The 121896-nt window shown below is 44.9% G+C and overlaps 1 protein-coding gene across 5 annotated transcripts; it reads right to left on the bottom strand.

Moving 5' to 3' along the window:
* Window positions 1-1995: 1995 nt before the first annotated feature.
* Window positions 1996-72746, bottom strand: LOC130293781 (carnitine O-palmitoyltransferase 1, liver isoform-like). 5 transcript variants are annotated; one of them, XM_056542870.1, is made up of 19 exons: window positions 72631-72746; window positions 54804-54967; window positions 53065-53204; window positions 48874-49045; window positions 44116-44217; window positions 41226-41363; window positions 38838-38915; window positions 37036-37143; window positions 35420-35507; window positions 28735-28930; window positions 24936-25124; window positions 23109-23214; window positions 20700-20816; window positions 19328-19492; window positions 17176-17310; window positions 13570-13722; window positions 13210-13323; window positions 5429-5521; window positions 1996-2482 (listed from the first exon to the last, which is right to left on the bottom strand). In XM_056542870.1, exons 2-19 carry the CDS (start codon window positions 54942-54944, stop codon window positions 2405-2407), a joined length of 2313 nt encoding a protein of 770 aa, XP_056398845.1. In that variant the 5' UTR covers window positions 54945-54967; window positions 72631-72746; the 3' UTR covers window positions 1996-2404. The 5 variants fall into 5 exon arrangements, with proteins under 5 accessions (XP_056398845.1, XP_056398848.1, XP_056398847.1 ...); XM_056542873.1 differs by lacking the exon at window positions 72631-72746 and adding an exon at window positions 72610-72629; XM_056542872.1 differs by lacking the exon at window positions 72631-72746 and adding an exon at window positions 72606-72626.
* Window positions 72747-121896: the final 49150 nt, after the last annotated feature.

The following is a 121896-nucleotide window of genomic DNA, read 5'->3' as shown; positions in this document are numbered from 1 at the left end:
CATCATGCCCTCCCATAGACTTGCATTGAGGGGGCGTGGCAGTGATGTCAAGAGTAGGGCGTGGCCATGACGTTACGAACCTCTGCCCCGCATTGCCAGTCCTCTGGAAAACTTTATTTTTTTAAATCAACTGGTGCCAGAAAGTTAAACAGATTTGTAAATGACTTCTATTAAAAAATCTTAATCCTTCCTGTACTTATCAGCTATAATATGCTCCACAGGAAGTTCTTTTCTTTTTGAATTTCCTTTCTGTCTGACCACAGTGCTCTCTACTGACACCTCTGTCCATTTAAGGAACTGTCCAGAACAGGAAAGGTTTGCTATGGGGATTTGCTCCTACTATGGACAGTTCCTGAAATGGACAGAGGTGTCAGCAGAGAGCACTGTGGTCAGAAAGGAAATTCAAAAAGAAAAGAAATTCCTGTGGAGCAAACAGCAGCTAATAAGTACTGAAAGGATTAAGATTTTTTTTTACAAATCTGTTTAACTTTCTGGCACCAGTTGATTAAAAAAAATAAAACTGTTTTCCAGTGGAGTACCCCTTTAATACGGGCGCTATTTAGTATGAATTACATCCGCAGTATCTGGGCCTGCCAAAGTTCTACTGGACAGAATTCTATGGTGATGTCAGGATCAGGAATGCTACGGCCAGGTACAATATGGAATCTAAAACGTACCTGTGTCTGTAGGCAAACTACATGGAAAACCCAAAGACAGCGCTCCATCAGAAGCACCATTTATTTAGTGGTCCTGTATTGTGTTTGTGCTATTAGGAGCCACCAAAACGAATGCTACACCCAACAGAGAGCCATCTGTGAAATGAAGGGAATTAACAAATAGAAGCAAAAGAGCCGGGGATGCTGAAAACGGATACAGATCCAACCTCACAAGCCAACACCCAAATAAAACCTTATTGAGATTGATGGAGTTCCCCTTTAAGTTAAAGGGGTATTCCAGTGAAAAGCTATTTTTTTCATATCAACTGGCTCTGGAAAGTTAAACAGATTTGTAAATGATTTCTATAAAAAAATCTTAATCCTTCCAGTACTTATCAGCTGCTGACGTTGATTTGTTCTTTTCTATCTGACCACAGTGCTCTCTGCTGACACCTCTGTCTGTCTCAGGAACTGTCCAGAGTAGAAGCAAATCCCCATAGCATTTGGGTATAAAGTGTTGGGGATTGAGCCAGTAGAGTACTCTGATATTTGAGACTCTCTAACCTGAATGGCTTACTGATTTTAATATTTAGGACTTTTTTTGTAATTTTGTTTTTCAATAAAGATATAATTTTAGCTAATTGTTTTTGGATATTTGAGACAGAATTTAGCTATAGTGGATGCGAGAGTCCAGTTTTGTCAGTGATTGGCAAATCCCCATAGCAAACCTCTCCTGCTCCGGACAGTCCCAGAGACAGACAGAGGTGTCAGCAGAGAGCACTGTGTTCAGACAGAAAAAAAACAACTAAACTTCAGCAGCTGACAGGTACTGGAAGGATTAAGATTTTTTTTCTTTTTTTTTTAATAGAAGTAATGTACAAATCTGTTTATCTTTCCGGAGCCAGTTGATATGGAAAAAAAAATAAGGTTTTTTTTACTGGAATACCCCTTTAAGCAGAAGCTTCTGCACAAGAAGATTAGAAAACAAAGACTGGTCATGTGAACGGAATAATGGCACAAAAACATACAAAATGAAACAAGAACAGAACACCACTCCTGTAAGGTTACTACAACATTAAAGCAAGCTGAAAAAATATAACTTATTTAAAAAAATAACCAGCAAAACCTAGAGGTATGTACAGTAAAACCCAGGAAGGAAAATGGGTGTCGGGTGTGGAATGGTTCACATGTGCAAAATAAAATAAAAAACAAATTGCATTGCTGTGCAGCACTCTTCACTATAAGCCAGTGTTTCCCAAGCAGGGTGCCTCCAGCTGTTGCAAAACTACAACTCCCAGCATGCCCGGACAGCCAAAGGCTGTCCGGGCATGCTGGGAGTTGTAGTTTTGCAACAGCTGGAGGCACCCTGGTTGGGAAACACTGCTATAAGCAATAAGAACTTAGAACATATAAGGCACCAGCTCACACATGGGACTTGTCCAGTCTCTAGCGCCCCATACCAGACGCTTGGTCACATTGCACTTCATACAATAAGCCGTCAGCCATAGGACTGCATCAGGAATGAGTTCCTTGTACACAGGAAAGCTGCCCCCAGAGATCGCTGCACCGGACAGGCCGCTGGCCGCCATGATTGTACTGCGTGTAAGGCAGTCCGTACAGTCTGTGGCTGTATAATAATGCAATGGTCCCTGTATTTGGCAGCAATTTATTGTTGCATTTTTTTTTTTTCTTGCTCCTTGAGGATAACTTGAAGGATGTTTTAAAAGACTGGCATGAGAGGAAACATTCTAGATCTTATCCAGCTTGAACAGGCTTAGAATATCGAGGAGAGCTTGTCGAATGTGTCTGCCAAAACGGTGGGAATCCTGCAGAGAGGGAAAACGGACAGATTAATGTGAGGGCGTACACGGGGCACGGGCTTGTAGCCAGGGTATGATGCCACCAAGCCCAACACCACAGACTGGACTCACATCCCGTCTGAGCAATAGGCTGCTGGTACGCCGTTTTGTACTTTAGAGCGTACCTTTCAGATCCCACAAATAAAAAAAACTGTTATATGTTGTTCAGTACCTCATCCTGATCATGTACACGTCATTTTTATGTCTCTATCATCAATATTTTACTAAAGAATAGCATATTACAGCTGCTCACTGTCTTTTCCATCTTATCAAAGGGAAAGGGCGTGCCCTTATCTGGCCTTTACTATGATGTCTCCTCCCCCCTCCCCTCCCTTTGCTGACTCACTGCTCTTGGGAGCCTGGCAGCCCTGCTCTGTAACCCTTTCCTCTCTGGATTTACACTTTGTATACACACACTCAATGATTATTGGAGATTCATAACTCAAAGACAAAAGTAGCCGGCACCACAGTGTAGTGTGTCCATGTATCCAAGGGCGGAACAAGATCGTGGAATCAGGTGTATGAATATAACAAAGGTAAGTGGTGCTACACGCCCGATCGTGCACAGCATCTAATATCACATGCAATGGAAAAGTACGGAGCGCTCATCGTTCCGGTTGTAGGCAGACATCGGTCCAAGCAGGGAGGCGGCTGATGGGTCCGGGGGGAGTTCAGACGTCAGGCCAAGGACCGTATCAAACCCCTAGGTGCTTCGTCAGACCTAGGTGCTTCGTCAGGCCTACAACCGGAACGGTGAGCGCTCCGCACATTTTCTTTGTGTGTGAGATTATTGGAGATTGCCTGTACGCTACCACCAAAGACAATATGCCAAGACATCCTTAGACTGTCCAGGCATGCTTTGAGTTGTAGTTTTGCAACAGCTGGAGGCAAATTTTTGGTAAAACTTTGCTGCAGGCTGTGTTCCTCCTTCAGCCTTTTCCCAGGAGCTATGGGGACCCCTAGTGGTGGTATTTTCAAACTTTTTAAAGAAGTATATAAGAAAAACTATTGTTTTGCCAAGATGTACAACATATAATAAGTTTTTTATATGTGACAGTGTCCATTTAAAAACATACACAATTGCATACTATGGCGGATTCATTTGTCAATGAAGCTATCATATGCTAAAGAGGTGTATATTTGCTCTTATGCTATATTCATACAGTGTAAAATTCAGCCAGGTATTTAATTTTACACACACATTTTTAGCTGCAATGGGCAAAAATACAGCCGCAATAAATTTTCTTTATTTTTCTTTCTTTATTTTTTTTAGCTAAAACATGTGCCTGAATTCTATGCTGTGGAATTATAGACTTTTATGGTGCGTGAACATAACAGTCTGTAAAAAAACTAAAACCTACTGTATGGCATTAAATGACATGAACCCAGCAGAAACAAATGCTAAATTGTCAAACAATGAAACTCCTTATCAAACAGTAAATTCACAGAATAGTATATACAACCTACTTGTAAAAGCAGAAACATTTCCCAAAGACAAAGGAGTTATCCAGTGATGTTTTTTTTACATTTTTGTTATTCTGCCCCGGTTGCCGCAATAAAAATAACAAATTTTAACAAACCTTTCGCCGCTCTTCTGGCGCCACTGGAATCGGTCTCCCCTGGGACATCACTGCAGCCGGCGATTAGCTGAGTGCAATGTGACAAGTCGGGCAAATAAACCGGGGCCGGAGGAGGGTAGACCGATTCCAGCGTCACCACGGGAGCGGCCGAAGGCAAGTTACAGTTAGATATTGTTATTGCGGAAGCCCAGTCCCTTTTAAGGGGCTTGTCAGGGACAACAAAACTTATGGCCTAATTTTAATGCCTGAATACACATTGGAACTGGACCCCCCAATGTATGGCAGGTCTGGTCAAATGTGGAAAGTGGCCTCCCTAGGTGTCAAGAAAGAGATGGATTGTGCAATTTAAATTTCAACCATCTACCCCTTTGGTTCTCAGTGATATAAGCTGCCAGCATAAGTGTCTGGCAGTGGCTTACCCACTCTCCATATTCTTAACACGCTTATGGGGGGGGATTCAGAAAGATAGTTGTCAGCTGACGTCTATCTTATCAGATCGGAGGTCTTATTCTCCTGCATAATAGCTGGTTGAAGGGTAGGTGACACTCCAGCAAGCGCTGCATCCCCTCATACAATCTGCAGTGACTGTGCCTGGTATGTTCTGTAATATGTGCGTCTCAGCGTTCAGACCCCCCCCCCCCCCCCCCCCGCCACGATTAGACACTTATGCCCTATCATGTGGATAGGGGGAAAGTCTTTAGGGCTGCAGATCTCCTTTACATTGTTACATAGTTTATAAGGTTGAAAAAAGACCAGAGTCCATCAAGTTAAACCTATATCCCTAATGAGTCCCTACTGAGTTGATCCAGAGGAAGGCAAAAAACCCTCATACTAGAGGTAAAAATTCCTTCCCAACTCCGAATATGGCAGCAGAATAAATCCCTGGATCAACGTTTTGTCACCTATAGATCTATAATCCATAACCTGTAATGTTATTATTCTCCAAAAATGCATCCAGACCCCTTTTGAACTCTTTTACAGAGTTCACCATGACCACCTCCTCCGGGAGAGAATTCCACAGTCTCACTGCTCTTACAGTAAAGAACCCCCGTCTGTGCTGGTGTAGAAACCTTCTTTCCTCTTAAAGTAGAGGATGTCCCCTTGTTATAGATACAGTCCTGGGTATAAATAGGCCTGACAACTCATTCTGACAATTGAGCAAGCGGGTGGGGGGAGGAGAGAGCTGGATATTGCTAAAATGAAAAAGTCTCAGAGTAAATGCTCAGTGCTAATAGAAATAGACGCCTGGTGGTGTTGAAGTAGGCTTCTCAGAATAACTATGTGGGAGGATTCAGTAGGAAGATTCTCTCTGGCATAAAGTCAAGTAACTTACTGTCTCGTGGCTGGAGAATTTGCTGGACACATGGAAGTTGATAACATTTTCACCAACAATAATGTAGGAGACCCCGTATCCATCATCAGCCACCTGCAAAAACAGGAAACAGACTCAGAGACAACGAACACTACAAACATTGGGATCGGGATACACAAGCGCCTGTAGAACAAGAACATGGCGAACCATATTTCCCTCTGAAAAAGAGGAAATGCAAGAACTGAGCTGCTGTAAGAATAAGCAGAGAATGCCCGATTCTGCACAAAAGGTATAAGCTGCCAAGTACAAGGAAAACTCCACAACATGATGACATCTCACAGAAAATTAAATCACCGTGATGGATCTCATAAAAAATAGGAATATTAGTGATAGGTCTTATAGGGGAATTTCCAGCTTAAAAAGTTATCAGATAACAATGCTGTTAAATCATTTGGAGAACTATTTTCCTCGGTTGTTGTGACTGGCGGGGGTCTGAGCGGTTGGACCTCCATAAATCAGCTTATTAATCCCCTATCCATGTGGTGTCCAACTCGCAGCCTTCCAGCCAGGGCTGGTGCAAGGATTTTTGCCACCCTAGGCGAAAGCTAATTTTGCCACCCCTTGACCCTGCCTATTGGTCTGCCCTTTGACACGCCCCACCTTACTACTGGAGTGACACACTGTAACAAACCTCCCCCTTATATAATCTCCTTACTACTGGGGTGACACACTGTAACAAACCCTCTTCTCATGTAATCACCTTACTACTGGGGTGACACACTGTAACAAACCTCCCCCTTATTTAATCTCCTCACTACTGGGGTGACACACTGTAACAAACCCCCTACTCATGTAATCACCTTACTACTGGGGTGACACACTGTAACAAACCCCCTACTCATGTAATCACCTTACTACTGGGGTGACACACTGTAACAAACCCCCTACTCATGTAATCACCTTACTACTGGGGTGACACACTGTAACAAACCTCCTCCTCATGTAATCTCCTTACTACTGGGGTGACACACTGTAACAAACCCCCTCCTCATGTAATCTCCTTACTACTGGGGTGACACACTGTAACAAACCTCCGCCTCATGTAATCACCTTACTACTGGGGTGATACACTGTAACAAACCCCCTCCTCATGTAATCACCTTATTACTGGGGTGATACACTGTAACAAACTCCCTCCTCATGTAATCACCTTATTACTGGGGTGACACGGTGGTGCTGGCTGAGCGGGTGCTTCGGATGGTAGCTGGCTACTAACTTTTGCAGTGTGAAGAGTGGTGCCCCATCAAGAGGGCGCTGTAGGTGGCCACCTATTTTGCCTATAGGCAGAACCAGCCCTGCTTCCAGCTGTTGCAAAACTACAACTTCCAGCATACCCAGCGTCTTTCAGGGCATGCTAGGAGTTGTAGTTTTCCAACAGCAGTCAGACTTCTATAAATCAGCTTATTATCCTCTATCTCTGTGGTTTCCAACTCATGACCTTACAGCTTTGGTAAAACTACAACTTCCAGCATGGCCAGACAGCCCTTTCTAACAGTTGAGGGCTGCAGTTTGGACACCCTTGTCCTATCCTAAGTTGGGAATACCCCTATAATAAAGATGGATTATCGAGTACACTAACATCCACTACACAGCTTCCAAAAATGCCAAACAAAGATGAGAAGAAAACACTCCCCGATTCTGCAAAGTCACATACCCCAAGATTTCTCAGCAGCTCGGTCATAAAGCGAGACTCCAGTTTCGGAAATGTGGAGTGTATGTTATCTGATCTTTTTCAGAGCAACTGAATTATGCATTAGAACATGTGACTTTACACCCCCCCCCTCATTCCTAGTTTTTTTTCTTAGGGGACTGCCTCCATTAGGATGGTAATTTGAAGAAGTCTATTCTAATAACAAAAGTCAGTTTCAGATCAGAAATGCAGCATTTTGCAATCACTCTACGTTACCTCCCTACGGCTGCCGGATCCGGCTGGGAAATTTCAAAACCCGGAGCTCCTATATCTCAACTGATCCACCACCGAAACCCATTCACTTCAATGAGCAGACCGGAGTCAGACAGTGACTCCGTTCGGCTAATTTTTGCCCCGCATCCGATTTTGTGGTCCGGTGACAAATGAGCCATCACTATCTGCCCCCGGTCTGCTCATTAAAGTGAATGGGTTTCGGCACTGAACCGGCTGGGATATGGGAGCTCCTGGTTTGGAAATTTGAAAGCTCACAGTTTTGAAAAAAGAAAGAGAAAACTGCTGGAAGCGGCTTAGTTCTGACAGCGGCTTACTTCCTTTTCCCACTCAGAACACACGCAGACGCGGCCAACCCAAAATGTGCACATGTATCAGGGGGTCCGGAGGAACCCCTTTCTGTAGTTGTATGGCCAGCTTTAAAGGGAAACTGTCATCAGTTTCACCCGCACTAACCTGTTATAGGCTGGTGGTGCAGGTGACACTGATATTAATACTTACCAACCCCCAATCTGTTTTCCCGCATGACGGTTCTCCTCCTCGTTCATCCGGCAGGCTTGGTGCTTTGGCGAAGCTTCAGAAGCACACTGACGTCACTGCTGCTGCTTCTTCGCTGGGCCTGGCTGTGAGCAGGCTTGGGGAAGCATCAGCGGTGACGTCAGTGTGTTCCTGAAGCTCCACACACGCACCAAGCCTCAGGGGTAGGTAAGTGGTAGGTAAGTATTATCATCATTGTCACCCGCAATATCGGCATGAACCAACAGGTTAACGCAGGTGACAATGAAGACCGATTCCCTTTAACCACTTAAGGACCTAGGGCGTATGGATACGCCTTGACGTCCTGGTACTTAAGGACCCAGGGCGTATCCATACGCCCGTGGGAATTTCGGTCCCCGCCGCGCGCCGGGCGGGGACCGGGCCGGGGTGACTGCTGATATCAATCAGCAGGCACCCCGTGCAAATGCCCAGGGGGGTCATCAGACCCCCCCCCCCCCCCCCCACGTCGGCGATCGGCGCAAATCGCAAGTGAATTCACACTTGCGATTTGCGCCGATTCCGGGTCATACGGGTCTATTGTGACCCGGTGACCCGGAATAGAAGGGGGATCGCGGTTGTCTAAGACACCCACGATCCCCCTGTAGGCATAGGAGTGAGGTGGCAGGGTTGCCACCCCTCCTATCCCTGCTATTGGTCTGCTATTGATCGTCAGAGGCGACGACCAATAGCAGACCGGGGGCGGGGGGGTTAACTTTCGTTTTCCCCGTCCTGCCCTCCCACAATAGGCGGGGCAGAACGGGGAACCGAAGGGGACCGGGCGCCGACGTCCACTTACCCGTCCGGAGGCTGCGGCGACGTTGATCAACGGGCGGCGTCACGTGAGTCTGAAGAGGACGGCTGCCGGGATCCTACGGAAGCCGGTAAGTAGATCTGGAGGGCTACAGTCTGAGACCGTGGTCTCTAACTGTAGCCCTCCAGATGTTGCAAAACTACAACTCCCAGCATGCCCAGACAGCTGTTTGGGCATGCTGGAATATGTAGTTTTGCAACAGCTGGAGGGATACAGTTTGAGACCATTATACAGTGGTCTCTAAACTATATCCCTCCAGATGTTGCAAAACTACAACTCCTAGCATGCCCACATAGCTGTTTGTTGTCTGGACATGCTGGGAGTTGTAGTTTTGCAACATCTGGAGGTCCACAGTTTGGAGATCACTGTGCTGTGGTCTAAAAACTGTAGCTCTCCAGATGTTGCAAAACTGCAATTCCCAGCATGCCCAGAAAGCAAACAGCTGTCTCGGCATGCTGGGAGTTGTAGTTGGGTACCTCCAGCTATTGCATAACTACATCTCCCAGCATGCCCTTCGGTGATTAGTACATGCTGGGAGTTGTAGTTTTGCAACAGCTGGAGGCACACTGGTTGGAAAATATTGAGTTAGGTAACAGAACCTAACTGAAGGTTTTCCAACCAGTGTGCCTCCAGCTGTTGCAAAACTACAACTCCCAGCATGCACGGTCTGTCAGTACATGCTGGGAGTTGTAGTTTTGAAACAGCTGGAGGTTTGCCCCCCCTTGTGAACGTACAGGGTACATTCACATAGGCGGGTTTACAGTAAATTTCCTGCTTCAAGTTTGGGCTGCGGCAAATTCTTTGCCGCAGTGCAAACTCCTAGCGGGAAATTCACCGTAACCTGCCAGTGTGAATGTACCCTAAAAACACTACACTACACTAACACCTAATAAAGGGTAAAACACTACATATACACCCCTTACACTGCCCCCCCCCCCCCCCCCCAATAAACAATTTAAAACGTCTTGTACGGCAGGGTTTCCAAAACGGAGCCTCCAGCTGTTGCAAAACAACAACTCCCAGCATTTCTGGACAGCCACTGACTGTCCAGGCATGCTGGGAGTTTAGCAACAGCTGGAGGCACCCTGTTTGGGAATCACTGGCGTAGAATACCCCTATGTCCACCCCTATGCAATCCCTAATTTAGTCCTCAAATGCGCATGGTGCTCTCTTACTTCGGAGCCCTGTCGTATTTCAAGGCAACAGTTTAGGGTCACATATGGGGTATTTCCGTACTCGGGAGAAATTGCACTACACATTTTGGGGGGCTTTTTCTCCTTTTACCGCTTGTGAAAAGGAAAAGTTGGGGGCTACACCAGCCTGTAAGTGTAAATTTTTTTTATTTTTTTACACTAACATGCTGGTGTTGCCCCATACTTTTTATTTCCACAAGCGGTAAAAGGAAAAAAAGACCCCCAAAATTTGTAACGCAATTTCTCCTGAGTACAGAAATACCCCAGATGTGGGCGTAAAATGCTCTGCGGGCACACAACAAGGCTCAGGAGTGAGAGTGCACCATGTACATTTGAGGCCTAAATTGGTGATTTGCACAGGGGTGGCTGATTTTACAGCGGTTCTGACAAACGCAAAAAAAAAAAAATACCCACATGTGACCCCATTTTGGAAACTACACCCCTCACCGAACGTGACAAGGGGTATAGTGAGCCTGAACACCCCACAGGTGTTTGACGAATTTTCATTAAAGTTGGATGGGAAAATGAAAAAAATTATATTTTTTCACTAAAATGCTGGTGTTACCCTAAATTTTTCATTTTCACATCCTGAAATAGGAAAAAAGCCCCCCCAAATTTGTAAACCCATCTCTTCTGAGTAAGAACATACCCCATATGTAAATTTAAAGTGCTCTGCGGGCGAACTACAATGCTCAGAAGAGAAGGAGCGCCATTGGGATTTTGTAGAGAAAATTTGTCCGGAATTGAAGGCCACATGTGTTTACAAAGCCCCCATAGTGCCAGAACAATGGACCCCCGACACATGTGACCCCATTTTGGAAACTACACCCCTCACGTAATGTAATAAGGGGTACATTGAGAACTTTTTCATTTGCACAGCCCACTGTTCCAAAGTTCTGTGGGGTGTAAATACTCACTGCACCCCTTATTAAATTCTGTGAGGGGTGTAGTTTCCAAAATGGGGTCACATGTGGGGGGTTCCACTGTTCTGGCACCACGGGGGGCTTTGTAAACGCACATGGCCCCTGACTACCATTCCAAACTAATTCTCTTTCCAAAAGCTCAATGGCGCTCCTCCTCTTCTGAGCTTGTAGTTCGCCAGCAGAGCATTTTACGTCCTAACATGGGGTATTTCCATACTCAGAAGAAATGGGGTTACACATTTTGGGGGTCATTTTCTCCTATTACCCCTTGTAAAAATGTAAAATTTTGGGGAAAAACTGCATTTTAGTAAAAAAAAAAAAATTTTCATTTACACATCCAACTTTAACGAAAAGTCGTCAAAAACCTGTGGGGTGTTAAGGCTCAGCGGACCCCTTGTTACGTTCCTTGAGGGGTGTAGTTTCCAAAATAGTATGCCATGTGGGTATTTTTTGCTGTTCTGGCACCACAGGGGCTTCCTAAATGCGACATGCCCCCAAAAAAACATTTCAGCAAAAGTTGCTTTCAAAAAGCCAAATGTGACTCCTTCTCTTCTGAGCATTGTAGTTTGCCCGCAAAGCATTTTACATCCTAACATGGGGTATTTCCATACTCAGAAGAGATGGGGTTACAAATTTGGGGGGGCATTTTCTCCCATTACCCTTTGTAAAAATGGTAAATTTGGGGGAAAAACTGCACTTTAGTGAAAAAAATTTTTTTTTCATTTACACATCCGACTTTAACGAAAAGTCGTCAAACACCTGTGGGGTGTTAAGGCTCACTGGACCCCTTGTTACGTGCCTTGAGGGGTCTAGTTTCCAAAATGGTATGCCATGTTGGGGTTTTCTGCTGTTCTGGCACCATAGGGGCTTCCTAAATGTGACATGCCCCCCAAAAACCATTTCAGCAAAATTCCCTCTCCAAAATCCTATTGTCGCTCCTTCCCTTCTGAGCCCTCTAGTGCACCCGCCGAACACTTGACATACACATATGAGGTATTTCCTTACTCGAGAGAAATTGGGTTACACATTTTGGGGGGATTTTTCATCTATTACCCCTTGTAAAAATTCAAAAACTGGGTCTACAAGAACATGCGAGTGTAAAAAATGAAGATTTTGAATTTTCTCCTTCACTTTGCTGCTATTCCTGTGAAACACCTAAAGGGTTAACACACTTACTGAATGTCATTTTGAATACTTTGAGGGGTGCAGTTTTTATAATGGGGTCATTTGTGGGGTATTTCTAATATGAAGGCCCTTCAAATCCACTTCAAAACTGAACTGGTCCCTGAAAAATTCCGATTTTGAAAATTTTGTGAAAAATTGGAAAATTGCTGCTGAACTTTGAAGCCCTCTGATGTCTTCCAAAAGTAAAAACACGTCAATTTTATGATGCAAACATAAAGTAGACATATTGTATATGTGAATCAATGTATAATTTATTTGGAATATCCATTTTCCTTACAAGCAGAGAGCTTTAAAGTTAAAAAAAAATGTAAAATTTTCATTTTTTTCATCAAATTTTGGAATTTTTCACCAAGAAATGATGCAAGTATCGACAAAATTTTACCACTAACATAAAGTAGAATATGTCACGAAAAAACAATCTCGGAATCAGAATGAAAGGTAAAAGCATCCCAGAGTTATTAATGTTTAAAGTGACAGTGGTCAGATGTTCAAAAAATGGCCGGGTCCTTAAGGTATATTTGGGCTGGGTCCTTAAGGGGGTTAACACCAGGTAGAAGTAAGGTGTTACAGCTGGTTAGCAGGAATATATATGTGTCACTTGTTGTTGCCGGGTGTAACGAGTGTAAAAGTGCCAACAGACCCCTTGATTGCCTAAAGCCATTGCTATAGGAGGCATATTCAGACTTCTAGTAAAGACTATTAGCAATATTAAACAAAGGGAACGGGGACAAGCAGTCCTACCTTTTTCTGCTGTATATGCACTGTTCTATATACTGTGACACACAGGGGAGATGGACGGCTGTGTATTCATTGTTACCTTCTGTGACTGCATATCCTCCAACGCTGCCCAAAGCTCCTATCATGTATACTGTCCTGTGTCCCCGTGGTCACCCCTTCTTTATGCATCACTTGTGCTGCTTCACCCTCCATGTCACCTTGTCCACCACGGTTTTAGGTGCGGTGGGAAAACCGCATATGGGGCAAAAATGAGCCGACCGGAGTTAGCGTTTCACTCTGGTCGGCTCATTGAAATGAATTACATACGGGCGGCATACGGCAGGGATACGGGAGCGCCTGGTTTTAGCTCCCCCCCAGCCGTATGTGTCCCCGTATGGCTGAAAACGTGGTGTGAACCCAGCCTAATCCGCAGTGTATAATATAATTTTACTTACAGGTCCAAAGCCACCGCCACATGAGACGTATTCTGGATGGTTGACTAAGTCGAATAGCTCCACTTGCTGAATAGGAGTCTGGCTGGTGGAGAGGCGCCAAGGCTCAGAGAGAACCTAGGAAAAGTCAATGACATGACAAATTACTTCAATGTATCCGAACCAGGGTGCCTCCAGCTGTTGCAAAACTACAACTCCCAGCATACCCGGACAGCCAAAGGCTGTCCGGGCATGCAGGGAGTTGTAGTTTTGCAACAGCTGGAGGCACCCTGTTTTGGAAACACTGGATTACTTATTGGGCTCTAAACTAGGTAAGTGGGTTAGTCAGTGGCAGACTTGAACATTTCAGGATTAAAAATATACCTCTTTCAAGAAAGGGGAGTCCACGGCAAGATATTTAGAGACGACATAGAGACAGAAGAGATGGCGATCGATCCCAGCCCCGGTCATTGCATTTCTGTAGAGTAACTGGTGCTTTTCTGCAGCTGATCTGAACAGTTTCAGTCTCTCTTCATTCTGTCAGCAGGAGAGGTGTAGAGTTAATAACAAAATCCGGCTACAAAATCAATAGCAGTAAAAAATAAATAAAAACTGTTGAACTTGTGTCATACAAGCACTGCCCCCTGGTGATGACAACATGGCAGCACAAGGAAAATTAATATGTCATACTTATTTAAGATTTTCGAAAAATCTTCCAATCTAACCATTGAGCATGTTTTGCACCTTTGCTTGGTCAATATTAAGATGGAAGTGCCATGTGATTGAAGTGAATCTAACACAGATCGATTTATAAACAGCTCATGAAGTTAGTTGCAGACAATATCCATTCCCCCCCCCCCCTCCATTTTAGGTCACAGTCTATACATTGTATAATGGCTCACTCCAGCCAAATAACACACTGTATATCCATCAGTGTACCTGTCGTGAACAAAATGTATTTATATAATGTAGACAGGGCTCTGTACACTGAGGACAAGCAGGGTTCTGTACACTGAGGACAAGCAGGGCTCTGTGCACTGAGGACAAGCGGGGCTCTGTACACTGAGGACAAGCGGGGCTCTGTGCACTGAGGACAAGCAGGGCTCCGTGCACTGAAGACAAGCAGGGCTCCGTGCACTGAGGACAAGCGGGCTCTGTACACTGAGGACAAGCAGGGCTCTGTACACTGAGGACAAGCAGGGCTCTGTGCACTGGGGACAAGCAGGGCTCTGTGCACTGAGGACAAGAAGGGCTCTGTACACTGAGGACAAGAAGGGCTCTGCGCACTGAGGACATGCAGGGCTCTGCGCACTGAGGACATGCAGGGCTCTGCACACCGAGGACATGCAGGGCTCTGTACACCGAGGACATGCAGGGCTCTGTACACCGAGGACAAGCAGGGCTCTGTACACCGAGGACAAGCAGGGCTCTGTACACCGAGGACAAGCAGGGCTCTGTACACCGAGGACAAGCAGGGCTCTGTACACCGAGGACAAGCAGGGCTCTGTACACCGAGGACAAGCAGGGCTCTGTACACCGAGGACAAGCAGGGCTTTGCACACTGAGGACAAGCAGGGCTCTGTACACCGAGGACAAGCAGGGCTTTGCACACTGAGGACAAGCAGGGCTCTGCACACTGAGGACATGCAGGGCTCTGTGCACTGAGGACATGCAGGGCTCTGTACACCGAGGACAAGCAGGGCTCTGTACACTGAGGACAAGCAGGGCTCTGTACACTGAGGACAAGCAGGGCTCTGTACACTGGGGACAAGCAGGGCTCTGTACACTGGGGACAAGCAGGGCTCTGTGCACTGGGGACAAGCAGGGCTCTGTGCACTGGGGACAAGACGGGCTCTGTACACTGAGGACAAGCAGGGCTCTGTACACTGAGGACATGCAGGGCTCTGTGCACTGAGGACATGCAGGGCTCTGTACACCGAGGACAAGCAGGGCTCTGTACACTGAGGACAAGCAGGGCTTTGCACACTGAGGACAAGCAGGGCTCTGTACACTGAGGACAAGCAGGGCTCTGTACACTGAGGACAAGCAGGGCTCTGTGCACTGAGGACAAGCAGGGCTCTGTGCACTGAGGACAAGCAGGGCTCTGTACACTGAGGACAAGCAGGGCTCTGTACACTGAGAACAAGCAGGGCTCTGTGCACTGAGGACAAGCAGGGCTCTGTACACTGAGGACAAGCAGGGCTCTGTACACTGAGGACAAGCAGGGCTCTGTACACTGAGGACAAGCAGGGCTCTGTACACTGGGGACAAGCAGGGCTCTGTACACTGGGGACAAGCAGGGCTCTGTGCACTGGGGACAAGCAGGGCTCTGTGCACTGGGGACAAGAAGGGCTCTGTACACTGAGGACAAGCAGGGCTCTGTACACTGAGGACATGCAGGGCTCTGTGCACTGAGGACATGCAGGGCTCTGTACACCGAGGACAAGCAGGGCTCTGTACACTGAGGACAAGCAGGGCTTTGCACACTGAGGACAAGCAGGGCTCTGTACACTGAGGACAAGCAGGGCTCTGTACACTGAGGACAAGCAGGGCTCTGTGCACTGAGGACAAGCAGGGCTCTGTGCACTGAGGACAAGCAGGGCTCTGTACACTGAGGACAAGCAGGGCTCTGTACACTGAGGACAAGCAGGGCTCTGTGCACTGAGGACAAGCAGGGCTCTGTACACTGAGGTAATATCTACATTATATAAAAAGTTCTTGTTAACTACAAGTATCCATGAATATAGCAATGAATTGGTGTACTCTGCAGAATCACCAGTTTATGTGTAAATAGACCAGAATCTCTATGGAATGTTTCCAGCACATTGATAAAACCATGCCACAACAAACTATTCTAAAGGCAAGGGGAATGTAGACCTAAAGTGAGCTGAGTGTAAATGTGTTCCTGCTCCATAACATCATATTTATCTTTACAAAGAATATGATGCAATAGCCATTTCTTAAAGCGGAACTACATTCACGCTCTGGCAGCAGGATATTTGAAGAATTTGCCGGGAAATAAAAACAGGTATCCTGCCACCAGATTGCATTTATGCTTAAAAGGGAACTTATCAGATTTTACTATTTATAATGCGCAACAATGCATTTATGGTAAAATGTTCTTACTCATCCTCCCCAGGAGACTTTCTGCCCACAAGGGGCAATGCGGAGGATGCTGAGGATATACAATTTAAAAGTGTCCCCCTCCAGCCTTGGAAGTAGTCTCCTAGGTGCGGAGCTGCCTAGGGATCAAAGTGGTGGATCGGGCTGTCAATCACTCTGAGGAGGCGTGATTACAGCGGGTCTAGGTGAGTGTAGCCAAGGGGACTACATACGGGGCTGGCAGAGGACACCTTCAAACTGTATATCCTTCCATCCATGCCAGCAGGAACATCTCTAGGGGATGGTGAGGAAGAAAATGTATATAGCATGTGGCAAATCTGATAAAAGGTTCCCTTTAAGGCATAGCTCTGGTGCCTTTGATATGCCACAGTGTAGAAGAACAACCATAGGTCTTCATGTTAAAAAAAACATTAACAAAAAAAAATGCATACCACACTGTAAACAGTTTCTGTGAAGGGTGCCTTTGTATTTAATAGCGCAAAAGACTACACTACTCTATATAGCAAAACAAAAGGCACTGATGTATGTGAAGCTCTATTTTTTTTTCTACGCTAAAATTACCTAAAATTAATGTAAAATTACCGAGTTATTAACGAACCTCATGCAAGTGAATGGGGGCCGTCTGGACCCGGCAGTAGCCGTTTGCATCCAAACCGTTTCAGGGTCCATTCAGCTCAAAAAAAAAACAAAAAAAAACAAGCAACAAACCAAAAACAAAAAGAGATGATCAGACCTAGCCTTAGCTCGGCAGAGGTCAAAGTGATACTCTTTTGGCTTCTGTTGGGTAAATGGGGGCCTATGGGTAAGTTTGGTGTATGTGCTGGAAGCTTTAGAATTGTGTGAATTCGGCCTTATTTATATGCTCACTGTTTTAGAAGGATCCATCATGGCCTTGACAAATTGTGAGGACTCTTCAGTACATGAGCGCACAGTTTCTGTTCTTCCTTCTCGGAAAAGTCTTGTCATGGAAGCTTCATATGTTAGACAGAATTTCCCTTTATCCTTAAAAGAAACAAAGAGAATGTTGTATATGTGAACCACACTAAATGCAAAATCCTGGAGCAACTTCACACATCATCCTGTAATAACTACAAAATCCAAACAAAAAATCCAAAAGTGCATAGCACTGAACAGTAATAGCAATCAAATTATTGCTATAAATAGTCCCCTATGAGGACATAAGTGTAAAAAAAAAAGTTAAAAAAAAATGTGAAAAAGCCCCTCCCCAATAAAAAATGTAAATCTCCCGTTCCCATTTTACCCCCAAAAAGCTTAAAAATGTTTTATAAACATGTTTAGTATTGCCGCGTGTAAAAGATAAATGACAAACGTAAAAAAAGTCAAAAATTGCTGTGTTTTGGTCACATCACATTCCAAAAATTTTTTTATAAAATACCATCCAATACTCCAATATATGCAAAAGTGGTACAAAAATCCTGCAGATAACTGCGCAAAGAATGAGCCCTTATACATCCTCGTATACGCAAAAATTAGACAGTAATAGGTGGTCAAAATAAGGCACTTTTAAACATACTTATTTAGTGAAAGCAGTACAATAATAGAAAAGTATTTAATCATGGGTATTGACCCACAGAATAAAGAAAATATGTCATTTTTACCATAAAGTCTACAGCATGAAAACAAAACCCTTCACATTTTTTAAAAACCTTTATTTAACTTTTTTTTCTGCATAGGCATAGCACTGATCAGTATTATTGGCGATCTTCTGATATGGTCTGCTTGACGTCAGAACAGAGCAGAAAACCCCGGGAGATTGGCGGAGGCAGGTGAGGGGACCTCCGTCTGCCATCTTGGTTGATTGGATCCCGCGGCAGTGCCACAGGCGATCCGATCATCAATTCAAAGCGCCACATATGATCTGTATTGATCACGGCATCTGAGGGGTTAATGGCGGACATCAGCCCGATCGCTGATGACCGTCATCACTGCTGATAGCAGCCGGGACCTGCCGTGCATGATGCGAGCACCGTTCCGGTGCTCACACCATGAACAGTAACCCCCCGACCTACGATGGCCCCGACATATGATAAAATCGACATACGATGCTTTTATATGTTGGGGCCATCGCATTAACTGCTATCCGACAGCGCAAAATGCGTAAGCTGCTGTCGGATAGCAGTTTAAGCATCCCGGGCAGGTTCGCTCACCTATTCCCGCTGCTCCGGGTCCACTTCGCGATCCTCCGGTGTCTTGCGCATCTTCTCCAGGGTCCGGGCCTTGCTTTCCGGCGTCGTTATTACGTCACTACGCAGGCCGTGCTGGCGCAGCAACGTCATAACGTCACCAGAAAGCGAGGCCCGGACCGGGGACAGGTAAGTACAGCTTCCTATACTTTACATTGCACGGATCCCTCAACATACGATGGATTCGACAAACGATGGGTCGTTTGGAACGAATTACCATCTTATGTTGAGGGACCACTGTATAGGATGTAAATGTACGTCCTGGTGCGCGAAGTACCAGCGGACCAGGACGTACATTTAAGTCCTATGTCCATAAGGGGTTAAAAGACATTGCAGCTTATAGATGGATTTGTAAAATCCTATTCACTTGCCTGCTCCTGTATTTTATTGTGGATTTTACCTTTGCAGGTACAATCTGCAGCAATTCTGTCTCTTTAAAGGGGTTATCCAAGAATAGAAAAACAGAGCTAATTTCTTTCAAAAACAGCTCCATGTCTGTCCCCAGGTTGTGTGTGGTATTACAACTTGGCTCCATCCACTTCAATGGAACTGAGGTGCAGAACCACACCCAACCTGGAGACAGACAGGGAGCGGTTTTTGAAAGAAAATAGCTTTGATTTTCTGTTCCTGGATAACCCCTTTAACCTTTTCCTAACTAAATCAGTGCGTTCAGCCGCCCCCTGATGCGCTGGGACTGTAGCCGAAATGGCTGGATGTAATCTCCCAACATATGTGAAGGTGAATGCGGAAAATCCTAAATTAAAATTACAACAAAAAGCCACATGTCAGCATGATGAAAAGCCTTAAAGCCTCACCCTGTAGTGTGCCAACTGCAACGCAATCTGGATGAAAGCGTCAGGGCTGGTCTTGCACTTCTTTATTAACCCTTTCCCAAAGTCTTTGAAGGGGAAAGCGTGGAAATCGACATCGTCCGCTAAAGCTTGAGCTACTTTTAGTGAACTGTGAATGACTTCTTGGCACTGGAAAAACAAAAGGATAACACTCAAAATTAAAGATGATGGTAAAAAGATGTACAGTAAACCCTCTTATGCTTTCTTTAAAGGGGTACTCTGGAAAAAAAAAATTTTTTAATCAATTGGTGCCAGAAAGTTAAACAGATTTGTAAATTACTTCTATTAACAATTCTTAATCCTTCCAGTACTTATTAGCTGCTGAATACTACAGAGGAAATTATTTTCTTTTTGGAACACAGTGCTCTCTGCTGACATCACGAGCACAGTGCTCTCTGCTGAAATCTCTGTCCATTTTAGGAACTGTCCAGAGTAGGAGAAAATCCCCATAGCAAACATCTGCTGCTCTGGACAGTTCCTAAAATGGACAGAGATGTCAGCAGAGAGCACTGTGGTCATGATGTCAGCAGAGAGCACTGTGCTCGTGATGTCAGAAGAGAGCTCTGTGTTCCAAAAAGAAAACCATTTCCTCTGTAGTATTCAGCAGCTAATAAGTACTGGAAGGATTAAGATTTTTTAATAGAAGCAATTTACAAATCTGTTTAACTTTCTGGCACCAGTTGATTTAGAGAAAAAAAACAAAAAGTTTTCCACCGTTGTACCCCTTTAAGAAGATCATTTTCCTTGAAGACCACTTTCTTGTGCAATATCATTGTATACCAGTGTTTCCCAACTTGGGTGCCTCCAGCTGTTGCAAAACTACAACTCCCAGCATGCCCGGACAGCCTTTGGCTTTCCGGGCATGTTGGGAGTTGTTGTTTTGCAACAGCTGTAGGCACCCTAGTTAAAAACACGCAATGGATCAACTTGTATACAGTGATGCCTCAACTTACAATGGCCTCAACATACAATAGTTTCAACATACAAGGGTCTTTTCTGGACCATTGTAACTTGAAACCAGACTCAACATACAATACAGACAGTCCAGATCTGTGAAACGTGTCAATGGCTGGAAGATTTGACCAATCAGAATGGACAATCACTGGTAACACCCCTATATTACTGAAGTGTATGCACTGAATTCCTGTCTGGTAGCGCTCCCTAAAGTACAGAGAGGTATTACATGTTCTGTACTACTCTTTTGGAAACCAGGTGATTACGGCTCCATATTACTTTATTATTTTTTAATTATTTTTTTTAATTAAAATATAACCGAGATTTACCAAAACATAAAGAAGAAGTTGTCCACAGCAGCCATGAAAAAAAACAGACTCACCTCATTGGAGATTTCCCATTGTAATCTCTGTGGTAATGGCAATGTGGCATCTGCTTGCCCCTTGCAGTGACCCTCATCGTTGTACCCAAGCTTAAAGCAATCTGTGGCCAACGTTGACTTGGGGGGGAAGAAAATGGAAATAAAGTGATAAAATTAGAAATGATTATAGATAAGCATACAGTACAGCAGAAGTATTCGTCATTTCTTGCTGAATATTAGAACTGAAAGGGGTACTCTGCTGCTAGACATCTAATCCCCTATAAGGATGGAGATTGGAAGCAGAAAATACCCTTTGGAGATGGCGCTGCTGTAGTCCAGTGAAGGAGAAGACCAGTGTCCATACAAAATGATCAAGCAAGAGGACGAGGTGACAACCAAAGCCGGATCAATTTATTGGCAAAGCAAAAGGTACAAACAGGATAACGCGTTTCGGAGGACAGCGCCCCCTTCTTCAGATCAGTGATACTGCATAGTACAACATACAGTGTTTAAATACATTTAGAAATGGTGCCAAAAATAAGGGGGAGGGGCCAAAGAGGTATCCAGTGGAATGGGGAATACAGACATTGGTGAACAAAATCAGCAAACAAACATATATATAGTTAGATTGGCATTGTAGTAAGGTTGTGTGTAACTGGTTCAAAAAAGAAGTAACAGCAGATGTTAAGAAAGCTGCGCGCACCAGAGGATGCACTGTGCATCCGGAGCACGGAGCGAAAGTATTGGTTGCCACGGACGCGTCGCTAAGGCAGTAACGCGGGTGTCACGTGGTAAGGACGCGTTGCCAGGGAGTTGCCTATAGGGGCTAAGAGGTCCTGATCACTGGGGTCCTGAGATCTCCCGCATCACCCGGCGTTCTAAACAAACGTTGGGTTCCTGTGGCAGTGGTCATGATGTCACACCACACCCCCTCCATTCATGTCTATAGAAGGGGGCGTGTTGGCTGACACCCTCCCCCCTCCCATGGACATGAATGGAGGGGCGTGGTGTGACATCACGTGGGGGCATGACCATCACATAACGATCACAGCCTCCGGCTCAGAGCGTTCTGGACAAAATGTTCAGAACGCTGGAGCACCAGAGTACCCCTTGAAGCTTATTGCTCTCAGAGAGAGAGATGAAACAGCAGTCTAGCAAATATGATGTAATTTAAAGGGGTACTCCACTGTCTGACCACAGCGCTCTCTGCTGACACCTCTGTCCATGTCCGGAACTGTCCAGAGCAGAGGTGCCAGCAGAAAGCACTGTGGTCAAGCAGAAAAATTCAAAAAGAAAAGAACTTCCTCTGTAGTATACAGCAGCTGATAAGTACTGGAAGGATTAAGATTTATAAATAGAAGTTATTTAAAAATCTGTTTAACTTTCTGGCACCAGTTCATAAAAATAAATAAATAAATAAATAAAAATGTTTTCCACCGGAGTACCCCTTTAATGGCTAACAAAAATAAAACAAAACATATGAGGTACAATGCCAAAAGAAGAATCCTAAGCTGGTTTGATAGCTTGCTGCTTTACATTATAGGTTTTATTTTATTTTGTGAATCTAAATGGTGTTGTTTCTATGGCATGGATGCAGATTTCTGCAAGCCAAATACAGGTGAATGGGACAGGCCCGGACATTTCTGCAGTCCATCTGCTACTTGGGAATAAGTTGCTCTTTCATCATCTGGCCACTAGATGGCCCCATTTTGTTGACATATTTGTTGTTTTATGACAACTGTAAGGGCTCATTCACACTGCCACTGGGATCCACATCATTCCCCGTCCGTTCAGTACCAAATCTTAACACTTCCAGTACTTATAGGCTGCTGTATGCTCCACAGTTCTTTTCTTTTTGAATTTCCTGACCACACTGCTCTCTGCTGACACCTCTGTCCATTTTAGGGAACTGTCCAGAGCAGGAGCAAATCCCCATAGCAAACCTCTCCTGCTCTGGACAGTTCCTGACATAGACCGAGGTGTCAGCAGAGAGCACTGTAGTCAGAAAGAAAGGAAATTCAAAAAGAAAAGAACTTCCTGTTGATACTGGAAGGATTAAGATTTTTAAATAGAAGTAATTTACAAATCAGTTTAACTTTCTGGCACCAGTGGATTTACAACAAAAAAAAGTTTTCCAGTGGAGTACCCCTTTAAATACGAACCGCTTTACTAAAATTCATTTTTAAAATTCAATTGATGTTCCTATGGTAAATTATAACACATTAGACCTTTTCTGCTGTGGATATCACACTAAATACAGATTTTGCTGGAAAAAAAATAATTTTAGATTTTACACTAAGCACAGAAAGGGTGAAAAACTATGATTTATCTGCAAATTAAGTGCAGGGCCTCGACTTGATTGGTTGCTATTGTTACGTTGTGTCTTAATAGACTTGATGTCAGGGTTTTATTGTTTCTTCTTTTTCTTACCTCCCACATATGTCCGATGATAGGTGCATCTGCCCACGAATGCTCAGCGTTCAGGCCCACTTTTCCATTTTGGAATATCACAAATGAAAAAGACTTATCGAACCATCTAACAGCGGCAGAAGAACAAGATCGTGTGTCAGTCACTTACAGGGAGAATGCTAGCATAATAATAATAATAAATATATATAAATATATATAAATATATATATATATATATATATATATATATATATATATACACACACACACAGTGATCCCTCAACTTACAATGGCCTCAACATACAATAGTTTCAACATACAATGGTATTTTCTGGACCATCATAAGTTGAAACCAGACTCAACATACAATGCTACAGACAGTCCAGATCTGTGAAACATGTCAATGGCTGGAAGAACCGACCAATCAGAATGGACATTCACTGGTAAAACCCTGTATTACTGAAGTGCATGCACTGACTGGTGTCTGGTAGCGTCCCCTACAGTACAGGGAGGTATTACATGTTCTGTACTCTTTACCTGTACCAGGGTTACCTCCTCCTTTGGACACCAGGTGAGGGCGAATCCATGTTACTTTTTTAGGACATTGCGTGTTCTGTACAGGACCCTGAAGAAGCTCCTGTCCTCTACATAGACCAGTGTTTCCCAAGCAGGGTGCCCCCAGCTGTTGCAAAACTACAACTCCCAGCATGCTGGGAGTTGTAGTTTTGCAACCGCTGGAGGCTCCCTGCTTGGGAAACACTGACATAGACAGTGATTTACAGCTCCCAGCAGATCTTTCTTACTTTTATATGTACGATCTTGCTTTATCTATATAAGTTATCTACTTATTTTTCTTTAATCCTCACTTTTTCCTATTTTTGGATGACATTTTGGTGCCTTTAGAACCAATTACCAGGTTTCCATAGAGTTCTGGTCTCAACATACAATGGTCGTCCTGGAACCAATTAATATTGTATCTTGAGGGTCCACTGTATATATATATATATATATATACACACACACAGTGACCCCCCGAGCTACGATGGCCCCGACATACGATCATTTCAACATGCGATGGCCTCTCATCAACATATGATACTTTTATATGTCGGGGCCATCGCATAAACGGCTATCCGGCAGCGCAGACTGCTTCAGCTGCTGCCGGATAACAGTTTAAGGTGCCCCGTGTGGTCCGGTGGGTGTCACTCACCTGTCCTCGGGGGCTCCGGCGCTTCTTCTTCTGGATCCCCTGCATCACCGGCGCTCTCCATCGTCGTCATCGCGCACGCCGTCCCGTCATCCAATAGGAGCGGTGCGCGCAGCGACGTGATGACGGCGATGAAGAGACGCAGCAGAGACGGTCCGGGGACGCGGCGACATCCGGGCGACATCCAGGGCATCGGTGAGCGCCGAGGACAGGCGAGTACTGTATAACCTCCTATACCAGTGGTTTTCAACCTGCGGACCTCCAGATGTTGCAAAACTACAACTCCCAGCATGCCCGGACAGCCGTTGGTTGTCCGGGCATACTGGGAGTTGTAGTTTTGCAACATCTGGAGGTCTGCAGGTTGGAGACCACTGTCCTATACTTTACATTGCACGGATCCCTCAACATACGATGGTTTCAACTAACGATCGTTCATTTGGAACGAATTACCATCGTATGTTGAGGGACCACTGTATGTGTGTGTATATATATATATATATATATATATATATATGCTAAACTAATTCACATACAGCACACAAAATCTTATCCGCTAGGCACAGGTATCTACATAAAACATTTTAGGTCAGCTCAGGAATTAAGGAGCAGTAAGAGATTTATCCTATAAACCTATTCCTCACCTGTCATAGCATTTCCCATGTAGTAAAGATTTGGCGTAGGCATCCAAAGAGTTTACTGGGTCGTCCGTGCGTAGTCCCTGCTCACTGTCATCTAAGGTGACAAAGAAAGCCGCCTTCTCCACAAGATCCAGAGACTGCAAGTTCTTCCCACTGCGGAAGTAGGACCGGCGAGCTCTGGACCACGTAGTCCTTGTAGAGAGAATGAAAATAAATGAAATCAAAATGTGACAAAGTAATAACGTATATGCAATACAGATGATCATTTTTCTTAAAGGGGTACTCCGGTGATAAACTTTTTTTCATATCAACTGGCTCCAGAAAGTTAAACAGATTTGTAAATGAGTACAAAATGCATATACAGTGATCCCTCAACTTACAATGGCCTCAACATACCATAGTTTCAACATGGTCTTTTCTGGACCATTGTAAGTTGAAACCAGACTCCACATACAATGCTACAGACAGTCCAGATCTGCAAAACATATCAATAGCTGGAAGAACCGATCAATCAGAATGGACATTTCACTGGTAAAACCCCTGTATTACTGAAGTGTATGCACTGACTGATGTCTGGTAGCGCCCCCTACAGTACAGGGAGGTAGTACATGTTCTGTACTCTTTACCTGTTTACCTGTTACTCTTTACCTCTTTACCAGGGTTACCTGCTCCTCTAGACATCAGGTGAGGGCAACTCCATGTTACTTTTTTAGGACACTGTGTATTCTGTACAGAACCCTGAAGAAGCTCCTGTCCTCTACATAGACCAGTGTTTCCCAAGCAGGGTGCCCCCAGCTGTTGCAAAACTACAACTCCCAGCATGCCCGGACAGCCTTTGGCTGTCCGGGCATGCTGGGAGTTGTAGTTTTGCAACAGCTGGAGGCTCTCTGCTTGGGAAACACTGACATAGACAGTGATTACAGCTCCCAGCAGATCTTTCCTACTTTTATATGTGCGGATTGGTTTATCTGTATTAGTTATCTACTTATTTTTCTTTAATTCTCACTTTTTTCTATTTTTGGATGACATTTTGGGCCTTTAGAACCAATTACCAGGTTTCCATAGAGTTCTGGTCTCAACATACAATGGTTTCAACATACAATGGTCGTCCCAGAAACAATTAATATTGTAACTTGAGGGACCACTGTATAATGTGAATTATATATAAAACCAGTCCTCAAAGGACAGTGGAGAATGGAAAAATACAAAAAGAAAAGAAAAAAGTACTTTTTTCTTTTCTTATTTTTCCATTCTAAACTGTCCTTTTATATATAATTCACATTATATATGCATTTTGTACACATTTAGGTCTTTTAGGATTTAGACCAATCCAGTTAACCTCAGGACAGTTGGCTTGAGTGAGCTACACATCCCCTTTTTTTAATTCAGATTTGTAAATTACTTCTTAATCCTACCAGTACTTATCAGCTGCTGAAGTTGAGTTGTTCTTTTCTGTCTGACCACAGTGCTCTCTGCTGACACCTCTGTCAGCAGGAGAGGTTCCCTATGGGGATTTGCTTCTACTCTGGACAGTTCCTGAGACAGACAGAGGTGCCAGCAGAGAGCACTGTGGTGAGACAGAAAAGAACAACTCAACTTCCGCAGCTGATAAGTACTGGTAGGATTAAGATATTTTAATAGAAGTCATTTACAAATCTGTTGAACTTTCTGGAGCCAGTTGATAGAAAAAAATAGTTTTTCACCGGAGTACCCACTTAAAGGGAAGATCAGCCAGGGGACAAAGGCTTTCCATAATCCAAGAGGAAGAGGGAGCCAAATTCATTTCATTTCCCTATACTCAGAACACTAACCTGGGGCTCCTGTTCTGAAAGAGAAAAGGTAGAATTTCCAGCTTCCATAAAAACAGTTTTTTTTCAGTCCATTAAAAAAAAGTGCAAAAAACGTAAATATAACGTGCAGATAAAAGCCAAATGAAACGCCGACGCATTTCGGTTTATTAAAAAACCTTAATCATAGTGATAGATATACATGGGAACATGTTCCTCTATATATACCTGTGAAAAGGGTGGTTAACAGAATATGGGATCCACCGAGAAGGGGTCAAATCACAAAGCTTGTAGAAATCCTGATATCCGATGAACTAAACTATTCCCATATCCACAGAATAGGGATAAGTGTCTGATCGGGAGGGGGTCCCAACCCCTGGGACCTCCACAATCTCCTGTATGGGGCATGGCAACTAACCCTTTCCTGGAGCGCTCTGGCGCTCCAGGAAAGGGTGAGTTGCCATGCCCCATACAGAAGAATGACGGCCTACTCCATCAACCACCGGCTGGTATTGGGGTCCTACCTGAGCCGGTGATTCACTGACCAAGCCATCATTCCTGCTCGTCTCGGAAAGTAGGGGGTTGCTCTGCTCCGAGGATGAGATGCAGGGCCCGGTAGAGGAGATGGCAGGGGAATTCCCTGTGGATAGGGGATCAGTTTAGTTCCTATGACTACTCCATTACGTTGGCTATACACATAAGATGAACATCTTCCCAACTCAAAGGACAGACTAGCCAACCATCTAATGTGTTTGAGGGGACATATTGGATTTCTACATGCCCGATTCCTTGTTCTTGATGAAGACTGGCTATGCCAACTGGTATCTAAGGTGTTTGGCCACTTCTAGGAATGGAAATGTCTCCTTTCTAGGCCTTGGTTCACAGGTTACAGCTCTGCAGAGATCTGGCTTGCAATCCAATTATTACAGCGATCTAATACATAGATGCATATCAATTGTTTGCGATAGGATGTAAACAATTTCATTAAAGGGGTACTCCACTGGAAAACATTTTTTTTTTTAATCAACTGGTAATTAGTAAATTACTTCTATTTAAAAATATAAATCCTTCTAGTACTTATCAGCTGCTATATGATCCACAGGAAGTTCTTTTCTTTTTGAATTTCCTTTCTGTTTGACCACAGTGCTCTCTGCTGACACCTCTGTCCATTTTAGGAAGTGTCCAGAGCAGGAGCAAATCCCCATAGAAAACCTATCCTTCTCTGGACAGTTGCTAAAATGGACAGAGGTGTCAGCAGAGAGCCCTGTGATCAGACAGAAAAGAAATTCAAAAAGAAAAGAACTTCCTCTGGAGCATACAGCAGCTGATAAGTACTGGAAGGATTAAGATTTTTAAATAGAAGTAATTTACACATCTGTTTAAGTTTCTGATAGAGATGAGCGAACTTACAGTAAATTCGATTCGTCACGAACTTCTCGGCTCTGCAGTTGATGCTTTTCCTGCATAAATTAGTTCAGCTTTCCGGTGCTCCGGTGGGCTGGAAAAGGTGGATACAGTCCTAGGAAAGAGTCTCCTAGGACTGTATCCACCTTTTCCAGCCCATGGGAGCACCTGAAAGCTGAACCAATTTATGCAGGATAAGTCATCAACTGCCGAGCCGAGAAGTTCGTGACGAATCGAATTTACTTTAAGTTCGCTCATCTCTACTTTCTGGCACCATTTGATTTAAAAAAAAATGTTTTCCAGTGGAGTACCCCTTTAAGGTCTGACAATGGGATGCCAGTAGATTCCATGCTGTACAAGAACACTGGGATAAGAGTCATTTTACTTGCAGGATACTGCATTTTGATAGGCTTTACCCCCCCACGACCTATAAAAGGTTCCTTTGGTTGTGGATCACTACTCCCACCCACCCAAATCAGCACTTTATGGGGCTGTGAAGGGAGTTTAATTTATTTTATCTGTACCAGAGTAATCATTGGCTATCACAGTCCCGTCCATCCTTGTCCTCAGTCATACGCACCCTCAAATTTACTTTAACGGGGACCTCTCACCTCTCTCCAGCAGTCAGTGCCGCCAGTTTCTCTTCTCCTGGTTGCGGGGGGCTTGTGTCCTCCAGAATATGCTGGAACTGGATCTCTAGTTCCTTGGGGTTCAGCAGCCGACCGCTATGGTAAACCCAGACCTTGAAGAAGCGCCCTTTGTGGTACACCACAATGTGTTTACTGTCCGAGAAGTGTTGGATGGTATCTGGCCACAGAATACAGGTATGGTCAAAACTACTACCGTCACACACAAAATCTACTTCTACTCTGTTAACGATCGCTCCAAAATAAGAGACTTCCCTAAATCTGAAGTACACATACTGCACTAGATACACAGAACATTATAGGGGGCTACTTCTAGATTTTCCTATATCTATTGCAATAGGATACAGTGACTATGTACCATCAAAAGCAGTGTTTTCCAACTGGAGTGCCTCCAGCTGTTGCAAAACTACAACTCCCAGCATGCCCGGACAGCCGAAGGCTGTCCGGGCATGCTGGGAGTTGTAGTTTTGCAACAGCTGGAGGCACGCTGGTTGGGAAACAATGATCTAGTGATATTGCCAAGTCTCATTACAGCAGACTGCCTAGACAAAGCCCATGGACACGAGGGGTGCTGTTCCATAAGCCATTCCATTGCCATAGCTTCATGCCTTAAAATGTATTAATTTTGCAGGGGCATATTCTTTTGAAGCTGTGAGAAGGCAGCGTTTCTTAACCAGGGCTCTACTGAACTGTCATGGCATCCACACCGTGAGCAGGAATCAACATGGCTTCCAATGCAGTATGGGGGGCATCTATGTCCATAGCCTTTGTGTGCAGGCCACAGAGAAGTTGGGTTGGAGACAACACAGGTGCCATCGGCCTATAAGGACAACCATGCAGGGCACTGATGTTAATAGTTTTGTATGGTTGGCAATATCTACTATAAACGTGCCACTCATTTCAATCTTAGGGGGACAATCCTGGGAACGAGGCCACAAAAGAGATGGGGGTTACGCAAAACTCCATTTAAAATGTGGTCACTTTGGGGGCACTCCCAGGACAGGGCTCTGAAGGAGTAGTCCAGTATTGGAAAACTTATCCCTATCCTAAGGATTGGAGATAAATTTCAGATGGCTGGGACCCCCCGCGATGTCACGTACGGAGCCCCGACTCTCTTGCCAGATAACGTGTGTCTACCACCGGCCGACGCGCCCCCCTCTATACAGCGTTATGGCAGAGCCGGGGATTGATGGAGGCAGCTCTCCAATAGAGTTGTATTGAGGGGGTGTGTCAGCCGCCGCTTCGTGCGGTCGGTCGACACGCCCCCTTCCTGCAGACTGCCGTAACCCCGTACGGGAGATTGCGGGGAGTCTCAGCAGTCGGACCCCCCGCAATCTGAAACTTATCCCCTATCCTTAGGATAGGGGATAAGTTTTCCAGTCCTGGAGTACTCCTTTAAGTGGTAGTCCAGGGAACTAAACTTTTTAGACACTTATCCCCTATCCACAGGATAAGGGCTAAGTGTTTGATCATGGGGGTTCGACTGCGGGGACCTCCTGTATGGGGCCCAAATCATTTACATGTCCTCGAAGCACAGCGGCCCTTTTTCTGGACACCTCAGCCGGTGATTGGATGAGCGGTCCATCACTTGCCTCCGTCCACAATAGTGGGCGCTCGGGCCCCATGATCAGACACTTATCTCCTCTTCGTGAATAGTGGACAAGTGTTTAAAAAGTTCAGCTCCCTGGACTACCCCTTTAAAATGTCCAGATTTGGGCTTTTCAAGTGTTATTCAACATTATGTGGACCTACCACTTGGCACTAGATGAAACTACTGTAAGGTCACTGCTAAGCCCTTGAATTGTACGCCATGTTATACTCATTAAATCCAGACTTTCCTAGCTCTGAATAAAAAAGGCCTTTTCTTTTTTGGGGGGAAGAGGGGGAGGGGGGGTGTATTGTAATCTAAGAGTAATGATATAAAAAGACATCAATAAAAGTGGAAACCAACCTAAATTTAGTATATTTCAATTGAAAAGTCACAGCTAAGTAATATTCAGTTTTAGTACTGAGCGTTTAGCAATTAAAGAGCGATGTTAAAGGGGTACTCCACTGGAAATCATTTTTTTTTAAATCAACTGGTGCCAGAAAGATAAACAGATTTGTAAATTCCTTCTATTTAAAAACTGCAATCCTTCCAGTACTTATCTGCTGCTGTATGCTCCAGAGGAAGTTGTATGTTTTTTTTCTGTTTGACCACAGTGCTCTCTGCTGCCACCTCTGTCCATTTTAGGAGTTGTCCGGAGTAATAGCAAACGTATCCTGCTCAGGACAGTTAATAAAAGGGACAGAGGTGTCAGCAGAGAGCACGGTGGTCAGGGAGAAAGGAAATTCAAAAAGAAAAGAACTTTCTTTGGAGTATACAGCAGCTGAGAAGTACTGGAAGGATTAAGATTTTTAAACAGAAGTCATTTACAAACCTGTTTAACTATCTGGTACCAGTTGATTTAAATTTTTTATTTTTTTTCCAGGGGAGTACCCCTTTAAATAGAATATTAGTTTGGTTCTTTCCAAGCAACAAGAAATTCCTTGACTGGGTAGGAATATAAGAGACTAGAAGCCCCCAAAGGGGGCACTTTAGAAGAAGACAACCCTTTCTCTAAATAAAGCCGTCTCAGCAATCCAATTATTTGATATGGGTCCTTATCTAGTTGTCGGAGCTGCACACGTGCTTTTCTAAAATCACCGCACTACCATAAATTATGGGGATTTAGATGTTCTCTATGGAGAGAGTTGCAAAAAAAAAAATTTTAAAATTTAAAAATAGCGAAAAAAATCAGATATGCAATGGATGGAAAAGCTGGGGGTGTCCGCACATTCCTTGCAGGGCAACTGAATTAGCTCCCATGTTTTGTCAAGGTGGAAGCTGCTTTTTGTTCCAGTCTGGTTATCAAAAGAGAATGCTGAGGGATGTGGTTCCTCGAGCAGACAGTAATGACAGTGTTTCCCAACCATGGTGCCTCCAGCTGTTGCAAAACCACAACCCCCAGCTGACCCGGACAGCCTTCGGCTGTCCGGGTCGGCTGGGAGTTGTGGCTTTGCAACCTGGTTGGAAAACACTGCCCTATGAGATTGATCAGCCCCAGTGAAAGGTTGATTGGCAGTGGGATGTATTAAAGGAGTACTGCAGCCATAGACACTTTTCCCCTATCTGCAGGAAAGGGGATAAGTGTCCGATCGCAGGGGGTCTGACCGCTGGGACCCCCCCTCGTGTTCTCCCATATGGGGACCTGGGGATTGGGATTTGGTGACCCCGTCGTCCTTTCTACTCCATCTTTATTTGGCCCTTGATGTCTGGTCTGTGTGGTAGTCCAGCATAGTACAAATGTTGCAGTCAGTTAGTGTATGGTTGACTATATTAATATTGTGATATATATTGCCTATTGATATCATTTCTTTCTGTAATACTGTTTGTATATGATCCGCGGACCCGACACAAGGTCGTTTATTGTATTATCGAGGACGGGTGTCAGGTAGGAGAGGGGGTTCATGGCCCCTCCCCTAGTTGTGTGCTGGCTTTAGTTAGCCAGAGATTTTATGGTTTTTAACCTTTTTTGTGTGCAATTGCATGTCCTAATATATATTTTTTGTACCAATAAACATTGTTGATTAATTATATTGGGTGTGCTGCCGTTTATCAGTGACAGCTTTTTCTGGTCTAGACATATTGTTGTTTTTTCACTGGGCAGCACCTCGCTTGTATTAGGTTGAGCCCCTCCTGTCTTTTTGTGTTTCCATATGGGGACCTGACATTATTGCGGCTAATGCGCGCGTCGTCGGCCTCGCGTAGGTCGACAACCTCCCCCTCCATACAGCTCTATGGGAGAGGATGCACGAATGCTGCATCTCTGCCTCTCCCAAAAAGATACATGAAGGGAGAGTGTCGGCCGCGGGGTCATGCAGCGGTTGACACGTCCCTTGCACGGGAGAGCCGCAGCAGAGCCGGGGTCCCGTACAGGAAGTCGCAGGGGGTCTCAGCGTTCAGACCCCAATGCGATCAGACACTTATCCCCTATCCTGTGGCTGCAGATCTCCTTTTAAAGGGGTAATCCATAAAATTAACAAATTAAAAAAACAGTCAACTGGTTCAAGAAAGTTAAACAGATTTGTAAATTACCTCTATTAGAAAATATTAAAGGGTACCTCTCATCAAAAAAACTTTTGATATATTATAGATTAATGTATGCAGAATAACTTTACAATTGCATGTTATTAAAAAATATGCTTCTTTCTATTTAATTTTCCACTTTGAAGAAATGACCACTAGGGGTCTCCCTACCAGTCCTGGCAGCAAGCATTTCAGACTCATGCTGGAGTCCTAAACACTACGAGCTGCCAGTCTGCTTTGTTCACAAAGGAGAACACTCAGAGCTGCCAGCCTGCTTTCTTCACAGCCTGTTTGGCTGTGAACAAAGCAGGCTGGCAGCTCTGAGTGTTTAGGACTCCAGCATGAGTCAGAAATGCTTGCTGACAGGACTGATCGGGAAAAATACAATAGAAAGAAGCATATTTTTCATTAACATGCTATTGGAAAGTTATTCAACATTCATTAATCTAAAATATATCAAAAGTTTATTTGATGAGAGGTACCCTTTAATCCTTCCAGTACTTATCAGCTACTGAAGTTGAGTTGTTCTTTTCTATCTGACTACAGTGCTCTCTGCTGACACCTGTGTCTGTCACAGGAACTGTCCAGAGCAGGAGAGGTTTGCTATGGGGATTTGCTGCTACTCAGAGGACAGTTCCTGAGACAGACAGAGGTGTCAGCAGAGAGCACTGTGGTCAGACAGAAAAGAACAACTCTACTTCAGCAGCTGATAAGTACTGGAAGGATTACAATTTTTTTTTTATAGAAGTAATTTACAAATCTGTTTAACTTTCTGGGGCCAATTGATATGAAAAAAAAAATAAAAGTTTTTTTGATGGAATACCCATTTAAGCCCAGGCACAAGAAAAAGACTTGTTCCCGGGCTCAATTCATGCCATCGCTGCTCAGTAGGACTGGAGCAGCGATACAGGGCACCGTGAAAGTCTAGGTTGTTGTTTTACATGCTGGCAGCCCAGGGATAATGGGTCAAAAAAGTTGTAAGCTGGACTACCCCTTTATCTCACATGATGCTGTGATCATATTCTTCCAAACATGATAAAAAAAAAATCCATTACATCTGCTTTTAGCAACTTTTTTAAAGGGGTATTCCAGGGAAAAACTTTTTTTTTTTTAATATCAACTGGCTCCAGAAAGTTAAACAGATTTGTAAATTAGTTCTATTAAAAAATCTTAATCCTTTCAATAATTATAAGCTGCTGAAGTTGAGTTGTTCTTTTCTGTCTGACAACAGTGCTCTCTGCTGACATCTCTGCTTGTCTCAGGAACTGCACAGAATAGAAGAGGTTTGTTATGGGGATTTGCTTCTAAACTGGGCGGTTCCCGAGACACGTGTCATCAGAGAGCACTTAGACAGAAAAGAACAACTCAACTTCATCAGCTCATAAGTACTGAAAGGATTAACATTTTTTTATAGAAGTAATTTACAAATCTGTTTAACTTTCTGGAGCCAGTTGATATATATATAAAAAAGTTTTTTTCCTGGGTAACCCCTTTAAGAAAATAGTAAAGTTCGCCATGATTTGTGGTAATGCAGCAATGCTATCTGTGCAGCCTTTGCCTTATCAGCAATTCCCTATGACACCTATATGCCCTGTTGGGCCTTTTATAATGTTAAACCAACCAGGTATCAAAGGAATGAGATGTGCTGGAAAGTCATGTGAAGGCTGCCTGGAGCCTTTCTTTTTCAACAATAAGTCAAAGATTTTAGAAACGCGTAAGATTGCTCCTACCTGTCTCTATTCCAGGGATACGTGCTGTGTTAAACATGCGCTCGTACTGAGCAGAGCACATGGGCAAACAATCTTGGATCATCAGCTGTATAAGAGGGGAAACAGGAGCCACACACCAACAAGTACAGGAAGAGAGAGAAGAAGGATAACATACCGGAGGATGGGGGGGGGGGGGTGCGCACATTACAAAAAAAAAAAAGGTGGAAAATTGAAAATAACAAAAATTAAAAATAAATAAAGTAAATTAATAAATATGATAGTATAAGTTAGATGGGATTGTGTGTATTGAGGGGTCAATGGTTAGTGGAGGTTGTGTGGACAACATAAAAAGTGAAGGGTAAAGGAGAGGAAAGAAGAGAAGAAGGTAGAGAGAATTCCATAATCAATAGACATTCCACTACCATAGAAAGATTAATATTATTATTATTATTACAGAAACAACTTCCCATGTTAATCCCAGCGCTAGGTCACACATGCAAAGATAAAGTAAAGCGAACCTTCACCCGCTCCAGAGCTCAGGTTGCTAGTGTAATGGTTGCTAGGTTTTGCAGGACACATTTGGAGCTTGTATTTTTGGTTCAAACTTAATATAAAAATCTGTCAATCATTGAGATTTTTTATTTTTTTTTCTTAAATAAACCAAAATGGAATCTCAGTCTAAGCTCTAAATGTGGAAGCTAAAACCTATATGCAGCAGCTGCACACACAAATCTCATTAGAAGAAAAGGAGAGGAAAACTCTGGGTTTTGTTAGGTCCCGTCCACCATAAGGGACATTAATGTTGTTGATTTTGGTTCACCCGCTCGCTTACCTGTCTCCTCTCCGGGGATGCGGGTGGTGTTAAAGGTGCGTTCCCACTGGGATGAGCACAGTGGGATAATGGATCCTGGGACCCTGCTCTATACCCAGTCGTTACAGTGGGCACAGAAGCATTGCAGAGATACCGTGGGGGAAAATAACACAATGCGAAAAGAGTTGATATGAATGTCTCGCCGAGACCCCCACCCAATGAGCCATCATAACATTTAACATATCCACAACCTTAAACCTTTAAGTTTAAAGGATAAGTATCATGAAAAGAAAACTGCATTTCGGCAATCTTCTGCACTTCTATAGAGCTATATAGAAGGGGCGTGGCAGCCACCGCTTTAGGTCGCAAGGCGCCCTAGAGATGGAGAACCGGGACTCCAAACAGCAGTTCTTGGGGGGGCCCCCAGCGCTTGGACCCCCGCAATCTAAAACTTATGGGGGATAAGTTTTTTTTTCATGATACTTATCCTTTAAGCAATATGTTAATAAAGTAGACTGTCTATAAAAATTGCATTCAATTATTGTAATTTTCCCTTAAAGGGGTACTCCGGGGCTTAGACATCTTATTCCCTATCCAAAGGATAAGATGCCTGATCATGGGGGTCCCGCCGCTGGGGACCCGCGTGAACTTGCAGGCAGCACCCCAGTTAAAATCAGTCCCCAGAGCATGTTCGCTCCGGGTCTGATTACCGACGACCACAGGTCCGGTGGCGTGTGACGTCAAGCCTCCGCCCCCGTGTGACGTCACGCTCCACCCCCCTCAATGCAAGCCTATGGGAGGGGGCGTGACAGCTATCATGTCACCTCCCATAGGCTTGCATTGAGGGGGGCGGAGCGTGACTTCACACGCCGCCGACCCTGTGGTCGTCCGTAATCAGACCCGGAGCGAACAACGTCCGGGGACTGATTATAAACGGGGTGCGGCGTGCAAGATCACGGGGGTCCCCAGCGGCGGGACCCCCGCAATCAGGCATCTTATCACCTATCCTTTGGATAGGGGATAAGATGTCTAAGTGCCGGAGTACCCCTTTAAGGATAAAAATGTTTTTGCATTAAATACCTCTGAAAGGAAGTTGTGTAGTCCTTTTAATTTTAATTGTGCATCATAGTCTGCTGTCTCAGGAGGCGTGGCTGGATCTTGTCGCAGAGTTCAAGCCCCACCTCCTGAGTAATGTCACCACCACTAACCAGCCTCTACAGCCTCCCATCATATACACATATATCTTCATTGGGCCATAGGGAAGAATGAGGTGTGTTTACAGAATGCTACCTTGTGCTTGACAATGTCGCAGGAAGAGGAGCAGCCATGGAATGCATTCAGCAGGTAATGCAGATTTACTGACTACAGAGCAATAGTATGCAATATACTGAAATGTTCTGCAACAGCTACTGTAAGGTCACTGCTAATTACCTAGCCTCGTATTCCTCTCATCTCTCCTAGTGAGCATAAGGCTCTTGGAAAGATGATCCCTAAAGAAACTACTATGTGACCCTGAACCACGAGGTTACAATAGCAAAAATAACAATGATGCTATAAAAACATTATAGGACACAAACTGCACTAGCGCACACATAAACCTTTTCTCAATTGTGTACATAAGAATAAAAAATTCTTACCGGTTTCAGTTCCTCGCGACTGAGCTTGCGTCGATACAAAAGCAATGCGTGGACTGTGTTACCTGCACGTGCTGCCTGAATTGGTGTTGGTGTAACATACAGAAAGTCCTAATGTATGGAGTAAAATGGAAATTAAACATGAAATTAAGAAATTTTAGTTTAGTTAAGCAAGGGGCACAGCAATCACCTTTAAAATGGGTACTCCTATGCTATTGCTAGGATACACCATCATTTTAGATATTCGTTGGGGGTCTCATTCATGTCACACGGGGGCGGAGGCGTGACGTCACATGCCGCCGGCCCTGTGGGCGCCTCTAATCAGACCCGGAGCGAACATGCTCCGGGGACTGATTTTTACTGGGATGCTGCGTGCAAGATCATGGGGGTCCCCAGCGGCGGGACCCAGCGATCAGGCATCTTATCCCCTATCCTTTGGATAGGGGATAAGATGTCTAAGCGCCGGAGTACCCCTTTAAGGGGGCTGCAGTGCTATTTTAGTGATCTGCCTAGTTTTCCCTACACATGATCGCTCAGTCACCTGGTTGTATGCAAGAAGCTTTAAGGGGTACTCCTGCCCCAAGGCATCTTATCCCCTATACACAGGATAGGGGATAAGATGTCTGATCGCAGGGGTCATGCCGCTGGGAACCCCTGCAATCTAGCATGCACCACCCACCTGTAAGCACTGCTGGAAGCGCTGGAGGCCCTCAGTGTTATGCCACCCGACCACGGGGATGGAGTATTGAGACGTCACGCCCCGCCCCCTCAATGCAAGTCTATGGGAGGGGGCGTGACGACCGTCACGCCCCCTCCCATAGACTTGCATTGAGGGGGCGGGGCGTGACATCACACGGGGCGTGCCATAACACTGAGAGCCTCCAGCGCTTCCAGCAGTGCTTACAGGTGGGTGCTGCATGCTAGACTGTGGGGGTCCCCTGCGGCAGGACCCCTGCGATCAGACATCTTATCCCCTATCCTTTGGATAGGGGATAAGATGTCTTGGGGTCGGAGTACCCCTTTAAATATGGTTGGCTGTAGAGCTTTTTTCTCAGAGGGTGGATCCCGCCAATCATAAACTGATGGCATATCCTTGTATTAAACTATAACACAAAAATATGCCGTACAGACCTCACACATCAGGCCGGTCAACATTTTGGATTTATTGCAAATGAGCATTTAAAGCAACCCTGTATGACATACAAAGGTAAGATAGCCATTTCCCCTGGCAGGCAGTAATGTATTCTCAGAAGGCTTTAATCCCACAGCGTATGGATGACATAGACGTCTGATAGGCTGTCATATTGTGATGTTCTGTCTACCCTCAAAGACAAATAACCATTATGAGCTTAAAGGGGTACTCCACTGGAAAACATTTTTTTTTAAATCAACTGGTGCCAGAAAATAAAAACAGATTTGTAAATTACTTTTATTTAAAAATCTTAAACCTTCCAGTACTTATCAGCTGCTGTATGCTCAACAGGAAGTTCTTTTCTTTTTGAATTTATTTTCAGTCTGACCACAGTGCTCTCTGCTGACAACTCTGTCCATGTTAGGAACTGTCCAGAGTAGCAACAAATCCCCCATAGCAAACATATGCTGCTCCGGACAGTTTCTGACCAGGACAGAGGTGCCAGCAGAGTGGCCACTTTTCTTTTTATTCAGAAAGGCAGGTAGGTAAAAAAATCTATTGCAAGGGCTGCTTTATTTCTAAAATTAATGCTATTAAAAAATATCTTTTAAAAAGGTGTCTACAGCCTTAAAAAGAATTAAAGAAAAAGATCTCTTCAGGATCTCCTGCTTACCATTGCATAATAGTTGCTGTTTACCATAATGGGACTCCTTCCGCGCAGGTAGATGTATTCCTCCCACCAATCGCTCACCTACAAAAGAGGGACAACTGGGTTTATTAAAGGAGATATCCAGCAATGAAAATAAAATAAAATAAATAAGTACAGTGATCCTTCAACTTAAAATGGCCTCAGCATACAATAGTTTCAACATACAATGGTCTTTTCTGGATCATTGTAACTTGAAACCAGACTCATCATACAATGCTACAGACAGTGCAGATCTGTAAAATATGTCAATGGCTGCAAGAACCGACCAATCAGAATGGGCATTTACTGGTAAAACACCTGTATTACTGAAGTGCATGCACTGACTGGTGTCTGGTAGCGCCCCCTACAGTACAGGAAGGTATTACATGTTCTGTACTCTTTACCTGTGCCCGGGTTAGCTGCTCCTTCGGACACCAGGTGAGGGCGGCTCCATGTTACTTTTTTAGGACATTGCGTGTTCTGTACAGGACCCTGAAGAAGCTCCTGTCCTCTACATAGACCAGCGTTTCCCAACCGGGGTGCCTCCAGCTGTTGCAAAACTACAACTCCCAGCATGCCCGGACAGCCTTTGGCTGTCCGGGCATGCTGGGAGTTGTAGTTTTGCAACAGCTGGAGGCACCCTGGTTGGGAAACACTGACATAGACAGTGATTTACAGCTCCCAGCAGATCTTTATTACTTTTATATGTAAGGACTTGTTTTATCTATATTAGTTATCTACTTATTTTTCTTTAATCCTCACTTTTTCCTATTTTTGGATGACATTTTGGGGGCTTCAGAACCAATTACCAGGTTTCCATAGAGTTATGGTCTCAACATACAATGGTTTCAACATACAATGGTCGTCCCAGAACCAATTAATATTGTAAGTTGAGGGAGCAATGTACTTGCCATACTGTTGCACATGCCCCCATCATGTGTCCGCTGTTCCCGTTCGCCCGTTATAAGCCTGTAGATTTCCCTGTACTTCCTGGTTATGGGCGCGATGTGCGCACACCTATAAACTAAATCTCCCGGCAGGCAGCGCGCATTATACAGGAAATAACATGGCCGTGCACAGCTATAATCACCGCCCCACAGCAGATTACAAACACGCCCCTGCTGTGCTTGCACTCTCCCCCTCTACTCACAGCTCCAAGCGCTCGGACCGAGGCTGCACTGTGCTTGCGCTTGGCAGGCGGAGTGATTGGCTGGAGGGGGCAGTTTTCCCTTGCAGATCGGTTATGTAAGTAATAGCCAATGTTATATAACTTTTGTATGAAGAGTTAACTACACACAATATTTAAATACAGTGGTCCCTCAACATACGATGGTAATCCGTTCCAAATGAACGATCGTTAGTTGAAACCATCGTATGTTGAGGGATCCGTGCAATGTAAAGTATAGGACAGTGGTCTCCAACCTGCGGACCTCCAGATGTTGCAAAAATACAACTCTCAGCATGCCCGGACAACCTACGGCTGTCCAGGCATGCTGGGAGCTGTAGTTTTGCAACATCTGGAGGTCCGCAGGTTGAAGACCACTGGTATAGGAGGTTATACAGTACTCGCCTGTCCCCGGCGCTCACCGCTGCCCTTGATGTCGCCCTCCATCGCTGTCGCCGCATCCCCTGACGTCTCTGCGGCGTCTCTTCATTACCGTCATCGCTGCGCACGCCGCTCCTATTGGATGACGGGACGGCGTGCGCGATGATGACGATGGAGAGCGCCGGCAATGCAGGGGATCCCGAAGAGGACGGTCCGGAGCGCCGGTACAGGTGAGTGACACCCACCGGACCACACGGGGCACCTTAAATGGCTATCCGGTGGCAGCTGAAGCAGTCTGCGCTGCCGGATAGCCATTTATGCGATGGCCCCGACATAAAAAAGCATCGTATGTTGATGCTGCCTCTGAGAGACCATCGCATGTTGAAATTATCACATATCCGGGCCATCGTAGGTCAGGGGGTCACTGTACTGGACTACTCCTTTAAATAATCAGATCCAATTTTGAAGGAGTACTCCGTTAATGCAAAAGCTATCCCATATCCACAGGATAAGTGCCTGATTTCAGCGGTCGGACCCCCTGTGATCTCCAGTTCACGGCCCCATCTCTTACCTCTGAGCGCTCCAGCCTCCACCTTCCGAGACCAGTTCATCTTAGAAGGTGGGAGCTAGAGCACCCAGAGGCGAGCGACGGGCCACATTATAGAGATCATGGGAGGTCCCAGTGTTCGAAACCCCCGTGATCAGACAGGGAACCCCTCTAAAAAGAGCCTAGAAAGCAATAAAATTCAGCAAGGACCTATGATTCTCCGGATAGATTTATTATACACATAAACATGTCACAATTATCTCAAGAGAAAAATCCTTACATAGTTAGATGCCCACCAGGACTTCAGCTTCAGGTACCACTGCAGCTTGGGTGCCAGCTTTACTTCAAAATCTTTGGCGAGTCCTGTCATGCGTTTGAACTCCTCATCGTTCATTAGAGGTCGCACAGATTCCAGATACTATGGAGAAATAGATGACATGTAGGTTGCATAGTGACTTGGTGCATCACTTCTCACAGACCTGTCTGTATGATCCAGAGATTAAAGGGTCATTCTCATTAAAACTAATTTTTGCTATTGCACTCCTTATGGTAAATAAAAAATATTTCTAATATACTTTGTTTAAAAAAAAATGAAGTTTTCTATGTTTTACTTGTGCTTAAAAAAAGCTCAAGAGCACATTTCCCCCATCTTATACACAGACTTTGGACCGAAGCCCAAACACAGGAAGTGCAGCCTGGAGTGCTGAGGGGGTGTGTCCAACCTCATCCAATCATAGCTCCTCTCACACACTGAACTGCCATATGCTGTTGGTTGGACACACCCCCCTCAGCACTCCAGGCTGCACTCCCTGTGTTTGGGCTTCGGTCCTAAGTCTGTGTATGAGTTGGGGGGAAATGTGCTCTTGAGCTTTTTTAAGCACAAATAAAACATAGAAAAATTCATTTTTTTTAAACAAAGTATATTAGAAATATTTTTTATTTACCATAAGAAGTGCAATAGCAAAAATTGTGCGCATTTAACTGTAGACAACGCTCCATCATAATAAACCCTTATAGCAGTCACATATGCTCCCTGGACCACTTGCCTATCATTCAGCATTATGTTATTAAAAGAGGTATTCCAGTAAAAAAAAAAAAAATTTGTTGTCAGACAGAAAAGAACAACTCAACTTCAGCAGCTGGTAAGTACTGGTAGGATTAAGATTTTTAAATAGAAGTAATTTACAAATCTGTTTAACTTTCTAGAGCCAGTTGAATTTTTTTTTTTTTTTTACTGGATTACCTCTACCTCTCAATTAGAGATGAGCAAACTTACAGTAAATTCGATTCGTCACGAACTTCTCAGCTCGGGGGTTGCTGACTTTTCCTGCATAAATTAGTTCAGCTTTCCGGTGCTCCGGTGGGCTGGAAAAGGTGGATACAGTCCTAGGAAAGAGTCTCCTAGGACTCTATCCACCTTTTCCAGCCCACGGGAGCACCTGAAAGCTGAACTAATTTATGCAGGAAAAGTCATCAACTGCCGAGCCGAGAAGTTCGTGACAAATCGAATTTACTGTAAGTTTGCTCATCTCTACTCTCAATGCCTGTAGTCATGTGTGGCCTACAGCTTTCAGTTGACCTGGGGAGTTCTAGAAGGCCACAAGATGGCATCACCGAGCTCTTCAGACTCTACAGCAGTGTTTGCCAACCAGGGTGCCTCCAGCTGTTGCAAAACCACAACTCCCAGCATGCCCGGACAGCCAACGGCTGTCCGGGCATGCTGGGAGTTGCAGTTTTGCAACAGCTGGAGACCCCTTGGTTGGGAAACACTGCTCTACAGAGTAAATTAGTCTATGAAGAATACACAGATTTATGCTGTATGCCACCTATAAGCAATAAGCGTCAACACTCTTCCCTATGTATATGCACGAAAAGAGAAATCCTATTACCTGAACGTAATAGTTATGCAGATAACCAAACACATAAAACCTGATATAAAGTAAGTGAGAACAAACTGAATGGCCCTTATTTACTAAGAGTGTTGTGTAGGTTTCTTTGTGGGTTTTAATTCCCAACAATTTAATTTTCCACGGTATTTACTAGGGATTGACCGATTATCGGTATGGCCGATATTATCGACCGATAATCACGATTTTGGGCATTATCGGTATCGGCAATTACCTTGCCGATAAGCCGATAATGCCCCGCCCCCCCCAAACCGCGACCGCCCGACCCACCGCACCGCGTCGCACTACCCAACCATAGTGCTGGGCGGTATACCGGTATGAACTGGATACGGTATTTTTTTCTCCCACGGTATGGATTTTTGCCCATACCGCTATACCGGTCGGGGCCCCCACCCACCGAGTCAATAAAAATTTTTTTACTTACCCGTAATGGGGGTGGTCTGGGCCATCCATCCTTCCTGTAGTGTCCGGCGGCATTCCAGGGGTCCTCTTCTCCACTCCGGGCAGGCTCCGGCCTAGTACGCTGCATAGACGCCGCTACACCGTGACTTCAGGTGCGTCGCTGCGCACGGGTGTCACTGCGCAGCGGCGTCTATGTTGCGTTACTAGGCCGGAGCCTGCCCAGAGTGGAGAAGAGGACCCCTGGAGAAGAAGCACAGCCCGGACCGGTTCACCCTCCACCCAGAATGCCGCCGGACACTACAGGAAGGATGGATGGATGGCCCGGACCAGCCTGACAGGTAGGGGGAGAAAAGCGGGTGGTGGCGGCGGCAGCCTATGTCACCGCAAAAGCCACTGCAGTGCATTGATTTAAAGCGCCCGCTTTAAATCAATGATCTGCACCGGTGTCGCGGGGGGATAAATAGCCGATAACTTATACCGGAATATCAGTATAAGTTATCGGCCCTAACCTCCACCGATTATCGTATCGGCCGTAAAAAACAGATATCGGTCGATCCCTAATATTTACTAAGGTTTCCCTACATTTTCCACTTTCCCTACATTTTGCTTATTTTTTTTTTTTTTACACATGCTCGGATCTGTAGGGTTTTCCTCAGCAGAAACCCACCACATTTTCTGTGGAAACCTTTGTAAATATATTGGGTTTTTTTTGTGTGAAAAGGTCGGGACCACGCCCCTTTTTGGAGACCACGCCCCTTTTACCGACGGCCACGCAACACGCCAGAATCTGGCGCACAACCCGGGTTTGTCGGGTTTGGAATAGTAAATGAGGGCCAATATACCTGGTCAGTCGCGGCTTACCTTTTGCATTGTGTCGTGAATTTTTGGAACGGGAAGGCGCGGCAGTGACGCCTGGTAACTGTACAGCATGGGCACGCGGCCAGAGAAAATCTTTACTAAAGTCTAAGGATAAAAGAAAAGTAGTGTAAGCAGATTAATAAGGTGACACTGAAATAGAGATGTATGCAGCCATTCTATTCTAGAAACCTGTGCTGGCACTACTGATAAATTGGTTTCCATGGGGAAGCTCTAGAAATAGCCCTGGAAGGATCAGATTAGATTCACATTTCCTATCACAATAAAATGTGAGATTATAGATTTTTGGCAAAATTTTATAAAAATCTACAGTTGAAAAAACAAAAAAGTGAGATTTTTGCAGTAATACGGATCAGACCTCAAGGTATAGACAGACTAAAAATATGTTGGAATAAATGGATGACCGGAGATGTAGCTGGTTGTACAAAAAGAAAATTATGCTTTATTATATGAATATAAATGCATTTATATTCATATAATAAAGCATTATTTTCTTTTTGTACAACCAGCTACATCTCCGGTCATCCATTTATTCCTACATATTTTTAGTCTGTCTATACCTTCTAATACCATGTGTTTTAAGTTGAAATCCCTGCTCTGCCCGCCCCTGGAAGCTGGGGGAAGATGGCGTCGGTGGCCGGAGTACCTAAGCGGGGGTCCGGCGGCAGAAAGGAGGCAGCAATGAAGATCTGTGGTAAGTGATCTTCACTAATGCCTTCTAGAAGTTGACAAACTACAACTCCCAGCACCCCCAGACAGCCAAAGGCAAGCTAGGAGTTGTAGTCTAGCAATATCTGGAGGGCCAAAGTTTGGAGACCACTGTGCAGTGGTCTCCAAACTGTGCACTTCCAGATGTTGCAAAACTACAACTCCCAGCATGCCCAGACCGTCCAGGCATGCTGGGAGTTGTAGTTCTGTAACATCTGGCCCTTCAGACAGTCTCGGCATGCTGGGAGTTGTAGTTTTGCAACATCTGTAAGGACACAGTTTGGAGACCACTATACAGTGGTGTCCAAACTGTAGCGCTCCAAAACTACAATTCAAAACATGCCCAGACATGCTGGGAGTTGTAGTTTTGCAACATCTGTAAGGACACAGTTTGGAGACCACTATACAGTGGTGTCCAAACTGTAGCGCTCCAAAACTACAATTCAAAACATGCCCAGACATGCTGGGAGTTGTAGTTCGGCAATATCTTCAGATGTTGCCGAACTACAACTCCCAGCAGGCCTGGGCAGTCTGGGCATGCTTGGAGTTGAAGTTTTTCAACATCTGGAGGGCTACAATTTGGACACTACTACACAGTGGTCTCCAAACTGTTCTCCTCCAGTTGTTGCATAACTACAACTCCAAACATGCCCTTCGGCTGTCTGGTCATGCTGGGAGTTGTAGTTTTGCAACAACATGAGGTACACTGGTTGGGAAATATTGTCTGTTTTCTAACCCAGTGTTTCCCATCTCGTGTGCCTCCAGCTGTTGCAAAACTATACCTCCAGCTGTTGCAAAACTATAACTCCCAGAATGCACTGACAGACCATGAATGCTGGGAGTTGTAGTTTTGCAACAGCTGGAGGCACACGGTAGGGAAAGACTGAGTTAAGTAACAAACGCTCAGTGTTTTGCAAGCAGTGTAGCTCCAGCTGTTGCATAACTACAACCCCCAGCATGCATAAACAGCCAAAGGGCATGGTGGGAGTTGTAGTTTTGAAACAGTTGGAGGTTTACACCCCCCTCCCCCAACGGAGACTCCAGGTGTTGCAAAACAACAACTCCCAGTATTGCCAGATAGTCATTGACTGTCCAGGCATGCTGGGAGTTTTGCAACAGCTGGAGACACCCTTTTTGGGAAACACTGTCGTAGGGTAATTTTGGTATTGGAGGGAAGTGTAATTCTTGCATCTGGGTCCGTCCCTATGCAAATCCCTAATTTAGGCCTCAAATGCTCTCCCTTCAGAGCCCTTTCGTATTTCAAGGCAACAGTTTAGGGCAGAATATGGGGTATTTCCGTGCTCGGGAGAAATTGCCTAACAAATTTTGGGGGGCTTTTTCTTCTTTTACCCCTTATGAAAAGGTAAAGTTGGGGTCACGCCAGCATGTTATTGTAAACATTTTTATTTTTTTACACTAACATGCTGGTGTTGCCCCATACTTTTCAGTTTCCCAAGAGGTAAAAAGAAAAAAAAAAGACCCCCAAAATGAAAAATTTAATTTTTCATTTGCACAGCCTACTGTTCCAAAAAATCTGTCAGACACCTGTGAGGTGTAAATGCTCAATGCACTCCTTATTACATTCCATGAGGGGTGTTGTTTTCAAAACGGGGTCACATGTGGGGGGGGGGGGGTCGTTTATTGTTCTGGTAGCATGGGGGCATTGTAAACGCACATGGTCCCCAACTCCCATTTCAAACAAATTCTCTCTCCAAAATCCCAATGGCACTCCTCTTCTGAGCATTGTAGTGCGCCCGCAGAGCACTTTACATCCACATATGGGGTATTTCCATACTCAGAAGAAATTGGGTTAAAATTTTTGGGAGGCAAGTATCGACAAAAATTTACCCCTATGTTAAAATCAAATTCATAAGTAAAAGCATCCCAGAGTGATTAATGCATAAAGTAACAGTGGTCAGATGTGCAAAAAATGCTCTGGTCCTTAAGGTGAAAATGGGCTTGGTCATTAAGGGGTTAAGGTCTGATCTGTATTGATGCATTTTCTTTGTATTATTGACACTACAGGTATAGTGCAACTCACTACCTCAGCATAAGATTAACCTATAGTGTGTAGCCACCCAACCCCAAGCTTTTCACTTAAAATGTCAGATTCCCTTGAACTATTTATGCTTAGTGGCATTAGAATGTTTTTTCAACACCCCATCTCCTCTGGTTCTTACGGACAGCCCCTCCCAACACCAAACGTTAATCGGTTGATTCATTATGGAAACAGAAGCTCCACACCCAGCGCCATTCACTTAAAAGGTACAAGTTCAAGCTAACAGAGTGTAGCACTGGTTATGTGTTTCAGAGTTTCACTGTTTCCAACAAGAATATACAAAGGCAAATTTTTGCTATTCAATCGGTTTATATCAGCATGTGCACAGAAGCATATGACCTACTGTGTACTCCTACACGATTATAGATTACAAAAAAAGAGGATGGAGTCACTTATTTTAATATAAAAATATACATATTTTATTGATATACATTAAAATGACAAAAAAAGCATAAAATACATAGCAAGGGAAAAGGGAATTCCACTGGGTGAGAATGAATAAGCATCACTCCAAGTCAGACCCATATCACAATACAAAAGAAGATTATGAGGTAAGTATTCTCTGTGTGTACACTATATGTAGTGGGGGTGGAAAATACGCCTATTCTATCCATGTATAAGCAGTCAGGAATACATACATACCAAAATTACATGTAGAATATTATGTGGACGTCTGCTGGAGCGACGCCACCCCAACGCACGTTTTGGGATGTCCTTCGTCCTGGGGGTCTTCGACCCCCAGGACGAAGGACTTCCCCAACGTGCGTTGGGGTGGAGTTGCTCCAGCAGACCTCCACATAATATTCTACATGTATTTATGTTCTTCGACCCCCAGGACAAAGGATTTCCCGAAACGTGCGTTGGGGTGGCGTCGCTACAGCAGACCTCCACGTAATATTCTACATGTAATTTTGGTCTTCGACCCCCCAGGACACAGGACTTACCGAAACGTGCGTTGGGGTGGCGTCGCTCCAGCAGACCTCCACATAATATTCTACATGTAATTTTGGTCTTCGACCCCCAGGACGAAGGACTTCCCAAACGTGCGTTGGGGTGGAGTTGCTCCAGCAGACCTCCACATAATATTCTACATGTATTTATGTTCTTTGACCCCCAGGACAAAGGACTTCCCGAAACGTGCGTTGGGGTGGCGTCGCTACAGCAGACCTCCACATAATATTCTACATGTAATTTTGGTCTTCGACCCCCCAGGACACAGGATTTCCCGAAACGTGCGTTGGGGTGACGTCGCTCCAGCAGACCTCCACATAATATTGTCCATGTAATTTTGGTCTTCGACCCCCAGGATGAAGGACTTCCCGAAACGTGCGTTGGGTGGCGTCGCTCCAGCAGACCTCCACATAATATTCTACATGTAATTTTGGTCTTCAACCCCCAGGAGGAAGGATTTCCCGAAACGTAAGTTGGGTGGCGTCGCTCCAGCAGACCTCCACATAATATTCTACACGTAATTTTGGTCTCAGACCCCCAGGACAAAGGACTTCCCGAAACGTGCGTTGGGGTGGCGTCGCTCCAACAGACCTTCACATAATATTCTACATGTAATTTTGGTCTTTGACCCCCAGGATGAAGGACTTCCCGAAATGTGCGTTGGGGTGGCGTCGTTCAAGCAGACCTTCACATAATATTCTACATGTAATTTTGGTATGTATGTATTCCTGACTGCTTCAAAATGGATAGAATAGGCGTATCTTCCGCCCCCTGACTACATATAGTGCATGCACATGGGGAATACTTACCTTATAATCTTCTTTTGTATTGCGATATGGGTCTGACTTGGAGTGATGCTTATTCATTCTAACCCAGTGGAATTCCCTTTTCCCTTGCTATGTATTTTATGCTTTTTTGTCATTTTAATGTATATCAATAAAATATGTATATTTTTATATTAAAATAAGTGACTCCATCCTCTTTTTTGTAATCTGTTTCCAACAAGATAGATCTATGCCTCTTACCAGCCATAACTTGGTGGTGGCAGACATCTTGCCATGTTGCTCGTACATCCAGCCATGATACGAAAGGAGTTGTTTGAGGATATAACGCATAGTCATGATGAGCGCAAACCACAGGGCTGTAGAGAAGAGCAAGGCGCTGATAATACTCTGTCCCTGGTGGGATAGGTAGCCACTGTGGAGACAAGGAAGGAAAATGAACGAAATGAAAAAATGCGCAAACTGCAGAACCATCAAGTACAATACAGTGAGAGTCTCCAGCACGGGGCGCTCATGTGGAAAAGTGGATACAAATACTCCTAAGGGTACGTTCACACGAACAGGATCCTGCGCAGATTTGATGCGCAGGATTTGTAGCTGCAGATTAGAAGCTGTGCTCAGTCATTTAGTTTACATTGAAATCTGCAGCAGAAAATCCTGCGCATCAAATCTGCGTACGTGTGAATGTACCCTAATACTCCCAGTATATACACAAATACCATAAATGTGTGTGGACAGCTCAAACCCCCAAGTAATGTTATACCTAAAATCCACACTTCAGCAGTTATATGTTACTCTATAATGATTTCTTAGGAAGTCCTTTAGATGCCCCTATGATACCCCCAACCTCCCATAATCCATGACCACGCCTGGCATCTGAATGTGTCACTTACAGTGATGTAATGATAAATAAGGCTAGGGGAGAAAAAGTACTCATATTAAACACTTAAAGGGGTACTCCGCTGAAAACATCTTATCCCCTATCCAAAGGATGCGGACCCCCGCGATCTCCAGGCCGGTTGTGGTGTCGTCCGAAACACGTAAGCTTGCGGTTTCCGCGTTCATGATGTCACGCCACGCTCCCTTCATTCATGTCTAGAGGAGGGTGATGGCTAGTACATAGCTGTTATGCCTCCTCCCATAGACATGAATGGAAGGGGTGCGGCTGTTGGCATCACCAGCCATATGGCACAGAGCGAATTTCGTGAATTACAGGGGTGCCACAGCGGAGATCGTGGGAGTCCCCAGCGGCGGGACCCCTTCGATCTAACATCTTATCCCCTATCCTTTGGATAGGGGATAAGAAGTCTTCAGCGGAGTACCCTTTAAGGCATCACAGTCATGTGACATGTTGTCCAGACATGTGAAACGTTTAGGTCACAACGGGGCTCACTACTGACAACATGTCAAACGTTTATTAAAATCAAAGTAACACATCTGTAACATTGTTAACATGTTAAACTGCTGATGCAGGGTAACAGGGGCTAGTGTTCACATGGAAGGCAATACCTTGTGTTTGGTGGCTTCATTGCGAGTGTCATAGAGGCGTGGCCTTGGGTCTACAATACCCTACCAACTCAAAAAAGGCCTATGTAATGTAACTTTTAATACGAAATAATAACTAAAAAGAGTGAAATAGGTAAGAAAAAACACACACTTAAAAGCACAACCCTATTTGCGTCACTAAATACTAATTAAAGGAGATATCCAGTGCTGAAAAACTTATCCCCTATCCTAAGGATAGGGGATAAGTTTCAGACTGCGGGGGGGGGGTGTCTGACCGCTGGGGCCCCTCTCGATTTCCTGTATGGGGCCCCCGCAGCCCGCGGGCGTGTTGAACACCGCACGAAGCGGCGGCTGACACGCCCCCTCAATACAACTCTATGGCAGAGCCAGAGCGCTGCCTTCGGCAATCTCCGGCTCTGCCATAGCGATGTATTGAGGGGGCGTGTCGGACGTCGCTTCGTGCGGTGGGCGACACATGCTATCTGGCCAACAAGTCGGGGCCCCGTACAGAAGATCGCGGGGGGGCCCCAGCGGTCAGACCCCAGATAGGGGATACGTTTTTCAGCACTGGACTACCCCTTTAATGGAGTGACTGATAGAAAAAATGCACTAATGCAGTGGGTATCGCTCTACACGTACAGCACTGTGTTAGGAGGTGCCAAGTCACTCTCCAAATAGGTTACCACACTGTAAATATGGTTATTATGCATCATTATTCTTAAAAGGGATACTCCGCTGCTCAGCTTTTGGAACAAACTGTTCCAAACACTGGAGCCGGCAGCTCGTGACATCATAGCCCCGCCCCCTCATGATGTCACACCCCGCCCCCTCAATGCAAGTCTATGGGAGGGGGCGTGACACCCCCTCCCATTGACTTGCATTGAGGGGGTGGGGTGTAACGTCATCAGGGGGCGGGGCTATGACGTCACAAGCTCCCGGCTCCAGTGTTCGGAACAGTTTGTTCCAAACACAGAGCAGCGGAGTATCCCTTTAATACCACTGATATTATACAATAGCACTCCAATGAAAATATATAGTCCACTCAGAGGTGTGACTTATAGGTAAGTATTAGATAGGTCACTGTACTCAGGTGTATGAATACTGTGGAACACTAAACTCTAACCTGCTGTGCACCGCAGGTGCGAGTATTGATATAGGTGGCCAACAGCCGCTATTTAGTCCCATAATAGCATCTTGTGATCACTGTGTGGTATAGGACGCTTAGGGGTTGCAATTAAAATGTATTACTGTGACACCCCGACATGTTTCGCCACACAATGTGGCTTTATCAAGGTGACTAACCGACAGCATTCAATACCTTAGGCCTGCATTGTCCCTCTCCTCTGATGTACAATATAAAGAAGAAAACCCAGCACTGGACACCATCCACCTTGGACCAGAATGGGTGCCACTCTGAGAGCAATTTTACAAGGAGATCCGTAATCATAGCAAGGACTCTGCTGAAATTACATATCTCATTGTGATGTCGACCATTGACTGACACACAGGGCCCACCTGAAAGTGTTGATCCTGCGAACATTGACCTTGTGCGGAGTTTGATTGTCATACTGTTAGTTCACTGCACAACGTTCCAAGCTCTCTGCCTCTAGTGACAGATTTGGCTGTTGCAACGCACACACAGTCTGACAGAACGAGAATCAGACTCAGCATGCGGTCAATCTACACAGGGCTGCCTGTGTAGATTGCCTGCTGTCTCTTATACGCTGTCATGGCCGGACCCCGCTGCAGGTCACATGGGCTGAGCTTATGCGCCCTCGAGAAGCACTATGATAATACACATTGATAGATAAACTGTAGCTGAAAAATAGGACTTCTAAACGTGCTGGCACTTCAAAAAATGGTGGTAGCAGAATAAGGCTGGGTTCACACCATGTTTTTGCAATACAGTTCCAGTATCCCGTTCTTGATTAAAAAAAAAAAAAAAAAAAAAAAAAACGGATTCCTCAAAACCTGACTAAACTGTATTAAAAAATGTGTACAAATTTTTATCTGTATACGGTTTGAAAAATGATGTCCGGTTGCATCCGTTTTTTAAGAAAACAAATGTATACGGTTTTAACTTTTCACTCCATTTCAAGAAAAAAAACTGTGCAAAGTCAAAAACCGTATGGTGAAAACCGGAAGGAACCGTACGCACATACGGTTTTGTACGGTTCCCATTGATTCCCATGTTAAAAAAAAAAACGTATACGGTTTAATACAGGTTTTAATCCGGACCAGAAACCGTGGTAGGCCACGGTTTTCTGTCCGGAAAAAAAAAAAAGGAAAAAAACGTATGGTTTGAAAAACTGACACAACCATATACACTATGGTGCATACGGTTTTGAATGGGAAGTCTATGGGCGCGGTTTTCTGTACGGTTGCATACTTTTTCGTTTATGAAACGGTATGCTGAAACCGTATAGCAAAATCGTGGTGTGAACCCACCTTAAGATGTACTCACTCTTGCTAAGTAAATCAGCGCCCGTGCTCTGACCGATAGGGTGGCGTTCCCTTCCAAGGCAAACAGCAAACAAAGGAAAGTTTCCGGCATCAGGAGGCAGGTAAAACGTCCTCTTTATTGAGGCATCTGGATAAACAAGTACACAGGAGCGTAGTCGCCTCGGCGACTACGCTCCTGTGTGCTTGTTTATCCAGATGCCTCAATAAAGTGGACGTTTTACCTGCCTCCTGGTGCTGGACACTTTGCTGTTAGCAGAATAAGATGTATGATGAAACTTTATTGTCCAATTATTAGCGCTTTCGGAAACTGACCTCAGATAGGCGGACTACAACTGACATCATGTTCACAAGCCAATAATTACAAGTATACGGGAAATGGATCACAGATGGTGCCCGCCACCTCAATACACATATACATTGATGATCTTAAATAAAAAAAAAAAACATTGACAATGAACTACAGACCTTACAGGCAGATGCTCTTTGATTTTGCCAATCATGCCCATGGAGGGGTCCACACGAGCGTACATGGTCCCCATTATTGCAATGACCACAAAGAGCCAGCTGGAGGGGCTGGCAGGATAAACTCCAGTGATGAAGCTATTCTATAGAGAGAAAAAGGAGAAGATTAGAAAAAGAAACCTATTGTCTATTTATGTATGTCTCATATCCATCTCATTTCCATCAATCTATCTATAATGCATCTATCTATCTAGCACATTTCTGAACCTTTTCTTTAAAGGGGTACTCCAGTGGAAAACTTTTTTTTTTTAAATGAACTGGTGCCAGAAAGTTAAACAGATTTTTAAATTACTTCTATTAAAAAATCTTAATCATTTCAGTACTTTTTAACATCTGTTTGCTACAGAGGAAAATCTTTACTTTTTTTTATTTCTTTTTTGTCTTGTCCACAGTGCTCTCTGCTGACATCTGATGCCCGTATCAGGAACTGTCCAGAGCAGGAGAAAATCCCCATAACAAACCTATCCTGCTCTGGACAGTTCCTGAGACGGACAGAGGTGTCAGCAGAGAGCACTGTGCACAACACAATTTTTTTTTTTTTTTTTTAAATCAAAGAATTTCCTCTGTAGCATACAGCTGCTAAAAAGTACTGGAAGGATTAAGATTTTTTAATAGAAGTAATTTTCTGGCACTAGTTCATTTAAAAAAAAAAAAATAAAAAAATAAAAAAAAAAAAAAGAATTCCACTGGAGTACCCCTTTAAGTTAATTTCTGTCTACATGAAACTGTCAATAAAGACAAAGTTCTCCTATCTTCAATCACTATAGTCACCTATAAGTAATGGTCATAACAGTGAATGGGTGGTGTGAATGGATCCTATCGATTCTTCTGCAGCTTTTTAGTGGCACTCCGGTGGGAAAACATTTTTTCTAAATCAACTGGTGCCAGAGAGTTAAACAGATTTGTAAATTACTTCTATTAAGAAATCTTTATCCTTCCTGTACTTTTTAGCAGCTGTATGCTACAGAGGAAATTCTTTTCTTTTTGAATTTCTTTTTTGTCTTGTCCACAGTGCTCTCTGCTGACACTTCTGTCCTTGTCAGGAACTGTCCAGAGCAGCATAGGTTTGCAATAGGGATTTTCTCCTGCGCTAGACAGTTCCTGATACGGGCATCAGGTGTCAGCAGAGAGCACTGTGGACAAGACAAAAAATTAATTAAAAAATAAATGAATTTTCTCTGTAGTATACGGCTGCTAAAAAGTACTGAAAGGGTAAAGATTTTTTAATACAAGTAATTTACAAATCTGTTTAACTTTCTGGCACCAGTTGATTTGAAAAAAATGTTCTCCACCGGAGTACCCCTTTAAAGGAGATCTGCAGCGGTATATAACTTATGCCCTATCCGCAGGATAGTGTCTGAGGATAGAGGATAAGTGTACAGCGATCATCTGTACGGGGTCCCGGCTTTGCTATGGCTCTCCCCGTGCAGGTGTTTCCTCCATTGTCTCTATGGGAGAGGCGGAGCTACAGCGTTCGTGCATCCCCGCCTCTCCCATAGAGCTGAATAGAGGGGGCGTGTCTGGCGACCTCAATGAGGTCGACAACACAAGCACTAGCCGCACAGAACAACGGCAATGCCGGATCCCGGTATGTGAGATCGCGGGGATAAGTTATAAACCGCTGCAGATCTCCTATGAAGCCCATTCCATCACTGATCACATCATCAGATCAGATTACTCACCCTGAGTCGAGCGACTTTCTTTTTCCATGAGCGCAGACCTGAGAGGTAGACCTGTTTCAGTGCCTCATGGCTCAGACGTAGGTCAATTCCTTCTGGAGTAACTGTAAACTGGAACGCCACAGCCTGGTGGGCTTCAGCCATGATGGCGACACTTCAGTCCCAAGCTGCAAATGGAAACAAAAGCATTATAATTACATCATGTAAATGTCCATATTTGTTATCACAGTAGACGGAAACTACTATTTTCCTATTTAAAAGTGCCTATGGGAGGGGAAAATGAAAGCACTGGTATTTTACCTGCCACCAATTTCCCCACCAGTGCCTGTTACTGAGGCTAAATGCTTCCTGCCTGGGTGCTCAACCAATCTCTGGCCAGGTCAGGTCAATATTAAAGGGGTACTCCGCTGGACAGCGTTTGGAACAAACTGTTCCGAACGCTGGAGTCGGGAGCTTGTGATGTCATAGCCCCGTCCCCTCATGACATCACACCCCTACCCCTCAATGCAAGTCTATGGGAGGGGGCGTGACGTCAGTCACGCCGCCTCCCATAGACTTGCATTGAGGGGGCAGGGCGTGACATCATGTGGGGGATGGGGCTATGATGTCACAAGGCCGGCTCCAGCGTTCCGAATAGTTTGTTCCAAACGCTGAGCAGCGGAGTACCCCTTTAATGCCAGAAATTGGCTGAGCGATTATTTTCTATGTGCTGCGATGCAAGCAGGAAGGTCTTGGGAGCAGGGAATCAGTGGCAGGTGAGTACCAGCACTTTAATTATTACTCCCACCTTGATCACTTTCAATAAATATAAATTGTTCAGACAATTCCTTTAAAGGGGTACTCCGGTGGAAAAAAAACTTTTTTTTCTTTGAATAAACTGGTGCCAGAAAGTTAAACAGATGTGTAAATTACTTCTATTAAAAAAATCTTTATCCTTCCAGTACTTTTTAGCAGCTGTATGCTACAGAGGAAATTCTTTGCTTTTTGAATTTCTTTTTTGTGTTGTCCACAGCGCTCTCTGCTGGCACCTCTGTCCGTGTCAGGAACTGTAGCATAGGTTTGCTATGAGAATTTTCTCCTTCTCTGGACAGTTCCTGACACGGACAGAGGTGTCAGCAGAGAGCACTGTGGACAAGACAAAAAAGAAATTCAAAAAGAAAAAAGCATTTCCTCTGTAGCATACAGCTGCTAAAAAGTACTGGAAGGATAAAGATTTTTTTAATAGAAGTAACTTACAAGTCTGTTTAACTTTCTGGCACCAGTTGATAAAAAAAAAAAAAAAAAAAAAAAAAAAAAAAAAGGTTTCCACCGGAGTACCCCTTTAAAAGGATATGTTCAGGCAACAGAATTTTCTGAAAAATTGCTACATCAGACATACAAGTCATGACCTTTCTGCTGTAGAGTTTCATGGTGCAATGCCATGGATTTGACTTTCTGATACGGATCTTATGCCGATTCTGTCTTAGGCTGCATTCACATCACGTTTGCAGTCTACGGCTGCTGGGTCCAGTAAAGGAGAGGCTGCCGGGTCTGGCTGGGAATTTTCAAAACCGGACGCTCCAGTATCCCAGCCGGACCCGGCAGCCGTAGGCTGCAAACGTGAATGCAGTCTTAGTAAGTGACCTGTAGTTTTTTTCCCCTGCAACACGGATTTGAAACTACAATAGGGTTTCTTATAGAAACCAATGGGACGAGAATTATGGAACCGGTGCCTATTTGGAGAATGGCGTCTACTGATCCATCTGGTGGGGCGACTAAAATACCAAACAGTATAGTATAAGTAGAGAGTTGGCAACCCTCCAATTTCTGCCTGGATGTAAGCAATTGCCTCAGCGGTAGGGATCGACCGATATTGATGTTTTAGGGCTGATACCGATAATCTATGGGTTCATAGATTATCGGTATCGGCCCTAAAAAATCAATATCGGTCAATCCCTACCGCTGAGGCAATTGCTTACATCCAGGCAGAAATTGGAGGGTTGCCAACTCTCTACTTATACTATACCGTTTGGTATTTAGGCCTATAACTTATACCGATATTTCGGTAAAAGTTATCGGCTATCTGCCCTAACCTCTACAGATTATCGGTATCGGCCCTAAAAAAAACGATATCGGTCGATCCCTAATCGATAATGTCCAAAATAGTGAATATCGGCCGATAATCGGTCGATCCCTACTCAGCGGGGGTTAGGGAAACCCCTTTCTCCACATACATGGGGTGCACATCTATTCTGAAGGGTGCACGTTCCCTCACAGCATAAAGTGATAAAGTGATGGCTTGTTGCTATAATATGCTAACATTTTCTGATCAGTGGAAGTCTGACCTCTAGGACCCACACCTACCAGGAGAATAAAGGGGCTCCAGCACTGTCTTCTTTACACTTTTCCCCCACACAGGGAGTTGCAGTGATCCCATTCATCTAAATAAGGCCATGCTGTAGACCCCTCACATACCGGGAGTCTGAGGCGCCCCCGTATAGGTACAGGCTGTGAAAGGAATGACCGCTGAATCAGTACAGTCACCACAGCATGTTATCCTTAGGACCAGTGGGAGTCTCGGAGGTCGGACTCCAATAATAAAGTGAAGATATATCCTAGTGATTTGGCATCACTTTGTACCCCTTTAAGAGCTATTTTATTGTTTTATGTTATTACAATGAATTTCCTGTAATCCTGCATTGCTGGGACAAGAGAACAGCTGAATTGTCAGAATGTCTCAATAAAGCCAAAATTTAATACTCAAAACTAATTTTTGATATTGCACTCCGTATGGTAAATAAAAAAAATCTTTCTAATGTACTTTGTTTTTATGTTTTATTTGTTTTACTAGTTTTCTATGTTTTATTTGAGTTCAAAAAAGCTGCCACTAGGTGTCTCCCTAGTTGTCCAGAGCACGTTGACCTGGCAGAAGTCCAAAATCAGGAAATGCAGCCTTTAGTCCTGAGGGTGTGTGCGCAGCCTTATCCAATCATAGATCATCTCACACACTGAACTGCTCTGGGCTGTGTGTAGCAGAGTGAGGGAGGAAGTTCTCCCTTCTATGGCTTCTACGCCACTTCCCAGTCGGTGAACCTGACTGAGACTGAGCAGAAAATACAGAGCAATATCAAGGTAGAAAACTAAAACATAAAGGCAGGAGGTGGTTTGTCACGATGGGGGCAGTGAACTGTGAGGATTATAACAGTTATCAAGTTAATGAGAGGTACTCTTTATTGGCAGGAACTACAAAGATGTTCTAGGTCACTGATACTAAGGTTATCCTAAAACATCTATAGCAGTGTTTCACTCCAGAGTGCCTCCAGCTGCTGCTAAACTACAACTAGTTATTCCCCTATTCACACAATAGTGGACAACTAGCGGTCGAACGCTCACAGATGAGAAAAGAGAGCTGCTTGGCTGTGGGACTTCCAAATGTCTGTGGGACTTCCAAACATAGCAGAATGCTCAAACACCGCTCCGTTCACTGTGCATGCCCAATTCAGTTCTCTGTAATGTTTGGAAGCCCCATAGATAACAGATGGAGTGCTGGCCGCACATACACAATGCCACTACTTTCATTTAAAGAGTACCTGCCCCCGATTACAAGCAGGGTCGCAGCGCACGACCACCCCGATTACAAGCAGGTTCGCAGTGCCCCTGATTACAAGCCGGCCACAGAAGGGCGGAAGTGAGTCCAGGCAGGCTTCAGCTGATGTCACGCAGGCTTCAGCTGATGTCACGGCTGCTGGGCCACTCCCCCTTCCTCGCTCACAGATGGCAGCAAACTGAGCAACTAACAAGAAATTGCTAAGTCAGGGACAGATGAAGTCATGATAGGTACTCTCTAAAGGACCACTGCCCTACATACTTTAGATCGGTAGGGGTACCAGTTATTGGACCCCTTCCGATCAGCAAGTTTTCCCTATCCTATGAATAGGAGAAGACATTGGCTCTTGGAATAACTCCTTAAGCTATAGAGACAGATAAAAGTAAAACTGCAAGTAATCCACAGAGAAGAAAAACCTGTTCCACAGAAACACAACTAATCTGATTGTGGGCACTACAGACATGCTGGCACTGGGTGGCAGTTCTGAAAAAGAATACATCGCCTAGATTTTTCTGATTAGAGCTAGATACTGAAACATGTTCTTTTCTGTATATTATTGTGGGGGCTGCAATTTTATGCTGAGCTGTTCTTTAAGAGGTTATCCGAACACCAGAAGTTTTTATTTTTTGTTGCTGGGCAATGAAAAAAACTAAACAAAAAAAAAACACTTACCTTGGGATCCCCTGTGACGACCTCCAACTCTTTTAAGACTGACTCATCTAGGTAATGATGGATTACTCGGCCAATCACTGACTGAGGCGGGACACCGCTGCAACCAGTGATTGAGAGGACCGTCACTGCTGAGATGAGTCCTGCTTGGAAGTAGTAGTGTTCAGCAAGGAGCCTGAAGTTGTCACAGGGGGCTCCCCTAGGGAGCAAGGCAAGTATGTTTTTTTTTCTCGTCATTGCGGCCGCAGTAACATAAAATATTTCTAGTATCCGGATGACCCCTTTAACATAGAAACATAGCTCAAAGTTCAAGGTTGAAAAAAAACATTCAAAAGAGTCCATCAAGTTCAACCTATATCCCTATTAATTCCCTGCTGAGTTGATCCAGAGGAAGGCAAAAAACCCTCATACTAGAGGTATAAATTCCTTCCCGACTCCAAATATGGCATCAGAATAAATCCCTGGATCAACCTTCTGTCCCTATAAATCTAGTATCCATAACCAGGAATGTTATTACTCTCCAAAAATGCATCCAGACCCCTTTTGAATTCTTTTACAGAGTTCACCATGACCACCTCCTCCGGGAGAGAGTTCCACAGTCTTACTGCTCTTACAGTAAAGAACCCCCGTCTGTGCTGGTGTGGAAACCTTCTTTAAACGTAGAGGATGCCCCCTTGTTATAGATACGGTCCTGGGTATAAATAGATCATGGGAGAGATCTCTGTACTGTCCCCTGATATATTTATACATAGTTATTAGGTCTCCCCTAAGCCTTCTTTTTTCTAAACTAAATAACCCTAATTCTGATTATCTTTCTGGGTGCTGTAGTCCTCCCAGTACTCATTTAAAGAGTTGCTTTACAGCAGAACCCATGGACATAGGCAACGACAGGACCTGTTCCTTCAACATGAATAGGAAACCTTACTGGGTGTGCTCTGTGACCTTTGAAGAGGACATTCCACAGGGAGGGGGAGGCTGAGCTGTGAGTGAGTCTTCACTATCTCTAAGACTCACCAATAAACAATGTCCCCACCAAATAAAATAAAAAGTCTTACACAACAACAAACATGGAAGCCTAAACAGAGAAATGCGTATGCCAGACTACAGATATATAAACAAAATATGCACTTTATTGAAAATCCAGACATAACATAACGTGCATAGATACACAGAAAGTATATCCAAGAGAACAACAACCAAGAAAAATGATGAGATTCCTGCAAAGAGTTAAAGGGGTAGTGCGAATTAGGAAAATATATCCCTTATCCTGATAAGTGTCTGACCACTGGAGGTGGTCTGATGACTAGGACTCCTCCTCAATCTTCTGTGCAGCTCTTCTTGTGCATGGAGTAGGGTTCAATACATGCCCTCCATTGATCTCTATGGGAGAGCCGGAGATACACGAGTATAGTGGTCGGGTATCTTCGGCTCTCCCAAAGAGATATATGGAGAGTGCATGCCGACCCCTGCTCCGTGCGTGAAGAAAGCCAGAATGCCGTGCAGGGGGTCTGATCACTCCTTTGGATAGGGGATGAATTTACCTACACTGCAGTACTCCATTACTAAATATTGGACTCTGAATGGCAACATAAAACATGAAGCCACATAAAAGGGTTAAAGTAATAATGTGGGAAATACGGCATGTCACATATGCAAGTCTTAAAGGGGTACTCCGCCCCTAGAAATCTTATGGATAGGGGATAAGATGTCTGAGCGCGGGGGTCCCCACACATCCGGTGCACAGAGCAAACTTTGCTCCGTGCCAGATGACTGGCGATGCTGGGCCGGAGGCTCATGACATCACGCCCCATTCATGATGTCACGGCCATGCCCCCTCAATGCAAGTCTATGGGAGGGGGCGTGACGGCCGTCACGCCCCCTCCCATAGACTTGCATTGAGGGGGCGTGACCATGACGTCAGGAGCGTGGCCGTGACGTCACAAGCCTCTGGCGCTGCACCTGACGCTCTAAACAAACGCCAGATGCGGCAGGGAGATCGCGGGGGTCCCCAGCGGCTTGCCCCCCCCGCGATCAGACATCTTATGCCCTATTCTTTGGATAAGATGTCTAGGGGCGGAATACCCCTTTAAGACGCCTCAAAATACCAGTCACACCACCATTCCAGACCCACACTTGGACCCAGTGTGCCCATGGTGCATGGCCAGTCCACAGCAAGTCAGAAAAACCTGAAGATAAGACACTCTGGGCAACAGAAGTGATGACTCCGCCATTTAGTGTATGTAAACTCCGCCACGTGATGCTGCATGTATATAGAGCAGAGGTCACACTCGTCTATACACACCCATAAACCACATTCCTCCAGGGAGATGGCTTAACTCCAGACAAGAGAAGCTCATGACTATCTTCTGCTGAATTACATAAAGCCAAACTTCATCAAAGTGCCTGGGAGCCAAGTGAAAGGGAAACTGATGATCTACGCCAGTGTTTCCCATCCAGACAGCCTTTCTAGGGATCGACCGATATCGTTTTTTTAGGGCCGATACCGATAATCGGTGGAGGTTAGGGCCGATAGCCGATAACTTATACCGATATTCCGGTGTAAGTTATCGGCTATTTATCCCCCCTCGACACCGCTGCAGAACACTGATTTAAAGCGGGCGCTTTAAATCAATGCACTGTAGTGGCTTTTGCGGTGCCATAGGCTGCCGCCACCACCACCTGCTTCTCTCCCCCTACCTGTCAGGGTGGTCCTGGCCATCCATCCTTCCATCCTGTAGTGTCCGGGGGCATTCTGGGTGGAGGGTGCACCGGTCCGGGCTGTCCTTCTCCGGGGGTCCTCTTCTCCACTCCGGGCAGGCTCCGGCCTAGTACGCTGCATAGACGCCGCTACGCAGTGACGCCCGTGCGCAGCAACGCACCTGACATAACGGCGTCTATGCAGCGTACTAGGCCGGAGCCTGCCCGGAGTGGAGAAGATGACCCCCGGAGAAGGACAGCCCGGACCGGTGCACCCTTCACCCAGAATGGTGCCGGACACTACAGGAAGGAAGGATGGCCCGGACCACCCTCACTACGGGTAAGTTTATTTATTTATTTATTGACTCGGAGGGTGGGGGAGGGGCCTGACCGGTATAGCGGTATGGGCAAAAATCCATACCGGTATACCGCCCAGCACTACGGTGGGGGGTGCGACGCGGTGGGTCGGGGGGGCGGTCGAGGTGCGGCGAGGGTGGTGCGGGGCATTATCGGCTTATTGGCAAGGTAATTGCCGATACCGATAATGCCCAAAATCGTGATTATCGGCCATACCGATAATCGGTCGATCCCTAGCTGGGAGTTGTAGTCATGCTCGGAGTTGTAGTTTTGCAACAGCTAGAGAGGCCCACTGGTTGCTTTTTCTCAAATACTCCGAATTTCTTTCATTAAATAAGAAAAAAAAAAAATCTACAACATATACATCTGCTCTATAGCTGGTGTCTACTTTGACCTCCACAAAAAGATGGAGATTCAGGACAGTCACCTCCGGCTGCAACATACACTGCTAGGAAACAGTCTGCACTGCATATCGGTCACCACTATTACTGCCTTTATAGCTGCAATAAACAAGTAATCACTGACAACAGATCATGAAATGGGCACTTGTCACGATTCAAAAGGATTTTATATGTTGTACATCTTGGCAAAACATTAACCTTTCTAATATACTTCATAAGAACATTTTATGGCTTAAAAAATCATGACTTTGTCCAAGCTGAAGCACAGGCATTGGCAAAGTCCAGTAAGTGAGGGTGGGCTAACACTCCTCTGTGCTCTCTCCTGTCTGATAGGACTCCTCCGTGACTGATAGGACAGAAGAGAGCACAGAGGAGTCCTATCAGACAGGACAGAGCACAGAGGAGCCCTATCAGACAGGAGAGAGCACAGAGGAGCACTAACAGACAGGAGAGAGCACAGAGGAGCCCTATCAGACAGGAGAGAGCACAGAGGAGCACTAACAGACAGGAGAGAGCTCAGAGGAGTACTAACAGACAGGAGAGAGCACAGAGGAGTACTAACAGACAGGAGAGAGAACAGAGGAGTACTAACAGACAGGAGAGAGAACAGAGGAGTACTAACAGATAGGAGAGAGCACAGAGGAGTACTAACAGACAGGAGAGAGCACAGAGGAGTACTAACAGACAGGAGAGAGCACAGAGGAGTACTAACAGACAGGAGAGAGCACAGAGGAGTACTAACAGACAGGAGAGAGCACAGAGGAGTACTAACAGACAGGAGAGAGCACAGAGGAGTCCTATCAGACAGGAGAGAGCACAGAGGAGCACTAACAGATAGGAGAGAGCACAGAGGAGTACTAAAAGACAGGAGAGAGCACAGAGGAGCACTAACGGACAGGAGAGAGCACAGAGGAGCACTAACAGATAGGAGAGAGCACAGAGGAGTACTAACAGATAGGAGAGAGCACAGAGGAGTACTAACAGACAGGAGAGAGCTCAGAGGAGCACTAACAGATAGGAGAGAGCACAGAGGAGTACTAACAGATAGGAGAGAGCACAGAGGACTCCTATCAGACAGAAGAGAGCACAGAGGAGTCCTATCAGACAGGAGAGAGCACAGAGGAGTACTATCAGAGAGGAGAGAGCACAGAGGAGTGTTAGCCCACCCTCACTTACTGCACTTTGTCCATGCCTGTGCTTCAGCTTGGACAAAGTCATGATTATATAAGCCATGATTTCTATAAAAAGGAAATACAATTTTCTTATGAAGTATATTAGAAAAGTTAATGTTTTGCCAAGATGTACAACATATAAATTTTGTTTCTGACAGTGTCCGTTTAAAGGTGTACTCCAGGGAACTGAACTTAGACACTTATCCCCCATCCACAAGATAGTGATAAGTGTCTGATCACAGGGGTTCCGACCACTGGGACCCCCCACGATCTCCTGTACCATCTCTGGTGATCGGCTGACCGGGCTGTCACTTACTCTTGTCTAGGAAGGTGGGGCCGAAGTGTGCGGAGGATGAGTTAGTAGCTGGGGCCCCACGTAGAGGATAAGTGTCTAATGAGTTCAGTTCCCTGGAGTACCCCTTTAACCATGCAAGCCTGAACTGTCAGAACACTTTACATCTATTTCATTGTGAAACTTTAGCCAAAACTTCTTATTGAAACAATCTACGTAAAGGGTAACTGACAGCAGGGTCACCCTCACTAACCTTACTATACAGGTTTATAGTACAGGTGACCCCGTTCTTACTGCTTGTTACCATTATTTCCCAACCACGGTGCCTCCAGATGTTGCAAAACTACAACTACCAGCTGGAAGTTGTAGTAGTGCAACAGCTGGAGGCACCCTTGTTGGGAAACACTGATCTAGTTGCTAATATGGTCATTTTTTTCTTACGTGCAATAAAGGTGGCTGCTGTTGAAGAAGGGATGAATATTTATGGAGGGGGCGGAGTTATCAATGTTAGCAATAGGGTCTATTAAAATCTGTCCAGAGGAAAAGTTGCTGAGTTGCCCATAGCAACCAATCAGATCACTTCTTTCATTTTCAGAGGCCTTTTCAAAAATGAAAGAAGCGATCTGATTGGTTGCTATGGGCAACTCAGCAACTTTTCCTCTGGACAGATTTTGATGAATCTCCCCCTATCTGTATATTCAGTTTAGTGCGGGTGACCCCGCCGTACCTTTCTATGAATGGGGGGGGGGGGGGGGACGACCCGCTTAGTAGCCCCCCATTAGTCGAATCTGTGTACAGCAGGGGCGGTGGATTTGGGGCTGATGTCAATGGGGAGAGATTAATCAAAACCTGTGCAGAGGAAGAGTGGTGCAGTTGCGCATAGCAACCAATCAGATTGCTTCTTTCATGTATAAAAGGCCTCAGAAAAGTAAAAGGAGAGATCTGATTGGTTGCTATGGGCAACTGCACCACTCTGCCTCTACACAAGTTTTGATAAATCTCCCCCAATGTATCTACAGATTGGATACACACAGAAGGAACTGTTGGAGAACATTTTGCCGCAACCACATGTGCTGCGCTACGTTTCCTCACTATTTTTTGTGGTGGTTTAAAGTTGCTTAACATCATGTGACCCAAAATAATCTAGAAATGGCCTACACGTATACACAACAATTTCCTGTTTAAAGGACATCTGCAGTAAAAAAACAACTTATCCCTGATCCACAGGATAGGGGGTAAGTGTTTGATTGCAGGGGGTCAGAACACTGGGACCCCTTGATTTTCTGCAAGGGGCCACGGCTCTGCCTTGCAGGATAACGCTGCGGCCGACATGCCTCCTCCATGTAGTTCTATGGGAGAGGCGGGGAGGCAGAGTTCATGCCACCCCGCCTCTCTCATAGAACTGTATGGGAAGGGGGTTTACTGTCGACCTCGCTGCAGGGTCCAGTTTGGGAGATCGCGGGGGGTCCCAGCGGTCGGAGCCCCCGTGATCTAACACTTGGATAGGGGATGAGTTGTTTCTTGCTGCAGATGTCCTTTCATATAAATGAGGAGTTCTGCTTCTCTTACCTTTAAGGCCAGTGTACATCAACTTATACATACAGTCATGGCCGTAAATGTTGGTACCCCTGAAATTTTTTAAGAAAAGGTAAAAAGTATTTCTCACAGAAAAGGATTGCAGTAACACATGTTTTGCTATACACGTTTATTCTCTTTGAGTGTATTTGAACTAAACCAAAAGGGGGGGGGGGAAGCAAATTGGACATAATGTCACCAAACTCCAAAAATGGTCTGGACAAAATTATTGGCACCCTTAACTTAATATTTGTTTGCACACCCTTTGGAAAAATTTCTGAAATCAGTGGCTTCCTATAACGATCAATAAGCTTCTTACACCTCTCAGTCGGAATGTGGGACCACTTCCTTTGCAAACTGCTCCAGGTCTCTTATTGGAAGGCGCCTTTTCCTAACAGCAATTTTAAGATCTCTTCACAGGTGATCAATGGGATTTAGATCTGGACTCATTACTGCCACTTCAGAACTCTCCAGCGCTTTGTTTCCATCCATTTCTGGGGCTTTTTGACGTATGTTTGGGGTCATTGTCCTGCTGGAAGACCCAAGATCTCGGACACTGATCCCAGGTTTTCTGACACTGGGCTGTACAGTACGACCCAAAATCCGTTGGTAATCCTCAGATTTCATGATGCCTTGTACACATTCAAGGCCCCCAGTGCCAGAGGCAGCAAAACAACCCCAAAACATCATTGAACCTCCACCATATTTCACTGTAGGTACTGTGTTCTTTTCTTTGTAGGCCTCATTCTGTTTTTGGTAAACAGTAGAATGATGTGCTTTACCAAAAAGCTCTATCTTGGTCTCATCTGTCCACAAGACGTTTTCCCAGAAGGATTTTGGCTTATTCAAGTTCATTTTGGCAAAATGTAATCTTGCTGTTTTATGTCTCTGTGTCAGCAGTGGGGTCCTCCTGGGTCTCCTGCCATAGCGTTTCATTTGATTTAAATGTCGACAGATAGTTCACGCTGACACTCCCTGAGCCTGCAGGACAGCTTGAATATCTTTGGAACTTGTTTGGGGCTGCTTATCCACCATCCATACTATCCTGCAGTGACACCTTTCATCAATTTTTCTCTTCCGCCCATGCCCAGGGAGATTAGCTACAGTGCCCTGGGTTGCAAACTTCTTGATAATGTTGCGCACTGTGGACAAAGGCAAATCTAGATCTCTGGAGATGGACTTGTAACCTTGAGATTGTTGATATTTTCCCACAATTTTGGTTCTCAAGTCCTCAGACAGTTCTCTTCTCCTCTTTCTGTTGTCCATGCTTAGTGTGGCACACACAGACACACAAGGCAAAGACTAAGTGAACTTCTCTCCTTTTTATCTGCTTTCAGGTGTGATTTTTATATTGCCCACACCTGTTACTTGCCCCTGGTGAGTATAAAGGAGCATCACATGCTTGAAACAATCTTATGTATCCACAATTTTGAAAGGGTGCCAATAATTTTGTCCAGCCCATTTTTGGAGTTTGGTGACATTGAGGGGCATTTACTAATCTTTTACTATGTAGTCTGGTTTTTACCCTGTTTTTTTCTACTTCATTTTTGACTATGTGCGACAAATCTACTAAATTGTTGCACGGCATTAATAAATTTGGCACACATAGGCAAAAGTGGGAAATTTACTTTATGTAGTAGAAAAAATAGTCTGTTCCTTTTTCCTGCTGTCTGAATAGGTTTGGCTGCTGGTTTCCTTCTGGATCTTTTGTTTTTGAGTTTTTTTTTAGCTTTTTCACCACATCTAAATAATTCAATAACTACAGTGGTCCCTCAAGTTACAATATTAATTGGTTCCAGGAAAACCATTGTAAGTTGAAACCATTGTATGTTGAGACCATAACTCTATGGAAACGTGGTAATTGGTTCTAAAGGCACCAAAATGTCATCCAAAATAGGAAAAAGTGACAAAGAAAAATAAGTAGATAACTAATATAGATAAAGCAAATCCTTACATATAAAAGTAATAAAGATCTGCTGGGAGCTGTAATCACTGTCTATGTCAGTGTTTCCCAACCAGGGAGCCTCCAGCTGTTGCAAAACTATAACTCCCAGCATGCCTGGACAGCCAAAGGCTGTCCGGGCATGCTGGGAGTTGTAGTTTTGCAAAAGATGGGGCCACCCTGCTTGGCAAACACTGGTCTATGTAGAGGACAGGAGCTTCTTCAGGGGTCCTGTACAGTACAGGCAATGTCCCAAACAAGTAATGGAGTCGCCCTCACCTGGTGTCCAAAAGAGCAGCTAACCCTGATACAGGTAAAGTGTACAGAACATGTAATACCAGACACCAGTCAGTGCATACACTTCAGTAATACAGGGGTTTTACCAGTGAATGCCCATTTTGATTGGTTGGTTCTTCCAGCCATTGACACGTTTTACAGATCTGGACTGTCTGTAGCATTGTATGTTGAGTCTGGTTTCAACTTACGATGGTCCAGAAAAGACCATTGTATGTTGAAACTATTGTATGTTGAGGCCATTGTAAGTTGAGGGATCACTGTAAATTGTAGTCATGGCTCAGAAGTGGTAAACGGCGTTTAGTGTGTGTGTGTGTGTGTTTATTACATTTTTTTAACACAGTTTTTTTCTCCCTAAATGTACTTACACTTTTTTTTTTTTTTTGGTTACTTCTTCTACAGATCTGTGTATCCTGTGGACTCCTTCGGATTCGGTGGACTACTTCGATGACCAGCGTTTTTCTTTGCTTGATGTTAATAAAATGGTTAACGAGGGCTTGTGGGGGAGTGTTTTTTGTAATAAATTTTTTTTAAAACCTGTTGTGTTTTATTTTTATTTTACTTTACTAGACAGGCTTAGTAGTGGAAGCTGTCTTATAGACTGAGTCCATTACTAAGCCGGGCTTAGCGTTAGCCACAAAAACAGCTAGCGCTAACCCCCAATTATTACCCCGGGAACCCAACACCACAGGGGTGCCGGGAAGAGCCGGTACCAACAGGCCCGGAGCGTCAAAAATGGCGCTCCTGGGCCTAGGCGGTAACAGGCTGGCGTTATTTAGGTTGGGGAGGGCCAGTAACAATGGTCCTCGCCCACCCTGGTAACGTCAGGCTGTTACTGTTTGGTTGGTATTTGGTTGAGAATAAAAATAGGGGGACCCTATGCTTTTTTTTAATATATTTAATTATTTATTTAAAAAAAAAACGCATAGGGTCCCCCCTATTTTCATTCTCAGCCAAATACCAACCAAACAGTAACAGCCTGACGTTCCCAGGGTGGGCGAGGACCATTGTTACTGGCCCTCCCCAGCCTAACTAACGCCAGCCTGTTACCGCCTAGGCCCAGGAGCGCCATTTTTGACGCTCCAGGCCTGTTGGTACCGGCTCTTCCCGGCACCCCTGTGGCATTGGGTACCGGGGTAATAATAGGGGGTTAGCGCTAGCTGTTTTTGTGGCTAGCGCTAAGCCCAGGTTAGTAATGGACTCTGTCTATAAGACAGCTTCCACTACTAAGCCTGTCTAGTAAAGTAAGAAAAAAACACAACAGGTTTTAAAAATTTTTTAGTACAAAAAACACTCCCCCACAAGCCCTCGTTAACCATTTTATTAAAATCAAACAAAGAAAAACGCTGGTCATCGAAGTAGTCCACCGAATCCGAAGGAGTCCACAGGATAAACGGATCTGAAATGAGAAGAAAACAAAAAAAAATGGGTTAGTACATTTATTATCACCTGCTCACACATCTCTCGCCCCGCATGACTACAACTGCCAGCATGCCCTTACAGCAAGGACATGCTGGGAGTTGTAGTTGTGTGGTGCAGGAGATGTGTGGGCAAGTGACAAGCTTGTCCCCTGCCCCCAGCTGCAGGACTACAACTCCCAGCATGCCCTTACAGTAAGGTGGGGCGGAGGCCGGGCACAGTGTTTCCCAACCTGGGACTTGTAGTTTTGCAACATCTGGAGGCACCCTGGTTGGGAAACACTGTTTTAGGCCAGTGTTTCCCAATCAGGGTGCCTCCAGATGTTGCAAAACTACCAGCATGCCTGGACAGTCAAAGGCTGTCTAGGCATGCTGGGAGTTGTAGTTTTGCAACATCTGGAGGCAACCTGGTTGGGAAACACTGGCCTAAAACAGTGTTTCCCAACCAGGGTGCCTCCAGATGTTGCAAAACTACAAGTCCCAGCATGCCTGGACAGTCAAAGGCTGTCTAGGCATGCTGGGAGTTGTAGTTTTGCAACATCTGGAGGCAACCTGGCTGGGAAACACTGGCCTTAAACAGTGTTTCCCAACCAGGGTGCCTCCAGATGTTGCAAAACTACAAGCCCCAGCATGCCTGGACAGTCAAAGGCTGTCCAGGCATGCTGGGAGTTGTAGTCTTGCAACATCTGGAGGCACCCTGGTTGGGAAACACTGGCCTAAAACAGTGTTTCCCAACCAGGGTGACTGTTTTAGGCCAGTGTTTCCCAACTGTTTTAGGCCAGTGTTTCCCAACCAGGGTGCCTCCAGCTGTTGCTAAACTACAACTCCCAGCATGCCTGGACAGCCAAAGGCTGTCCAGGCATGCTGGGAGTTGTAGTCTTGCAACAACTGGAGGCACCCTGGTTGGGAAGCCTGCGCAACTTACCGGCTTCCGTAGGATCCAGCGCTGCACGACACTGCCGCGCGACACTGCCGCGCGACAGTGCCGCGCGACGATCTTCGACAGCGATCGTTGCTGGAGCCTCGGAAGGGTAAGTGAACTTCTTCGCCGGTCCCCTTCAGCTGTTTAGTTTTGCAACAGCTGGAGGACTACAGTTTACAGACCACAAACCAGTGGTCTGCAAACTGTGGCCCTCCAGCTGTTGCAAAACTACAACTCCCAGCATGCCTGGACAGCCAATGGCTGTCCAGGCATGCTGGGAGTTGTAGTCTTGCAACATCTGGAGGCACCCTGGTTGGGAAACACTGTTTTAGGCCAGTGTTTCCCAACAAGGGTGCCTCCAGCTGTTGCAAAACTACAACTCCCAGCATGCCCGGACAGCCAAAGGGTGTCCAGGCATGCTGGGAGTTGTAGTCTTGCAACATTTGGAGGCACCCTGGTTGGGAAGCTTGCGCAACTTACCGGCTTCCGTAGGATCCAGCGCTGCACGACAGTGCCGCGCGACGATCTCCGTCACCGATCGTCGCTGGAGCCTCGGAAGGGTAAGTGAACTTCTTCGCCGGACCCCTTCAGCTGTTTAGTTTTGCAACAGCTGGAGGACTACAGTTTACAGACCACACACCAGTGGTCTGCAAACTGTGGCCCTCCAGCTGTTGCAAAACTACAACACCCAGCATGCCCTGACAGCCAAAGCCTATGGCTCTCAGGGCAGGAGCCCGGGCTGACATTACAGTGCAGCCGCCCGGGCTCCTCATACGGTCTCCCCGCTACCCCCCCCCCCCCCCTGTCTCCCGCCCGGGCTCCTCATACGGTCTCCCCGCTACCCCCCTTGTCTCCCGCCCGGGCTCCTCATACGCCCCCCCCCCTTGTCTCCCGCCCGCGCCGCTCCCGCTGCTACAAGACTACAACTCCCAGCATGTCCTCACTGTAAGGGCATGCTGGGACTTGTAGTCTTGCAACAGCAGACAGATGGGAGTTGTGTGGCGCTGGCAGGTGAGAGGGGGGGGGATGTAAATCACTGCAGTGTCCCGGTAGCGCAGTGAGGGTAGCGGGGAGAAAGTATGTCGGATCCCGGGCGGCAGGAGCTTTTCCTGCTCCATGTTGGAGCTGGAGTAAATTTAGTCAATTTTTATGGCCGTTGCGACAGTTTATTGCGCAACTGCGACTGTCTCAGTTAATAAATTCCTGACCACTGCAAGTAAAAACTGAAAACTTGCGTAAATTAAGCGGGAATTTTTTTTTTTACTTTCTAGCTCTTGCTAGGGAAAGTCGCACAATTTATAGGGTAGGCGCAATTGCGACAATTTTGCGCCAAAAATAGTCAGAAAAAAATGACTAAACCCCTTAGTAAATGCCCCCCATTATGTCCAATTTGCTTTTTTTCCTCCCTTTTTTATTTAGTTCCAATACACACAAAGGGAATAAACATGTGTATAGCAAAACATGTGTTACTGCAATTCTTTTCTGTGAGAAATACTTCATTTTCAGGGGTGCCAAAATTTACGGCCATGACTGTATGTGATACTACAACTCACATCATGCTTCGGATTTGAAGCGATGTTCTGTCATTTAGTTTCCAATAAAATCTGCAGTATACTGTACGTGTGAATACAAGGGTAGGGTGCCGTACTTTGCTGTATATTTGCCACTGAATAGTTTCCTTTCCATTGAAGTCAATGGGTAACAAAAATGCCATAGCTATGCCAGAAACCTGATCACCTCTTGGCAGCGCCAATATGTGGTTATAAAGGGGGGGCGTGGAAAGACGGTCGCTCTATAGCTAAAATTTTACGCTAAAACATAATCACAGACATATCGTTTTTTTTCATAGGATCCGCTGTATTCTGTATCATGTGACACAACACAGATCAAAGGCAGAAGTGACAGTTCTAAAAACATTATTGGTACCCGCCCTCCATTTAGGCGCCAGTTATGGGTTATCTATCACTGATGCACTGTCTATAGAAGTATTTTCCACCCAGGTGCCTCCAGCTGTTGCAAAACTACAACTCCCAGCACGCCCAGACAGCCTTCGGCTGTCTGGGCATGCTGGAAGTTGTAGTTTTGCAACAGCTAGTGGCATCCTAGTAAGGAAACATTAGTCTAGACCCGTGGTCTTCAAACCGTGGCCCTCCAGATGTTCAAAACTACAACTCCCAGCACGCCTGGACAGTCATGCCTGGGCATGCTGGGAGTTGTAGTTTTGTGACAGCTGGAATCACCCTGATGGGGAGACACTGGTCTAGACCTATAGCATCTGATCAGGGCACGAAGGGGGGGAGTCTAGGATACCATGTTTCATTTAAAAAGCTTTGACGTCACGTCAGCCTGTCATTAATTAAAAGCAATACGTCACTAGCCCCTTCCAACCCCATCACATCTAGTTCTTCCCGTCAGGGGGCTACAATAACTGGCACTGCAGTCACATCGCATCGCTTTTTGACGCCGGTAATAAACGGTACCGACTACGGGCATCACAGGACTCACCAAACGGAACAGCGCATGAGCCGGGAGATCCCGATTACCGCTGACGAGGGCGCGCCTGCGCAGTCCCGGACGGACGGGAAGCGACGCGCGCGGGAAGGTGACGCGCATGCGCTCAGTGGACTGCGTGACGTCGCCTACGTCTTCTGCTTTGAATTACAGCACTAAAAAAAAAGCTGAGAAGCAACAATGCAAATACAGTATAGTAATAAGAGTTATTAGGAAGATGGCGGTGAGGGGAGGGGCATGCGAGGGGCAGAGGCTGCTTTACTAGGATGAAGTGCCCTGCCCTGTGGTCGATAAGAATGGGAAATGCTGGTAGAGAAAGCTCTGGAAGTTTGTTAAAACTTACCAGATAGTATAATACTGTATATATTTGGGAAAATGTAACACAAAACTGCATGGAAACCGCGACCTGTGAACACAGCGTCAGCTAGAAAATAAGTAATAGTGACTAGCGGTGTGTCCATACTGTAGGTCTGTACCTGTCTGAGGGAAGAAAGATGAAAAAAAGGCTAAATAAACAGGGCTAAAAAGTTTACACGAAACAAGTGTGTGAACAAGGCGTTAAAAAAAAATCTTATGTGCGTGCTGTGGAACCAAACGCATTACTTACAGTAGGACCACACTACGTTACTGCTACCGTTAGCCGTATCCATCGGCATTTAGCCAGAAACGTACCCTAAAGGGCCTTTTGCATTGAGTGATTATACTGCCTTAAAGGGTACCTCTCATCAAATAAACTTTGGATATATTTTAGATTAATGAATGTTGAATAACTTTCCAATAGCATGTTAATGAAAAATATGCTTCTTTCTATTGTATTTTTCCCGATCAGTCCTGTCAGCAAGCATTTCTGACTCATGCTGGAGTCCTAAACACTCAGAGCTGCCAGCCTGCTTTGTTCACAGCCAAACAGGCTGTGAACAAAGCAGGCTGGCAGCTCTGAGTGTTCTCCTTTGTGAACAAAGCAGACTGGCAGCTCGTAGTGTTTAGGACTCCAGCATGAGTCTGAAATGCTTGCTGCCAGGACTGGTAGGGAGACCCCTAGTGGTCATTTCTTCAAAGTGGAAAATTAAATAGAAAGAAGCATATTTTTTAATAACATGCAATTGTGAAGTTATTCTGCATACATTAATCTATAATATATCAAACGTTTTTTTGATGAGAGGTACCCTTTAATAGTATAAGGCTACTTTTACGCTGCCGTCATGTTCCTGCCTTTTGACACTCGTTATTCAGTAATAACGGATCATGAATTAACGGTTTAAATAACTGATCACGATGGATCATAACGGACATTCTGTTAAAATAACGGACAATGGCCATTAGGTATGATCCATTATTTTATCCCTTATTATTCTGTTAATTTGAAACCCCTTTTTGACTTCCTTGTTGAGAGGCTATACTGAGCATGCTCAGTAGCAATAACGGTTTTTAACGGAATATAAAAATAAAGGACAATAACGAATGTAATTTGTGAACATCCGTCACCCATAGACTTCAATGTTAAAACGTTAACATCCCCGGCAAAAATAACGGACTTTAGTCTTAACGGGCTATAACTGATGATGCTCAAAAAATCCCATTGAAATGAATTGGATTCTTTGACGGCCATTTTATGGACTTTGTGCCTTAAGGTCATGACGGGAGATTTTGCAGGAACATGATGGTAGTGTGAAACTCCTCGAGAAAGCCCGGTTGCGGGCGAAACGCGTCGGAGACTCATAGCAGGTGTAGGGTCCAGTCCGGTATCTATATGTCCTCTGCCTTCTATTTTATCTATGTCCGCTTTAAATCAATGCTCTGCAGCGGTGTCGAGGGGGGATAAATAGCCGATAACTTATACCGGAATATCGGTATAAGTTATCGGCTATCGGCCCTAACCTCCACCGATTATCGGTATCGGCCTTAAAAAAACGATATCGGTCGATCCCTATCTGAAACCTTTATATCATAGACTGAAGACATTTTATGAAGAATTAATGCTACAGTAGCTCTTCCATGATATCAGACAATGTGCATTAGCCTTCACTCCTCACACATATGACCATTGGGTGTCCATGAACCTGTCACCAGTTTATTTATTGTCCTTCTATGGTGTTCATTTGTTAGGTGCTGGCCACTACATACTGGGTATTGGCCATCACAGTTTGTCCATTGTTAACTCCTTGGTAACACACTATGTACATATACGTTGTGTACGTTCAAGACTATGATAACCACAATTACCCCAGGTGAGTCTGGGATTCCAACTACAAATAAACACAATTACCCTGAAGGCAAAAGGCCCAAGGTACAAAAATCCCTATATACTTTACTCCCCTAACGGTAGTGTATTATAAGTAAAAAGTAAACCTGTGATTATTACTGGTAAAAATGCGTTCCTGTGCCATATACCATACTCTCCTATGTTATTTTTGCCGTAAAGCAACCTGTATGAAAATGAAATTGCAAAAATGTCCTATTTTGTTTAACTGTAGTTTGTGGTAAAAAGATTGATGACATTACAAAGTACAATTGTTACCACATAAAACAAGCCTGCTATATGGCACTGTAGATGGAAAATTGAAAGAGTTATGACTTTTTAAATGGCAGCACATACATTTCGAGAACTGATTGCTCACCTCATATATTGTCACCAAATCTATATACCTAAAACTCAACTTATGTGTGTCTGTGTGTGTGTATATGTATGTGTGTTTCAGCATCACTTCCAAATGGCTGAAGACATTTTAATGAAACTTGGTACAGATACTTATGTCAACTAAAAATATAGTAGAGTTAAATCAACCCTAATCCACTCTCCATTTGCGAGAGTCCGTTTTTCTTCGTCTGAAGTTCTATGCAAGTCTATGGGATTTCCTGATTGCGTTTCTCTCGGGCTGCGGAGATTGCCCAGAAATTTGTAGCATCTTATTTAGTGCAAAGGACGGAATATGGAGACAGGATATGAGGACAAGACATGATGTCAGGATATGAGGTTAGGATAGGTGGACGGGATATGAAAAAAGTATATGGGGATACAATATGAGGACGGGTTATGATGATGAGTTATGAGGATGAGATATGAGTTCGGGATATGAGGTCGGGATATGAGGACTGGATATGAGGACATTATATGAGGATGGGATATGAGGTCTGGACAGGGTGTGAACGGAATATAATATAGGCATATGAGTAAGAGGATGGGATTTGAGGTCGGTATATGAGGACAGGATACCGGATATGAGGTTGGGATATGAGGACGGGAAATGTGGTCGGGATATGAGGTCAGGATATGAGGAAAAGATATGAGGATGGGATATCAGGACGGAATATGAGGACAAGATATGAGGCAGGGATATCAGGATGGGATAGGAGGATGAGACGGAATATAATGTTAGGATATGAGTTGGGATATAAGGACGGGATATGAGGACAGGATATTGGATATGAGGTCGGGATATGAGGACAGAATATGAAGTCAGGATATGAGGACAAGATATGAGGACGGGATATGAGGATGACATATGAGGACGGGATATCAGGACAGGATATGAGAAATAGAGAATTATTGTTGCTTTTCATCTCCCACAAGGTTTAGGTGGTAGGAAGACCAGACAACCCCAGGTACTCTGCCAGTAGTCAGTATTATTCCCTTCACCCATCAGTGTTTTTACTGTTATGGCTGATCGGAGTTCGGTACAACGCACTGTTCTGCACTTCTCTTTAGTGTATCATGGCTTCACCTACAATCAGTTTAGCTGCGGGGCATGGAGTAGGGTGTGATGGAGCATAATGTACAGATTTACAAGATGGGAATTACACGCCATTATATTATGTCATAATACAGGGTGGAAGTGGATTTCTTACTTGATATCCAAAGTACAAAACAGTAAAAATCTATAAAATCTGTAAAAAAGAAAGTAAGAATAGACATAAATCAAAGGCTCTGTATTTGGCTTATTATATCTATAAGAGAAAGGACCTGGGCACTGTTCTGAATGCTTACAGACGTGCTCTATACTGTATATGTACATGGTCTTGTTGCCTAGCAACGCACACCATAGCCTGCACATTCTTTACACGTAGGTTCGACTTGTCACGTCTAGAGGACAAACTGTAAATGTATGCAGTATAGGTGTCACGTGCCAGCGCTGTACATGCCTGGTACCTGGTGGCACCTGTATCTAAGGACAAGTATATAGGCGGAGTTCACTGCATTCACAGTCTGAGATTCCTATCCCTTCCCTTTGGCATATGTAATGAATATAAGGGAATCTGTCACCAGGTATATCTAATATTTTGACAGGTCAATTCTTTCGGCAATGGCTGGAATCGGGAATTCCGCACCAGATGTTACTGAAATTCGGAAATTCCGCCGTGTGCACAGTGCAGCAGAATCATATTGAAAGCAATGGGATTTTGCTGCAATGGAATTTCCAAATGGAATTTTACCCCCAGATTCCGCTTGGATATTTCTTTGTGCGAACATGGTCATACTGGTTGTCATAGTGCTTCCTTTACACATATACTGAGTTGGGGTACACCAAATTTGGAAAATGGGATGGCACCATTCATGGCAGAAAACAATTCAAAAGAGTTACGGTCAGCTCATTTTTCCCTGTATTCGGTTTTCTACCGTAGTCAACCACGGTTTTAGGTCCGGTAGAAAACAGCATACGGGGAAAAATGAGCCAATCGGTTCACTCCGGTCGGCTCATTGAAATTAATTACATACGGGACCTCATACAGCAGGATACGGGACCGCAAGTTTTTAGCTCTCCCCTGCCGTATGCGCTGCCGTATGGGGTAAAACGTGATGTGAACCCAGCTTTAGAGAAGATGGATTATGATGTTTTGTAATAAATTATTTCCTCCTATAGCTGGGTTCTCACTGCTTTCCTGTTTAAAATTAACATAAATGTTTTGTACTCTTAAAAAAAAGAGATAAAAACTTATACATTAATGGATGCTAAAAACATGCTGCAGCCATTCAGCAGAATTCATTTTCCATTCAGTTATAAAAACAAAAAATGCATTAATAACATAGCCGACTATGCTTTTATATACTGTAAAACTTAACGTTGTAAAACTGAAACAGTGGAAGGTAAACACAAAACGTACTGTGAACCTACCCTTAGGAGGATGGAAATTTGCATCTCTTGCTCTGCTTGTGGGCGAGCCCATACAGAGGTGTAGCTTGGCTTGTTGGTGCGTCCACTGGGATACAGCACATGGGGCACATGCCAGCACCCCTGCCAGCTACACTACCATTTAAAGACAATAGTGGTAGTTTTTCCCTTATGGCGGAACATTCTGTGGCTTTATAATTAAGTCTTTGCGCACATGCAATTTCTTATAGATATGGAAGCGATAAATTCTATCATCTTATCTAGCTGGCTAAAAAAATAAAACCAGATGCTTATGTGTTACGTTTCCTACAGTTCCTATGAAGGCTGCAAAAATCTTAGACAAGTTATCAGAAACAGTAGCACCTTGCAAGATTAAATGGTGTCTATAGATAACAAGAAGATTTGAAAGCCTTTCTACACTTATCTCATAATTCAGGCCTAGAGCCAGCACTCCTTTATCCCTGTCTTTGACCCCTTTCCCTTCTTACCTCAGTACTTTGACACTTCTTCCAAGTAAATGTAAGAAAGTGAGGGCAGCCGATAGGAGATCCAGACTTTAGCTCGGATTTCTCTCTGATAGGTCTATGTGAGCTCCACCAAACAGGTTGGACTTGTTTGCTTAAATCGAGTAAACGCCTCGGATCTTCAATTTGCTAATGTGACAAGGGAAAATCAGGCTTGACGGAAGCCGAGATAGAAGGTATGTTAGGAAGGAGTGGCTGGGAGGAACAGCCTTTTAATGTATATCCCAGTGCAAGCAGCTGAGGCAAACCTGGTGTTTGGTTACTGGTCTATAATGTGTAACTGGAACTTCAGTGCATACTGTACACCCATTGGGAAAGAATAACCTTTGGTCGAGTGACTTTTATGACTCTTTTTATAGTAAGGAAGTACCTTAAAGGGGTTATCCAGTTTAAAGTGAACTGTATGTCTGAGAAGAGATCAATGATGACCATTCTGGTCAGACGAGTATATCAAGACATTTGGCCTCAAACTTCTGGGCCTTTTTTTAATATCCTCAAAGCTACACATTGCTCCAGATACTCTTTATAAAGTAATACCTAAAGTGTAAGTGTGTTACTACTGAGGTTGTTGTAGGCAAATATGTTACTACTGAAGTTACTGAGTACATTACACATGCATAATACTGTTAATGTGAGTACAACCTAATTCATTGCACAGCAGGGATAGTAGGTACAATTGTAGAACAGGCAACAATACTAGAGAAAGAATCTTTAGGTTCCATGAAAATAAAGTGGACCACATTTGGACATACTAACCCATATCTCTCCCCATCTAAATTCCATTTAGTTTTTGCTGGTTAAAGATGACCAGAACATAGCATATACTCTTAGGCTAGGTTCAGACTACGGAATTTCCGCCTGCAATTTTGCTTTGAAATTGCAGGCGGAAATTCCGCTTTCTAAAATGTATAGTGTAGTGAATGATTTTCCGTTCACAAATTCACACTTCGGAATTTGTGAAGCGGAATATGTGAACGGACAATCCACTTGGAAATTTCCGCGCGGAACACATTGCAGTCTATTGGAGACCGCAGTGTCCGCGCGGTCCTAGCGCCGACTGATTCAGCAAACGCTGCCGCACTTGGAATCTCCGGGCGGAAATTTTCTGCCTGGAGATTCTGTAGTCTGAACCTAGCCTTAGGGTATGTTCACACTGAGGAATTGGAGAGGAATTTCCATGAGTAATTCTGCTTGCTTTTTCCTCTCCAAATCATTCAGCAGTGAAAATCCCCATAGAGTTGTACAGAATTTCTGCCCCTCAGTTCACACTGAGGAATTTCCTCAAGCAGAATTCTGACGAGGAAGTATGTTCCCCTTGAAGAAAGAACATGTTCTTTTTTTTTTCAGTCAGAAGCATTTCCACGCGGAATTCGCTCGGATCTTCCTCCCACTCTTGATACTCCTCCTCTTCTCCTCCTCCGCATGAAACCTGCATTTCCGCACGGAATTCGCACGGAATTCCATGCAAAATCGCTGCTAATTCTGAGCGGAAAAAAAAACGTATTTTGGGGTGGAAATCTTCAGCGTGATTTCCGCCCCAATTCCTCAGTGTGAACATACCCTTAGGGTACATTCACACGTAAATAATCTGCTGCAGGTTGGCCACAGCTAATACTGTATTTCACTTGCAGATTTTCCACTGCGGAATACCTGCAAGCTGATAATTCTGCTACCCGTTGACTTGAATAGCTAGCAATTTAATCCACTTGCAGATTTTCTGCTGTGGGTATTACACAGTAGCAACCTGTATCAGATTACTTACATGTGAACGTACCCTAAAAGTTGTGCACTGGATATAGTTTAACCACCATAATCTGTATCCTGCTACTTGCATCTACAGGCATGGGTTCGGTTAAAGGGGATGCAGTGGAAACAGTAAAAACTTTCTAGAAAACCTAACCCTAAGGCTGGGTTCCTATAGTGTAAATTTCTGTGCCTTTTTTTTTTTTTTTAACTTGCAGATTTTCTTGAAAATATGCGTCCATACACGCTGAAAATGCGTTAGAAAAATGAAATACAATATCAGCAAGAGAAAGCTGACTATCACTACGGGGTACACTATGCTCCCAGCATCTTGGTGACTCCTTTGGACTAAATGGTTCAGCTGCTTAGTAGCCCGCTTGCTCCGATGGTGCTCAGCCTCAAAGAGCACTCTAGTTTCCAAGTAATCCACCGATAGGACAAATAAGGCAGCACTCACCACTTCTGGTTTCTTCAGGGCCAGTTTACACATGCATATTTTCTGCTGCATTTGCTGCACATTTGCTGTAGCAGATTTTGCTACCCATTGAAGTCATATCTGCAGCAAAAGTAAGGACTTGTGAACTGACCCTCAACCTGTATTCGCTACAGACAGTGTTATACAGGACAGACAGATACGTTCAGAGATACAGACTGTCTGTAGTTAAAGGGGTACTCCGGTGGAATTTTTTTTTTTTTAAATCAACTTGTGCCAGAAAGTTAAGCAGATTTGTTAAATACTTCTATTAAAAAATCTTAATCATTCCAGTACTTATCAGCTGCTGTATGTTCCACAGGAAGTTCTTTTCTTTTTGAATTTATTTTATGTCTGACCACAGTGCTCTCTGCTGACACCTCTGTCCATGTCAGGAACTGTCCAGAGTAGAAGCAAATCCCCATAGCAAACCTCTCCTGCTTTGGACAGTTCCTGACATGGACAGAGGTGTCAGCAGAGAGCACTGTGGTTAGACAGAAAATAAATTAAACAAGAAATGAACTTCCTGTGGAACATACAGCAGCTGATAAGTACTGGAAGGATTAAGATTTTTTAAAAGAAGTAATTTACAAATCTAAGGAATAAATATAATTAGAATATTGCACTATTTGACTGTATGATTACCATTGGGCCCTAATGGTAAAAATGATACACTGCTATTAATAGTTGATGCACTTTTGCAATAGATGTATTGGCTGAGAATCCGGCAATGCTGATTCCCCGGCACTTTAAGATTTTCCAGTGAATTTAAATAGTTCAGCACATAATGTTAAACAATAGATAGGTATCAGATATCAGACAGTCTTTCAAATAATTAAAATTGACCACCTACAATGTACAGTATTGAGCTGTTATATCTCACCGGGTCTCCGGCTGCTGGTCCCGTGCTGCGACGCACCGAAAATAAAGTCCTGCGGCTGTTTGAGATGGTGCGGGTGCTGACGTCCTCTGGATGTTTTGCAGTAAGGGTATGTTCACACTACAGTGTGTGAACAGAATCTCCGCTCTCTGAATTCAGCGAGCGGAGATTCAGACTGGCAGCCGGCGAAGGCGGTAGGACCGTGCGGCACTGCGCCGTCACCATTGACGGCTATGCAGTGCTCGCGGACTTCCACGCAAAGAATGAACATGTTCTTTCTTTGCGCGGAACAATTCCGCAGTGTGAATGGGTCTCGCGGAGACCCATTCACACTAATGTTAAGTTCACACCGCGGAATTCCGTAGTGTGAACATACCCTAAAGGTCTCTATATGCACTAGATGGAACAGTTACTCACGATTACCGGATTAAAGCTCCGGCAGGAGGCTCCAGCAGGTGGAACTCGTGGCTTGGTGTGCTCCCGAATACAGACCGATGTTGTGAGGCTCAGACAGACCAGCAGTCAGCGTGTCTAATAGATGGAACGGAGACCCAGGTATGGTAGGCGGATCGCTTCAGTTGCTTAAAGTCGGCTTGCATGTAGATTGTGAACAAGTAGCAGTGCGTCTTTTTAAGTGCTGTATTCAGATTACACAAGGATCTAGACGCATTTCAGGGTGCTTAATCCGACCCCTTCCTCAGTAGACAAGTTGTGTGAGGAAGGGGTCGGATTAAGCACCCTAAAACGCAATATTCTAATTATTTTTAATCCATTTTCATTTCATTTATTATTTATTTTTCTTGTCGTACATACATTAAATTTATGATCGATTGATCTATGATTGTGTAATACATTTTTACATATTTGTTTCATATCATCTCTCTCCATTTATCATTGTGTACCATTTGGTTGGTGAAGTCCTTGAGGTGTGGTTAATTTAATTTATTCCTTTTTTCCTACATTTGGTCGGTGAGGATCGACCCTTTTAACCACATATACCTCTGACTTTTTGGTTGTGAGCTGAACACAATTTTTTCTTTTTCTAATTTACAAATCTGTTTAACTTTCTGGCATGAGTTGATTTAAAAAAAAAAAAAATTTCCACCGGAGTACCTCTTTAATAAAGCTGGAATAAACCAGAAATGTAAAGTGCTGCCTTATTTGTTGGAAAATAAAATGTGCCTGCAAAATAAAATGCGCTTACATTTTCCGTGAAAATCGGCACGTAAATTAAAATACGTACGGAAATCTTACGTTCGTCAAACCTAGCCTAACCCCCACCCTTTGTACATCTATCCTGTTCAGCAGAATTTTCAATGACTTCTGAAAGCAACTATGTATACAAATGGGGAAACTTGTGATTTCGTTACTGTTCTATAATATGGAGGACAGATAAGGCAGAAAAAAAAAAACGGTTGGTAGAGGCGCTGCACAACCCAGGGTTTGCTGGGCTTGGTTCTGTAGAGGTGGCTGTGGTGGTCCTGTGTTTCTCTGTGCTGCCGCAAGCGGCAGCACAGAGAAACACAGGTCCTCCACAGCCACCTCTACAGAACCAAGTCCAGCAAACCCTGGGTTGTGCAGCGCCTCTACCAATCATTTCTTTCCTGCCTTATCCGTCCTCCTTTATTAACGGTCACCAGCACTGGGGTACCATACCGGTAAGAGTGCAGAAGCCAACAACCGCAACCGACCTATTCGCGCCGTTTGCTGCATTAATCAGCACAACGCTATACAAGGTGGGTATCTCACTCGGGTGTGGTGAAGGGCACACACCAGCAGATACCCCTCATAAGGGAGCGCCCCCTGTGTTTTTCATCCCTGTTCTATAATATGTAACTGAATATTCTACATCAACACTCACTGGGAGAGTACAACCTCTGCTCCAGTCACTTTTATCACTGTTATGTTTTTTATATGGTAAGGAAGTTATTAAGGTGTAATCCAGGTTAAAGTTAAATATATGTTTGAGAAGAGATCGATGAATATCTTGCCAGATAAGTGTAAAGAAACTTCTGGATCTCAAGCCAAAGGCTGTACATGGAAAGAAGCAGCAATAGCAGGACCCACATGACTGAAACCTCTATACCCCCCAATACCTAGGCATTGCTCCAGGTACTCTGTATAAAGTAATACTCCCTTTAACCCCTTAAGGACTCAGGGTTTTTCCGTTTTTGCACTTTCGTTTTTTCCTCCTTACCTTTTAAAAATCATAACCCTTTCAATTTTCCACCTAAAAATCCATATTATGGCTTATTTTTTGCGTCGCCAATTCTACTTTGCAGTGACATTAGTCATTTTACCCAAAAATGCACGGCGAAACGGAAAAAAAAATCATTGTGCGACAAAATCGAAAAAAAAACGCCATTTTGTAACTTTTGGGGGCTTTCGTTTCTACGCAGTGCATATTTCGGTAAAAATTACACCTTATCTTTATTCTGTAGGTCCATACGGTTAAAATGATACCCTACTTATATAGGTTTGATTTTGTCGCACTTCTGGAAAAAATCATAACTACATGCAGGAAAATTTATACGTTTAAAAATGTCATCTTCCGACCCCTATAACTTTTTTATTTTTCCACGTATGGGGCGGTATGAGGACTCATTTTTTGCGCTGTGATCTGAAGTTTTTATCGGTATGATTTTTGTTTTGATCGGACTTTTTGATCACTTTTTATTCATTTTTTAATGATATAAAAAGTGACCAAAATACGCTTTTTTGGACTTTGGAATTTTTTTGCGCGTACGCCATTGACTGTACGGCTTAATTAATGATATATTTTTATAGTTCGGACATTTACGCACGCGGCGATACCACATATGTTTATTTTTTATTTTTTTTACACTGTTTTATTTTTTTTATGGGAAAAGGGGGGTGATTCAAACTTTTATTAGGGAAGGGGTTAAATGACCTTTATTAACACTTTTTTTTTACATTTTTTTTTGCAGTGTTATAGGTCCCATAGGGACCTATAACACTGCACACACTGATCTCTAATGCTGATCACTGGCGTGCATTAACACGCCTGTGATCAGCATTATCGGCGCTTGACTGCTCCTGCCTGGATCTCAGGCACGGAGCAGTCATTCGTCGATCGGACACCGGGGAGGCAGGTAAGAGCCCTCCCGGTGTCCGATCAGCTGTTCGGGACGCCGCGATTTCACCGCGGCGGTCCCGAACAGCCCGACTGAGCAGCCGGGTCACTTTCACTTTCACTTTAGAAGCGGCGGTCAGCTTTGACCGCCGCTTCTAAAGGGTTAATACCGCACATCGCCGCGATCGGCGATGTGTGGTATTAGCCGCGGGTCCCGGCCGTTGATTAGCGCCGGGACCGACGCAATATGATGCGGGATCGCGGCGCGATCCCGCTTCATATCGCGGGAGCCGGCGCAGGACGTAAATATACGTCCTGCGTCGTTAAGGGGTTAATGTGAGTTAGTAATTTGAAAAGTTAAATTACTTTTCATTTAGATAAAAACTTATCAAAGAATTTAGTAGTTTTTTTTTTTTTTGCTTAAAATTGTTACTCTATTTTTGTGCAACTTTTTGATTGTGCAGTGCCCTACGCAAAAAAAAAAAGAGACTTGCTTACCAAAGCAAAAAGTGATTTATGACTTTTAGTGGTCAGAGATTTATAAAGTGTGAAAGTCGCCAAAAAGTCGCATCACATTAAAAACCTACAAAATTTACTCCAGCTCAGACATGGAACAGAAAAAGCGACTACCAAAGCAAACAAAAAGTAAAAAATTGCTCACATGAAAGAAATTTATCAACAGGCTGAAACCAGTTGATAAATAGGTCGCACATAAGCAAAAAAATTGTAAGAAAAGAAGAACTAAAAAAAGGATTCATAAGCAAACATTGATAAATGTCCACCTATACAGCGATGGCGAACGTATGGCACGCGTGCCACAGGTGGCATGCCGAGCCCCCTCTGTGGGCACACGGCCATAGTTCGCCAGGTGGGGCAAGCTGGGACATCCCTGTGTCCCGAAACATCCCTGTGTCCCTGAAAGGAGGAGCAGAGCATCGAGGAGGAGGATGCGCAGGCATGGTGAGTTACCTGCACGTCATCTTCAGTGCTCCGACCACCGCTCCTCCAGTCTCAGGACCTATTGATTTGCTACAGTAGATCGTGACCCCTGACCGGAGGAGCGGTGGACGGAGCACTGTGAGGCAGTACGCAGACATACAGCCTCCAGCCATACACTGTATATGGCTGGAGTCTGTATGTCTGTGGGGGAACTATACTGCACCTAATGTGGGGAACTATGCTGCCAACCTAATGTGGGGGGAACATACTGCCAGCCTAATGTGGGGGAACATACTGGCAACCTAATGTGGGGGAACTACAACCTAATGTGGGGGAGCTATACTGCCTACCTAATGTGGGGGAACTACAACCTAATATGGGGGAACTATACTGCCTACCTAATGTGGGGGAACTACAACCTAATGTGGGGGAACTATACTGCTAACCTAATGTGGGGGAACTACAACCTCATGTGGGGGAACTGCAACCTATTGTGGGGGAACTATACTGCCAACCTAATGTGGGGGAACTACAACCTCATCTGTCTGTTTATTATTTTAAAAAATACATTTTCGTGTATACAATATTCCAAGGTGTACATTGCATGATTTGTGCACCACCTGATGACCTAACCGGCAGCGCCTGGACGAATGAGGTTCTTTTCCATTTTCCTTTTGATGACTACGTCTGGACCTATGCGCCTGTGACCTCCGGCTTGCAGCCCCTCCTGGACATCAGTGAGTACCCCTATACAGGGTGATATGCTCTACCTTTATTAACATCTGGTGAGCAGCCACCTATAAGTGCCGTGGGTTTCCCCACAATTACACCTGCTGTTTGTGTTTAAGGGTAACACACGTGGCGCCGTTTCCCAGTCTTTTTTCTTTCTTTTATTTTAAACCTCATGTAGGGGAACTGCAACCTAATGTGGGGGAACTGCAACCCAATGTGGGGGAACTACAACCTAATGTGGGGGAACATAATGCCAACCTAATGTGGGGGGAATTATACTGCCAACCTAATGTGGGGGAATTATACTGCCAACCTAATGTGGGGGAATTATACTGCCAACCTAATGTGGGGGAACTACAACCTAATGTGGGGGAACTACAACCTAATGTGGGGGAACATACTGTCTACCTAAGTTGTATACCTCGCTGTAAACCTCAATATTCTGATTTAATTGCTGTGCTGGCACTTTGTGGAAAAAAAAGTTGGCGTGCACTACGGTTTGGGCACTCGGGCTCAAAAAGGTTCACCATCACTGCCCTATGACATTATTTGAAAAGGTGGAATTGCATAGATAGTGAATGTGAATTGAACCAAGCCAGAAAAACCTGCAGGTCTGATGTGTTTAGGTCTATTACCAGCTACCTCCCCCAATGGCATTTAGCAGGTCAGACAGAAAAGTGTTTAGTTGACATATATAAAGACGGGTGAAGGGGGAGGTTAGAAGGTGGACTTGCATAGTTGTACCTAGATAGTCTCTATAACTTACCAGAAAGTCTGTGGAGAACTAGAGGAGCAATAATCTGCAATAGCCCTTTAGCAAAGCTGGGTTGGGACTATGCAAAATGCTTGTTTGTAAGGTTGCCGCCAATTAAAGTAAAAATGTATATTGCTTATTGTTCATGTTGCCCAACAGTTCACAGGTCCCTTGAAAATAATTGTACAAAAAGCATATGTCACCATCCCATAGTTATCCCCTATATCAAAAAAAGCAGGGTTTCCACTTGAATGGTCACCATTACAACAACCACGGTTAGTCGACACTGAAACCAGTACATGGGATAGTGGACATTCCTTATGTGTTGGGATGGGGAACAGGAAGCGCACAGAAGGGGGATACCAGCAGCAGATGAGTAAAACATTTTTAGGCTTTTTCCTCACCTTGAGCACCATTAAATATAGAAAAAATTATCCAGACAACACCTTTTAAACTACAATCGTCAAGTCCACCGGACAATACAATGACTATGACAATGTGATCTTGAAGAAATTCTTATAATCTGGACAACTTCAAGATACTTCTTCTTTCCAGGGTAATAGTTCTGTTTTTGTCACTTTACGTCCTGTGTAGAGACTTAACACCGACAGCATTTTAAGTGACTGTTTGCCACGCCTAGTTCTTCTTTTATTAGGTTTTTTTCATGAAACTTCTTGGCTTCAAGCTTTATTTACGTGTTCCTTGTAAGGATGGATTGCACTCCCTAGTCCCATAACAAGGTCATCTGAGGTAATGAAGTAAAGTCTGAGGAAAATCCTTTATAGCGGAGAGGCGTTCTGCGCGCTACATATAGCAATCAATAGCTTTTTCTGCATTTCTGTGGGGAAAAGACATTTTTTTTTTAATGTGGAGACAAAGCCGATAAGTGTGTAGAACCAGGGATGTACAATAGACATAGGGGGAGATTTATCAAAACCTGTGCAGAGGAAGAGTGGTGCAGTTGCCCATAGCAACCAATCAGATTGCTTCTTTCATTTTCCACAGGCCTCTTTAGAGGCCTGTGGAAAATGAAAGAAGCAATCTGATTGGTTGCTATGGGCAACTGCACCACTCTTCCTCTGAACAGGCTTTGATAAATCTCCCCCATAGTCACGAGGCTTGTGGATATGGGTAGAAGATGAAAGGCTAAACATTTTTAGCCATAAATAACATTTCACAGTAGCCTTAGGGTATGTTCACATTACATAATTCTGCCACTGAAATTGATCCGCACAAAGAGAGAACATGTTAATTCTTTGCGAAGTCCGCGAGCACTGCATAGCCGTTAATGGAGACGGCACAGTGCTGCGGGGTCCTACCGCCAAATTATTTCGGTGCCGGACGCCAGATGGAATCTCCTCCACTTGTGGAATTCTGTGAGTGGAGATAAGGTTCAAAATACTCTCAAATGTACAGCACCACATTGGTCCACAGGTCATGTATGGTACTGCAGCTTAGCTCTATTTACTTCAATGCTGCTGAGCTGCAATACTAAAGACAACCTATGGACAGGTGTGGCACTGTTTTTGTATGAAATGTGCACACTATGATGTAAAATGGCCCAAAAATAGAAGTTTTACGGCTCAAAAAATAGCCAGAAATGTAACTCCCCTCACTTGCCGTGGTTCCCTTTCTCCTGAGGGCACAATGTAGTCACACCATAACACTGCCTGTGCTAGGACGTAGTAAAGCAGTAAAGGAGCCTATGTCTTACAAGGTTAAGCGGTGAGTCAGGGAGCCAATGGCTTTCTGTTCTGCCATGATTTATAACTGTTTGCATGTTTTTTCCTGGTTCTCCACACCTTTGACAGCTGTACTAGCAGCTACAGTCATGGCCGTAAATGTTTGCACCCCTGAAATCTTTCTAGAAAATGAAGTATTTCTCACAGAAAATGATTGCAGTAACACATGTTTTGCTATACACATGTTTATTCCCTTTGTGTGTATTGGAACTAAACCAAAAAAGGGAGGTAAAAAAGCTAATTGGACATAATGTCACCAAACTCCAAAAATGGGCTGGACAAAATTATTGGCACCCTTTTTAAAATTGTGGAAAAATAAGATTGTTTCAAGCATGTGATGCTCCTTTAAACTCACCTGGGGCAAGTAACAGGTGTGGGCAATATACAAAATCACACCTGAAAGCAGATAAAAAGGAGAGAAGTTCACTTAGTCTTTGCATTGTGTGTCTGTGTGTGCCACACTAAGCATGGACAACAGAAAGAGACGAAAAAAACTGTGCGAGGAGTTGAGAACCAAAATTGTGGGAAAATATCAACAATATCAAGGTTACAAGTCCATCTCCAGAGATCTAGATTTGCCTTTGTCCACAGTGCGCAACATTATCAAGAAATTTGCAACCCATGGCACTGTAGCTAATCTCCCTGGGCGTGGACAGAAGAGAAAAATTGATTAAAGGTGTCAACGCAGGATAGTCAGGATGGTGGATAAGCAGCCCCAAACAAGTTCCAAAGATATTCAAGCTGTCCTGCAGGATCAGGGAGCATCAGAGTCAGCGCAAACTATCCGTCAACATTTAAATGAAATGAAACGCTATGGCAGGAGACCCAGGAGGACCCTACTGCTGACGTAGAGACATAAAAAAGCAAGACTACATTTTGCCAAAATCCTTCTGGGAAAACATCTTGTGGACAGATGAAACCAAGATAGAGCTTTTTGGTAAAGCACATCATTCTACTGTTTACCGAAAACGGAATGAGGCCTACAAGGAAAAGAGCAGTGAAATATGGTGGAGGGTCAATGATGTTTTGGGGTTGTTTTGCTGCCTCTGGCACTGGGGGCCTTGAATGTGTACAAGGCATCATGAAATCTGTGGATCACCAATGGATTTTGTTTCGCACTGTACAGCCCAGTGTCAGAAAGCTGGGTTTGTGTCCGAGATCTTGGGTCTTTAGTAGAACAATGATCCCAAACATACGTCAAAAAGCCCCCAGAAATGGATGGCAGCAAAGCGCTGGAGAGTTCTGAAGTGTCAGCAATGAGTCCAGATCTAAATCCCATTGAACACCTGTGGAGAGATCTTAAAATTGCTGTTGGGAAAAGGCGCCTTCCAATAAGAGAGATCTGGAGCAGTTTGCAAAGGAAAAGTGGTCCAACACTCCAGCAGAGAGGTGTAAGAAGCTTATTGATGGTTATAGGAAGCGACTGATTTCAGTTTTTTTTCCCAAAGGGTGTGCAACCAAATATTAAGTTAAGGGTGCCAATAATTTTGTTCAGCCCATTTTTGGAGTTTGGTGTGACATTATGTCCAATTTGCTTTTTTCCCCTCCCTTTTTATGTGTATAGCAAAACATGTGTTACTGCAATCCTTTTCTGTGAGAAATACTTCATTTTCTAGAAAAAATTCAGGGGTGCCAACATTTACACCATGACTGTATATTAGTTTTCCTGCATCTTATCCTGTATTATTTTTATAAAGTTTGTGCACAAGCGTTTGCTAGGTACATGAGCCCTAAGGCCTTATGCTCTTTGCCTTATTGTGACTCCATTATACATATAAAATAACAGCGGTAGAAGATTACCACTGTATAGTGTCACAATGGTAAGAAAGGTATTTCCAGAATGCAGAGATAACCCATGCATGCTGTCCTCTCTATGCAGAAAGCACTTCAGGAGGGATCCATAATCTGTACATGGTTCAATCATTTACCATGTGGAATGGAAAATAATTTACAGGGAATGTCTGTGTTTCTAAGTGATTTGGAATGCATAGATGTATGTCAAGTACCTGCTGTAGATGTGAATCATCTTTTCAAAACAGAATGGCAACCCTCATAGTCTTCTGTTAAAGTGACACTGGCAGTCTCCAGTATAATTCTGTTTATGTATATACAGTGATACCTCAACTTACAATGCCCTCAACATACAATAGTTTCAACATGCAATGGTATTTTCTGGACCATTGAAACCAGACTCAACGTGTCAATGGCCGGAAGAACTGACCAATTAGAATAGACATTTACACCTGTACTACTGAAGTGTATGCACTGACTGACTGGTAGCACCTCCCTACAATACAGGGAGGTACTGCATATTCTGTATTACTTTTTACTTGTGCCACGGTTAGCTGCTCCTTTGGACACAGGTAGGGGCGGCTACATTTTGCGTGTACTGTACAGGACCCTGAAGAAGGTCCTGTCCTCTATATAGACCAGTCTTTCCCAACCAGGGTGCCTCCAGCTGTTGCAAAACTACAACTCCCAGCATGTAGTTTTGCAACAGCTGGAGGCACCCTGGATGGGAAACACTGACATAGACAGTGATTTACAGCTCCCAGCAGATCTTTCTTACTTTTATATGTAAGGATTTGCTTTATCTATATTAGTTATCTACTTATTTCTATTTTATCCTCACTTTTTCTTATCTTTGGATGATATTTTGGTGGCTTCAGAACCAATTACCAGGTTTCTATAGAGTTCTGGTCTCAACATACAATGGTTTCAACCTACAATGGTCGTCCAGAACCAATTAATATTGTAACTTGAGGGACCACTGTAATCCTCACCTTGGTTTATGGGCTCAGGCACATAATTGTATTATGGCTCTCATGTATCCTATCTGATCAAGAAGCTAGCCCAGGCTTAAAACGTGTTACACTGTACAGCAAATAAAGTAACCTTATGATTATCTCTGTCAATATTGGCCTTATCTGTGCCACATAAGAAAAGGGAAATAGCACCAAAATTATTACTAGATCACTGCTTGTAAAGGGATGTATTTAGGATGATAGGTGTACATCATTGGAATGATGATTGGGATAATAGGTGTTCCTCAGGGATGTGTTATGTATGCAGAGCCACAAAACAAACTTGGTGTAATTCGTGCAATATCAGAAATAATAGATGGAGCAATGAAAGACAGGATCCAACAATTTTGATCATGTGACCGACCTACATCAGCTGACAGAACCTTTATTATGCTCCTACATCCTAAATAATCAGCAGTCACCCAAAAACATGCACCAGACATGTCTATTGTGATGTCACCCAGCAGCCTCCACCAGAGAAGTATATTGTGATGTCACCCAGCAACCTGCACCAGAGAAGTCTATTGCGATGTCACCCAGCAACCTGCACCAGAGAAGTCTATTGTGATGTCACCCAGCAACCTTCTCCATAAAAGTCTATTGGGATGTCACCCAGCAGCCTCCACCAGAGAAGTCTATTGTGATGTCACCCAGCAACCTTCTCCATAAAAGTCTATTGTGATGTCACCCAGCAACCTCCACCAGAGAAGTCTATTGTGATGTCACCCAGCAACCTTCTCCATAAAAGTCTATTGTGATGACACCCAGCAGCCTCCACCAGAGAAGTCTATTGGGATGTCACCCAGCAGCCTCAACCAGAGAAGTCTATTGTGATATCACCCAGCAACCTGCACCAGAGAAGTTTATTGTGATGTCACCCAGCAGCCCCCACCAGAGAAGTCTATTGTGAGGTCACCCAGCAGCCTGCACCAGAGAAGTCTATTTGGATGTCACCCAGCAGCCCCCACCAGAGAAGTCTATTGTGATATCACCCAGCAACCTGCACCAGACAAGTCTATTGTGATATCACCCAGCAACCTGCACCAGAGAAGTCTATTGGGATGTCACCCAGCAGCCTGCACCAGAGAAGTCTATTGTGATGTCACCCAGCAGCCTCAACCAGAGAAGTCTATTGTGATATCACCCAGCAACCTGCACCAGACAAGTCTATTGTGATATCACCCAGCAACCTGCACCAGAGAAGTCTATTGGGATGTCACCCAGCAGCCTGCACCAGAGAAGTCTATTGTGATGTCACCCAGCAGCCTCCACCAGAGAAGTCTATTGTGATGTCACCCAGCAGCCCGCACCAGAGAAGTCTATTGTGATGTCATCCAGCCGCCTGCACCAGAGAAGTCTATTGGGATGTCACCCAGCAGCCTGCACCAGAGAAGTCTATTGTGATGTCATCCAGCAACCTGCATCTAGATTTCTATTGTAATATTTCCCTTTACATCTAACATGCCTTTATTTCATTGTAATGTCTACTATGACATCAACCAGTAGCCTATACCAGTCATGTCTATTGCTCTATGACATGTGATTTCGATTACATATATTTATATATTGTGCAAGGCAAAGGGACATCTGTGTCACTGTTGTATCAGTATTCAGACTGATTACTGACATTCTTCTGAATGTTTTTATAACTATTAAACCGATACCTGTCTCTTTAAGAAACATCAGTTTTGTGTCATAAGTGCTGAGACCCTGACTGATCCCTACAAACAGCAGCACTTAGCCAAAGGCTTCTGGGCACTGCACAGTGAGGTCCCCTGTAGATTCACACACTGCAGATTTATTTTTAGTAATTTCTGCAACTGTTTTATTCATGTGAATCAAACATGCAGAAACCCATGTGTTTTTCTATAGAACAGCCCTGTTCAGATGAGTCGATTTGATTTTCAGTCGCAGATTTGTTTTTAACAAACTCTGCTGCTTGTGAATCAACCCTAACTGGTTAGGACCTGCACTGCAGGATTATTACCTAAACATCATGCGACCCCAACTAATTAACCCCTTCCTGACATTTGACATACCTGTAAGTAACCATGTCGATAAATGTGTATGATGCCTAAGAGCTGCGCCATCTTCAGATATAGTGGGTGCCAGCTGCTAACTACAGCTGATACTTCAATTAAATTACTTCTATTTAAAAATCTTAATCCTTCCAGTACTTAACAGCTACTGTATGCTCCAAAGGAAGTTGTGTAGTTCTGGAGGGGGGGGGGGGGGACTCTGCTGTCTATACCTAATGTGAGAGAACTCTGCTGCCTATACCTAATGTGGGGGAACTCTGCTGCCTATACCTAATGTGTGCAAACTCTGCTGCATACACCTATTGTAGGGGAACTCTGCTGCCTACACCTAATGTGGGGAAACTCTGCTGCCTACACTTAATGTGGTGGATCTCTGCTGCCTACACCTAATGTGAGGGAACTCAGCTGCTTACACCTAATGTGGGGGAACTCTGCTGCCTACACCTAATGTGGGGGAACTCTGCTACCTACCGAATGTGAGGACTTCCGCTGCCTAGCTAATGTGGGGGACTAACTACTATGTTCCTGCCTAGCTAATATGGGGACAAACTACCACACTGATAGGATGGCCACCCTGGGGGGCATGATCTACTAGGGGCTACTAAGACCTGGGGACACTACCTACCTGGGGGCATTACCTACCTGTAACTTCGGTAAGCAACACCTTATTTTCTGTCTGCTAAAACAAAATACTCTAACAGTGTCCCTCCCAAGACCAAACTCTAGATCCGCAACTGGCTGGTGGTGGTGGTAGTAATGGGGGGGGGGGGGGGGGGTTGCTGGCTATCTACTTGACTAACAACCTGGCTACCTAACTTTTTACCTGGATGCCCAACTACTTACCTACATATCTTACTACCTACCTACATACCTGGCTACCAGACTACCTAACTATGTGCATACCTGACCTTCATACGTGGCTGGATAACTACCTAGCTGGCCACCTACCTACAAGCCTGACTATCTACCTACCTGGCTAGTCACCTACCTACATATCTGGCTACCTGGCTAGTCACCTACCTACATATCTGGCTACCTACCTAGTTACCTATTTACCTGGCTACCTAGATACTTGCCCTTTTACTGTGCAGGACACCAAGAAGGGCATTATTACAGTTTGTGGGCCTATATATGGGAAGATTGTGTAGAGGATTGGAGATTGTGTAGAGGATAGAAGATTGGAGGGCACTGAAAAAATGTCTAACATGTTTGTCCTGCAGATGTTAAGAGATTGTCATGGCCTTCTGATCCGGATGGAGAAGAAAAGGAAAGAGGACGCTGCAGATCAGAAAATACATAATTGTGAGTCCCTAGATGGAACAGTAAGCACTTAAAGTGCAACTGTCATCAAATCTGGGCCATTTAACCTACACACAGCCTCTGTACTGTGTGCAGATTGTGTATTAGGCAGTGTTTATACCTTCTGTCTGCCGTCCTTTATTACCCCAAAAAACAGTTTTGATGGAAGCCGCACACAGTCGGATAGGCGTGGCCATGGTTCGCAATGCCCCGCCGCCGCCACGCCTATCCCCTGCACATCAGCGCTGGGACCGCTGTGTGATTGACACACAGGTCCCAACACATGTGCCCCTTCGCTTATCCCCCGTGCGTGCCGCGGCGTGTGTCGTCATTCTCTGTCGTCAAATGTGCACCTTTATTATTACTGAATATCTAATAGTGCCCGCTAACCTTTTCTTTCTTCTTGCTGTGTAAGTGACCGGAGGAGAGGAAGCTCGGCGGGAGCGAGAGCGAGCGCTTGCCATGACGACACGCCGCAGTGCGCACGGGGGATAAGCGAAGGGGCGCATGCGCTGGGACCTGTGTGTCAATCATACAGCGGTCCCAGCGCTAACGTGCAGGGGATAGGCATGGCACCGGCGGGGCATTGCGAACCCCGGCCACGCCTATCCGACTGTGTGCGGCTTCCATCAAAGCAGTTTTTTTGGGGTAATAAAGAACTGCAGACAGAAGGTTAGAACACTGCCTAATACACAATCTGCACACAGTACAGAGGCTGTGTGTAGGTCGCATGGCCCAGATTTCATGACAGTTGCGCTTTAAAGAGTATACAGATCCTGTGTACAGCTGATATCTACTGCCATATGGTCCTGTATATAATCACTTATATGGTATACAGATCCTGTATAGTATACTAGTCGGTGTATAGTGGTTTTATTGAGTAGAGTATGGCGGTATTATCCAGTTATTGTATGGTGGTATATATTTCCTCCTTGTATGCCGGTAGTATTGGTCATGGAAAAATTGTTTACCTACGTTAATGTTTTTTAATATATATATATATATATGTTATTTTATTTTGTGTTTAGGGGCGGTGGAAGGATTTGGGTGGAATTAGGGCAGAAGTGTGACCAGCAGCGGAGCCTTGCAGGAGGCCCTTGCTTTTTTGGTCAGGGGGCCCTGAGCGTTGTCAGTTCGCCCCTGGGGTGAAATCAGACAGAATGGAAAAGCTGTAAATTCTGCTAGTGGCAGGTATCCAGAACAGGTGGATAGGTGCAAATGTACAAATCTTATTCTGGTGGTAAGGTCATTGGGGAGATTTATCATTAAGTGTCTATTGTAGACACAGTTCTACCCCTTCACACTGCTTGTCTAATTTACACTCTTGCTCAAGATTTACTAAAGTTGTGCACGTCCTTTGATAAATGTTGTGCAAATATAGAAACACCCCCCCCTCGCTCTACATTGCACTTCTTCTCTACCGCACACTTCACAGAGCTGTGGCATTTTCCCGCTCTGCACTGCTCACATAGCTAGAAGTGCAGGAGCAGCAGTGTGTGCCGAACAAAACTCTGCACAATAGTAAAATCATAAATCTTTATAAAGTACACAGAGGGGGAGATTCTAAAGAATTTAGCCCCCCCAAAAAAATTTGGCGCGAAAAGTATCGACCACATTTTCAAAGAGCTTTGTGCCGCAGTTTACATTGTTCTCGTCAGTTTTGTAAAAGCATCCACGTATATTGCCTGCTTTACATGATATTTTCAAAGGGGTGAGAATCCAGTTTACATCAAAAATTTCACACCAGCTTTTTGATAGTGTAGAAATCACAGAAATGGTTGTAGTTTTATTGTTTTTGTTTTCTTCTCATTTTAGATACATGAATGTGGAGGACTACGTCAGATTCGGCGGATTGCGATGATGAACAGCGTTTTTTTAAATGTCAATAAAAGGGTTAATGAGGGCTGTGGGGGAGTGTTTTTTTTTTTGTGATTTGTTTTTTATAATTGAATTTTCAGGCTTAGTAGTGGAAGCCGTCTTGTATACAGAATCCATTACTAAGCCTGGGCTTAGCGTTAGCCCCAAAATCAGTTTGCGCTAAGCCCCCAATTATTACCCCGGTACTCACCGCCACAGGGGTGCCGGAAAGAGCCGATACCAACAGGTCCGGAGCATCAAAAATGGCGCTCCTGGGCCTGGCCGATAACAGGCTGGCGTTATTTAGGCTGAGGAGGGCCGGTAACAATGGTCCCCGCCCACCCTGGTATCATCAGGCTGTTGCTGCTTGGTTGGCTGATAATAAAAAATGGGGAAGCCACACATGTTTTTTAATTTATTTATTTAAAATAATTAAAAAATAAATAGGGTTCCCCCTATTTTCAGTATCAGCCAGATACCAACCAAGCAGCAACAGCCTGACATTACCTGGATGTGCGAGGACCATTGTTACTGGCCTTCCCCAGCCTAAATAACGCCAGCCAGTTACCACCAGTTATTCACCAATCAGAGCTCCCATCTCCCGGGTGGGGATTATGAAATGTGACAGCGTATACAGGAGCTGGCGGGCAGCACAGTGTAGCCGCATGTGCCGCCGGCTTTTACAGTTAATAAATGCGGATCGCAGCGGCTCTCTGGAGAATGACCCGGTGCGATCTGCCCCTCAGCCCCTGGACTATAACTCCCATCATGGGCAGAGTCTGTCCCATGATGGGAGTAGTAGATCTAACTGTCCCGAAATAGTTAATATATTATGTTTCCAAAATACAAAGGAGAACACAAGTTTCACATTCTCAGATGCTATACGTGTCCTCCGAGGTGGTGTATATTTGCGCAGGAAAAGCACATTTGCGCCTTAATAAATTTGATTCTACAGTAGAAAGTGCTCTATGGTAAACTTAACCGTAGACATGGCTATGAAGAATTCTATCAGAGTTTGCGGGAAAAAAAAGCTAAAAAAAAAACTCTTGTGCAAATTTTTGCGTAAACAAATAGAAAAAAAAAAAAGCTCTACATAATTATGTATCATCATTCTCCTTGCACATCAAGAAACAATGCAAAATATCACCACTACATCTGAGCCACAGTCTGGTGTGCATGGGTGACCTCTAGCGGCTGCTACATTATTATGTGTATCATAAGAATGTGAAAATAGAATTGTAGAAACTGTTGCAAACTTATTAAAAATTTTAAACAAAACAATTGCATGGACATAAGTATGAAGCTGAATGGAGAAAAGTAAAGAGATATCTTTTTTTCCACGTAAATAAGTTTTTATTGGGTTCTAAAACACAGATATTGATAAATAAAAAGGCATCCGAGGATGCAACAAGACTGCATGTATACAGGAAGCAGTGTAAAGCAAATGTCAATAAAAAGCAGTAAAACTGTTAACAATTAGTGTTGAGCGCGAATCGAATATCGGCACTTTTGAATATCGCAAATTTGAATATGGCCCCTGCCGCTCATCACTATTAACCCCTTCAGAACACAGGGCGTATAGGAACACCCTGACATCCTGTTACTTAAAGGGGTACTCCGCCCTAGACATCTTATCCCTTATCCAAAGGATAGGGGATAAGATGTCTGATAGCGGGGGTCCCGCTGCTGGGGACCCCCACAATCTCTTCTGCAGCTCCCCAAGTCATCACTGCATGGAGCTAAGTTTGCTCTGTGCGTGATGACTCACCATGCAGGGGCCAGAGTATCGTGATGTCATGGCTCTGCCCCCTCATGGCATCTCACCTCTCCCCCTCAATGCACATCTGTGGGAGAGCGCGTGACGGCCGCCGCACCCTCTCCCATAGACTTGCAGTGATGTCACGAGGAGGCAGAGCTGTGACGCCACGATACTGCGGCCCCTGCATGGTGAGTCATCACGGAAAGAGAAAAGTTGGCTCCGTGCAGTGATGACTCGGGGGGCTGCCCGCTCCGCCACCCTATTCTGGAGAGCGAGAGCGGGTGCCGGGAGTAAGTACATGGAGTGGGGGCCCCTGATCCCTGGCATCTGTGGTGGGATCGGGGCCCCAGGAGCGGAGTTGGCGGTGGCGGCAGGCAGACGGGCCAGAGTGCAGCAGCAGGAGGTAAGGCTGGCCTCCTGCTGTTGCTGAGCAACAACTCCTCGCATACACAAAAGGGCATGCTGGGAGTTATGTAACAACAGAAGGCACAACTGCAACTCCCAGCATGCACTTTGGTAGTTTGTGCATGCTGGGGGTTGTAGATATACAACAGCTCGAGGCACATTTTTTCTATGAAAAAGTGTGCCTCCAGCAGTTGCATAACTACAACCCTCAGCATGCACGGACAGCCAAAGGGGATTAGTGAGCCTTAACACCCCACAAGTGTTTGACAAATTTTTGTTAAAGTTGGACGTGAAAATGATTTTTTTTCCCACTAAAATGCTGGTGTAAAATTTTGCACTTTCACAAGGGGTAATTCCCAAAAAAAAAAAACATTTGTAACCCCATGGAAATACCCCATGTGCGGATGTAAAGTGCTCTGCTGGCGCACTACAATATTCAGAAGAGAAGGAGTGTCATTGGGCTTTTGGAGAGAGAATTTGGCTGGAATTGAAGGCCATGTGCATTTACATGTGACCCCATTTTGGAAACTACACCCCTCAAAGAATGTAATAAGGGGTACAGTGAGCATTTACACCCCACAGGTGTCTGACAGATTTTTTGAACAGTGGTCCGTGAAAATGAAAAATAAAATTTATAATTATCATGTCCAATTTGTTAAACACCTATGGGGTGTTAAGGCTCACTGTACCCCTTGCCACGTTCCTTGAGGGGTATTATTTCCCAAATAGTGTGTTTTTTTTTTCTTGCTGTTCTGGCACCAAAGGGGCTTCCTAAATGCAACATGCCCACCAAAAACCATTTCAGCAAAATTTGCTCTCAAAAAGCAAAATGTGGCTCCCTCTCTTCTGAGCATTGTAGTGCGCGTGCAGAGCACACATAGGGTATTTCCATACTCAGAAGAAATGGGGTTACAACTTTTGGGGGGGTATTTTTCTCCTATTACCCCTTGTAAAAATGGTAAATTTGGGGAAAAAATGCATTTTAGTGAAAAAAATTATAATTCATTTACACATCTGACTTTATCAAAAAGTCGTCAAACACCTGTGAGGTGTTAAGGCTCACTGTACCCTTTGTTATCTGCCTTGAAGGGTGTAGTTTACAAATTAGTATGTTTTTTTTTATTTTTTTTGTTTTTGCTGTTATGGCACCATAGGGGCTTCCTTAATGCTACATGCCCCCCAAAAACCATTTCAGCAAAATTTACTCTTAAAAATCCCATTGTTGCTCCTTCGCTTCTGAGCCCTCTAGTGCACCCACAGAGCACTGTACGTCCACATATGAGGTATTTCCTTACTCGAGAGAAATTGGTTTACACATTTTGGGGGGCTCTTTTTCCCTTTACTTCTTGTAATAATTCAAAAACTGGGTCTACAAGAACAAGAGTGTAAAAAAATGAAGATTTTGAATTTTCTCCTTCACTTTGCTGCTATTCCTGTGAAACACCTAAAGGGTTAACAAACTTTCTGAATATCATTTTGTATACTTTGTGGGGTGCAGTTTTTATAATGGGGGTAATTTATGGGGTATTTCTAATATGAAGGCCCTTCAAATCCACTTCAAAACTGAACTGGTCGGAACTGGTTCAGATTTAGAGAATTTTGTGAAAAATTGGAAAATTGCTGCTGAACTTTGAAGCCCTCTGGTGTCTTCCAAAAGTAAAAACATGTCAACTTTATGATGCAAACATAAAGTAGACATATTGTATATGGGAATCAATATATAATTTGGTATGTCTATTTTCCTTACAAGCAGAGAGCTTCAAAGTTAGAAAAATGCGAAATGTTAAAATTTTTCATGAAATTTTTGAATTTTTCATCAAGAAATGATGCAAGTATCAAGGAAAATTTACCACTATGCAACCTAAAGGTGTGGGAACTGCCCCGGAAAAACGTGAAACCCCCAATAAAATAGTAAAGTACAGGGTGGGCCATTTATATGGATACACCTTAATAAAATGGGAATGGTTGGTGATATTAACTTCCTGTTTGTGGCACATTAGTATATGTGAGGGGGGAAACTTTTCAAGATGGGTGGTGACCATGGTGGCCATTTTGAAGTTGATTTGTCACATGACCCTCTTCCTATTGAAAGAACAAAAGTTTGATTCAAAATGGCCGCCATGGTCACCGCCCATCTTGAAAAGTTCCCCCTCCCCCTCACATATGCTAATGTGCCACAAACAAGAAGTTAATATCACCAACCATTCCCATTTTATTAAGGTGTATCCATAGAAATGGCCAACCCTGTACTTTACTATTTTATTGGGAGAAGAATAAATGTAGAATAGATTATGCAATAGACTGAGGTATGGAGTTTAAAAATATGTTTTTATTACAATACTTAAAAATATGCATACAGAATAAATTCATTTATGGGTATAAGTTAAAAAGAGAATAAAAAAACAAGGTGGGTATTGGGGTGAAAAGTCCCATGTAGCTGACAGAGAGAAAATTGAAGTAAAAATAATAAAAATGCTGAATAGCGCAGCGGGCCTGGTTCTGCTAATAAAGTGCTAGTGCTGAAGCGTAAACAGGTACAACTCAGGAGTATTGTGCAAAAAGGGCAGTTACAAAAGTGCTATTAAGGTGGATTATACATACACTCTAGGGGAAAGTACCGTATTTTTCGCCGTATAAGACGCACTTTTTCTTCCCCAAAACTGGGGGGAAAAAGTCGGTGCGTCTTATACGGCGAATACACCCCTATCGCGGCGGTCCCTGCGGCCATCAACGGGCGGGACCCGCGGCTAATACAGGACATCACCGATCGCGGTGATGCCCTATATTAACCCTTCAGACGCGGCGATCAAAGCTGACTGCCGCATCTGAAGGGAAAGTGACACTAACCCGGCTGTTCAGTCGGGCTGTTCGGGACCGCCGCGATTTCACCGCGGCGTTCCAGAACAGCCCGACTGAATAGCCGGGTTAGTGCTTACAGGACACCGGGAGGGACCTTACCTGCCTCCTCGGTGTCTTCTCCGTTCAGGGATCCCCTGTATAGCTGGCGCTCTCCTTCCTTGTCATCAAGTCGTTGCGTACGTGCGTCGGCGTGCGTAACGACGTGATGGCGGCGACGGAGAGCGAGGATACCCGGCCGGCAGCAGAGACGTTCCAGAGCGACGGGGACACGGCGACAGCGATGGAGCGACATCCAGGGCAGCGGTGACGGGTCCGGAGCGGCGGGGACACGTGAGTATTACCTCCTATGCAGTGGTCTTCAATCTGCGGACCTCCCGATGTTGCAAAACTACAACTCCCAGCATGCCCGGACAGCCAACGGTAAATAAGTGGAACCAGTGGGAGTTGATAACACTAATGGTGAAACCAAGAAAACACGTGTAATGGAAAAAATATATAAAAAAATTAAAATAAAATATATATATATGGATAAATAGTGCAAACAAATGTGCAAGTGAGTGCCAGCAAAAGAAAAAACAAACCGGCAGTGGATATAGCAGCTATAGGTAAAATAAAGTGCCCCACGCAAGTTAGCAACATTGTAATGGAAGTACTGTTCAATAGCAGCAAGTGATATACAAAAATAGAAAAAAACAAGCTCAGACAATAGAACACAGGACTCACCCAAGCCCACCTCCACAACTCCTACGCGTTTCGCCTGGAGCGGCTTTGTCTAGGAGGTTGCATTATTATTGTTGTGTTTTGGTGAACCCCTTTCAATTTTATTTATATCTAATTTTGGAGCCTACATATAGGAAAGTTCTTTTTCGGGGAAAATTTACCACTATGTTAAAGTAGAATATGTCACAAAAAAACAGTCTCAGAATCAAATTCATAAGTAAAAGCATCACAGAGTTATTAATGCTTAAAGGGACGGTGGTCAGATGTGCAAAAAATGCTCTGTTCCTTAAAGGGGTTCTCCGGTGCTAAGACATCTTTTCCCCTATCCAAAGGATAGGGGATAAGATGCCTGATTGCTGGGGTCCCAACGCTGTGGACCCCCGTGATCTTGCACACAGCAGCCCGTTAGAATCAGTCCCTGGAGCACATTCGCTCCGGGTCTGATTACTGGCGATCACGGGGGCCGGAGCATTGTGACTTCACGGCCCCGCCCCGTGTGATGTCACACTCCGCCCCCTGAATGCAAGCCTATGTGAGGGGGCGTGACATCTGTAGCAAAGCAAAGGGGGCCGGAGCATTGTGATGTTACAGGCCCACCCCCGTATGACATCACGCTCCGCCCCCTGAATGCAAGCCTATGTGAGGGGGCGTGCATGGGCTTGCATTCAGGGGGCGGAGCGTGACATCACACGGGGGCAGGGCCGTGATGTCACAATGCTCCGGCCCCCGTGATCACCAGTAATCAGACTCGGAGAGAACGTGCTTCGGGGACTGATTCTAACGGGGTGCTGCGTGCAAGATCACGGGGGTCCCCAGTGGCGGGACCCCCGCGATCAGGCATCTTATTCCCTATCCTTTGCATAGGGGATAAGATGTCTTTGCGCCGGAGTACCCCTTTAAGGTCATAATGGGCTTGTTCCTTAACCCCTTAAGGACCCAGCCATTTTACACCTCAGGACCCAGCCATTTTTTGCACATCTGACCACTGTCACTTTAAACATTAATAACTCTGAAATGCTTTTAGTTATCATTCTGATTCCGAGATTGTTTTTTCGTGACATATTCTACTTTAACATAGTGGTAAAATTTTGTGGTAACTTGCATCCTTTCTTGGTGAAAAATCCCAACATTTTATGAAAAATTTGAAAATTTTGCATTTTTTTAACTTTGAAGCTCTCTGCTTGTAAGGAAAATGGATATTCCAAATAATTTTTTTTTTTTATTCACATATACAATATGTCTACTTTATGTTTGCATCATAAAAGTGACATGTTTTTACTTTTGGAAGTCACCAGAGGGCTTCAAAGTTCAGCAGCAATTTTCCAATTTTTCACAAAATTTCCAAACTCACAATTTTTCATGGACCAGTTCAGGTTTGAAGTGGATTTGAAGGGTCTTCATATTAGAAATACCCCACAAATTACCCCATTATAAAAACTGCACCCCCAGAGTATTCAAAATGACATTCAGTCCGCGTTTTAACCCTTTAGGTGTTTCACAGGAATAACAGCAAAGTGAAGGAGAAAATTCACAATCTCCATTTTTTACACTCGCATGTTCTTGTAGACCCAATTTTTGAATTTTTACAAGGGGAAAAAGGAGAAAATGTATACTTATATTTGTAGCCCAATTTCTCTCGAGTAAGCACATACCTCATATGTCCATGTAAAGTGTTCGGCGGGCGCAGTAGAGGGCTCAGAAGCGAAGAAGCGACAAGGGGATTTTGGAGAGTACGTTTTTTTGAAATGGTTTTTGGGAGGCATGTTGCATTTAGGAAGCCCTTATGGTGCCAGAACAGCAAAAATCCCCCACATGGCATACCATTTTGGAAACTAGACCCCTTGAGGTACGTAACAAGGTATAAAGTGAGCCTTAATACCCCACAGGGGTTTCACGACTTTTGCATATGTAAAAAAATAAAAATAAAATTTAACTAAAATGTGTGTTTCCCCCCAAATTTCACATTTTTGCAAGGGTTAATAGCAGAAAATACCCCCCAAACATTGTAACCCCATCTCTTCTGAGTATGGAGGTACCCCATAAGTTGACCTGAGGTGTACTATGAGTGAACTACAATGCTCAGAAGAGAAGGAGTCATATTTGGCTTTTTGAGAGCAAATTTTGCTCGGGGGCATGTCGCATTTAGGAAGCCCCTATGGTGCCAGGACAGCAAAAAAAAACCACATGGCATACCATTTTGGAAACTAGACCCCTTGTGGAACGTAACAAGAAATAAAGTGAGCCTTAATACCCCACAGGGGTTTCACGACTTTTGCATACGTAAAAAAAAAATAAAAAAAATCACTAAAATGTGTGTTTCCCCCCAAATTTCACATTTTTACAAGGGTTAATAGCAGAAAATACCCCCCAAAATTTGTAACCACATCTCTTCTGAGTATGGAGGTACCCCATAAGTTGACCTGAAGTGCACTATGGGCGAACTACAATGCTCAGAAGAGAAGGAGTCATATTTGGCTTTTTGAGAGCAAATTTTGCTCGGGGGGCATGTCGCATTTAGGAAGCCCATATGGTGCCAGGACAGCAAAATAACCCCCACATGGCATACCATTTTGGAAACTAGACCCCTTGAGGAACGTAACAAGGCATAAAATGAGCATTTACCCCCCACTGGTGTCTGTCAAATCTTTGGAACAGTGGGCTGTACAACATTTTTAATTTGCACAGCCCACTGTTCCAAAGATCTGTCAGACACCAGTGGGGTGTAAATTCTCACTGCACCCCTCATTACATTCCGTGAGGGGTCTAGTTTCCGAAATGGGGTCACATGTGGGGTTTTGTTTTTTTTGCGTTTGTCAAAACCGCTGTAACAATCAGCCACCCCTGTGCAAATCACCTCAAATGTACATGGTGCACTCTCCCTTCTGGGCCTTGTTGTGCGCCCCCAGAGCACATTGTGCCCACATATGGGGTATCTCCGTATTCGGGAGAAATTGTGTTACAAATTTTGGGGGGCTTTTTTCCCCTTTACCTCTTGTCAAAATGAAAAGTATAGGGCAACACCAGCATGTTAGTGTAAAAAGTTTATTTTTTTTACACTAACATGCTGGTGTAGACCCCAACTTCACCTTTTCATAAGGGGTGAAAGGAGAAAAAGACCCCCAAGATTTGTAAGGCAATTTCTCCCGAGTACGGCGATACCCCATATGTGACCCAAAACTGTTGCCTTGAAATAAGACAGGGCTCCAAAGTGAGAGCGCCATGTGCATTTGAGGCCTGAATTAGGGATTTGCATAGGGGTGGACATAGGGGTATTCTACGCCAGTGATTCCCAAACAGGGTGCCTCCAGCTGTTGTAAAACTCCCAGCATGCCTGGACAGTCAACGGCTGTCTGGCAATACTGGGAGTTGTTGTTTTGCAACAGCTGGAGGCTCCATTTTGGAAAGAGTGGCGTACCAGACGTTTTTCATTTTTATTGGGGAGGGAGGGGGGCTGTGTTAGGGGTATGTGTATATGTAGTGTTTTTTACTTTTTATTTTATTTTGTGTTAGTGTAGTGTTTTTAGGGTACAGTCACACGGGCGGGGGGATTACAGCGAGTTTGAGCTGCCGCGCAAAATTTGCTGCATCGCAAACTTGCAGCCCGATACTCACTGTAAGCCCCCTGCCCATGTGAATGTACCCTGTACATTCACAGGGGGGGACCTCCAGCTGTTGCAAAACTACAACTCCCAGCATGCCTGAGAATGTTTGGGAGTTGTGGTTTTGCAACAGCTGGAGGCACACGGGTTGGGAAACACTGAGTTAGGAAACAATGTTTCCCAACCAGTGTGCCTCCAGCTGTTGCAAAACCACAACTCCCAAACATTCTCAGGCATGCTGGGAGTAGTAGTTCGGCAACATCTTTAGAGCCAGATGTTGCCGAACTACAACTCCCAGCATGCTTGGAGTTGTAGTTTTGCAACATCTGGAGGACTACAGTTTGCAGACCACTAATACAGTGGTTCCCAATCTGTGCCCTTCCAGATGTTTCAAAACTACAACTCCCAGTATGCCAAAACTGTCCAGGCATGCTGGGAGTTGTAGTTCTGCAACATCTGAAGGGCCAGATGTTACAGAACTACAACTCCCAGCATGCCTGGACAGTAAGGGCATGCTGAGGATGTGTAGTTTTGCAACATCTGGAAGGGCACAGTGGTCTCCAAACTGTGTACCTCCAGATGTTGCAAAACTGCAACTCCCAGCATGCCCAGACGCCAAGGGCTGTCTGGGCATGCTGGGAGTTGTAGTTTACAGGGTCCTATTACAGCAATGCATGTCGCTTTACGGCGACGTGCATTGCTGTAAAGGGCCCGACCGCGGCTGAAGATCTACTCACCTGTCGCCGCCGCCGCCATCTTCCTCGCCGGGATCCGGGTCTTCAGGGACGAGGTAAGTACCGGGGCTGGTCCCCAGCACTCCCCCGTCCCCCTCCGCGTCCTCCGGTCTTCCTCCCGTCCTCTCCGGACTTCCAGGAGCCGGGCAGGACGGGAGGAAGTAACCGCCCCCCCTCCTGCGATTGGTCGGTTAACTAACCGAAGAATCGCAGGGGATCGGAGGAGGTGGCCGGCTTGCCACCTCGCTCCGATACTCCAGCATGGTCCTGGCTGTCTGCGACAGCCGGGATCATGCGAAATTACCGGGCGGTCGGGTCCCAGAGACCCGATCAGCCCGGTATCGCCGCAGATCGCAAGGGCGATTTCCCTTGCGATTTGCGGCGATCGCCGACATGGGGGGCCTACATGGCCCCCCTCGGCGTTTGCCCTGGATGCCTGCTGAAGGATTTCAGCAGGCATCCAGTTCCGATCTCTGCCCGGCGAGCGGCAGAGACCGGAAATCGCCATGACGTATGCATACGTCATGGGTCCTTAAGACCCAGGGTGTGAAGACGTATGCATACGTCATGGGTCCTGAACAGGTTAAAGGGCTACTCCGGTGGTCAACGTGTTTTTCCGTTTTTGACTTACCCTATTTGTTTTGTTTCATTTCTATTCTTGTTGTTTAGGCGACTCTATTTTCGTTCTTTGTTGTCTTTTTATCCCCCACTTTGTTTTCCTATCTTTGCTTCTATTTCCTGTTTCTTGCTGTGCTGAAAACTACAAATCCCAGCATGCCACATGCCTTGCTGGTTTAGGGCGGCTCCTTCTTTTTTTTTTTTTTCCACCCTTTACCCACTCTACTATTTTCCCGGGTCAGCCCCCTTATACACAGCACACTAATATAATCAGCCCTGGTTGGGATACACTGGCATACACACACACACTCGTAATTTAAAGACGATGGTCAGCCAGAACGCCAAAAACATCTATTTTGGCTGTCCATTATCTTTTGTGTAAGGCAGAGGTGTAGCTTGTAGCTTCTGGGCCCAATGCAAAATCTGCAACAGGGCCAAAAAATGCCAATAATAACACTGGTCTCTTATGGGGTAGATGTGCTTTGGGGCCCCCTTAGGCACCAGGACGCCGGTGCGACTGCTACCTCTGCTACCTCTATAGCTACGCCCCTGATCGGAGGTGGAGCATGGGATTTTGAAACTTAAATAAACATTTTATGAAATAAAATAAAAAAGAGGACACTTTTATTTTTATTATTTTTTATTATTATGCTGTTTCCAAATGGATGATGTTCTCCTCCACAATAACGCCAAATGGATTTTCTATAGAAAAAAAAGAAGATAATATAAATTGTTCCGTAGTGTGAAAGGTGGAAATCTAGGTGAGACGTGATAATATATAATATAACATCTAATGCAATGACCAACAAGTGCGTCTGTACAATTCTTTAATTACTTAAGATTTATCTATCTATCTCATATGTATCTATCTATCTATCTCATATCTTTCTATCTATCTATCTATCTATCTCATATCTATCTATCTATCTATCTCATATCTCTCTATCTATCTATCTATCTTATCTCTATCTATCTATCTATCTATATATCTATCTTATATCTATCTCATTTCTATCTATCTACCTCATATCTATCTATCTATCTATCTATCTGTCATGTACTTACCTGAGTCAGGCTCAAACTTCCTCCTCCACTCCCGCTCTGTCCTCTTCCTCCACTCCTGCTCCCTCCTCCTCATCCTCCTCTCCCACACCTTGATCTTCCTCATCCTCCTCATCCTCCTCCGTTCTTTCATCCAGTTCTTGATCTTTTTCCTATAAAAGAAATAGTGAAGATGTTATAAAGAGGAGGCAGTTCTATACAGTAAGAGCCGTGTCCATAATGTCTGATTACATTATAGAGAGAAGACAAGCGTTAGCCATAAATGATGACAATAACTTACCCCACATAATCCAGCAGCCAAAGCACCACCAATATTCCCACCATAATCCCGATAACAATTCCTCCCAATTGTAGATCTGTAAAGTCTGAAAAATAAAGAGATGATCAGAAAAATCCTAAATAACATGGATACAGAAGACATCTTGAGGTACCTACCCGCCATCTCTACTCCAACAACCCTCAAAGGACTCAGCCAGCCGGTCAGGCAGTGTATACCCCGGCTCAGCATTGTGACATCATCATGATGACATCAGTCTTGTTCTAATGTTAATCTCTAAGCCATAATGATGGCCGCCGCTGTGTTGTGTGGAGTTGTCATAGTGATCAGACTGGGGGGGCAGATGCTCTAACATACGTGTCATGTGACCTGTCAGCAGGGCTGGAAATGACAGCAAGTCACTGTACACATTGTAGGGAATAGAACGTCCTCCATGACACCCATCACCTTCTTTTCTTTTTTCTTAGAAATTAAAACAAATAAAACCAAATCTCTTCATCTGGTCGGAGCCATTTACACTTTATCTAGATTATTCCGCTGGTGACTTTATGGTCAGATAGAAATGTGACTCCGGCCATGTTCCCTCTTCATGGGGGAGATTTATGAACTTGTGCAGAGGAAATGTTGACCAGTTGCCCATAGCAACCAATCAGATTGCTGCCTTAATTTTGAAAAGGGCCTCTAAAAAATAAAAGAAGAGATCTGATTGGATGCTGTTTCCTTACACAGGTTATAATAAATTTTCCCGGTTTGTGTAGAGTATGTCCCATCATACACCTCTGATCTCCACTACAAATGCAGTGTGAACAGAGACGTACTCATAGGCGTGTGCACGGGGTGTGTCGGGTGTGCCTGGGCACACCCTAATCAAGCTCTGGGTGGAGGGATCCGCGGCCGCCACTGAGCAGCCCGCAGGGGTCCCCCGTCACATTGAGGACATCCCTGTGTCCAGAAAGATCTTTTCGGGACACAAGGATGTTCCCATTACCTTTCTGCGGCCCCGCATTAACTTTAAAATCGCAGGGGCCGCCGGAATGTAGCACACGCAGGAACGTCATTGACGTCCCGTCCGTGCGCCCATAGGAACGGAGGAGTGGAGCATTGAGGAGGAGGATGTGCGCCGGCCGGCATGTTAAGTCACCAGCGCCAGCTGGCAGCATGTCATCTTCAGTATTCCGACCACCACTCCTCCAGTCCCGGGACCTACTACTATGGCCCATAGGCCATAGCAGTAGATCGTGACCCCAGGCCGGAGGAGAGGTGGTCAGAACGTTGAAGTGGGGCAGTACACAGACATACAGCCTCCAGCCATACACTGTATATGGCTGAAGGCTGTATGTCTGTGGGGGAACTATACTTCACCTAATGGGGGGGGGGGGGGGGGTGAACTATACTGCACCTAATGTGGGGGAACTATACCTCACCTAATGTGGGGGAACTATACTGCACCTAATGTGGGGGAACTGTGATGCAAGTACAGTTCCCCCACATTAGGTGCAGTATGGTTCCCCCACTTTAGGTGCAGTATAGTTCCCCCACATTAGGTGCAGTACAGTTCCCGCACATTAGGTGCAGTACAGTTCCCCCACATTAGGTGCAGTATAGTTCCTGCACATTAGGTGCAGTATAGTTCCCCCACATTAGGTGCAGTACAGTTCCCCCACATTAGGTGCAGTACAGTTCCCCCACATTAGGTGCAGTACAGTTTCCCCATTAGACATTAGTCAGTAGGGATATAGGTTGAACTAGATGGACTCTTTTTTCAACCTTACGAACTATGTTACTATGTTAATAATGTGGGGGAACCGTACTGCACCTAATATTGGGGAAATGTACTGCACCTAATGTGGAGGAACTGTACTGCACCAAATGTGGGGAACTGTACTGCACCTAATGTTTTTTTTCCAATTTTGTCCCACAAATATTTTTTTTCTGATTTTGCCGTAAATTTTGTGGTGAAATGATTGATGTCATTATAAAGTACAATTAGTAGCGCAAAAAAAAAAACAGCCATATGGGTCTGTAGGTGCAAAATTTAAAGCGTTATGATTTTTAGATTGTGATGCGGAAAAAACGAAAGTTCAAAAAATGGAAAAACTCGTCCTTAAGGGGTTAAACAGACTTGTAAATTACTTCTATTTAAAAATCTTAGTCCTTCCAGTACTTATTAGCTGCTGTATACTACAGAGGATGTTGTTTTCTTTTTGAATTTCTTTTCTGTCTGACCACATTGCTCTCTGCTGACACCTCTGTCTATGTTAGGAACTGTCCAGAACAGCATATGGGGATTTGCTCCTACTCTGGATAGTTCCTGAAATGGACAGAGGTGTCAGCAGAGAGCACTGTGGTCAGACAGAAAAAAAATTCAAAAAGAAAAGAACTTTCTCTGGAACATACAGCAGCTGATAAGTAATGGAGGAATAAAGATTTTTAAATAGAAGTAATTTATAAATCTGTTTATCTTTCTGGCACCAGTTGATTTAAAAAAAAAAAAAATCCACTGGAGTACCCCTTTAACTTTACTTAATGAGTAGCAAAATCAGCTTTAGAAAATATGCAGTGGATCCTGTACGTGTGAACGTACCCTTAGAGTCCATTTATACTAGGGATTTCCCAAGTGGAATTCCGCTTGGAAAATACATTTCTTTTTTTAAATCAGATATTTTTTATTAATAGTTTAACTACTTTTAAACATACAACAACATTTCCCCAATAATAAACCCCCCACCCCCCGTACATACAAACAATCCGTCACTTCCCTCTGCAGGAGCAGGAATATACACAAGCAGTAAACTATAGGTTTCAATATACTCATATTCCACTAGGGAGACTCCCCCAATCCCAGCGCACACGACTCCAGCATGCAGCACCCCCAGGCAATCCAACACAGCCACCAGAAGAGGAGAGAAAGAAAAGGGAAGACAAGGAAGAGAGTGAAGTCACATACAGAGAGTCCCCAGACCATAAGCCAATCCCAAGATAAACACAGGCCGAGAGGTCACAAGCAATTACGAACCAGTCCTCAGGGGGTCAAAATGGTGTACCCAGGGTCCCCAAATATTAGTAAATTTCCGTTCAACGTTACGTTTAATATACATCCCTTTCTCCAAGCGTACTATCTGCCATATTCTGTTAATAAGATCAGCTACACCCGGAGGAGCCGGTCTAATCCAATACTGCGCAATGAGTTTCCTGGCTTGGTACAGCACACGTAAGATCCCCACCTCTCTCATGGAAGGTTCCCTATCACATCCAATAAGACCAAGTAAGCATACCTTAGGTTCTCTAAGCAGAGTAACCCCATAAACATCCCTGACAAGGCGTAACACATAAGCCCAATAAGCATCTAAAACGGGGCACTCCCACATCATGTGAAGCAAGTGAGCCTCCAACTCCCCACACCTAGGGCAGGCAGAGTCGGACCGTACACCAACCTTATATAAGAACAGAGGGGTCTTATACACCCTATGTAGAAAGAACAGCTGTGACAGCCTGTTAGCCTCCGACAGAGACAACGACGGGGTAAGCGACAAGACTATACACCATTCCTTATCACTCAGCCCACCAAGGTCTCCCTCCCACTTATGTCGGACCGTCAAAGGGAACCGTTCATGGTAAAAACTCAATAGCTCACCGTACAGCCAAGAAATAACTCCAGCAGATTCCCGTTTCACAATAATCGAGTCGAGGACCCTGTTAGTTTGCACCTCCATCAGCCGCAGACGATTTTGAGTTTCGTACACGTGACGGAGTTGCAGGTACCGATAAAACGAGGAGCGCGGTAAAGCAAACTCCTCCTGCAATTCCTCAAAAGATCGGACTACCCCCTGTACAGCCAACTGCCCCACTTCACACAGTCCCTTCCTTTCCCAATAACCAGCATCCCCAAAAGAGTAGAAAACTGGCAAGCCCGGGTTACGCCACAGCGGTGTACACGATATGAAACTTGTAAGACCCAGTAATTTACGCGCGTGGCCCCAAAGCTTGCAAAGGAGTTGGGTAGTGGGAGAGGAATCCGGAGGCCTGGTCAAGGCTCCAATCTCCAGAATATGCAATGGCACCCTCCCTCCATGTCTGGCCATAAACAAACGACCCGTAGGACCTAGGAGAGATAACTTCGCCCACCCTCTAATCTGATGTATCTGTGAGGCAAGGAAATACAGCCAGGGATTAGGTAATGCTAGCCCACCCAAAGTTTTTCCCCTTTGTAGCGTCTCAAGTTTGATCCTAGCAGTCTCCCCCCCCCCCCCCCCCCCACACCAACTGTCTGAAAAGCCGTTGTATCCTATGAAAGTAAGTCATGGCTATCCACACTGGCGAGTTCTGTATCACATATAATAATTGCGGCATGAGCACCATTTTTGTTAGATTAGTCCGGCCAACCACTGAAATCGGTAATTTACACCAGACAGCTACCTTCTGAGAACTCTTGTCCAGCAGGGGCGTCAGATTCCGGGGTATAAAATCGTGTAAAAAGGGTGTGATAATAATACCTATTTACCTACTATAATACCTACTAATAAGTATTTAAATTCCTTAACCACCTGAATATTGGAGAGGGCTATCTGAGGGATACGGGGCAAGGGATCCAGGGGCATCAACACCGACTTATCCCAATTAATAAGCAGGCCGGAGTAGGTACCAAACTCGGTAATGATAGACATGGCAGGGGTCAGAGACCTAGTGGTATCACCCAAAAACAGCAACATATCATCTGCGTAGAGCGCCACTCTCTCATCAAGGGAGCCATAACGGAATCCAATGATATCAGGTGAGGACCTCAGGAGGCAAGCCAGTGGTTCTATAGCCAATGCAAAGAGTAAAGGCGACAGGGGGCACCCCTGCTGCGTACCTCTCCTCAACTCAAATGCTGGGGAAAGCCGTCCATTAACCCGAATACGGGCAGTCGGGCAATGATAAAGGAGTTTGACATAAGAAAGAAACCTAGGCCCGAACCCCATAGCCCCCAACACTCCCGACAGATAGTTCCATTCGACGCTATCAAATGCCTTGGCAGCGTCCAGTGAATAAATCGATCTAGCCCCCGCACCCTCTTGTGTCATCTGTAAATTAAGATACACTCTCCTAATGTTATCCACCGTAGATTTACCTGGCATAAAGCCAGTCTGATCCCCATGAACTAGAGATAATACAACATTAACCAGTCTGTTAGCGAGTACCCGGGCCAGCAACTTAACATCAGCACACAGTAATGAGATCGGTCTGTAAGAGCCAGGACACAGAGGGTCCTTGCCCGGTTTAGGTATAAGTACTACGATGGCCTCCAACATGGATCGAGGCAAAGCGCCCTCCAAAGCCGCCGACTCGACCACTCGCAACAGCTGGGAGGATCCCTGAGAATTTTTTGTATACCTCACTCGGAAGCCCATCTGGGCCCGGGGCCTTTTCATTAGCAGCATCTTTCAGAGCCAGTTCCAATTCCTCCAGAGAGATGGGCGAGTCCAGCTCGTCCCTCTGCTCCGGAGAAAGGGAAGGAAGTGATGCCCTGCTCACATACGCCCCCAAGGCCTCCCCAGTACAAGAAGTCTTAGTAGAGTAAGCCTCCTTATAAAAGTCTACCATCACACCTAAGATCTCCTCCTCCTCCGTGACCTCACTCACCCGATCATCCCTCAAACAGCCAATATATGCAACCCCCTGCTGAGCCCGAGCAATAGAAGCCAGCAGTTTGCCCGTTCCCTCACCACACTCAAAGTAGTGCTGCTTACTAAAAAACCTCTTATGTTCGGCCGTCTCCTCTAAGTATTTAGTATAATCATCCTGCACCCTCAACCACTCCTCCCTCGATCCAGGGGTAGGGTGCAAAACATATCTAGCTTCAGCTTCTGTGACCAATAGTGTCAACTTTTCCCCCCTCTCTCTGGTGAAGGACTTGTGGACACTTATGTCCCGAATAAACAGACCGCGGAGGAATGCCTTTAGAGAGTCCCATACCACGGAGACCGAAGCCGAACCGTCATTAAGGGCAAGGAAGTCCCGGAGTTCCGCACCAACTAGTTCAGTAGTAGTCAGCAAATGTAACCAGAACGGGTTCAGTCTCCACAGAGAGCGCACTCCACCAGCCCCCCCCGATAAATCAAGTCGTAAACGGATCGGGGAGTGATCCGATAACCCTCTGGCCATATACGTAATTTCACCAAGTAGTCCAGCCATGGCCCCATCCCCAACCACCATGTCTATCCTAGATAAAGTGCCATGCGTGGCCGAGTAACAGGAGAACTGTCTAACACTAGGATTACGGAGGCGCCACAGATCGAATAGGTCTATTTCGGTCAACAGCTTGGCAAGACCAGTAGGCCTAGAAGGGGGAGGGGCCTGAGTACCCCAAAACTTAACTTTAGAAGCATCCAAGACCTGATTAAAATCACCACACATAAGCACAGGGGCCACCGGGAATCCAGATACTATTGTTAGGATACGCCGTACTACATCACCACTATAAGGAGGAGGGATATATACACCAACTATAATAATCAGTCGATGAGACACCTCACACAATACACACACAAATCTACCATCCGGGTCAATGCTAGAGGAGACAGCCTTAAACGGAATAGATTTGTGGACCAGCAGACTAACCCCTCTAGCATGTGAGGAAAAGGTAGAATGGTAAGAATGACCGACCCATGCCCTATGAAGGGCCGAGGTGGTTTCAGCTGTCAGATGAGTTTCAGTGAGGCAGAGTATGGCAGGGTGAAACTGTCTCACCGAGTTAAATATTGCATAGCGTTTCGCCACATCTCCCAACCCCCTAACATTCCATCCTATAAAATTAAAGACCGCCATCAGAGACAACGGAGCAGAAAATGGCTATTATAACAACATTGAAATCAGGGGAGCCCACCCGTACATTCCCAGGAAACCTACAAATAGTACATATAGCAGCCCAAGAAGAGACGGAAAACATAACAAACAAACACCCCAAAACAAGGTACAAATACAACCACGCAAATCGCCGCGTCACTCGGCACTCAGGGGCGCTAGTATACCCACACCACTCATAGTCAGTCGTACCAAGGAAACACTTCAGGAGAAAGTCAGTATAGTGAGAGCATACAGCAGGCATACAATCAGCCAACCGAACACAGGCGAGTATGCATTCGTACAGCTCCAGAAACGAAAACAAGGTATAGATATCTCATTTAATAAGCATTAGTGCGCCACCCCCTCCAGAATCAAACCCCCCCCCCCCTTCAAAGGAAAAGTAGGAGAGGAGACCAGTCAGACATGAAGGCAACACTGAGGCCCCACACATGGAACTAAGAACAGAATAGAGAAAATTATCAAAAGGGGCCACAAACAGTAATGCGCAACATGTCTCACACGGTAACCTAAGCCACAATATGCAAAGAATTACAGGAGTCAATAACTTCAGGAAATAGCAAATATCAACATGACAATATCAGCATGAGCACAGAGAGGAACAGTTCAGTCCGGGTCTGGTCCCGGGGAGCCTCCACGGGCCCTCCGGCGCAGCTGGGACTCATGAGAATCCAACCATCTCACTGCAGCATCCACTCCTTCAAAAAAGTGGGTGGTACCCAAGGCAGCCACCCTCAACCTGGCAGGATACAGCATGGAGTATTGTATATCCAAGGCCCGCAGTCTCTTTTTGACATCCATGAAGGAGGCACGTTTCTTTTGCACCTCCGCCGAGAAATCAGGGAAGAAAGAGATGACGTGATTGTCCACAGTCACTGGTTGTTGCTCCCTTGCCAGCCGAAGTATCAGATCCCTGTCCCGGTAGTGAAGAAGTTTGACAAGCATAGAGCGGGGTGGGCCACCAGGGGGAAGCGGCCTCATAGGGACACGGTGAGCTCTTTCCACTGCAAATAGAGGAGCCAGTTTATCTGCCCCAAATACATCCTTAAGCCATGTTTCCATATATTCCGTCGGAGAGCGTCCCTCACATTTTTCAGGCAGTCCCACTATGCGCACATTATTACGGCGCAGACGATTTTCCAGGTCATCTGCTTTAGCTTTAAGTAGGGCAATATCATGGCTGTGTCTAGTAGAGTCCCGAACCAATGGAACAACTGTATCCTCAATGTCGCTGATCCGGCCCTCCGCTGCAGAGGTACGGTCAGTCACCTTCTGTAGGTCGTGACGTATAAGTGAAATATCAGATTGTACAGTGCCCACCTGCATGGTCAGTTGAGTGAGAGTCACGTTGCATCTTTGTATTTCCGCGAAAACAGCAGCCAAGGTAGGTTCCACCTGGGGTTTAGAAGTAACAACAGCAGCCGCTGCAGCAAGCTCAGGAGGAGTACTAGGTAGGGAGATACGTGGATCCTCATTAGAAGCCTCAAAAATGTCCTCACAGTCCCCCAAGGGGCCCACAGGGGGGGAGCCATGTCAGCCGTCGGAAGAGGGGCCACCACTTGGTCAGGCGAGTCGGGGGGTGAGTGCCTCAAAGCAAACCTCTCCAATTTGGCCGCCACCTCCTGTTGTAGTGTCAATGTATTTCTACCAGCGGTCGACACACTTGTTCGCTGTTGAGAGGCGCCGGCCCCCTCTTTGTTTCTGCGCACCATAGCAAAGTGCAAATAATGTAGTAGGGAGACCGCTCAGGCAACACAGTAGAAGCTGCAACAACTGTAAGCACTCTGTCTCGCCACCAGCTACAGCTATCAGGGCACCCCTTAAAGGTGTAGTATCTTTCAGCACTCAGTTCAGCCAGCAGTAGCAAGAGCAAGAGTCAGAGTACCCCTATATATTATATTAGGGTACAACTCGCAGGTCATCCAGCAGCAGGAACAGACAGGGTACCCCTTTAAGTTGCAGCTGTATTCAGCACTCAGTCCAGCCAGCAGTAGCAGGAGTCAGGGCACCCCCTTAAGTTGCAGCAACTGTCAGCACTCAGTCCAGCCAGCAGTAGCAGGAGTCAGGGCACCCCTTTAAGGTGCAGCAGCTGTCAGCACTCAGTCCAGCCAGCAGTAGTATGAATCAGGGCACCCCTTTAAGTTGCAGCAGCTGTCAGCACTCCGTCCAGCCAGCAGTATTATGAATCAGGGCACCCCTTTAAGTTGCAGCAGCTGTCAGCACTCAGTCCAGCCAGCAGCAGCAGGAGTCAGGGCACCCCTTCAAGATGCAGCAACTGTCAGCACTCAGTCCAGCCAGCAGTAGTAGGAGTCAGGGCACCCCTTTAAGTTGCAGCAGCCGTCAGCACTCAGTCCAGCCAGCAGTAGTATGAATCAGGGTACCCCTTTAAGTTGCAGCAGCCGTCAGCACTCAGTCCAGCCAGCAGTAGTATGAGTCAGGGCACCCCTTTAAGTTACAGCAACTGTCAGCACTCAGTACAGCCAGCAGTAGTAGGGGTCGGGGCACCTCTTTAAGTTGCAGCACCAGCACCACCAACTGCACCATTCACACTCTGGACCCCAGACCCTACCGAAAGAATAAACATGGTCATTCTTTCAGTGGAATTCATTCTAAAATGCATTGTCGCTTCTTGAGACGGTGCATGTCCGAGCAGTTCCTAGCGCTGGCATGTTTTGCCGGCGCCTGCTCCAGATGGCAGTCAGTAGTGTGGAGATTCCGTAGTGTGAATGAGCCTTTACTGTATCTGCCTGTTAGCAGTTGTTTATGCCTGTTTATGGTGGTGCCGCTGGATGAGCTGGTTGAGCGAGTGGTTCAGATGCTGGATGTCTAGCTTCCTTGTGGCAGGCAGAGCAGCGCCCCGATCAAGAGAGCGCTCTAGGTGGCTGCCTATTTTGCCTATAGACAGAGCTGGCTCTGTGTCTAAGACGGAGTACCATCTGAGCGGCCATCACTCCTGCTCGTCTCAGAGGGTGGGGGTTGCAGTGCTACAAGTATGGATGAGTTGCCAAGCTCCATTTAGGTGATCGCAGGGAATCTGATCGTTGGGCCACTTATGGAGATAAGTTTTGTTCCCTGGAATCCCTCTTTAAGGGGACATCCTCTTGCTCTGTATAGCTAGTGCAGAATTATTGGCATAATTTCTTCTGTGGAAACACTGTGTGAATTTCCACCCAATGGCTGTATCATTGGTTGCTTGGATTGCAAGTTTCCCTCAATGGCTGAGGAATTTTGCTGGGTAAAAAAGTCACCTGATAATCTGACAACATCAGCAAACGATTTCTTTACAGTTCTGGGTTTGTCTAAAATTAAACTTGGGCAATGAGTGGTGGAGGGTGTAATGCAGGGCAGATGGAATTACCCAAGGGGCAGTCATACAGTCATACTATAGACATTATTCAACATGTTAATAATTGTAAAGGATATACAAGGCATCTTTCTCAAACCACCACGTAGCTTTCTCTTAAAGTCATTGTTTCACTCAGTTTGGGTTGGTGTCACCCGGTGTGGTAAAAAATGTTGTCACCCCAAACTCATACACCCCCTCCCCCCCCCAATGATATTTTTTTTGCCTGTTGTGACAGACGCCAGAGGTATAGCTCGTTGTGGAAAATTATTTCCAGTATAATAATCAAATATACCAATTACCACAGAATGGGACAGTGCTAGAGAAGTTTTAACCATTTAAAACTAAAGCTCCCAATATGACCTAAGCAGTGGTAAGGTTATGCTGGGAGTTGTTGTTTCATCCATCATAACTGCAGAACTTACAAGTGACTACAGCTCTGATGGGACAGTCAGGCAGCATAAACAAAAATATCAGTGATTACAGGTGACATCTTCTCTGTAGTCTTTCCTTACCTAATTCAGATGGTACATACCGCCAGGACTTCATCCAACAAAATCTTCTCTCTGCAGAACGTGACACCCAAATGGCTCCTCACCATGTCAGCGCATTCTGATCCTTTATTTAAAAACAATAATCATTATAACCCTGCTAAGCACTGCGCTCTCTGAATATATACTGCCACACACTGTACCCTCTGAACATAATACTGCCACACACTGTACCCTCTGAATATAATACTGCCCCACATTGTAACCTTTGAATATAAATCTGCCACACACTGTACCCTCTGAATATAATACTGCCACACACTGCACTCTCTGAATATAATACTGCCACACACTGTACCCTCTGAATATAATACTGCCACACACTGCACTCTCTGAATATAATACTGCCACACACTGTCAGGGCCGGCGTTATGGAGGGGCATCCTAGGCAATTGCCTAGGGCCCCCATCCAAAAGGGGGCCCCTGAAAAGCTTTAGGGCATTACTAATAATACTCAATTTTGTGCAAAATCGCGGTAAAATCGCTGCGTTTTTTGCCGCAATTTTACCACGAATTTGTGCAAAATGCAGTATTCAGGGCCTAAGGCACTAACACTCCTCCCCCTGTCCTGAGCATTCTGGAGGAGCACTGCTTGCGCTCCACTTATCAGACGTCACCACGCTCGGAGGAATGCGACAGGCAGCGCTCTACTAGTAAATCCCCCTCACATCCTGCTTGTGCTCCACTGCTCGGGGGCCCGGGCGATCGCTGCCAGCACTTTATTTTTTATTTTTTACTTCTACTATGTGCGGCCCTGCAGGTCTGAGGAGGCCAGGGGCTGCTGGGAGCCCGTACTAACGTGACCCTGGGGCAGAAGCAAGGCAGCCTCAGCCAACCCGATCTCCAGCAATCACAATCATTAAGGACATCCCTATGACCCATTAACTCTCTGCGGCCCTGCATTAACTTTAAAAACACAGGGGCCGCCAGGACATCCCGTGCGTGCACCCATAGGAACGGAGGTGCGGAGCATCGAGCAGGAGGACACCTGCTGGCCAGCATGGTAAGTTGCCAGCGGCACGTCATCTTCAGTGCTCCGACCACTGCTCCTCCAGTCCGGGGACCTACTGCTATGGCAATAGGGCAATAGATAGACATACAGCCTCCAGCCATACACTGTTTATGGTTGTAGGCTGTATGTCTGTGGGGGAATATACTGCCAGCCTAATGTGGGGGAACATACTGCCAAGCTAATGTGAGGGAACTATTTTGCCAACCTAATGTGGGGGATCTATTCTGCCAACCTAATGTGGGGGGAACTAAACTGCCAGCCTAATGTGGGGGGACTAAATTGCCAATCTAATGAAAGGGAACTATACTGCCAACCTAATGTGGGGGAATTATACTGCCAACCTAAGGTGGGGGAACTATACTGCCAACCTAAGGTGGGGGAACTATACTGCCAACTTAATGTGGGGGAACTATACTGCCAACCTAAGGTGGGGGAACTATACTGCCAACCTAAGGTGGGGGGAACTATACTGCCAACCTAAGGTGGGGGAACTATACTGCCAACCTAAGGTAGGGGAACTATACTGCCAACTTAATGTGGGGGAATATACTGCCGAGCTAATGTAGGGGAACTATACTGCCAACCTAATGTTGGGGGGAACAATACTGCCAAACCTAATGTGGGGGAACTATACTGCCAAACTAAGGTGGGGGATATATACAGCCAAAGTAATGTGGGGGAACTGTGCTGCCAACTTAATATGGGGGGGAACTATGCTGCGTACTTAAAGGGGTAGTCCACTGCCCCAGCGTTCTGAACATTTTCAGCAGGCCAGGAGCAGGTGAGGCAGGGGAAGGGGGGTGGCAACAGCTGGAGGCACAAATTGGCTCGGGTCACCGGCGGATCCACAGATGTTTCTGGCACATAAATTCCATTTTCTGTGTCTGCACAGAATGCATGGCTGTCTATGAGACGGCGCATTTCTGTTCAGTCCTAGTGCCAGCATATTATGTCGGTGTCCTGCAGTTTGCGGAATATCTGCACAGAGATTCTCCATGTGGACATTCTGTCTGTGAACTTAGCCTTATAGTATATGTGGACGCTATTACTGATAGGCAGCATTGAGATCATTGTTTATCTGTGTGCGGTGACTATTACTGTATAAAGAACAAGGTTACAATATAAGGTTAGGGCTACATGGCAAAAATGGGTCGCACAGTCAAAGATCGCCATGTTGTTCTCCCTGAATCGTGCTGAATCTCATCTAATGTAAGTAAATGTGGTCACACATAGAAATCCAGCACAAATCAGTTCTTGCTCTGTAAGTGGTTTAATAAACTTTTAAAACAGCATCATAAAATGTTTGGCTTTCTGTGACCCTTTGTTTTCCTGTGACCATACATTTTATGATGCCGTTTTGTGCTGGATTTCTCTACGTGTTTCCTTGCAAATTGCTGTTGCTCTACAGGTGTCCGTGCACTTTGCTCTTGCACAAAATCATCCTGGATGGAATTATTACATTTCTCATGTTGTAGTCACAGCCATTTTTGG

Source organism: Hyla sarda, chromosome 10, assembly GCF_029499605.1.
Source record: "Hyla sarda isolate aHylSar1 chromosome 10, aHylSar1.hap1, whole genome shotgun sequence".
Classification (NCBI taxonomy): domain Eukaryota; kingdom Metazoa; phylum Chordata; class Amphibia; order Anura; family Hylidae; genus Hyla; species Hyla sarda.
Note: the sequence above shows the minus strand (reverse complement) of the source record. Positions and strands in the feature narration are given on the sequence as shown.

Bases quoted from the DNA above. Each gene is read 5' to 3' on its own strand.
- LOC130293781 (XM_056542870.1), bottom strand. From the start codon at position 54,944: ATGGCTGAAGCCCACCAGGCTGTGGCGTTCCAGTTTACAGTTACTCCA. The intron at 53,205-54,803 runs GTGAGTAATCTG...TTCTCTCTATAG, and splicing joins AGAAAGTCGCTCGACTCAGG to AATAGCTTCATCACTGGAGT. The intron at 37,144-38,837 runs GTAAGCAGGAGA...TCCATACATTAG, and splicing joins ACAGCAACTATTATGCAATG to GACTTTCTGTATGTTACACC.